Source organism: Ambystoma mexicanum, chromosome 2q (assembly GCF_040938575.1).
Source record: "Ambystoma mexicanum isolate Mex_15411 chromosome 2q, UKY_AmexF1_1, whole genome shotgun sequence".
NCBI lineage: Eukaryota > Metazoa > Chordata > Amphibia > Caudata > Ambystomatidae > Ambystoma > Ambystoma mexicanum.
The window spans coordinates 1,199,111,953-1,199,256,131 of NC_090924.1; positions in this window are offsets into that span (position 1 = coordinate 1,199,111,953).

The following is a 144,179-nucleotide window of genomic DNA, read 5'->3' on the forward strand; positions in this document are numbered from 1 at the left end:
CTTCATATGTTGTGATTTGCAGCCACGTTGCATTGGCTGATGTTTGGACACCTGCAAGCAATAGGGACGCAAAGAATCTTGATGCTTTGTTAAACAGTCGACACTCAGGTAGAATAGCAGCCAGTCTTTCCGATGACGTTTGGGACCAGTAATTACTGTCCCTATGAATTCACTTCAAATTCAAGGACTGTGCTGGTTGTGTATGCACCCCCCTGCTCAATGCATTAATTAATGTGTAAATCTTTCTTCAGTAGTGCTGGATGAACGGAATCAGTTCTGAGTGCTGCACCACCAGGGCAGTTCTTGTGAGTCTAGAAACTACCCTACCAGAGCATAGAAGGTATATTATGTTGGCCGAAAACCAATCGCATCATATGCCCAACATCGCCAATAGGGAATCGTCAGCATAACCAGAGGGCGTCCATTTTGTCCTGAAACATCCGCCATTTGCTTTTCTTCCTTTCTGTTCAACGCTTTGCAAAATGTATTTTATTTCGAAAGCTCATAAACAGAGCAAGGCCACAGTTTTACATGTTGAGAGACCGGCCCAGACAGGAATGCCAAACAGTACAGAAATACATTGTTTTCCTCCCTCACAAGTCCTTGAAGGCGAGCAGAGAGGCATTTAATCAGCGGCCCAGGTGCCGGCCGGTCTCGCTGAAGCTGTAGAAACAGGCCGTTAAAGTATCAATTATACTTTCCTAGAGGCCCCCCTTCGGGGCTCTTCTTAGATCAGACTGACCTTTAGTTCACAAATAGAAACCAGTAGATAACACACATTGGAATGTGTCTCTCCCACGAACACAGTATCCTCGCTGAACAAGTGCCTTGTGTTCTTTATAACAAAGAACTATGTCTGCTTACTGCAAATTGCAACTGTTGCTAAAACGAGTATTATAGATTGGGTAAGAAATGTGTCATACTTGTCATATTTGTCAATCACCGAACCCTAGCTCAAGAATATACATTATTGGCGGTTTTGATGTGTGAAAGAGATTGTATGATTGTATTTTCATATATATGATACTGTTGTAGAATGTTTGTGTCTCTTGCGTCTCATGAGGTCTGGGTGACCCACGTTGCGAGACGTTAGACCCAGTCGGCCGACTGAGACTATTTGCTTTGCAATAAAACCTAGTACTTGGAAATTGAACCTTGTGTCTGTCGTATCACTTAGTGTATGGTGATTGTGCGTTGTTTCCATATGCGAGGGTCTTCAGGGCCTAGCAAAAAATGGTGCCCAAATAGGGACCCTCCCCCTTTTGCTGAATCATGTACATTGAGTTTGAAGAAGGGAAAAAAACGAATCGAGGACGAAGCCGTCGAGCCGGGATCGAAAGATGTTCAGGGCACCCCTCTGATAGTGATGGGGACTCCTTTGCAGATCTGTACACAGTCGATCCCTGATCGAAGAGCAGCAGCCAGCGAGCATCGAGGCGAGGGCCCCGAAACAAGGCAGATTGAGCCAGATACGTAGTCACGATGATTCTTGGTTGCCTCTGTATACGGACGAATTGCGTCTTCAGAGACGAATTGATTGATCAGGTGAGTCGTGCCCCGATTCTTAACACCCCTGATATTGGTTGAGAGTTGCTCTTGCAAGATCAAACGCCCAGGGTAAGGTACGAATAAGATCAATATGCCTGGGAAATTGTCTTCCTGTCTAGTGGGATTTTTCCACTGCGGTAGACAATCTTTGGAAACTAGCCAGGTTCCGCCACCCATAGGGTAGCCAGCGTTTGAAATGTATGTGAAATATGGAATGGGGCAATAATGTTTAATGAAATTTGGCATAGGCAGACCAGACATGTAGTAGACTTGCAGTGGCCGAAAGATAGTACTTTTGAGATGTCACATATAGACCACTTAGAATCAGTACTGCTGCGCAAGAAAGCATGTCCCATGACATTTGACGTCATAAGAGACTGGAGGAAGGAAGCTAATCTCTGTCGGCCTGCACAAAGAGGGAGCACTAGAGTAACTCGTAGTGCGGTTAGCAGGGAGAGAAGAGAGGAACTGAAAGAATAGGCAGAAACGTACATTGAAGGCAATGACGAGGGATCAGCGCTGAGTGAAATGTATGACTATAGGAAGCTTGGTGAAAAACAGGTATTGTTGGAATGCATGGGGGAAGTATCTTGTAGATAGCGGGAAGAAATTGACTGGAATGTTAGCACCGCAAAAGTTGCGGGATCTGAATGTTTTTCACGTATGAGGGAAAGTGCGGCAGAAATAAAAGAGCACGTAGACTGACTATTTGAGATTAAAAATGAGCTTGATGAATTGCATGCAGAGGTGAAAAGAGGGAAACAACAGGTGGTACCATATGTCAAGCGGCAATATTTTCCGCCGTCAAAACCTGTTAGTGAGGAAATGAAAATTTGTACACGAGAGGCGATTAGATGGATTACGGATGCTAACATTTCTCTAATGGAGGTGCATGATACGTTTGATTAGTATACAGTAGAGATGCAGAGGAAGGCATTGCAGGTGATGGTTGAATATTTGCAAGATTAATGTTTTGAAAAGAAGTATTGTTGCCCCCGATTTAATGACCATATACCAAAGAGCGTTTTTACCTGAAACTGGAAAGTCTGCCCTCAATTTGGCTATAGTGCTTAATAAACGAACCTATGAGGAAACGCCCAGTTCGATATTGCCCATGAGAGAAGTACCTACCACCTTTGTGCCAAAGGTAGAGATTGCTGCCTTGGAAGGAAATCCACCGCAGGTAATAGAAGCCCATTATACAGCACAGTTTGTGCATGTCCCCTTTTCCAGACTAGAGGTGAATAATATAAAACAAACCATCCCTGATTTAAGAAAGAATCCGGCGGGATTTTATAAAGAGATTGGCCCTCATTACGACCCTGGCGGAAAGTGACTGACCGGACCGCCACAGCGTAAATAGCGTTTCCGCCATTGCACGAAGGAGCAAAGTGCGGCCCATTCCGACCCATCGGGCACGAGCACCACGCCATGGCGGAAGTGCAAAGTCCGCGATGGCGGAAATGACCCCAAAACGGCCCACACCGCCGCCGTACGGCGCCCTAGGTGCAATACCGCCACCCCTCTTAGCGGTCACCGCAGTGTGCGCCTACCGGAAAGTACGGTGACCGGAAATATACGGAAACGGAAGTTAAAACATGGCCCCGGAACGGGAAACATCCCGCCGTACACCTATAAAACCACTAAAACCACACAACCACTAAAATCACTACCCTGAAACACACCCCAACCCGTCATCCACCCTAGCGAAACCAAGAAAAATGGGAAAAGTAGCGAAGAAAGCGTGCGACCGCAAGCGGCAGGTCCACTTCTCCCGTGAGGAACTCACCGTGCTAACAGAGACCCTCCAGGAGAATGCTGCCGTCGTCTTCTCCACGCAAATGACCAGAACGGCACTTGCAAACAAGAAGGCCATATGGGCTCTGGTGGCACAGCGGGTAAGTGCGGTGGGGACCGCACCCCGCACCCCACAGCAATGCCGCAAGCGATGGGACGACCTGCGGATACGCGTCCGCAGCATACTCTCTGCCAACCGCAACATTGCCACAGCCACCGGGGGAGGCCCTGAATCACCCATCAAGTTGACCCCCTGGGAAGAAATCTGTGCCTCCACCATCGGAATGGAGAGCATAGAGGGAGTCGGAGGGATGGAGAAAGGAGTGCAGACATCCGAAGATTCAGGTAGGTGGGCCAAATAAAACAATGCCAAATCCACACAGTCCATCCATGTGAAGTACCATGCGTCCACATAGTGCAACAGAAACACATGTCCAGGAGAACGTCCACACACATCGGCCTGATAGCGCACGTTAAAACCCACAATAAATACATAAATAATTAAAAACCCCTAAAACACGCACTACACGTGCAGCAGGCACACCCTAACTGCAGGCTGCCAAACAACTGCACCCTCACTCCACACACAAATGAAAGCACCTCCAAGGCCCCGACCCAAATCACCCTCAGGTACCACTCCAATGCATGTGATACAATGCCATTCCAATTCCCACAGACCCATCAATAACCCTCGCCCTCCTTTACTCCACCACAGGGTCCGATCCAAACGACGAGCTTCAGGACACCCCTACCAGCACACCTGCAAAGAGGGCCAAGACCAACGGCCAGAGACCCTCCACCTCAGCTGCACGCATCAAGACACGGCAGCAGCACAAATCAGGTGGCAGCACAGAGGAGGGAACATCAACAGGCACCCCAGCAGCCAGCATGCCCACAACACCACCACCACAGGTCCCCCCAATGGATGCCACAGAAGGCACTGCCTCTGGTGGCAGCAGCACCATAGGTGACACCCCATTGATGGCAGCATGCTCGGACACCGAAGACGGGGATGTCGAAGTCAGATCCATCCATGACCTGTCCCAATCCCCCTGTCTGTCCCATCCCGTACAACATGAGGATACCACGCAGGGGCACCCACAAGACGACGACTGGCCATCCCCCACAAGCCCTGTGGCAAGGCAACATGAGGACAACAGCCCCTCTGTGACACCCCCGCAAATGGCCATGGCCCAGCAGAGGCAACAGTCCCTCGACCAGTTAATCGTGCAACAGCAGCAAATGGCCACGCTCCTCAAGGACCATGCCGATGAATGTGGGGGCACTAAGGCAGACATAGAAACATCAACTGAGACACTTAGGGCAGAAATGGAGAGAGGTACAGAGACGCTAAGGGCACAAATGGAGAGTAGCACCGAGAGCCTGAGAGTCCAAATGGAGAGAAGCACCGAGAGCCTGAGGGGGGAACTGCATGCGACGTCCAAAGACGTATGTGCCGAACTTGCCGCAGTGCGCCGTGTGCTCACTGAGCTCTCGCAAACCCTTAGGGACATGCATGGACGTGAGCAGGCAGACACATCATCCGTTGCAAGTTCCGTCCAGGGCAGCCCCCAACGTAGATCTGGGAGGAACCTGCGCTCCACAGGCAGGGGTGCCCCTGATACCCGCAGAGGGGGCTTGCAATAGCGACTGCCCACTGACAATGAGCATCTTTGGACACTGGTGTTCGGGGGGGAGGTAGGAGGGTGGAGGGGGTGTGTTGGGCTCACTTGGGTGGCGGGTCGATAGGGTGTTCAACATGATATCACATATGCCATAAACAGTGCACGATCAACCAATGAGATGTGTGGACATTGATCTTTGTGTACTAGGCCATCATAGGCGTACAGTCCATATTGTGCATGTCCCAGACACACACAGTGCCACGAGTCCCGTGTCCATGTATCAGCCACCAGGCGTGAGTGCTAGAAGCATGCATCAATGAGATGCTGACGAATGTCACGGGCCTCCGGTGCCTCGCAGACTCCATGAGGTGCTGCCACATCCCCACCCTCATCATGACCATCATCAGGTGCTTGCAGTTCTGCGTCAGGGGGCATGGGCACATTTCTACGTACGCACATGTTGTGGAGCATGACACATGCCATGACCATCTTTGCAACCTTCTCATGGCGGTACAGGAGTGCCCCGCCAGACCTGCTGAGGCAGCGGAAACGAGTCTTCAGTAGGCCGAATGCCTGTTCGATGACTACACGGGTACGTGAGTGGGCATGGTTGTAGTCCTCCTCATGCTGGTCCCGTGGGTTCCGGACTGGTGTGAGGAGCCATCTCTTCAGTGGATATCCAGCATCACCTGTATGTGGACGAGAAACGCATGATGTGGAATGCCATTGCTACGTACGCACACCCCCGCCCCTTCCTGCCAGGTCATTGCCAAATCACATACCCCACATAATCATGCATGTAATGAGACTCACCGAGTAGCCAGGATCTGTTCCCTGCGTGTCGCTCCATGTAGCGTGGTATTGTAGAGTTCCTCAAGACCATAGAATCATGGGTTGATCCAGGGAATCGGGCACAACAATGTGTAATGATCCTGTTGGAGTCACACACCATTTGTACATTCAGGGAATGAAATTGTTTTCGGTTGCGGTACTGGGCCTCCATGGCATGTGGGACGACCAATTCAACATGGGTGCAGTCGATGGCACCAATGCAACCCGGTATGCCGGCAAGTGCATGGAATCCCACTTTTGTGTTGGTAATTTCCTGCTCCGAGCGTGGTAGAGAGATGTAGTCGTCTGCGTGCTGCAGGAGGGCATCGAGCACTTGCAATAGTGTCCGTGAGAACAGTGGCTGAGAAATGCCATGCAACTGTCCGACTGTGTGCTGGTAGGTGCCTGTGGCCAGGAAGTGGAGTACAGACACCACCTTCAGTAGGGGTGGGATGGCGGTTGGGCTATCTATCATGCTGACAAGGTCAGCCTGTGTCATGTCCACAATGGCGGCTATGGTGTCCCGGTCCAGACGGTAGAGGGTGTGGATCTGCTCATCAGTGAGGTTGAACGGATGTGCTCGGAGGCGTGGGATTGCGGGCTGCCTGCGTGGTGGTAGTGGCTGTGCTGGGGGCCCTTGCTGGCCCTGCCTTGGCCTCCTCCTCCTCCTGCGTCTCCTCCGTGCGGCCGGTTGTAGTTGGTGTTCGTCTTCTTCTTGGAGTTGGAGTACTTGCAGTGCTATCAGGTCCCCCAGGGCCAACATCGCGAGTCCTGCCGGTAGCATTTCGGTGTGGTTGTGGGAGGAGACTGGCTGTGCAATTTATGTGTTTTCAGGCTGTATGGCCTCCACCTGTGGTGATTAATTCCACCTGTGCAAACTGCTCTCCCCTTTGGCCGGGCACGTCCCGCGCACAACGCTGCAATTCGGGGAATGGCATCTTGCTATTGCAATCATGTATTTGTACCCGATGGCCGTGTAAGATTGGTTGATATGTTCATTCTGCTGTGGTCCCATTGTTTCCCATACTATCTGTGCAGTCGCGAACAGATTTGTGAAGGGTCAGTGGAACGTAGTACTCGAGTAACGGTGGGCCCTCATGCATCACTGTACCGAGTTGCAACGACGGGCGGGGCGTCCCATTTGTGGGTGAAGGCAGTTGCCATTTTCACACACAGCCGCACTCGATGGAATAATTAGTGATTTCAAACGGCCACAGATGCCTTTTCGACGTGATGTTGCAAATGAGGAATTCGAAGGGCGGCGCTTTCGGTTTCCAGCTAGCGGCGAGGAGATGCCCACAGGTCTGACTGCAAATATAACGTTCTATTGTTCAATGTCCTTGAGACAGGGGCCATGGCGAGGAAGCAATGATTGATATGAATAGTTTGGGATGCGCAATAGCTACGTGGGCGATGAGGCCGGCCGTTCCCAAATACATGTTACTTCACGACACTGGAATTACGGGCTGGGGCACTGTGGATTTTGCAGGCTGCATAACGCACAGACTCAATGGATGTTTCTAATGTTATGTGAGTAATTATTCAGGCGTTTTGATCCCGGGATGAGGGAATGATGAATGGATGCATGGGCAGGTGATTTGATACAGAGTTTGCCATGTACAGGGCTTCTTGGGATCTATCCGCCTCCCCTACGCTATGTGATGCAGGGCTGCCATAGTGGGACCATCGTCTATCTGGCCTTGTTGAGCCCTCCCTGTCTCGACGCGCCCTCAGACACTTGTGTCCATGCACGTTAACATTCCCATCTGATGGATTCTGTTTTGACAGACGCATGCACAGGTACACTCGTTTGTGATGGTGTTTGCACCTCGATATAGATGGTTATGAGTCGCAAGTGGTTTTGGGGTGGTGATGATCCTTTGGAGTGGGCTAGCATGCATATGGCTGTGGATTTAGTGTGATCATTGAAGTGAGTTGTTCGAATGTAGTTCTGATGGCCATTCTGTTCTTTTTCTTTTCTTTTGGTTGACAGGTATCTCCTCCCCTTTTGCCACTGCCATCTGTATGCCACTCCTGCAGATGGGTTTTACTCCCGACACCTGCTGCTTCGTGTTAATCAGTGGAGCAGCATTACGATCTTATGGGACGATCGCCAATGGCCCACATGCCCTTACGCAGTACTGGTGGCTCGGAGCAACATTTCGGCCTTTCAGCTGGACTAGTGCCTCCCCATTGGGACGGCCCTGCGGTTCTGTGCGCTTCCATGTTGCCTTTTCGTACGTGAATGTGGCTCTGTGTACCATGAGGGAACAGGGCGTCACACAAGTAGTGGCTGGTCATTTCTTGCGGATGCAGCCCACAATGGTGAAAAGTGTTTTGGAGTTCATGGCCTGATGGCTGTATGGGCTTGGTGATTTTGATGTGCATTAAATTTCTATTCTGATTTGGCCCGTGTAGCGTTTTTCTTTGCAAGTGATGTGGCATATGCCTATTTGGGGGGCGATGTATTGTGAGGAGATCTGCATTGGGTTCCAGCTTCGGAGTTTAGTTGCGTGGTACTGTACTGGGCGCGTTTGCCTACGAAGCCCGTGAGGTCAGGGATGGGGGCTGCCAATATGACAGTTTGAATGTTGTCATGCTCAGGGGCGGGGGATTGGGTTTTGTGTGACGGATGCCGGTCAGCCAGGTGGACTGGTGGAATGATGTGATTCTCGGAATATTGCTGGTCACAGGTGCCTGTGTTTGCGTGCGTTTCTTGGTGGGGGACTGTGGTCATGTCCATTGGGATGGCTTCTGTATTCGTGCCATCTGTGCCCTGCAGCTCCCATTGGCCCCTGTTGTGTTTCTTTTGTTCGTTGGCATGCATGGGTGACTTGTACATTTCAATGGTTGCATTGTGACTTCATTGCACCTACGGGGAGTTGTACTTTGTGGGCAGGGAGCGGTGTACAGGCACTCAGTGGGGCCGTTTACGGTTGATTCGCGATGCCGTACTTCTCACCATGGCGGAATGGTACATTCCGCCATGCTTGATGGCGTTAGGTACATGTCCGCTAGGGTCGGAATTGGCGTACCCTTGCGCCATGGTGGTGTTTGCGGTTTGGCATGGCGCGCGCGCGCGTGCTTGGTGCAGTTAGCGTTGGCGTTCACTACGGTGTCGCTAATGGCTTCGTACTTTGCGGTGACGGGTCATAGTCGCACCGAGCGCTATTCGATGGCGGTATTGCATTTCCGCCATCGTTTTCCGAATTCCGCAAGGGTCGTAATGAGGGCCATTGAGTCCTATTTGAAATCATCTATTTTCAAAATGAGTGATATTGACCTATTATTTCCTGTAATTCTCCCAATAGATATATGGAAACAAATTAGAAATGTAGATGATGGGACATGGCAGCATTTGATAAAAGAAGGTACAGACAGGAAAGTGAGAAAAGAATTGTCTCAGACAAATTAACAGCATGTGCAAGGAAAAGATGAATTAGCTACTGACTATTTTAATAGATTTGAAGAAGTATTTGCAGATTTTAGTGGCCAAGATTTGAGCACTGAAACCGGGAAGAGATTATTTGTTGACAAATATGTGAGAGGGTTATTACCAAAAATTCAAAATTTAATAATGAAGTCTGAAAGTGCGTGGCAAGCAAAATCACAGAGTGAAGTATTACACATGGCACAATACTATGAGAATAGAGTAAATACAGAGAAAGAGAAAGAACCGAGGGATAGAGTTAATTTAAAAACGAGGGTATTAATGCAGTAGGTAGCAAATAATAACAGGGACAGAGGACATGCACAAACTAGAGGGAATTTTTCTAACATGCACGGAAGTCCAGTTGGACTGAATCAATGTGCATATTGTAGAGAAGAAGGTTATTGGCGAGCACAGTGCCCACATTTGCAGAATAGGAATGGAAATGCCCCGAGAAGGCAGAATAGAGGTCACCCGGGATCACAAGGACAAAATAGGAACTCAAGAATGCTTCAAAATCAGAATCACCAGGGAAATAACCAAAATCAGAACCAAAATCAGCAACAGCAGAATAGTGCATGAGAAGGAAACGTTTTTGATACTCAGTTCAATTCATACTACTCTGGCAACTACACATCGGATGATGTATTGTTCAACTAGGACAGCCCAAGACAGGTGTTGGAACCAGTGTCTATTCCCGTAGACTAGAAAGGGCCCTACGTAGAGATGAAGGTTGGGAATAGAGAACACACTTTTCTAGTGGAAAAAGGTGCGCAAAAGTGCTCAATAGACCATCACTTGGTTCCGGAGATACCACTGTCAGGGCAAAAGAATATTTCAGTAGGGTTCGCAGGTACGTCAGTAATCAGTCCAGTGTCACAATCAGTACCTATAACATTAGTCCCATTCACTTCCTTTTGACACAAAATTGCGGCGAGAATTTATTGGGTTTAAATTTGTTGAAGAAATTGAGTGCGGGTTTTCATTGTTCCCCCGATGGAGTGTATTTAACGATAGCACCACAAAAAATTCCAGTGTCACAATTTTTGTCTAAACCATTACCAACTGAATTAAGTAGTGTGCCAACTTGTATATGGGCGATGAATGACAATGATGTTGGTTGTTTGAAAATAGAGCCGGAGAGAATTGTTTTGAAGAAGGGAGTTACATTGCCACATATTCCACAATATAAAATCTCGGTGGAAGGTGAGAAAGCATTGAAATGCATTGTTTCTGATTTAATTAAACGTAACGTAATTGAAGAAATTACTGGTAGTACTTGCAATAGTCCAATTCTTCCAGTTTACAAGAAAGGAGTTAATGAGATACCCTATCATTTCATAATAGATTTGCGCAGATTGAATAAAGTAGTTGATCGCCAATTACCATTGGTCTCAGATGTCACTACCAATTTAAATATGATACCAGCATCTGCATCGTATTTTAGTGTTATAGATCTGAAGAATCAATTTTTTAGCATTCCGGTACATCCAGATAGCAGATATGAATTTGCTTTTACACTAGGAGGACCTTCTTTCACATTTACATGAATTCCACAAGGTTACACCGAGAGCCCGGGTATTTATAGCAGGGCATTGAAAGAACAACTAGACATGCTAGAACTACCAACGGGTTGTGTACTATTGCAGTACATTGATGACCTATTGACTGCTGCTGACACAGAGGACATTTGCAAAGAGTACTGCAAAATTGTTGACACATTTGGCAGCACATGGACATAAAGCTTCATTAAAAAAATTCCAGTATTGTCGAAAGGAGGTGGCCTATTTAGGCTACCTACTTTCGAAAGAGGGAAGGAGACTGACACCAGAAAGAATAGAAAGCATCTCTGGTGTGCCTATGACAAAGACACAGAAGGAAGTCAGAGCTATAATAGGCATGGCTTCATATTGTAGGCAGTGGATTGCTAACTTTGCCATGATTGTGAAACCGATGGCGGCATTGACAAAGAAGGATATTGCTTTGCCTTTGCCATGGAGCGTGGAATGTCAGGATACATTCGATCTGCTCAAAGTTGCATTGTGTTCAGCTCCAGTTTTGGGCACACCGAATTATGAAAAGGATTTCAAGTTATTGTGCATGAGAGTAATGGTTGTGCTTTGGCAGTGTTGGCTCAGGAACAAGGAGGGAGAAATAGACCATCCGGTTATTTTTCTTCCGCAGTGGATCCTGTTGCATGCGCTTTGCTGTGCTGTTTGCGAGCTGTTGCTGCGGCTGCCGCGTCAGTAAAAAAAAACGAGGGAATGGTTTTGGGTCACACCTTAACCTTAATAGTGCCTCACACAGTAGACGTTCTTTTAAATTGAACGGAGATGCAACATCTTACATCAGCTAGACTGACAAGATATGAAATTATACTATTTGCACCGCATATTCAACTTTCGAGATGTTGCCCTTTGAATCCTGCAGAGTTAATGCCCCCCCGATGAAAGAATGGGTGAAAAGGAACTAACACCCCATGATTGTATATTGGTTACTGAACAAGAAATTAAAGGAAGAATTGACCTAACAGACACCCCGCAGAAAGAGCCAGATGGAGAACTGTTTTGTGATGGTTCCTGTTTCAAATTGCCTGATGGGACATCAACTTCTGCATATGCCATCAAAACACTAAAGAGTATTGTAGAGAGCAAAAGGATCCCATATAATTCAGCACAGGCTGCATAGATAATAGCGCTGACCAGAGCATGTGAAATTTCTGAAAACTTGAATGTAAACATATATACTGACAGTCAGTACGCATTTTGGGGTGGTACATAATTTTGATCGACTCTGGGCTGAGAGGGGTTTTCTAACATCACATGGAACCAAGATTCAACATGGTCCTTTGATAGCAAAATTGTTGTCTGCACTGGCACGTCCTAAGCGATTAGCAATAATGAAATGCCAGGCGCATAAGAAAGTAACATGTGACTTTGAAAAAGGGAACGCATTTGCAGACAAGATTATGAAACAAACTGCCACCGATCCACACACGAAAATGTTCATTGGGAGATCACAAGAAGTATCCTGTATGATAGAAAATGGGATTCCCACAGTTAAGGAGATGCAAACAGAAGCAACTGCAGATGAAATAAAAGCTTGGGCTGAGGGTTCAGCAGAATTAGACGTAGAGGGTTGCTGGGTAGACAAAGAGAGTAAAAAGTGGATGCCGCCCAACTCTTATGTAACCACGATGGTCATAATGGCCCACAGTCCCACACACATATGTGCTAGGAAAATGATTCAGCTTTAGACAGAGGATGGCAGAATCCGCACATTAGAAAAACTGCTGAAAGACTGGTTCAGAATTGTATGACATGTTTGCAACACAACATTGGAAAAGGAACAACTACCCCAGTAGGTAGTTTTGCCCCCCCCCTCAATGCCTTTTGAAGTGGTACATTTTGATTTCATAGAAATGGAAAGATGTCAGAACCTAAAGTACCTCTCTGTAGAAGTCTGTGCATTCAGTAAATGGATAGAAGCATACCCACTTAAGGATTGCACAGCAATGAGCACAGCAAAAGTGATGCTAAAGGGGTACTTTTCCAGATTTGGCCTGCCACGTGTCATATGGTCAAACAACACCCGCATTTGTGATATTACAAATCTGTGCATGCCTCCAATTGATAAACGATTCGATTCAGCCAGACACCCGATGAATGCCGGTCTTGTTGAGCGCCAAAACGGTATCTTGAAAAACAAGATTAGTAAGATTTGTTCAGGGAGTCAGTTGAAGTGGCCTGATGCGCAGCCCTTAGCTTTGCTGTGCATGCGCACATCTGTGCAGGCAAGGACTGCACTCTCCCCTTATGAAATCATGATGGGGAGACCCGCAAATGTTTAGAGCGCCCCGCAGCCTAGGCGTTTGAGCAAAATTGAATACCCTTTGCTCAGCACTTATTGTAACGTGTTAACTAAAAAATTGTGTTTGATTCATCAGCAGGTGCAGGAGGCTCTTCCTGTCAAATATACTGGCCCAGGGCATTGTCTGCAGCTGGGTGAATGGATTCTGTTGAAAAACTTTGATAGACAATCTTCGCTTGCACCTCGGTGGATAGGCCCCTACCAGATCCTCATGGCCACACAGACTGCAGTCCGAGTGGATGTTCGAAAGGCATGGATTCATGCCACCCACATGAAAATAATTCCATTCCCATTGAAAGAGCTGCCTGATCCAGACTGCAAGAAGAAGGAGAAAGGGCTAAAGCTGCCTCAACTATGCCCAGCTGAACCTGCATCATCACAGGCTGACATTAAGTCTGCTTCACCACGTATTGCATCACAGGCTGACACGGAGCCTGCATCTGGAAGTGAATCTGCATTATTCATGGATCACACAGTACCTGGAGCAATAAGGTACAACCTACGTTCTCAAAATCGGAAGTGATCTGATCTACATGTTTTTTTTGCCTCCATTCCCGACACAGATGAATTGGGAATCGGAGGCCTAGGGAAGTGGAGCGTGGGAGCTGTATCAATCTGCATCGAATCAAAAGCTCTGGAATGCGGCTTCCCTGTACTATATTTGAAAAAGTGAATGACGTATGTTGATCACCCCGTGCGAACAAGCAAGGCGCATATGGTACAAACACAATTGATGCATGCTCTAAAGTTTTTGGAGCACTGTGCCGAGTCACAACAATCTTGCCTCATGATTATCAATTCAGGCTAATGAGAACTGGCCTAGACGCTTTCCTGACTTCTTTGAATGCTTTACTGATTGAACGAGTGCTGCTGTGAAGAAATTATTTGCGACAAACACTACCGAGAGAAGAATTGCAGACAATGCCTATACTAATTTCTGTTCCCTCCTGCACCAACGCTGATGACGTAATAGATATAGAGACTATAAAAATATCTAGATGAATTTGCTGTAGGGCATTCATGCTAATGATTAGAACAATACTTTGCATTCTGAGTACCCTGATCCCAGTATTATGGTATCTGGAGAGCGTGAATCCACTAAGTTCTCTTTTACCTGCTACCAATGCACCTGCCACAGACAGTCCAGTCCATGTACTCTCGCAAACTCTCACGGCTCTAGAAGAAAGACACATGACAGGATACGACAATAACACATTTCTCTTGATCATGAATATGACTCACTCTATCCTGAATAGAACCAATTGTTGGGTCTGCTCTCATTTACTCCAGCATGACGGGAAAGGAATGGGTTGGTATGTGCAGCCATTACCCCTTAATATGGCATGTTATGCATCACTAAGTGTGCTAATTTATGGGAAATGGAATAAGAGTGATACGGGTCAATTAGATGGAACAAACATAGATGAGTATAAAAGGGTGGTAATGGAACCTGTAGGGTTTTCCATATTTAACAGTAAGAGTAATAAAACCTGTGGTAAGACCAGTAGATAGACTTTATGTGCCTTATAAATCATCTGTAATTACTTTTTACATGAATCAAGTAGGGAACAAGGACCTTGTGCCCCCCTCCTATACTATTAATTACAACCCACGCACTGTCCCATTTTGCTTATGAAAGAAAGGTTCCTATTCAGTAGGGACATTCACTAGATGCGTGAATATTGCAGTACTTGAGAAAGAAGAAGAACCAATATATGTAGGTGATCCTGTTTATTTTATATGTGGATAAAAAGCTTATCCCTTGTTGCCTAGAAATTGGGGAGGGACCTGTTACTCAGGAATCCTTTTTCCTGGTATATTCCTTTCCAAAATGTCAGTCATATTGAAATTATCTAGATCTAGACCCTGGCGGGATGACACAGGTTTAATTGCGGAGGACGTAGCAAAATCATTTATCCCATTTTGGGGGCAAGCCATAAACTCCTGGAATATACGAAGATTGTCCAGTATATTCGAAAAAATGATAAATGGAACGACCGACATATTGTATAATATGACCCTAGAAGAAAAGGCAGTTAGATTAATAACACTTCAAAATAGAATGGCGCTTGATATAATTCTGTCGGACCGTGAAGGTGTTTGCAAAATTGTGGGGTCAACATGCTGTGTATTTGTAAGTGACTCCTCCCCTATGATATTCGAAGCAATCAAGAAATTGCATGTTATGAGTTCTGACATTCATACTCTGACAGGTGGTTGGGAGTTGAATATAAGTTCCTGGTTTTGGGAGTTACTGCGTTCATGGGGATGGAAACTAATCGCAATTCTAGTAACATTATTTGGGATCCTCATGACATGTTGTTGTTGCATACACTGCCTGCCAATCATATGCTCCGAAATAACAAATGAATGTGTACACATGGTAACAGAAAAAAGAACTCCCAAATTGGATACGAATAAAAACGACAAAATAGTAACAATGAAAGAGTTCATGTCAATTAATATTGATGATGAGGATTACATTAGCATGCATAGCTCAGAGCTAGATATGTGGTCAGATGAAGATGCGATGTACGGATGATGCTCTTGGCTTATGGCCAAAAGGAGGGTTCGTGAGTCTAGAAACTACCCTACCAGAGCATTTTATTATGTTGGCCGAAAACCAATTGCATCATATGCCCTACATCGCCAATAGGGAATTGGCAGTCAGCATAACCAGAGGCCGTCCATTTTGTACTGTAACATCCGCCATTTGTTTTTCTTCCTTTCTGTTCAACGCTTTGCAAAATGTATTCTATTTTGAAAGCTCACGTACGGAGCAAGGCCGCAGTTTGACCGGCGCAGACAGAAATGCCAAACAGTACAGAAATACATTGTTTTCCTCCCTCACAAGTCCTTGAAAGCGAGCAGAGAGTGGCCCAGGTGCCGGCCGGTCTCGCTAAAGCTGTAGAAACAGGCCGCTAAAGTATCATCAACATCAACATTCAGGGGCATCATTTCAAATCTTTAATGCTAACTGACATGCACAAAAGCTAATGTGCATCAGAATGAGTTTTGGGACAGTTATCTTAAAAATGTACATCAGACACATGGAAACCCAGGCAAATTGATTTTCGAGCCAGTTATCTGATGTTACTGTGCTCATTTCCCTCATCATAGTCTTGTGGATTGCCTGTTGCTCCTCAATAGCCTCTGTTAAAGTTAAGTTTGCTGTATAATTTGCAGGCATGAAAGTGCAACAGCTACTTCAGATCTCCTTGCAGAGGCCCACCTCCATTGCTCTTAATAGGTCCATGGTGTATCTATTCTGGGGGGCAACTAATCTGACCACCCTCAGCTCTTCCCTCACATCATTTAGCCCTTTCTCTGTCGAATTAGCCAATTGTAGTACTTCACATCGGGTGATTTGCAGCCACGTTGCATTGGCTGATGTTTGGACACTTGCAAGCAATAGGGACGCAAAGAATCTTGATGCTTTATTAAACAGTCGACACTCAAGTAGAATAGCAGCCAGTCTGTCCAGACTGTCCCTATGAATTCACTTCAAATTCTAATACTGTGCTGGTTGTGTATGCACCCCCCTACTCAATGCATTAATTAATGTGTAAATCTTTATTCAGTAGTGCTTGATGATTGCTGAACGGAATCAGTTCTGAGTGGGGCACCACCATGGCAGTTCTGTATATGGTGACAATGGTACACATACCTCCCCAATCTGGAGGGAGCCCGGTGTATGCCTGTGATCCACATGCCAACCATTCATCCATAATGCCTGCAGTCTCGCTCCTCAGAACAGGCATACTCATCACCTTTGTACATCCAGTGTTGGTCCCCAAATATATTGAGCCTATGGATCTGAAACACAAGGAAAAGCGTGCAGGTTCCGTTATGTGCAAGGTTGTTTTTGTCTCTTCGATCCGCATTAAGGCTGTTCCAAACTGTGAGGCAACTGCTATTCATTTTGCTCACTACATCTTTCTCAAGCCTTTCCAGTCCTTCCTTCCTTCATTGTTACATTCCCCCCTCCCATGCTCCATCATGGAAGACAGATCCCTCAATTTGCATCAATCGTCTTGTATGGCACCATGGAATACTGTGCCCTGTCTCATTGTAAAATGTAAACTGCTGTGAGTTGTGAACAGTTGCTCCCCTCTTCTTGCCAGTTCTGTGACAAATTCTAATATAATGTGTTTTGTCGCTTCTTTTTTCACCATTCTCATGAGTTGCATATAATTGTTTTCAATTATATGCCTCCTCCCGATCTATCCATTGGACAGTAACTGATTTCTCCTGAAACACGCCCTTCTCTTAAATAATGATATGTTCAACATCCCCCATCATCTACTGACACTTCCTGAGGGAGAAAGAGCTTGGGTGCCACTGTGACATGTGGAATGAGAGGGCACACATAACATGTGTCATTGGCACTCTCTCGCCCCACCCGTCTAATTTCATCATACCATATGTTGCCAGACACAGTGCTGTGGCTGCCCCAATGCCATAGTTGAACAATTCAGAATTGCATGTATTTCATTTGGTGCCTACTCCTTCATTATTGCTCCTAAGAGGGACATAGCTTATACAGTATCCTTCCTACTACTGCAATTTCCATGTGGCACAACTCCTCCAGCCCACTCCCAGAGTTGCTATACAGTCAAGGACCGATGGCTAACACTTCCCATCAGCTGGCCCCGCTCTCTTCTTATGAGAGGGGAGCAACAATCTTGTCCCAGCAGACTTCTGAAAGATGGATCTATGAGTATCTCTCTGCTTCCTGTTGGAGTGCATTATGTGACAGTGAAGGGGCTGGTGAAACATTGTTCTTTCCAAGATCTTGTGAAATTCCTAATTAAGACTTTTTCACCTTGATAAAGGGGAGGGTGTGCTGCAAATATCTCTTTTTCTTGTGCGGTTGGAGTGTCTGTGCTTTATGCCGGGTTGGCAGGACTGCCATTATAAGTTCACACCTGACGTGATATTTAGGTGAGAGATTTTTTGACCTCACCTAAATAGACTTTAAACTCATCATCAAGGAGTTGGGCAGAACTGTTAGAATTCAAAATTGCACAGACAGGAGTGAGTGGTGCATGCATTCTCCTGGAAGTGACAATTTTGTGCAGTGTCAAATGATGATCCGCACCAGGGGAGTGGCATAGTGCAGATAAAGCAAGCAGAACCAATTCTTGCCAAGTATCTCTGACAGCTTGGCAGTGCTCTCTTTAAGCAGGCCATTGAGGCGCTCAACAAGTCAGTTGACTTGAGGATGATATGCTGAGTAGAACTTTTGCTTGATGCCAAGGATGTACGTTACCTCCTTAAATAAATCATTGGTAAAGTGTTGTCTGTTGTCAGACCTCAACACTTCACATACCCCCACCTCTGGAATAATTTGTGGACCAAAAATGTGGCATCAGATACATTTTGCATCATTGTGAGCACATGGGCCAGCCTCAAGCCAATGTGAAAAGGACTTGCCATGACGATCAGGTACCTATAAGCGCTACATCGACATAGTCAATATGCTAATGCCGGAGGGCCCTTCTATACATTTTTGGCACATGATAAAATTGTTTACAAACTCAGTTACCAATTCTTGTAGGTTGGGCGCAAACATGCTCTTAGAACACATGTGCTGGGTAATGCAGCTGATCCAGGGTTGTGTGGAACAGCTTCTAGAGCATTACCAGTTTCCCAGTACTGTTCTGTCTTCACAACAAGTCTGTAGGTGACAGTGAGCAGTCCCTCATTTTCCATAACTCCTGTTCTTGGTGGAGTGCACCCCCCTGGTACTCAATCTCTTGGACAATGGGAAATCATTGCCAGTTCTGCTGAAAGGGGCCGTACCTCAATCAATTGGGACAACAACACTGCATGTTGTACGGGAGAGCCATTGATCATCCTGAAACTCCTCCTTTCCCAGCGGGCCAATCCAAATGCACTGTGGATGTGAGATAGGCTGAATCTGAAGATATATTGACTGCATGCCCTTATGACATGTTAATGGCCATTATCTAGGCTGTTAGTTCAGCTGCTTGTGCTGAGCAGTGTAATGGCAACTGCATCTGAGCCCATACCTTCAAATCACCTCAGTGATAACAAACCACTGTCAAACCCATGCATGAATCTACAACCCATCAACGAAGAGCATTTCTCCTCCTTCTCTGGGCTCTTCGTGTACCTGGGAGTCGTCACCCATCATGTCTAGGTGTTAGGCACAGTCGTGCACATATTGTCCTACCTCTGCCAGTTGTGCTATGAATGTCACTGGGATCTCAACCTGACACCTCATTACCTCAGTTGCTGGATTGGTCAAAATGATCTCGTACCCTGAGGCTCTCTCAGCTGTCAATGGGGACTTCACATAGAGCATAACTGTGCAGCCCATCATTATTGTTGCTGACTTTTCAATGGTAACATGCTGCTGTTAGCATGGGAAGTGGCTTTGTATTACTGGGCCTAGGAGAACACTGTAGGCAAGGGGCATGTGTCCCGGTGGCTTCTTTTGAGTGAGGACAGCCATCATCACTATGCCATCAGAATGTAAAAACAAAAATAATTTGTCATATAGTGTGTTAACACTTCCTTCAATTTGCCAAATGACACATTCATCTGAGATGCCCATTTTATGGGGCCTTTTACCTTCTGTTCTTCTTTTAATCCCTCAAGGAGGGACTTAATAAATGTGGAATAATCAAAAACCCAGGCCCTGCAATAATTGCACAGGCCTAAGAACTGCTGTATCTGCTTGACCATAGGTGGCTGTGGTGTGCTGTATATTGCATCCGCTCTCTCTGAATGTATCTTTCTGACATCTACTCATTATCTGTCATACTTCTTTTTAGGCAGTACTGCGATTTCTCCTTTTCTAGCTTGTACCACTTCTCTGCAACCAATGTCAGAAGTGTAACTAAATCTTCCCTGCACTGGTCCTCTGTTTTGCTGCATACCAGGCAGTCGCCCAGGTACTGGATGACTCTTCTGTGAATTTGCAAGTTGCTTAGGTCCATGTGGATCACCCTTTTGAATACACTAGGCGACTCTTAATACTCTTGTGGTAAACAACTATGTTGGGACCTCATCCCGCGATATGTGAATGTATTCAGATACTGTGACTTTGGATGCAGTGGGATGGAGAAAAATGGGTTCCTCAAATTGATGACTGTGAAACATTTCACTTCTGTGGGTATATTACCACATATTGTGGCTGGATTTGGTACCAGTGGACACTCTGACTCCACTATGTTGTCCAACGGGCAGAGATCTTGAATCTCCACGCCCCCTCTTTCAATTTCTTGACAGGGTAGATGGCCATATTACATGGGGAGTCTGACTTTTTTATTATGCTCTGTCACCAGGAGTATGTCATATATACCCTTGTCTGCCTCACATGTTAGTGGCTATTGTTGAGCTTGCGGCAACTGTGCCCCTTCTTTCAATTTTATGCAGACCGCCCCAGCACCAAAGAAGGCATGAGCTACGTAGCACTATCATGCTTACATACACTTGTTGGTCTATTTCTAATAAACTTTGATGCAAGTAAAATAAATGCTGATATTCCTTGCATTTTAGAATACAATAGACTACATTCTCTGTACACCCCCATATAAAAACATATCCTGTTCCACAGAAAGGAAAACGTTGTAAAAGAAAACTACTTCAAATAGAAATGCAACAGGACCTCACTGCAAATCCTCCAAAGAGAGTAAAAGAAGGTAATACTTCATCAATTACTACAACCAAAGAAGAATCTACTACTCAAAGTAACTCAGGTACTTCTTCAAAGAAGCAGCACACACTCCGAAGAAATGACTTGGACACAGAACTATCTGGTCCATTCAAATTTTCAAATATGAGTGGCGTAAGTTGCTATGCAAATGTAGCAATAAATATTTTATTCCAGTTGCCACCAATTGCTGACAACATTTACCTACACAATACGGACCAATTGTGTTTACAAATGTTGGTCCTTCATAGAAATGCAAGCAACAATCCTGACAACACATACATGGAATAAGAAAGGGATTGGACTACTATGCTGGAATGGTGAAATTCACTATAAACTCACAAGACGATCCTAATGTACTTACTACAAGTATTGGAAAACAAAAACATACCTATAAATGAAATCTTCCAGATTTCATACATTTGGAAACATACATGTACTCTCTGCAACAATATGGCACAGGAACAAATCCCTAATGAACGTTTTGTGTATGTATCCATACCTGACTGTGAATCCATTCCATTTCAGCAACTTGTACAAAAGGCAAACCATGGCAGATTATGTACTACCTGCAATTCTGATTATCGCTCCACCTTACAAATACAAACACATAGTAAATACGTAATACTAATGCTTTTAGGTTACAATGCAGATGGTACCAAAAACAACTGAAAGCTGACTGGATTCACACATGGTCAAGTATCACTTGGTAAAAAAACTTTCACAATAGGTATAATCTACCATGCAGGAGCCACACCCAATTCAGGTCACTTCACTGCATATATAAAAAAGAATTGTGGATGGTTCAAATGTAATGATAGTACCATTGCTCTAAAGCAAAGATTACCAGCAAGCCGGTCCAATAGCACAGCGAATAGAGCGCTCGCTTTGACATCTGTGCAGAGCCTGCTGATGCAGGTTCGAATCCCAGGAGGGCCAAACTCATCCTTCTGAGGTCTATAAATGAGCACCACATATTGTGGGTAATAAGACGCGCTCAGATACCTGAGCTTTCTAAATTATTATTATTATAAACGCTTATTTAATTTTCTTAAAACCAAAATGTAATAACAAATCTGTGCATAAACATTAATAAAACTTCTATTAGAAAACTATAAACAGTTAGAATACGCGAACAGGTATCTAACTGCCCCAAGATTCTGCAACAACCAAACAGATAAATCAATACCACTAAATTATAAGAAGAAATAAACAGTTAGAATACGGGAACAGGTATCTAACTGCCCCAAGATTTTGCAACAACCAAACTAATAAATCAATACCACTAAAATATAACAAGAAATAAACAGTTAAAATATGCCAACAGGTATATAACTGCCCCAAGATTTTTCAACAACCAAACAGATAAATCAATACCACTAAAATATAAGAAGAAATACACAGAATACGCAAACAGATATCTAAAAGCCCCAAGATTTTGCAACAACCAAACAAATAAATCAATAACACCAACAACTTATCTGTGCATAAACATTAATAAAACTTCAATTAGAAAACTATAAATAGCTACAATACGCCAACATGTATCTAAGTGCCCCAAGAATCTGCAACAACCCAAGAGATAGATTAGCAATTTGAGAATATAAATAAAAAAGGATAACCAGTTACAATTCGACAACAGGTATCTAACAATCTGCAAAAAGCCAAAAAATAGAACATTAGCCAGAAACAAGTAAACACTGAAAAAAAACACATGTACTGTACCATAACAACATTTTTTTTTTTTTTTTTTTTTATCCAACATTGATTTTTTTTCCCACAGACCCAATGATTTAAGCAACAAACACAGAAACTGAGCAAATTGCACAGTACACTAGTTTGTAAACTACTAAATATGAGGGTCAAAATAAAGCAGAAATGTCTATTATGCAATGTAATAAGTCTTTATAAACTACCTACACTAACATGATCTTTTCTTTTATCACAGAAATTGACAAAGAATATATCTACTCCAGTTACCCACGTCAGGAAAAAAATATATCCAATCACAAAAAATCAAACAGTAAGTATATTATAATAAATACAACTCATAAATACTGCTCCATAACGCAACCATTGAAGCAAACATCTAACCATGCACCACAATACAGAATGTTTACTTCCATGGATATGTTATACTGCAGTGCCTTTGGCCTTGCACCCAAGACTCTAGACCCTGGCCACAACCACTGCAGCATAATACACCCATAGAATCAAACAATTTAACTGTGCTATATGGGCCACTGCAATGCATTTTTATGTCCGCGGATAGCCACGTTGACCATGGACATGAAAAACACATCAGGGGTGCCTGCCACCTAAACAAAACTTAACAAACACAGCATTTGATCAGCATTTGACCCATCTCTGACTCCTCATCCTCCCCAAGCACTCTTACACACCAACACACTGCCAAACTTGTATTTCTCCCCCGTTCATCGCCGCACGGTCCGCGGATCCAAGCTGGCGGGCACATCAAAACAATACGACGCACCTCACGCTTCATCCCAGCCGATCAGCGGACACGTCGCATGTCCACGGACTTGATGCAAGCCGATTAGCCAATCAGTGTCCTGTCCGCGGAGCGAACAGGGAAGTGTGTCCGCGGAGCGGACATAGATATCACTAATGTTTTGTGACCTACTTTTTAGTTGTTTTATAAAAAACTACTGGATGGATTTTCAAAAGCACGCTTTCGGGACCAAGCCGCTGCTCCTGCCGTAAATTTGGTGCAAATCCGTCCAGCGGTTTGGGCTTTAGGCGTGGGCAAAGATTCTGAGTGGGCCATATACTTTTTTTTGTTCTTCCTATGGGATTAGCAACTTAACCATAACTAATATATATATATATATATATATATATATATATATATATATATATATATATATATATATATATATATATATATCTTCAAAGCGCTGAAAACGTCAGGCAGGGTGAGTAGCACTCTTCACTCTTCCAAAATTAGCAAGGTCCTGACATCAAAGTTGAGAATAAAATATAGTCTTTATTTATGCCTTGCAAAGTGGCAAAAAGGTTAAAAAGCCATTACGGTGAGGATCTCCCAAAGTGCAAAAATATCCGTGCACGTTAGGAACATTAACGCGTTTCGCGGCTTGCCTCGCCGCTTGATCACAACAATACGTTCCTAGTAAACCACAGAGTTTTAAAACATTGTGCAGAGGGAGCAGCAACCAATTGTGCCGATATTGAAGAGGGACTCCATTTGAAATCGCAGCCCATTTGGAGCTGACCCGCGGTGGACATCTTTGTAATGTTAATGCCACACTAGTGGGAGTCGAGAGCACAGGACCCCATTTTGCATCCTTCAAGTTGTATGTTTTATTTGCACAAAGTCACCCCGGGCCAGATCGGAAAGCACCTTTCACCTATCCATTAGCCCTTCACCCAAACGTGTTAGAAAACTGTTGCCACTCCAATTCTACAGTAGCACCCCTCCATGAATGAATAGCTGCTGTGATCTTTTGTATATGTCCATCGCTGTGCGGGCCCACTCTTTCTGTGTAGGGAGTGTGGCCCTCTTCCAGTGCCTGGCACGGCATGCCCACGTCGCCAGGAGGAGAAAGAGTATCAATAGTGGAAGGAGTGCCATCAACCCGCCCACCTCTCAAGATCGAAAAGCACCAACATGGGATCCAATACAGACTCCTCCCAGCATCCTTAATCCAGCCCAGGACCTCCATCCAAAATACTTGAACTCTGGGACAGTCCCACTACATATGCCAGTAATCTGCCACCTTATCTCAGCCATGCCAACATTGGGAGTTCACCATGTGTAACATCTTGTAGAGGCGTGTCGGATCATAATGCCAATGGTGTAATAGTTTCACGCCATGGAGTTTATACTGGCAAGATATAAATGTCTTAAAGTCTCTCTGGCACATCAGTTGCCAGAGGTTTTCATCCAACTCTCTACCCAGATCCCTCTCCCACCTTCGGCAAAGTCCCTGAACCGCACCTCCTTTGATTGCAACAGAGCCCCGCAGAGGCATGAGACCTTCTCCACTGGTGCGAGATCCCTCTGAATCAACCCCTTCAACTGTTCGGCTGTGAATAGGCCCTTTAATCTAAGGTAGAGCAGCACTGGTAGTTTACCTGTGCCCAGGGCCTCTTCTAACTCTTGATACTGACACATTTCCCTCCCTTTTCCAATTGTCCCACACAAGTGAGTCCACCCTCAAACCATGTCTGGTAAATCCCCACCTCTGGTATGTCATCCGGCACAGGGTGAGCCCAAATGTGACTCACTGGAGAGGGCCATGTGGTGATCCCACCCGTTCTACCTCCCATAGCCAGCACCTCCCAATGGACCCCAAGAAATGGGTGTTCTCAAATTCACCTCGGGAGCTACTTCTAAAGAACCCAGAGCCATTCCCCCACTGTTGGCAAAGGCACATGTCGGTTCTCCAAGTAGAACCACCGTTTCCCAGGATCCTACCTCAAATGTGGGACCATTGGCCTAATTTGTACCGCCCTATAGTATAATGTAAGGTCTCGTAGTCCCACCCCACCACGGTCTTTTGGTAAGATCAACGTTTCATATCCCACCCTTGGCTTCTGGTTCTGCCAGAGAAACCTCAGGATCCCCGATTTAGCTTCCCTCTGGTAGGCATCTGGGGTCTGGACTGGCACATCTGAAACAGATATAGTACTCTGGGGAGCAGATTTATTTTTACAACATTAAGTCCCACAGGGATGCCAGCTGGGTACTCGCTGGTATGCTTCTCAGCTTGTCCCTTGATGTGGTCTGCGGGGAAGGTTCTGCTTGAAAATACAGGAGGACTGTGTTCAAGACTGACCGACTGGGGTAAGTATCCTCCCTCTACCCCCGTATGATTTCAGTCCCTCTGGCGCCCTCTCCTCACCTTGTGGTAGAATTAGGTGTGCTCTCCATCCGGCCTTCTTTGCAGGGGCGCGTTGTCTTTCATGGTTGAGTGCGGTCAAGTTACTTCAATGACGCCGGCCCGTTTGATATTGTTCAGGTAGGTCTTATTGCTGTTCTTTAGTTTTGTTGCTATCCTGCATGCCTTTCTTTGTTTAAAATATCTCTTTATTCTCCCTTAGGTATGCGGAGCTTCAGCGCGGCGAACTGGCTTGGTTGATGGTAAATGATGGCGTATTAAGAGTGCTATGATGCAGTAAGTAAGCGCTATGCGCAGCGCTGCAAAGTCTTGCCTTTGCTAACCTGTGTTTTCCTTCCTTGTAGGTCGCAGTGTTCTTCAGCGCGAGTGGAATGTCCGGAGTGGTGGCAGCCTAGAGGCGACCAGCCAGGTAAGCCTTTTGAGCAGTTCGTAATTTGTAAATGTCTCTACTGCTTTCTTTAATGTTGCCTCTATCTTCCTCTTTCTGGTCGTTCTGTCCTGGAGGCGTGCAGATTCGAGGAAGCTGTTCTCAGTAGCTGCAAGAGTTTAAAGATGAAGACTGCAGGTAAGATGCTGCTGCTAATGATGTTCCTTTTGTCTCCTTGCAGGTTCTGCTTCTCCGAGGTTCGAGGGAATAGCTGGACACGGTGAGCGTCACGTTGCAAGCTGCTAAGTAACGCGAAGCATGTTGTCTTGCTCGGGTGTGGTTTAAATAGCCCCAACAAAATAGTCCAGGTAAAGTAGTCCCTAGACTACCACACCCAAAACACTAGACCGCATAGCTTGGTTCTTAGGAACCAAGCTATGTGGATGCCTCCATGTTGGCTGACAATACAATAAAGTAGTTCCCAGGCACATTGTTTTCATGGTGTATGAGCCTGGCTCCATAGGCGCCAGGACTGGCCCCATGAGGGCTTTTGAAGAGGATGCTAGGCTCTAGAGGTCCGAGTCCTGACTCCACCTGGCCAATGGGTTTGCCAGAGGGGGTTCTGGGCGAGGGTTGTGACATCACTCCCCCCTAAGGCCCCTCCCATGGTGTTCCTTCTCTCTGGCCCAGGTTTGGTTGGAAGTTCCGATGGAATTTCCTGATTGGACGTGGTGTGTGGATATTCTCACTGGGCGGTCCAAATCGTTTCCAATCGACGAGATAATATAGCTTGGTCCTAGAGTATTTAGAGTCCAAGATATCTTTTACTTCGAATTCTGGTTCTCCATCAACAAGTATGGGCTTAGGTGGTGTCCCAATCCGTGTGCCGGGTTGCATTGGTTTCAGGAGGGACACATGGAATACCGGGTGGATGTGTAGATTAGGTGGTAAATCCAGTTTCACGGCTGCTGGGTTGATAATTGCCTTAATGGTATAGGGTCCTAAGAATCTGGGATGAAAGGTCCGGGTTCCCTTGATGGGTACGAATTTAGCAGCTAACCAAACTTTGTCTCCTACTTGATAATCAGGGGCCTTTTTACGGTGTTGATCGGCGAATCTCTTTTGTTTTTCTTTGGCATGAATAAGGTGTTCCTTTGCCCTTTTGAAAGCCTGAGTAATGATTGTGTGTGTGAGTCTTTACCGCTGGCATTTCCAAGCTGGCTGGAAGGTCTAGTTCAGAGGTACGTGGATGTCTGCCATAAAGGGTATAGAAGGGCGTTTGTCCTGTGCTTGTATGCAAAAAATTGTTATATGCATATTCGGCTATCCATAGTAGGTCTTTCCAATTCCTTTGTTCGTGGTGCAGCATGCACCGTTAATATTGCTCAAGTGTCTGATTGGTTCTCTCGGTTTGGCCGTCCGTTGGGGGATGGTGACTGGTAGATAGCCGAACGTCGATCTGCGCCATTGCACAACATTTTTTCCAGACGTTTGAAACAAAGTGGCTGCCTCAATCAGAGACCAGAATCGAAGGGAAGCCATGTAGCTTAACCACGCCCTCCAGGAACACTTTTGCTAAAGTGGCTGCGTCTCGGAGGCCTTTGAGAGGAATAAAATAGGCCATCTTTGAGAATAAGTCCACAACTACAAGGATGGTGTTGAACCTTTGGCTTGGAGGTAGATCAGTGATGAAGTCAAGGGAAAGAGTGTGCCATGGAACTGGAGTAATGTCTAATGGTTGTAGGAGACCAGATGGTTTTTGTTTCTGTGATTTATTTTGTGCGCAGACACAGCAGGACTGAATATACTGAATGATGTCCTTATGCCAGGTAGGCCACCAAAAGTTCTCTTTCACCTTAGCTAGGGTTTTGTCAATCCCAGGATGCTCTTCGATCAGTGAATCATGAGAGTGTGAAATAATATGCTGTTGTAATTCCTTCTTGGGTACGTATAGAGGCGATCCCTAAAAAAGGGTAGATGGTCCTTGATGGTATATTGTTCTCCTTGAGTTTGCCATGCGAGGTAGGCATCAGGATTCATTGTCCGTTGGATTTCTTTTCGTAGTTCTGCTTGTGTTAAGGCTGTCGTGATACCCAAGAGTTTGTCTTCAGGTATAATAGGTACTGGGTCTGGAGTTGTATATTCTATTTCATCTATGCCCATGCATAATCATATTTGGCGAAGAAAAGGGCCCACTGTAATTGGCGCGAGGACTGGGCCGTGGCTGTTTTGAGATATTGCAGGTTTCGGTGGTCTGTGATGTCTGTAATGGTGTGTCTGGCCCCCAGAAGGTAGTGCCTCCAGGCTTTAAAGGTGGATTTGATAGCCAGGAGATCCTTGTCCGTGATGGCATAATTAATCGCCGGAGGTGAGAACTTTTTCGACCAGAAGGCCACAGGATGTAGCTGGCCAGTTTCCGGGTCTCTCTGTGAAAGGACAGCCCCCATTGCGAGACTGGACGCATCAGTTTCAACGACATAAGGGAGGTCTGGACGAGGATGTCGCAGGATTGGAGCGGAGGTAAACCTTTGTTTAAGTTCCTGAAAAGCTTCTTCTGCTTCTTCGGTCCAAGCAAACTTTTTATTGTTTTTTTGTAATAGTACTGTGATTGGTTGCACAACCTGAGAGAAGTGTGGGATGAACCGGCTGTAGAGGTTTGCAAAGCCCAGCATGCTTTGTACCCCTTTTAGAGACGTCGGTGAAGGCCATTTCAGAATGGCATCTACCTTGTGCACGTCCATTCTGATGCCTCCTAGAGTAAGGATAAAACCAAGAAATTCTACTTCGGTGACGTGAAAAAAGCATTTTTCAAGCTTTGCAAACAAGCAATGTTGATGGAGCTTGGTGAGGACTGAACAAACGTGCCTGACATGATCTTGTTCCGAGGCTGAGTATACTAAGATGTCGTCTATGTACACTAAGCCGCACACATCAATTAACTCCCTTAAGACGTCATTCATGAAATATTGGAATGCTGCAGGAGCGTTGCATAACCCGAAGGGCATGACTTGATATTCAAACAAGCTGTACTTAGTATGTAAGGCAGTTTTCCATTCATCTATTTTTCTGACTCGGACCAGGTGGTACGCTCCTTGAAGGTCCAATTTGGTATAAATCTGGGCATCTTTAACTTGGTCTAGCATCTCAGGGATATGTGGCAATGGGTAGCGGTTCTTCACAGTGATCTGGTTCAATGCGCGGTAGTCAATACAGGTTCTCAAGTATCCTTCCTTTTTCGGTACGAAGAACAAAGGACTGGCTGCAGGGGACTTCGAAGGATGGATAAATCCATTTGCAAGGTACTGGTCTAAATTGGATTTCAGGTTTTCTGGTTCTGTGAGAGCGTAGATCCTGCCGCAAGGGATTTGTGCACCAGGAACAAGGTAGATCTGACAGTCATAGGGCCTGTGCGGCAGCATTGTATTGGCTTGGTCCTTTCGGAAAACATCCTGGAAATCACCCACTCACCCACCCAGCAGTGACAGGCACCTACCAGCAGGCCCCAACTCATGTCCCCCCAACACCTCATGACGATCCACAATCATGGGCCTTATGGCCACCCAAACCACACCCCATGCCACCCCAGTCCAAACACACAACCAGGTATGACATCCACCCCACAATGAAATCCCCATCACATGATACATGGCAAGTATGCACATCAACATATTTCCGTCTCACCCACACAATGTGACATGCATGAAACCAAAGAAAGAATACCACACATTGAAGTAGGGAATAAAAATGTATTAAACACAAAAGCAAGGGAGTGAAATGAAACACACAAAAATGGAAATAAATAATGAAAAGCTGCATGTCCAAAATATAAACCAAAAATGCATGATAGCAAAATCCAAACCAATCCAAAAGCACGTGTCCAAAGTGTCAGTCCGGCAAAACAAATCCAAAGTGCAAAAACAATAAAAAACCATTGATCCAAGGAAAAAAAATAATAAGAAGCCAAATCCATTGTCAAACTATTTACTAAGTACAAATCCAGGGTCCATGTGCCCAACCATTGAAATGAAACCTATAAAAAAAATACTACCTAATGAAGAACTATATACAAAAATGTGGGGCATTGCCCAAGCGCCCTAAAATAAATAAAATCAGAAAGGAAACCTAGCACTAACTAACTATATACAATGGCGGTGGGCAAGTCCTACGGCTCACTCTGTGATGTCCCGGGCCAGGTCATCATCGAACTCCATGTCAATGTCCCGGAGGCGGGCCTCTGCCCTGGCCCGAGGTCTCGCAGGGATGCAGTCATGGCCTGTTCCAACTCCCTGCAAGTTGCCTCGAGGCACTCAGCCCGCCTCAACGCCCGACACATGGAGAACTCCGCCCTCACCATGGTGAGCTGCGCCTCTTCTGCCCTTCCTTTGAAGGATCTGGATGTGGAGCACTGGGCTTATGCGTTCCAGGATCCTCATCTGGATGTTGGTCAGGCTGACCCGGCACCCCTCTGCATCCTCTGCCTTCAAGAGATGCCGGGCCTTGCTGAGGGTCCTGGACCTGAAGTCCTCCCAGCGCTTCCATACGTGCTTGATGTTGCGGGTTTCCACCCCCTCCGCGTTGATGGCAACCACTACGTCCTCCCAGATCCTCTGCCCTCCTTCCGTGTTGGCGCGCGATGGTGTGAAGAGGGCATCATTATACCCCAGAACTTGCTCCACCAGGATACCAACTTCCTTGTCACTGAAGCTGGTAGCCCTCTGCCTCTGTGGCTGGGGGTTGCCAGTGGTCTCTGATGGTGTTTGCCCCAACATGGCGACCCCCGAGGCAGGTGTGGGTGGGCAACTGGGTCCTGGGGATGGGCTGTGGAGCGATGGTATCCCAGTCGGGAGTCTTCTGTTCCAGCAGGGGTGGACACAGCAACTGGACCCCTGCAGATGGCTGATGTGCAGGCACCAAATAGCAGGGCACGTGGGCAGCAGGCAGGCAGGCAGCAGCAGATGGCAGGTGGGAGTGTGCTCGGGGCTCTGGGGGGCAGGAAAATGGCCTTTTGGGCAGGAGCGTGGTCTTCCGTGTGTTGTTGCATGGCCAGCTTGATACAGAGTAATTTGGCATGTGAAAAAAGTGCACGTCAGCGTGTAATTCGAGGAAAGGCCCTTAGCGTGTAAGCGCGTCTGTGATGTTACGTGCACGGGCGTTTCCCATAACACGGGTGCATGTTCATTGTACACGTGAAAAAACTGCACGTCTGGGTGTCACTACGTGTAATTGGAGGAAAGGCCCTTAGCGTGTACGTGCGTAAGTGACGTGGCACGTGTGGGCTGGCTTAAAAGGTACACGTAGGATGCCATTTTCTTGTACGTACTTTTTGTGGAGAGCGAGCGGGTGATTCTTGTACTTCTTGTCCGTTCACACGCGATTACTTCACAACGGTTCCAGTTTGTACTCCCTGTTTACTCAGACAGTGTTCAATTCTTCTTTTGGCGTGGGTGTTGCCAATGCACACACGTGCATCTTTTTCATGCTTTTTATCCAGGCAGACGGTGAGTCGCGCACATATTTTCCAATTGTGGTTGCCCCCGTGTGTCGTGTACCCGCGTACCCCTTCACAGGTCATTGTAGGCTGCGTGTATCACGCGTATACTTATTTTTGTGTTTCTGGGTGCCACAGCATAGTGCGGGTTCATTTTTCCACGCACATGGTCTACCAGGGGTTGCGTGCATGTTTAATTTTGTTTTTGGGGTGCCTGTGCGTTGCGTGACCCGTCATCTTACCCCAGGGGTCACAGACAGCCTTGCTAGAGCACTAGGGTACGAATTCCATCTAGTACCCTACCCCTTTCACCCCAATTGCCCAGGACAATTGTTTACTGCAACTCCCATACGCACAACAACATCAGTGCCATGGTTGGGAGGTGACCAAGCAGTAAGGGACGCAAAGGTGGGCGAGCTCAAGGAGGTGGGTGCGGTAGGGGACATGGCCAGGATGTGCAGGGTGGCCCAAGAGGCCAGTGTGTGGAGGACCAATCAGGCCCACCTATGCCCCCCCATTGGTGGGGGGAAATGTAGCTGACACCATCCCAGCTTAGCCCTTGTTAAACCGGCCCATATTGTCAACTGAACCGGCACAGGATGACTCCCAGGCTGACTTCCGTGTCACCAAGTCTAAGCCACGTGTGGCAGTGAAAGTTGCTATCACCAGGCCATGTGGATCTGGGGCAGCAATGTAATCTGCTGCCCCAAGTAGCCAGGGTGAGGAGGCTACAGGGGCAGCTGCAGCTCAATCCACCCCAGCTCCGAGTCTCCCAGCCGGGACAGTGTCGGTCCAAGTCCATCACACCGAGACTGGTCCTGCCAACATCACCCTGCAGCCAATGCCTGCAGTGAGACCTTTGGTAATTGTGCCTTTGGAAACTTCCAGTACCCAGTCCACCTGCGCTTCTGCCCCTACCAACCAGAGCGGCGTAAGCCACTCAGGATCCGCACCACCTTCCAAGAAGAAGAAGGGTGCTCTTGCAGTACAGGCTGGGGACCCAGACACAGCTACACACTCCGGCATGTCAAGGAAGCCTAGCTTCAATGACGCCGAACTAGATGCACTTGTGGCCTATGTGTTGGACATAGCCGCGAACTGGTGGTGACTGCAGGGTGCAAGACTACTCCTGCTCAACGTAGGGCCCACTGTCAGGCCATTGCGGACCACATTAGTGCCCTCAGATTCGTGAGGCGCACAGCTGATGATTGCTATAAGCGGTGGAATGACCTGAAACGCAGAGCAAAGAACAAGCTGGCTTCCAATCATGCCTCTACTCTGGTGACTGGTGGTGGTTCTCCACCAGAGGACAACCAACTCACTGAACATGAGTCTGTCGCTGGAGGCTTCATCACAGAGGATCAGACCCGAGGCGTGGGAGACCTACCAGATCTTGAAGCATTGTCCGGTGAGTTGCCATGCATGTGTGTGCAATCCATGTGTATGTTGCTTGGGTGATGTGTTCTGATTGAGTGCCAGGTGAGGCTGTGTAGTCATGACTGGTATGGGTCACCCATGTGGTCCCTTCAAACCATTCCCCGGACTTGGGTTTGGGTATGACAGTATCCCTTCTGACCACAGTTGCCAAATTGCACCAGATTACTGCAGTTGCCCTTCAACTGTCATCTTGCAACAACATTGTTCAAAATGTTTTCCTGTTCATTCAGCCTGATTGTTTCAATCCTTGCCATTTTTAGGATACATTTGTTTGACGTACTGCCACAAATCTGACATACTTCTGTCATAGATTACACCCCACAATGGCCCACACTCATTACCTTGTTATGGGAATGATTTAACCATTCAGACTGATTGAATAATGGGCTGCACACAATCATTTTTGGGCCCTGTTTGAATGTTGAACATGACTGTTGTCGTCTGTCATGTTGAAGTGACCAACCATTGATGTATTCATCTGCCTGCCATCACTGTATCAGTGAACACTGGATCTGTTGCAGCATGTGGCACATGTGTGTTTTGTCACACTATTTTGCATGTTTTATCTCATTATGTCCATCTCACATGGATGGTTGACAGTACTGATTTCCTACCATATGGCTGTACTTGTCAAATTTACCATGGCTATGCTACGCGCCATCTGTGTGATGGCATGTGTCATGCATGTGTATTGGACATGCCACTCACAGGCTAATGTGTGATGGCAGTGATATTCAGCATGCTGCACATGTGTTGCTTTTCCATCTTGGAGTGCTCAGTGTCTGCTTTTTGCCTCCCCTACCAACTCATTGACAGTGCATGCATGCCAGGGTTATAGTCATGTGGGACATGTGCAATTTATGTACTGTATCTCTGACTCGTCAGGCCGATGTGTGTGCTATGGTGCACATGCCTGTTTCCATTTGTTATCTTTCATGTTTTTGCAGGTGATGAGGCACTTGATGCTGTTGAAGGGGAGGAGATGGTGCAGACCCAGGATGAATCACAGTCACAACCGGGCACCAGTGGAGGACGTGGGGTGGTGGTGGGTGAAAACCCAATCCTCCTGCAGACCATACTGTCCACGGGTGTCTCTGGGTACACCTCGGCAAACCTCTATGAATCAGGTGCTGAATCGGACAGTGAGACATATGTGCCGTCGCAGGTGAGTGTTTCTGGTGGGGATGCTGTTCTGTCCAACCCGCCTGCACCGGGGGTAGACCGCTCTATCAGGATTTCAGTGTTGGTAAGTCCGCCTTTGGGGGATACGGATGCAGGGTCACACTCCACAATATTTGCTCCTGTTCCTGGGCCAGCAGATCAAAGGAGGAATGCAGTCCTGCAGCCTCAGGCAGTGCCAGCACAGCAAGGTACAGATCGCCTTGCCCCAAACAGGTGTGGTGCCCGCCAACGCTGAGGCCGTGCACCACCAGGCAATACTGTGTGGGAGAACTCCATATACAGTATAGCAGCACAACAGGGGGCATCATGTGAAATGATGGCTCTGGCAATGGATAGGATGGCCAATTCCATTCTCCCCCCTGAAAGGCAGATGGAGCTCCAGCAGCAGGCAACAGACTCCATTTGCCACTCACACAGGGAGGACATGTTGGAGTCCAACAGGGACTGACGGGCTGCACTGGAGACTCTGCGCGCAGCCATATCTGTAGAGTCACAGGCCCACAGGGAAGCCCTGAGGTTAGAACACGGGTCCCTCAGAGATAGTCTGGGTGAACTTGAGGTTTCCCAGAATTTTAGGTCAGAACAGCAGCTGGAGCAGCTCACATGTTCACTCTCAGCTGAGCTCCAGGCAACCCATCAGGAGATCCGGGCATCACGCAAGGCCATGCAGGCAGAAATGTGTGCTACCCGTGAGGTGCTGCATGGGGATCTCCGTACCATCATCCTGCAGAACCAAACCTTCCAGACCTGCATGCTTGCTGCCATGGAGGACCATACCAGGGCTTTGATGGGCTGCCTCCCGTATCACGGCCACCTCCTGATGTAGCAGCAGAGGGTGATGACAGCGACGGCAGTTCTCCCACTGTAGCGTAGCCGTGCAGGCCATGAGCCAATGGAGTTTTTTTTTTCTCAACATCCATGCATGTGGGTGTTGGGGTGCACCCTGTACCTCATCCCTCCTGGGTGGCCTCCCCCCACTGGTCCACAGATGGCCATTTTTGATTTTTGTATTTTTTTGATTTTTTTGATTTTTTTTTTACAGTGTGTTGCTTTGTGTGGCTCCCGTGGGCATCCACTGTGTATTCCAGCTGCGCACATGCAGGCTTGTCCTGTCTTTGTGTTAGATGCCTGACACACACACCCCTCCTGCTTCCCCTTTCCATGGGCTTTCAAAGGGTTGACCAAGTGACAGTAACTTACACAGTGACATTGGGCTCCCATGAGTTGTGTGGGCAGTCTGTAGTCAAAACTGTGTGTACATCCCTAGTGGGGATTGTTGTTGGATTATACACTGCATGGTGTATTGATATGTGCTTGTGCATCCATGTCTTTCTCCTTATATACATGCAGGTTCTTCATGTCTTCACAAGGCCGTCTCCTTTGCAAATGCAGTTCATGTTGTATGCAGTACACTGAGACATTTACCTGACAGCAACACTCTGCAGTTGGAAGGGGTCAATGTACTGCCTTAGTCAGGTTGTGAGACTTGCACTACTTTAATTTTTTCCTTTCATATATTGCCACGGTTTCATCCTGTACTGATGTTTTGAGTTGCTGGTAAGTATTTATTCATGTGTGCTGTTTCTTATTGATTACTGAGAGTGTATTGTCTGTGGCCTGTTTACATTAGGGACAGTGCACTTTGTGACACTTGTGTCCGACCCCCTGCTAAAATAGCAGGTAAGCATACACTAACATGTGTTTACACCCTCTGTCCCCACAGGCCATCCCCACCCTCTCTGGTCCCCCCGTGTTGTTCCCTTGTGCCCCCCTCCCTTCCTGCACACAGGAGTCTGTCCTGACACATTCTAGTTTCACCATCACCGTTTTATGGCCAATACTAGATTTTACTTTTATGGACTTCATTGATTCACGGTGCGTCACCCGTTCTCAAATCTCATGCTGGACTTCCTTTGCATCTTGTACTCATGGTGGCCCTGAATCATGCTGTTTCCCATCTTCATCTTGTATCCAGACTTGCAACATTATGTGTTACTACTGACTTCTGCTATTGTATTCGCTCTCCCCTCTTGCTTCTCCACTCTTTTTGACGGCTTACTCTCTGTTCTGTCCTCCCCTCTCCCTTTTTCTATCTCCTCCCCTCCTCCCCTTACTTTCTTCTATGCACTCTCTCTATCAGAATTGTCCCTGGACCTAGTATGATAGCAACCTCGTCGGTCGCTCCCCCGTCCCCTTACTGTTCCCCCCTCCCTCCAGCACTATCTGAAATGTTGTCAGGCCTAGTACGATAGTCGCTTGTTTTGTTCCTCTCCTCCCATTCTGCACCCCTCGCCCTCACCTTTTGTTTTCCTCTGGCTCTACCAGAAATGTCGTCAGGCCTAGTACGGTAGTCACCTGTCTGTTTCCATTTCCGTCCCACTCTCCCGCTCCCTTCCTTATCTATGTCTTAGCACTTGCACTATCTGAAATGTCGTCAGGCCGAGTACGATAGTTAATTTCACATCCTTACTGTTCATGGCCTGTAAGAATGTCATTGTGTTTTCCCTTGTTCCCTCCCTTGCCTTGAAGCGCTTTGAAACACATTGTGTATAGGTGCTATATAAATAAACTATCATTTCATTTCATTTCATGTGTTGTGCATTCATTTGGTTGCTTTCACATTGCATGACATGCCATGGTGTGTTGGGTAGCTGAGATGGGGAGAGGTTGGGTGACATAGCACTATTTTGATGTGGTATTTTGCAAGGGAGTAGGCATTCCTGCTGCATGAATGTGTGTCTTTTTGTGACCCAGCTTTGGGTGTCTTTAAGTAGGTAGGGATGCACACAATATAACACTTCCAGGTGAACGATCTCAGGCTGGTATGGGTGTGACAGTTGACTGTCCCTTTTGTCATCATCATTGATTGTCAGATGGTATGTGCCAGGCCTGTGTGCACTCCGCAGGGGTGGGATTTTAGGTGAAGTAATTTGCCACAAGCTGGGTACGGGCTGCCTCACCATGTGCCCTTTCACCTCCCTTTCGTAGCGGCCGTGCATGTGGTTGGGGTTGTGGGGGCACCACCATGTCCACCGGCACGCCCCGACGGGTTGCAACGTTGTGCAGGACACATGCTGCCACTATGATCCTGCACACTACTGGGGGCGCGTATAGCAGCTGCCCACCTGAGCGGTCAAGGGAGCGAAAGCGTGACTTGAGCACTCCAAATGTGTGCTCCACAATGCCCCTGGTTGCAATATGGGCTGTGTTGTATCTTACCTCAGGTGGTGTGGTGGGGTTCCGAATTGGCGTCATCATGTAGGTGCTCAGAGGGTAGGCACTGTCCCCTCGGGAGGTGATGATGGCTATCATTAGTGGGGTTGTCACATTACTCAGTATCGGACATGCATGCATGTGCAGAAGCATTTATACTCATCAATCAGCCATGTGTCGCCATGCCGCCCAGCTTCCAGGTCCCGGTTTAGGGGTGACATTCTGAAAATGAAACTATCATGGCTTGACCCTGGGTAGTTGGCTTATACTGAAGTGATGATTCCCTTGGCATCACATACTACCTGCACGTTGATTTAATGCCAGTGCTTGCAGTTTCGATAGATGTGCTCAGTGGCCCTGGGAGGACGTAGAGCCACATGGGTGCAATCAATGGCACCTATCACTTTGGGGAAGTGTGCCACCCCGTAAAAGTCCTGGACCACGGCCTGCCTTTCTGCAGGTGTTCTGGGCATGTATATGTGCCTGCGGACTGAGGGGCATGCAGTCATTATGGCCAACACCTGGTGTAGGCAGCGTGACTGCGTGGCCTGTGACACACCCCCCACTGTGGCACTTGTCCGCTGAAATGAACCAGTACCCAAGAAGTGCAGTACATTGAGCACCTTTTCCAAGGGGCTAAGTGCTTGTGTGCACAGGGTGGGTGATGTGAGGTTATCCTCCCACTCACTCACCAGGTCGAGGATTATTTGTGGTGGAAACCTGTACCTCACATACACCTGGTCATCAAGCATCCCAAAAAGGCTGGTCCTGGGTAAAAAAATGCAGGGCCCGGCTATCCGCCTTCTCCTGCGGTGTCCCACGACCACTGCTGCAAGGAACTGTATATTCATCGTAGCGTCTGAGCTTGTTTGTTGTTTGCGCGCACTTTTATGCTGAGCGGGGCTGCATATGCCTGCTGGCGTATGTGTTTCCGGATTAGCACGTCTTTTTTGGAGCACACCTTTCCCCTGTTCGATTCCATGAATACGTGTTGTTGGCGAGCGTGTGGGTGTTGCGAGCATTTACCTCCTGTACTTCCCCGTAACGCCCTCATTTTCACGCATTGTTCCCCATTCTGCGTGTTACGCCTCGTGTTACGCCCACTTTTGTTGTGTGCGCTACGCTATGTGCACTTTCCCTGTGCGCGTAGCGCACGCCGTTTAATGACGTGTGCACCCGCGTGCGCCACCCACGATTTTAGCACACAACCCAGGATTTACACTCGCACTGAATTCCATGAATCGATGTGCGCTGCTTTGACACGCGTGCGCTGCGATTTTCACGCTTGCGCTGCGATTTTCACACTTGCGCTCCCCTTTTCGGTGCACATTTATTCCATGAATCAGCCTGAAAGTCTTTAGATTTGCCATTTAAGTGGTCTGCAACTCCCCAGCCCCCACATTCTCTATGGGAGAGATTTTTTATACCACATCTGTGCAATTTTTGTGATAGTGTTTTGTCAAATGATATGTCATCCTAGGGTTCTTTTAGCTCTGTTTTCTCAGCTTTGGTGAGATAGGATGTGACATAGCTTGCTACTGCAGTGGAATTGTCTGCAGTGTATTGTATGTCTGTGTCTGCATTCCACAAGAGGGCAATTATTGCATTGTAATCATTGATGAACTTGGATGCTTCGTTCCTTCTAATGTTGTATGTATTTTTAGGGGATTTGCCTTTTATGCTCTGTCTAACAGAAGACATCAATCTATTTACTTGTCCTTTTTTGCACACTGGTCTAGGGAACCCAAAGTGCAATTTGTTATAGTAGGTAGATTTAATGTACTGTAAAGATATTAACCTTCAAACACTAAGGAGGACTTAAAAAGTTTTACAGATGTTTTTCATCTGCTTTTTCTTTACTTTACAAAGAAGTTAAACACAGTGCCCGCTGTAAATGTATATACATATTTATTAACTTTTGTGAAAATGCTCCTAAAAGGAAATATTTTTAAACTCGCAGTATATATAAATGTGCCAGTTTTGAATCTTGCAGTGCAGATCGATTAGAAATGATTATATTTTGGGGCATTCTGGGACTTGTAGTCTGAGTTGTGTAATAGGAGAAGTGGTATTACAAGTCACAGGATGCAAAGAAAGATACAAATACTTTAAAAGCAGCTATAGTTTGAAAAGGGGCATGTTGGGAAGTATGCATGTTCTGCATACTGGCACACACCAAGTGCCTTTTGAAAATGTTCTACAAATCTTTTCAATCTGCTTTTCCTTTCTTTTATAAAAAGGTTACACACAGTGCTGCTATAAATGCACCTTTGTATTTTTTAAATTTCATGAACATGCTGCTAAAATGAAACATATTTAAATGCCCAGTAAAAAAAAAATACTTAAAAATATAAGCATACCTGTACTATGTCTTGGTAGATGCAGATGTTGTTCAATCTGCAAATAGAAATATTGAAGATTTACAGTGGTTGTTAATGAAGGTGGCTGTGATTAACATGCGATATGTACTCTCAGAGTTCAAATGTACATCTGAAGTGTTTTTCTGAGAGGACAGGTTAAAGTATGGAAGTTTTGGATGTGATTGGTGGATGGATGTGTGACTGTATGAAAGCAGCCAGTGATGGAGTGTTACAAAGATGAAAGTAAAAAGGGTAAAAGGGCTGCCAAGCGCTACGGCATCCGTGGAAACATGGTTGTCCACAGACAACACATGCCACATCCGTCTCTTTTAAGGATGCCTGGCATGTAAAGGGGGCTGTGCGGATTAGCCAATGAGGTGTTTTGGTTGTGGGTTACAGGAAGACAAGGTAGCAGGTGTGTTTTTTTTGTGTCCAGGGAAGAAGTCTGTGACTAGTGCTAGGAACACATGGGGTGAAGCTGCAGGGCGCTGGAGCCCCTGCCTCACTCCCTCACTCCCACTGCCATCGGGAGATGGAATGCTGTGCGGAATACCATCTGGATACAAGGTAAACCACATGGCTTACAGAAACTAAATCTGCGCTTGTGCGTAATTTTAACTATAATGTCCTCCATATTCTACCAATGACTGAAGCCTGCGCTGTGCAGCAGATCCGTGCTTTTAAGGATTATTTGTTGCTTCGATTTAAAGCATCTTTTGTGCTTTTCCTGATGATCTTGGGGTCCTGCATCGCCATTCCAAGATGGGATGCTCTCTGCTGCTACTTTGCCCTGATTGGGCTATGCTTTCTATGACCTAGCCTATGGGAAAGCCGGCAGTCTTGGCCAGCCCTCCCTCCAAGTCCTGCTCCTGTCCCTGTCTACCACTGTCCACCACGGTACGCCATTGCGCCACCTCTACATGCCCCCCTGGTTGCTTGTTTGTGAATGGGCCATGCTGCCCCCCTGGTCGCCTGTGTGTGACTGCGCCATGCTCCCCCCCGGTCACCTGTGTGTGAATGCGCCATGCTCCCCCCTGGTCGCCTGTGTGTGAATGAGCCATGCTCCCCCCCCGGTTGCCTGTGTGTGAATGCACCATGCTGCCCCCCGGTCGCCTGTGTGTGACTGCGCCATGCTCCCCCCCCCCTGGTCGCCTGTGTGGGAATGCGCCATGCCCCTCTGATTGCCCTTGTGTGTGACTGCGCCATGCTCCCCCCCTGGTCCCATGTGTGTGAATGCGCCATGCCCCCCTGGTCAACCATGTGTGTGACTGCGCCATGCTCCCCCCTGGTCGCCTGTGTGTGAATGCGCCATGATGCCCCCCCTGGTTGCCTGTGTGTGAATGCACCATGCTGCCCCCCCCATTGTCACCTGTGTGACAATGTCCATGTCCTGCCACCCACCTTGACTCTATGTATTAGATGTTGCCGCCACCCGCTCAAGAAGGGGTTGACCTCATGAATGCTAATGCCAACTGCTTGACTTTTGCACTGCATGTCACTGCAGCCTCAATAGGGGTTGGCCCTTGTGTCTTGCCACCTACTTTGACACTATGCATTATATGCTGCCACCACCCCTTCAAGTTGGAGCTGGCCTTCATGTTTCAATGCCACCTATTTTGACTTTTGCACTGCCTGTCGCTGCCGCCTCAAAAAGGGGTTGGCCCTCATGTATTGCCACCTACTTTGACACTATGCATTATATGCTGCTGCCACCCTCTCAAGTTGGGACTGGCCTTCATGTTTCAAAGCCACCAATTTTGACTTTGCACTGCCTGTCGCTGCCGCCTCAAAAAAGGTGTTGGCCCTCATGTTTTGCCACCTACTTTGACACTATGTATTATATGCTGTTTCCACCCCCTCAAGTTGGGGCTGGCCTTAATGTTTCAATGCCACCTATTTTGACTTTTGCACTTATGTAGCCAAGCAAGCTTTCTTTACAGCACCACAATGCCCGAGGGCAGTTGTGCGCTTTACGAATGCAAATAAAAAATAAATAAATAAATAAATAAATAAATAAATAAATAAATACAATAAATAAATAAAAGAATGTGTGGATGGTGGGAGATTGTTGGATGAATTGTCTGAAAGGTTATACTGAATCTTGTGGAATCCCTGCTAATATTGGAGTGCAGGGAGTGGAAGTTTGGTGGTATACAGTTTCTGGGCTAAACTTGGTGAGTTTATTATCTTTTTGTCAGAGTATGGCTCAATTCCAATGTACAGATATTAATATTGTGCATTGTGGAGGAAATAGTTAAGGCAATGTTACTCCAGTATCTTCGCAGGTTGCATTTTAGGATATGTTTCGAAGCTTAATGGAATGATTTCCATATGCAAAGATTATTTTTTCTGAAATTAATCCAAGGGAAATATGAAGATGTCCAAATGTGTTTTGTGTAGAAATGAAGAAGCTATGCTCCATGTGAATGAAGGTGTATGTGCTTTCAATGGCTTAGGCATGGCATCTTTTCCAAATAAAAATGTCATGAGTCGGTTTAAATATGTTAAAATGTTTCCTTTGAATGTTAAAAATGATTTGAAAAAGTTCATGGGAACATGCCGAGTGCATAGGAAAGCATATGTTAGCAGGTGTAGAATAAACAAATGAGAAAGAAAAAAACAATTGAAAACTGAAAAAAAGGTTCCTTTAAGAGCCACCATTGTAGAATAAATAGTTTAATTGAGTGTAAACCTCCCAGTCGTGGATGTCCGTGGACATCAGGGGATCAGCCAATCAGGTTTCCTGGGTGTGGTGCACAGAAAGAGAGGGTAGCAGCAGTTTTGTTTGGTGAGTGCTCTAAAGGTGACTATGGCTAGGTATTTGAGGAAGCAGAGTGTATGGATTCTGGGAGATTCTTGGATCCATTGGCAGAAGGTTTATTCTGAGCACTATGGATTGTCTGACAATCTTGGGTTTGATGAATTTCAAGGTTCATGGTATAGAGGTTGATAAATGAAGTGGGCAGAATTCCTCCCATGTTGTGAGAATATGGTTAACTTGAAGCATCCTGACATTATTGTAGTTCTTTGCGGAGACAACAGTTTGGGCTATATTACCGTAATTGCATTACAATTTGCAATGAAGAATACATTTGGAAGTTTGGAAAGTTGATGTAACTGTTTCCACATTAAACTATAGCTCAGTAACAAATGTGGATGCTTTTGAATTTAGTTTGTCCACAAATTGTGAAAGTAAGGCGCAATGTGAATAAAGGTGTATGTGCTTTTTTGTGCGATATTGGGATGACATTTTTCCATAATGAAAACATTAAATTTGATATTGTCAACATTTTGTGCATGTAACTGATTTTTCTGGAAAACCTTAAAAATGCATTGAAGCACTATCTGTGAATGCATACAATATGGATCTTTTTTCTGGGGTTTTCTCAGGAGAGGCAAGGTTAGGTATGGGAGTGAAGCGAGGGAAGAGACACCAACCACAGAGACAGAGGGCAGGTGGACAGAGGTAGATGTTGGGTGGGAGATGCAGGGCGCATGTGCATGAGTGTCCGTAGAACAGGTGTTGTCAGCTGACTAATTAAAAGTGCATCATGTGAGAACAGACATTTCAGGACATGGCAGTCTGTCTGCAGACAGCCCCAATTTGAGAGCGGACACCCTGGACAGTTGTATGGTCCATGGACTATGAATTGGGCATATTTATAGTATACAAAATACATTTATTTATGAAAATGATGGGGTATCAGTATGGGACACATACATAGGAGGATTTGGAAATTCTGTATTATGATGATCAGTGAGGGAGGGAATGAAGTTTCATCAAAGCATCTTTCATTTTTATTTGGGGAGTTTCATGGGAATGATTGCTGGGGACAAGGGTGACAGGTTCAAGAAGGACAGTGATAATCAACATTTTTAATAACATAATTAAAAAGTTCTTTACATTCATTACAAAGTTTATCCAATTTTAGAGACAAGATTATGATTTCATTATGTACATTTGGGGATAGAGACTGTCTCTGTGATTCTTGGGATTGTCCATAATAAAATCGGGGGGTTGTTTCTTCACATAAACTATGTACTATAAGGAAAGAAGACATTTCACTGAGGTCTATAGAAATTACCTTATTTGTTTATATTAGAAGATGTATTATTTACCATTAGTGATGTTATCATCACTCATTTCTTCTGTTGGAAAGTATTCTTCCAACTACTCAAATAAGTTTGTCATTTCTGTTAAAATATAAAAAATATTAATATTTGCTTGTAAGAAATGTTTACCTAATGAATGGTAATAATAGAGAAATAGATACAGTGTGCTTCCTATTTGGTGAGAGATTGTTTTGTTTTGGTGTATGTGAGTCTCTATGAAGAGTTGTATTGAAGTGACAAAATTAGGTGTACAGTTATGGTTTGTGCTTGGTGCATTTCATTATATTGTGTCATAAATAACAAATACGTTGTACATTTTGAAGTAATCATTTGTACAAAAAGGTATATTTGGGTGTAGTAAATATAAGTAATGTTGTTTTATGTATATGTGTTTGTTGGTTGATGGGTAGAAAATATTCTGTTCACCCCTGTGCTTCTGGGCTTTGTGAATGCTACATTTTGTCCACGGTCTATAGAACTGCCTGTGGACTTCTACATTGGGGATGAGTATAATATAAGGAACGAGTAGCAAATTAAGGGTGCACTGGTAAAAGGTATGTTATCCTTACAAGTAAAACCGAAAAACCATTGAAATTCACCAGTTATGCTACAACCATAACTCACACCGCCACCGTGCCATGCTAAGAATAACACCCAGGACAACAAAGGTGACATGACAGATGTTATTGATGACATCCTTGATGACATCAGATATGAAATTAATTTTGATGAAAAGTCCCTCCAAGGGATTGTGTTTATAATGTTGGTTACAAGATGTGAGATGTGATCGGGAGACCTATCATGAATTACTTAATGTATTAAAGAATGTACTCATCTAAACAACACATCGTAGTATAGTCGTGTTGCTAATACAGGAACCTAATCAGACATACACATAGGCAATGGCTGCAGCATGCACCATAGAAGTACAATATTTGTAATCTGGTAATTTCAGATAGTAAAATAATGAATGCTACCATATCAGAGTTTTGAGTAAGGTTAAACATATAATACATAGCTTACAATTCAAGACTGACTACACACTTGTGTTAGTACAAAAAATACATATGAAAACCCACAGTGCATACAAATCAGTGGAACATATAGGGAAACTAAATTAAGGATGAAAGAAACATCATCAGAAGAAAATGGCAATAACATTAAAGTTCCTCTTTAATTAATTGGGTGTTTGAGGGTGTTTGAGGCCTGCTTATTGGCCCGTGTATGTGCATCATGAGTTGAGACCAAACCCTAAGGAAATTACTTTAGAACATAGGACAAGGATGACCTCTAGATATATAGCACCTTTTGAATTTTAATATTATGACTGTCAGTGAACAAAAACACCTGGCCTAGATATGTCAGTGAACAAAAGCAAGTGGTCTTAATATGTGATGTCATTTGTGATGTCATCTTATATGTCCTGAGTGTTAGTCTTAGCAGTGCACAGTGGTGGCATGAGGTATGGTTGCTTAGCTTACCATAGACAAACACATACAAACAAGGTCAATTTTTGCCAACGAACAAAGCCCAAACCGCTGGACGGATTTGGACAAGGTCCAAAACAACTTGGGCACAAAGTGTTTACTCTTAATACATGCATCGGTTGGGTTTTTCCTTGCAGTAGTTATTTAAATATTTGATGGCGAAGGGGCTGCCCCCTTCTCAAAAATAGATAGCTATATCAGGGGGATTTACCCAAAACCAGTTTTCCATACGAGAGATATCTTGCGATAGCAGAGAATATAGGACAATGAAACACGGCAAAAAAGCTGTTTGTAGGTCAGAAACATGCATATTGCCATCAGAGGTGGCGGGGTGGCTAGATGACACTAGTGAAATCTAAGAGTTGGAGGGGGTCTAGGGACTGAGTTTGCAACCCAAAGCTTTCTGTAGCCTTGGCTTTAGCCTCAAATAGCCGACATCTGAAATAAAACTGCGTCACTGAAAAAGGGTGTGCTGTGGGTGACAAGGGTGAAGGCACGGGAGGTGAGGCCATCTGGAGAGTGGGGGGAGCTGGCTGAGATAGGGGCATTTGGTGAGGGCCTGGGGGGGTAGGATTAAAATAATTTCAGGCCATTTGGCTGATATATGGTGCTATATCTGGGGCTATAAAGGACTACATATACTAGCGAGTAAAAGCAGTTCCGTGCCCGCGGCTTTACATTCTGGGGAGCGGGGAGAGCTGGCATAGATGATAGGGGCACTTGGTGAAGGCCTGGGGGGCAGGAAAGCATTTTGTCCATCCATGTTGCCAATATTCGTGGCTATATCCGGGGCTATGAAGGACTACAGATACCCCGTGGGTAAGAGTAGTTCCCTGCTTATGGCTAAACATTTTGGGGTGTCTCTGTTTTTTAATTTTATTTTTAAAGTTAAAGGTATAGTGGTGTTGGTGTGAAAAATCACTGTCCATGGCCAAAGTCTATGGTCAGTGACACGGTAGGAGTCTTATCTATTTTGGCTGTGTGTTTCCAGACTTTCGTACACGTGAGAGCGTGGAGAAAAGCAAAAGAAAATAGCTAAAAAAATTGACACAAAAATAGCCACCCTACTCTAGTTTTTGATGCCCCATACACTGTAGTTTGGACTGTGTATTGCCACTTATACTATTATATCTTGTGCCTAATAAATGTTTCCGTATCTAGTTTACTGTCATGTATTATTCTCTGCTTTGTTTAACTTCAGCTACTTTAGATTCCTACATGAGCTGTGTTGTACTGTTTTGATCTTTTACGTTATATTGTATTTGAAAACTTGAAGTGAGCCCCCCTTTAACTTACAATTTATAACCACAGTTATAATGAAAGTTAATGAACTGTAACCGTGGGTCTAATTAAAAAAAAGGTTTTCCTTATTATTTTGGTAGTATGTATCAGCAGGGTGTGTGTGATGTGTGTGTTTTGGAGTTTGTAATTGATTGATGGTACTGTTGTAATTATACAAAGTGTTTTTCGGGGTTTGTTCAGGGTACAACTTCTTCTGTTGGCGACCAAGGTCAAAAACCATTGGGAAAGGTCACGTCAGTGTGGTACTTAAAGGAGGAACCAGTACCCCTACCTCCTTGGTTAGTGGAAATAAGATGGAATGAACCACACAGTGACAGCGCCACAAAAGATCCAATTGAGTTCCATATGGTTTTTCTTTGAAAAGTAGTTCAAGCAGAACACCAATTTGATTGATTTGTTATGCCCTTTAATTGTTAACACGTGTTTTGGCCTCTCAAGGGCCTTTTTCAAAACAAAAAATCTGGGCAATTAGATCGTATCCATATTCTATTCAAAAAATGACAATCCCACAGATAAATGAAAATAATTCATATAGTTTAAATTAATGTAAATAATAAATAAAATTTTAAATAAAGTACATTTTGTGTATATAGGAGAAGGAGATGAAATAAGGATGGCAAAACATGTTATTCAATCACATGTGATATTCACCATTCATTATAGAACAAACAAATATGTACATAACAATCAAAGAGAAAAAGAAAAAAGTAGACAAACAATAATATACATAGATTAGTTAAAGTAACCGTTGGGTACCCTTCCATTCCATTTATACCTGAAACACCACATTATTTAGTCCAATGTGATACATAATACACTCAATCAGATTCGTTGCATAATAATCCAGTTTGTGCGTGTTATTAGCTTCTAGATTAAACTAAAATATATCTAATTCGTGCACAGTCATTATGTGTCCAAACCCTTGTAACCAATTAACATTCTGCTGGTGGTATTTGTGGTTAGATAATGTCTGACACAGGCATTCCTCCTGATAATAAGATAGTGGTAAAAAAACTGGTTTAACCCCCAATCTAAACATTGTCCTTTGAATACACAAATATGCCAGTTTACCATTTGGGTTTTTAAAAAAAGTTGTGTTCACGGGATAATCCCTGAAATGAAAAAAATCACAGTTGTCTAGAGACTATACTAAACGGATTGTCCGTGTTATCTAAATTACAGTGCACATAATTTAGTGTCCCAAAAACCTGCACCCTAGATATCATAAACATTCCCAAGTTCGTATACTGTGTTTAGATGTTTAATTAGACCATTAGGTCCACAGATTCAAAGCAACATGAAGCCTGCCTATAAATAACAGCACTTCGCCTCAAGCTATGTTAAACAAGATTGCATCCTGACATGTATCTCCCAACAGGGTCGTGAACAAAAAATAATGTCCCCTTGCCATTTTACCTTTAAAAGTTCAAAGCATCTTTCCTCGCATCGGCACTGTTAGTGAGAACGCTGCAGCGTGGGTCGTGCTTTGTATATCTAGTTTCCTTGGCAACTCCACTAGTCCCTTGTCTATGTCTGGATTAATTCCAAAGGTCGCCATATTGGAATGGAATCCATAATGTTGGCGGCGACTGTAATCATGGGATAAAAATTATGGTTCAGCTTCAAATAACGTAATTATAAGTATCCTTATTGATATAATGAAAGTAAGGTTTCACAGGATATTAATCTAGACCAGCGATCATTACGTGATCATGAACTTATGTATATCAAACGCTATGGTCCGCACTTCCAATCATGAGTATATAAATTAAGATTTTGCTCAAAATGTAGTAAATTTGAAATATCCTACTTGATATAATAATAGTAAAGTTTCTCAAGATTTTTACATCTTATTCAATCCACCGCTCTGGTCCGCGCTGGGGTTACAAGAAGTAGATTACCCATTGCTCTAGGCAGTGTGATTACTATTAATCTAATGACGTGTGCTCTGTTCCTTGCTCGGTTAGAAGACATACCTCATTAATGGTAAATTGACACTATTAAATCTCGAATTATATATAAAAGAACAACTTGCACTTATTATTACAATTAATATGTCTAATGTCACTGTTGTAAAAAATGCAAAACAGAGAAAAATAAAAACTCCATTTAGAAAGATCCAATTGAACATCATGGAGTTGCTTTAGTTAGTGCAAATTACCAGCTGTAGCATGCTCATGATATAAAAGTATTATACCGTGAGTGTCCCTGTCACACAAGCAATGTTGCATACCCATAATATGTCACCCTGAATAGAAAAAAAAAATGCCCATGTTTCACATTACCAATCAAGGTAGTGAAGTCCTGTGGGTTTTGACCAACTCTCAGTCCGGCAGAGTTTTTGCTTTCATGTTTGGTATATCTGGACATTAACATTTCCATACATACTTAATTTGACAAAAAATGACAAAATAAGACAAGAGAATGTGTTCTCATATTACATACTAGGCCAGATACATACATTCAACTAATCAATACTCAAATTGTTATCCAACAGATATTAGTTGCACTTGTGGTTATATTTTTGTGATTCATAAAAAGTGTATTATCTCATTGTCCTGGTTGAGACCAAACTCAATTGATCTAAATTTGCAAATAAGTCTCGCTTCTATCTGTCTGAGTCTTTTCTCCAAATCTCCCCCTCTTCTTCCTAATTTCACTTTCTGTAGTCCAAAAAATGTCATGTTCCTTTTGTCATCCATCTGGTGTTTTGATTTCCAGTGTTGGGCCAAGGGCAATGCCGCGTCTTGGCTCCCTACTGATAAGAAATGCTCACAAATGCGGACTATTACATTAGTTGCATAGGCTTCATCTAAATATACTAGTTTCGCTTCGAACATCCCCATAAACAAATTTGCTAGGGACGGAGCATATTTAGTGCCCATAGCGATCGCTCTCCTTTGCCTGTAAAATGTAGTGTCGAACCTGAAAATATTGTTGTCCAATGTGAATGTCAGCATTTCCTTGAGCTTCTGTATATATTGGTAATATAAGGCAGACTCATCTTTGAATTCATAGTCAATGGTCTTTATAGCTGACAAGACATTATCTATATATTCAGAGATTCTCTCAGTGAGCCAACCAATACCACTAAGTATTGGGCGTTCTTCTGGAATTTTATCAAATTTCTTGTGCACTTTCGGAAGGAAATACAGAGTGGGAATTTGCCTTTCTTTCTTCATCAGAAATCAGTCCTTTTCTATGCCATTTAGTAACAAGTTCCTCCTTCCTTGGTGTGACCTAAACTTGCTCGTCAAGCTCGAAATAGTGTTTTTCATAAACACATGTACTTATGGAAAGATCATAGAGAAAAACACCAACAATAAACGAATTAATTCGTATTAACCAAAGTGTCAAAAATATTTATTTCACAAACTACAAGCAAGATAGCCGGGAGCAACAAACCTCTCTTTTTCTACTTACCAAACTGGGGCTTAGGCTAACCCCAAAACCGCTCCTGTGATCTTGCCCCCCAAAAAATCGTAATCACAAAACGATTGGAGCTTAGCACTGGCAGGTTCCATTCCTAGAGCCTAAAGCACACCCATTCTCATGAATAGCCGCTGATATGTTTTTGCAAAATTAGAATGTATTTGCATTCAGAGTGAAGGCCACTGCGTTTTCTGTTTTCAATACGAGCTCAGTACGGCCGCATATTTGTCGACACCCATAAGGGTCCCTTGTTTTTTAACCTTGACGTACAGTGAAAGAGTAGAAAGAATGTAGGGAGTAACAGTTTGAAAAACATATCGCTTGATAAGGTTATGCTTCAAAAACATTTGCTCCGACCATGCAAAATTAGTTCCCGAAGAGCCACTAATCCCCATACACTACTGTCTGCCTGCAGGGCACGCAATGGAGGCTGTCCAAATCATGTAAGTCTCTGTCTGCCTACTATATAGCACATTGACGTTATGTCTTCACTTTGCCCGCATAAAAAAAATGTCCCTAATGATTTACAAGATTAATGTTCCGGTGCCATGTTTTTGCCCATTATGGACATTGCACATTGTCGCTGTTTGTAGGATACCACTACATTTTCCCAAATTATAATAATATATAAAAAAAAAAATATGTGTTAAAATTTTGTTTTCTAGAAAGGTTGATACACGTTTTGTTTGCCATTCCACCGCGCTGCTACCTCCAAACAATAATTTTATTATTAATAACGATATTCCAGCTTTCAATACCGTTCCATTTTCTAACCCTAATATGGACATTGCACATTGTCGCCTTACATAGGGTCCCACTGCATTTTGTCATATTGAATTACCTTTTCAATAAAAATGTTATGTGTCATAACTTTGGTTTATCCAAAGGTTGCGTATTCATACATCTTTTTTTCCCATTTTCCCCATCAGATATTTCCTTCCCTATTGTCATTGTCACGGATTACAGCTACCGAGTGACGGATTTTGCACCCATCAACTCCAATTGTTTATCTCCAGTTGTCTGAGTGTCATAATTCACTGGGTTGATCGTGTCGGCCCTCTGTGTCCGTACGCTTCTGTCGTCATAAGAAGTAACATTCCATCCTTTCCGCTGGTGTAGATCAGAATGGTTGACGTCGTCTTGCACATCAATGTGAGAGGAAAACAACTACTTTGGCAGCACTGCTTACTTTCTGTGTGTGAAAAAACAACATGGCCTTTCAAATTTTCATTGTCACCCAAAGAGACACGCTTCTGTCGTCATAAGAAGTAACACTCCATCCTTTCCGCTGGTGTAGATCAAAACGGTTGACGTCGTCTTGCAAATTAATGTGGGAGGAAAACAACTACTTTGGCAGCACTGCTTACTTTCTGTGTGTGAAAAAACAACGTGGTCTTTCAAATTTTCACTGTCACCCAAAGAGACAACCTTTCCACTTCTAAGGAAATGTGAATAGGGCAATAATTTCGCACAGGTCATTGTGAAACCAAACCATTTTACTAATTACATAGAGTGATGATTTCGCTCAGTTTATTGTGAAATAAAACTTATGTACTAATTCTATAACTCGCACCATCTACGTGCATTGCTAAGACTAACACCCAGGACATTAAACATGACATCACAAATATCATCAGTGACATTTCAGATGACATCTTTCATGTTCTGGGTGTTAGTGTTAGCAATGCACAGTGGTGATGACAAGTAAGGGGGCTCAGTCTGCCATAACTGGCGAATTTCAGGGTTTTTTGTTTTTAATGTGAAGCATAAAGGGGAGGGCAAACTTTTTTTTGTAGTGAAGTGCACAGGTTTTGGTACGAGAACTTAACCATAACATCCCCTCAATAAAGTTTTTTTTGTAGTGAAATTAATATATAAGCAAAATCTTAATTTATATACTCATTGCAAGTGTGGACCATAGCGTTTGATATAAATAAGTTTGTGACCACGTAATGATCGCTGGTCTAGATTAATATCCTGTGAAACCTTACTTTCATTATATCAATAAGGATACTTATAATTACGTTATTTGAAGCTGAACCATAATTTTTATCCCATGATTACAATTGCCGCCAACATTATGGATTCCATTCCAATATGGCGATCTTTGGAATTAATCCAGACATAGACAAGGGACTAGTGGAGTTGCCAAGGAAACTAGATATGCAAAGCATGACCCGCATGGCAGCGTTCTCACTAACAGTGCCGACGCGAGGAAAGATTCTTGGAGCTTTTAAAGGTAAGACGGCAATGAGACGTTATTTTATGTCCACAACCCCGTTGGGAGATACATGAATCGGGATATGATCTTGTTTAACATAGCTTGAGGCGAAGCACTGTTATTTATAAGCAGGCTTCATGTTGCTTTGAATCTGTGGACCTAATAGTCTAATTAAACATCTAAACACAGTATAAAACTTGGGAATGTTTATGTTATCTAGGGTGCAGGTTTTTGGGACACTAATTTATGTGCACTGTAATTTAAAGCACATGGACAATCCGTTTAGTATAGTCTCTAGACAACTGTGATTTTTTTCATTCGGGGGTTATCCTGTGAACACAACTTTTTTGGAAAACCCAAATGGTAAACTGGCATATTTGTATATTCAAAGGACAGTGTTTAGGTTGGGGGTAAAACCAGATTTTTTACCACTGCGTATTATCAGGAGGAATGCCTTTGTCAGACATTATCTAACCACATATACCAGCTGCAGCATGTTTATTGGTCACAAGGGTTTGGACACATAATGACTGTGCATGAATTAGATATATTTTAGTTTAATCTAGAAGATAATAACATGCACAAACTGGATTATTATGCAATTAATCTGATTGAGTATATTATGTATCACATTGGACGAAATAATGTGGTGTTTAAGATATAAATGGAATGGAAGGGTATCCAACGGTTACTTTAACTAATCTATGTATATTATTGTTCGTCTTCTTTTTTCTTTTTCTCTTTGATTGTTATGTACATATTTGTTTGTTTATAATGAATGGTGAATATCACATGTGATTGAATAACATGTTTTGCAATCCTTATCTCATCTCCTACTCCTATATACACAAACTGTACTTTATCTAAAATGTGATTTATTATTTACATTCATTTAAACTATATGAATTATTTTCATTTATCTGTGGGATTGTAATTCTTTGCATAGAATATGGATATGATCTAATTGCCCAGATGTTTTGTTTTGAAAAAGGCCCTTGAGAGGCCAAAACACGTGTTAACAATTAAAGGGCATAACACATCAATCAAATTGGTGTTCTGCTTGAACTACTTTTCAAAGAAAAACCATTTGGAACTCAATTGGATATTTTGCGTCGTTGTCACTGTGTGGTCCATTCCATCCTACTGTTGTAATTATCCACGGCTATCCAGCAGCCATCCAGTGTGCCGCGTTGCTACCCATGGGTAGATGTAGTCCTGTGTGCAGTTTGGGTGAGTGGAAATACATTTTTTAATTCATAGTTTTTGCGAATAGCTGTGGCTAACCGCAAACGTTCATGAAGGACTTTTGTATAACTGCATGTGCGTACGTGTGTCTTTGCTTTTCATAATTTTTTTGGTTGTGTCTATATGTGCGGTTATATTTATAGCCGCATGTATGAACATACATTTTCTGTGCAAAAATCATATTGTTATGTGGAGGATACAGCACATTATTTTATCTGTGTGTGTTATTTTGGAACCAGGATTCAACCTGGGCCTTTGATAGCAAGATTGTTGCCTGCACTCGCGCGTCCTAAGCAATTAGCTATAATGAAATGCCAGGCGCATAAGAAAGTAACATGTAACGTTGAAAAAGGAAACGCATTTGCAGACAAGTTTGCAAAACAAACTGCCACTGATCCACACACGAAAATGTTCATTGAGAGATCAGAAGAAGTAACCTGTATGATAGAAAATGGGATTGCCAAAGTTAAGGAGATGCAAACAGAAGCAACTGTAGATGAAATAAAAGCTTGGGCTGATGGTTCAGCAGAATTAGACATAGTGAGTTGCTGGGTAGACACATAGAGTAAAAAGTGGATTCTGCCCAACTCCTATGTAACCGCAGTGGTTATAATGGCCCACAGTACCACCCACATATGTGCTAGGAAAATGATTCAGCATTTAGACACAGTATGGCAGAATTTGCACATTAGAAAAACTGCTGAAAGACTGGTTCAGAATTGTATGACATGTTTGCAGCACAACATTGGAAAAGGAACAACTACCCCAGTAGGTAGTTTTGCCCCCCCTCAATGCCATTTGAAGTGGTACATTTTGATTTCATAGAAATGGAAAGATGTCAGAACCTAAAGTACGTCCTTGTTGTAGTCTGTGCATTCAGTAAATGGGTGGAAGCATGCCCGCTTAAGGATTGCACAGCAATGAGCACAGCAAAAGTGATGCTGAAGGAGTATTTTTCCAGATTTGGCCTGTCACGTGTCATATGGTCAGACAACGGCCCCCATTTTGTTGCCGACGTGATATTACAAATCTGTGCAGGCCTCCAAATTGATAAACGATTCCATTTGGCCAGACACCCGATGAGACCCGGTCTTGTTGAGACCCAAAACGGAATCTTGAAAAACAAGATTAGTAAGATTTATTCAGGGAGTCAGTTGAAGTGGCCTGATCCGCTGCCCTTAGCTTTGTTGTGCATGCGCACCTCTGTGCAGGCAAGGACTGGACTCTCCTCTTATGAAATCGTGATGGGGAGACCCGCAAATGTTTGCAGCATCCTCCAGCCTAGGCGTTTGAGCGAAATTGAATACCCTTTGCTCAGCACTTATTGTAACGTGTTAACTCAAAAACTGTGTTTGATTTATCAGCAGGTGCAGGAGGCTCTACCTGTCAGATATACTGACCTAGGGCATTGTCTGCTGCCGGGTAAATGGATTCTGGTGAAAAACTTTGAAAGAAAATCTTCACCTCGGTGGAGAGGCCCCTACCAGATCCTCTTGGCCACACAGACTGCAGTCCGAGTGGATGGTCGCAAGGCATGCCACCCACACAAAAAGAATTCCATTCCCATTGAAAGAGCTGCCTGATCCAGACGGCATGAAAGAAACAGCTGCCCTTGACTCGAAAGACACCATCGCCAGTTCTCTGCCACAAGTACTGCCTAAGCCTGAGAAAGAGCCTGAAAAGATTGCCACGAAGGAGAAAGGGCTAAAGGAGACCCAACTATGCCCAGCTGAACCTGCATCATCACAGGCTGACATTAAGCCTGCTTCATCACTTATTGCATCACAGGCTGACACGGAGCCTGCATCTGGAAGTGAATCTGCATTATTCATGGATCACACAGTACCTGGAGCAATAAGGTACAACCTACATTCTCAAAATCGAAGTGATCTGATCTACATGTTTAGTTTTGCCTCCATTCCTGACACGGATGAATTGGGAATCAGAGGCCTTGGGAAGTGGAGCGTGGGAACTGTATCAATCTGCATCGAATCAAAAGCTCTGGAATGCGGCTTCCTGGTAATATCTTTGAAAAAGTGAATGACGTATGTTGATCACCCCGTGCAAACAAGCGAGGCGCATATGGTACAAACACAATTGATGTCTGCTCTAAAGTTTTTGGAGCACTGTGCCGAGTCACAATAATCTTGCCACATGATTATCAATTCAGGCAAATGAGAACTGGCCTAGACATTTTGCTGACTTCTTTGAACGCTTTACTGATTGAACGAGTGCTGCTGAAAAGAAATTATTCACGACAAACACTGCAGAGAGAAGAATTGCAGACAATGCCTATACTAACTTCCGTTCCCTCCTGCACCAACGCTGATGACGTAATAGATATAGAGACTATAAAAATATCTAGAAGAATTTACTTTAGGAAATTAATGCGAATGATTGTAACAATACTTTGCATTCTGAATACCCTGATCCCAGTATTATGGTATCTGGAGAGCGTGCATCCACTAAGTTCTCTTTTGCCTGATACCAATGCACCTGCCACAGACACCCCAGTCCATGTACTCTCGTATACTCTCCCGCCTCTAGAAGAAAGACACAGGAGAGGATACGACAATAACACATTGCTCTTGATCATGAATATGACTTACTCTATCCTGATTAGAAGCAATTGTTGGGTCTGCTCTCATTTACCCCAGCATGGCGGGAAAGGAATGGGTTAGTATGTACAGCCATTACCCCTTAATAAGGCATGTTATGCATCACTAAGTGCGCTATTTTATGGGAAATGTAATAAGAGTGATACGTGTCAATTAGATGGAACAAACATAGATGAGTTCGAAAGGGTGGTAATGGAACCTGTAGGTTGTTTCATATTTAACAGAGCAAGAGTATTAAAACCTGTGGTAATACTAGTAGATAGACTTTAAGTGCCTTATAAATCATCTGTAATCACTTTTCACATGAATCAAGTAGGGAACAAGGATGTTGTGCCCCCCTCCTATACTATTTATTACAACCCCCGCACTGTCCCATTTGGCTTACGTAAGAAAGGTTCCTATTCAGTAAGGACATTCACTAGATGCATGAATATTGCAGTACTTGAGAAAGAAGAACAACCAATATATGTAGGTGATCCCGTTTATTTTATATGTGGAGAAAAAGCCTATCCCTGGTTGCCTAGAAATTGGGGAGGGACCTGTTACTTAGGAATCCTTTTTCCTGGTGTATTCCTTTACAAGACGTTAGACATATCGAAATTATTTTGATCTAGGCCCCGGCGGGATGACACAGGATTAATTGCTGAGGATATAGCAAAATCATTTATCCCATTTTGGGGGCAAGCCACACACTCCTGGAATATACAAAGATTATCTAGGATATTAGAAAAAACGATAAATGGAACGGCCGATATATTGCATAATATGACCCTAGAAGAAAAGGCAGTTAGATTAAAGACTTTTCAAAATAGAATGGCGCTTGATATAATTCTGGCCGACCATGGAAGTGTTTGCAAAATTGTGGGGTCAGCATGCTGTGTATTTGTAAGTGACTCATCCCCTACGATATTCGAAGCAATCAAGAAATTGCACGTTCTGAGTTCTGACATTCATACTCTGACAGGCGGTTGGGAGTTGAATATAAGTTCCTGGTTTTGGGAGTTATTGCGCTCATGGGGATGGAAACTAATCGCAATTCTAGTAACATTATTTGGGATCCTCATGACATGTTGTTGTTGCATACACTGCCTGCCAATCATATGCTCCGAAATAACAAATTAATGTGTTCACATGGTAACAGAAAAAAGAACTCCCAAATTGGATACAAATAAAAATGACGAAATAGTAACAATGAAAGAGTTCATGTCAATTATTGATGATGACGATGACAGTAGCATGCATAGCTCAGAGCTAGATACGTGGTCAGATGAAGATGCGATATACGGATGATGCTCTTGGCTTATGGCCAAAAGGAGGGTTTGTGAGTCTAGAAACTACCGTACCAGAGCATAGAAGGTATATTGTGTTGGCCGAAAACCAATGGCATCATATGCCCTACATCGCCAATAGGGAATTCGTCAGCATAATCAGAGGGCGTCCATTTTGTACTGTAACATCCGCCATTTGCTTTTCTTCCTTTCTGTTCTTTGTACATTTTGAAGAAATCATTTGTACAAAAAGGTATATTTGGGTGTAGTAAATATAAGTAATGTTGTCTTATGTATATGTGTTTGTTGCTTGATGGGTAGAAAATATTCTGTTCGCCCTTGTGCTTCTGGGCTTTGTAGATGCTACATTCTGTCCACGGTCTATAGCACTGCCTGCGGTCTCTAGAGCTTCTACATTGGGGGTGAGTATAATATAAGGAACGAGTAGCAAATTAAGGGTGCACTGGTAAAAGGTACATTATCTTTACAAGTAAAACCGTAAACCGTTGAAATTCACCAGTTCTGCTAAGCTAAGCAACCATAACTTACACCGCCACCGTGCCATGCTAAGAGTAACACCCAGGACAACAAAGGTGACATGACAAATGTTATTGATGACATCCTTGATGACATCAGATATGAAATTAATTTTGATGAAAAGTCCCTCCAAGGGATTGTGTTTATAATGTTGGTTACAAGATGCCACAGATGTGATCGGGAGACCTATCATGAATTACTTAATGTATTAAACAATGTACTCATCTAAACAACACATCATATTATAGTATTGTTGCTAATACAGGAACCTAATCAGACATACACATAGGCAATGGCTGCAGCATGCACCATAGAAGTACAATATTTTTAATTTGGTAATTTCAGTTAGTAAAATAATGAATGCTACCATATCAGAGTTTTGAGTAAGGTTAAAAATGTAATAAACAGCTAACAATTCAGGACTGACTACACACTTGTGTTAGTACAAACAATACATATGAAAACCCACAGTGCATACAAATCAGAGGAACATATAGGGAAACTAAATTAAGGAAGAAAGAAACATCATCAGAAGAAAATGGCAATAACATTAAAGTTCCTCTTCATTTATTCAAATGAATTGGGTGTTTGAGGCCTGCTTATTGGCCTTTGTATGTGCATCATGAGCTGAGACCAAACCCTAAGGAAACCACTTTAGAACATAGGACACGGATGACCTTTAGATATATAGCACCTTTTGAATTTTAAGGTCACTGTCAGTGAACAAAACCACCTGGCCTAGATATGTCAGTGAACAAAAGCAAGTGGTCTTAATATGTGATGTCATCAGTGATGTCATCAATGACATTTGTAATGTCATCTTATATGTCCTGGGTGTTAGTCTTAGCAGTGCACAGTGGTGGCATGAGTTATGGTTGCTTAGCTTACAATAGACAAACATAGACAAACAAGGTCAATTGTTGCCAACGCACAAAGCCCAAACCGCTGGACGGATTTGGACAGGGTCCAAAACAACTTGGGCACAAAGTGTTTACTCGCGATACATGCATGGTTTGGGGTTATTCCTTGCAGTAGTTATTTAAATATTTGATGGCAAAGGGGCTGCCCCCTTCTCAAAAATAGATAGCTATATCAGGGGGATTTACCCAAAACCAGTTTTCGATGTATGAGATATCTGCGGCGATAGCAGAGAATATAGGACAATCAAACACAGGAAAAAAGCTGTTTGTAGGTCAGAAACATGCATATTGCCATCAGGCTAGAGGTGGCGGGGTGGCTAGATGACACTAGTGAAATCTAAGAGTTGGAGGGGGTCTAGTGACTGAGTTTGAAACACAAAGCTTTCTGTGGCCTTGGCTTTAGACTCAAATAGCCGACACCTGAAAGAAAACTGCGTTACAGAAAAAGGGTGTGCTGTGGGTGACAAGGGTGAAGGCACGGGAGGTGAGGCCACCTGGAGAGTGGGGGGAGCTGGCTGAGATGGGGGCATTTGGTGAGGGCCTGGGGGGTAGGATAACATTTATTTTCAGGCCATTTGGTCGATATATGGTGCTATATCCGGGACTATAAAGGACTACATATACCAGCGAGTAAGAGCAGTTCAGTGTCCGCGGCAATACATTCTGGGGAGTGTGGAGAGCTAGATGAGAGGGGCACTTGGTGAAGGCCTGGGGGGCAGGAAAGCATTTTGTCCATCCGTTTTGCTGATATTTGTGGCTATATCTGGGGCTATGAAGGACTACAGATATCCGCGGGTAAGAGTAGTTCCCTGCTTATGGCTAAACATTTTGGGGTGTTTTTAATTTTATTTTTAAAGTTAAAGGTATAGTGGTGTTGGTGTGAAAAATCACTGTCCATGGCCAAAGTCTATGGTCAGTGACACGGTAGGAGTCTTATCTATTTTGGCTGTGTGTTTCCAGACTTCGTAAATGTGAGAGCGTGGAGAAAAGAAAAAGGAAATCGTTACCCTACTCTAGTTTTTGATGCCCCATACACTTTAGTTTGGACTGTGTATTGCCACTTATGCTATTATATCTTGTGCCTAATGAATGTTTCCCTATCTAGTTTACTGTCATGTATTATTCTCTGCTTTGTTTAACTTCAGCTACTTTAGATTCCTACATGAGCTGTGTTGTACTGTTTTGATCTTTTACATTATATTGTATTTGAAAACTTGAAGTGAGCCCCCCTTTAACTAACAATTTATAACCACGGTTATAATGAAAGTTAATGAACTGTAACCGCGGGTATAATTAATAAAAAGGTTTTCCTTATTATTTTAGTAGTATGTATCAGCAGGGTATGTGTGATGTGTGTGTTTTGGAGTTTGTAATTGGTTAATGGTACTGTTGTAATTATCCACGGCTATCCAGCAGCCATCCAGTGTGCCACGTTGCTACCCGTGGGTAGATTTGTTCCTGTGTGCAGTTTGGGTGAGTGGAAATACATTTTTTAATTCATAGTTTTTGCGAATACCTGTGGCTAACAGCAAACGTTCATGAAGGAATTTTGTATAACTGCGTGTGCGTAGGTGTGTCTTCACTTTTCATCATTTTATTGGTTGTCTCTATAGGTGCGGTTATATTTATAGCCACATCTATGAACATACATTTTCTGTGCAATCATTATATTGTAATGTGGATGATACAGCACATTATTTTATCTGTGTGTGTTATTTTGTATGCTTAGGTGTTGTCTTGTCTCATTTGAAGTTGGTTCTCCACGGGAAGAAAAAGTAATCCAAGAAAGGAGCGTATGCCAAAAAAGAAGTAACACACATTTGATGGACCCAAACAGCTAGGAAGAACGGTTCAGACAGTGGAACTGAACTAAATGAAATTAGCTTTCAATGCTGCCCACTGTGGCTGAACATTTTGTATGAAATTCATCAAAGTATACAATCTTTTCTTTACATTTTTAGGCAGGTCCCAAGAACTCATTGGTGGGACTATGTCAGTCCCCTATATGCAGATATAAGTTAAATGATCCTAATTGGTTGTTACAACTTTTGGCCAGAGTTACATTAACACCCCTCGTGATGTCACAAACCTTCTCACACCACCGTTCAAGTATGTGATTGTGCTGAACAGTCAAAAAACATTTGTTTGCCATTGGTTGGCATTGTCCACATACACAAAATAGCTTGAGATGGCAAAGGAGCAAACCGTTCACACCGAGCCAGACCAATGGTGTGCCTGGTGGACATCAGCGACGACACTTTGCAATGTTGCACCCATGTGAAACCAAAACCTCCCTCTAATGATTTGCTCCCCATCCCGCTCCATAGCCCCAACCCCAATGCTCTGGCCACCTAGCTCCCATCTCACGCCTTGCCACCAACTATGATCTGTAAAAACGATCCCACATCATGGCTGGAGTGTAATTAACTGTATTTCATTTCTATTTGCCTGCCAATTCTCCTCATGCACCTAGGCACCTAATTCGGGGGCTTTGAAAGTATCTTTCAGAATAACTTCACCGTGGCTGTATTCTTCTGGGAACCTTTAGCCATGCAACATTTCAGCACACTGTTTCTGCTGAATATTAAAACAATACCTTATGCTTGTCACACAAGGGTGTGCAGCTCTTTTCTTATGAGCTGTCTGCCAGAAATGCTTCCTTAGCGTGGGTCTACAAAAAATGGCTTATCTACAATTCACATATTGCTCAAAGAATACCCCAATACCTTAACCCCTCTACAACATCTATTAACCCCACACTGTTCCCGCTCCATATAACTAACCCGTACTGCCCCAAAGCACCCACCCCTCCTTGAGTTCAACCCCAGGACTTCTCACTCTGCGCCTGCTTCTGTGTCGCCTTATGTCAGCAGGGCCATATTCATTGATGTCCCCACCCTCGGTGTCACCCACCACATCTTCCTTGACATCATCATGTTATTTGCACAACTGGTATGTATGCCCCACTTGGCAGTGTTGAATCGGCACCTTTACAAAATTCCCTCCTTCGATTGATCTATTGATCGATACATTTTAGGCAAGCAGCTCTTTGCTCTTTTCCTTCGGTATACACACCCTTGTCACCCTCTGGAAACTCTCCCCTTGAGCCTCATACTCTTCCAGTGAGCAACCCATTATTATACACACTTTTTCATCAGCTGAACAGACCACCCAAAAAGCCTCATAGTTGTCTCTACCTAAGGGTGGCATGGTGAACATTCCTGGTTGGCCATATACAGGCATTTCTGTTCCTGTTTGTGTGTGGTGTACATGGTGTGTACTTATTCTGGCCCCATCAACATTCAGGGGCATCATTACAAATCTTTAATGCTAACTGGCATGCACAAAAGGTAATGTGCATCAGAATGAGTTTTGGGACAGTTATCTTAAAAATGTTCGTCAGACACATGGAAACCCAGGCAAATTGATTTTCAAGCCAGTTATCTGATGTTACTGTGCTCATTTCCCTCATCATAGTCTTGTGGATTGCCTGTAGCTCCTCAATAGCCTCTGTTAAAGTTAAGTTTTCTGTATAATTTGCAGGCATGAAAGTGCAACAGCTACTTCAAATCTTCTTGCAGAGGCCCCCCCTCCATTACTGTTAATAGGCCTACGGTGTATCTATTTTCGGGGGCAACTAATCTGACCACCCTCAGCTCTTCCCTCACCGCATTTAGCCCTTTCTCTGTCGAATTAGCCAATTGTAGTACTTCATATGTTGTGATTTGCAGCCACGTTGCATTGGCTGATGTTTGGACACCTGCAAGCAATAGGGACGCAAAGAATCTTGATGCTTTGTTAAACAGTCGACACTCAGGTAGAATAGCAGCCAGTCTTTCCGATGACGTTTGGGACCAGTAATTACTGTCCCTATGAATTCACTTCAAATTCAAGGACTGTGCTGGTTGTGTATGCACCCCCCTGCTCAATGCATTAATTAATGTGTAAATATTTCTTCAGTAGTGCTGGATGAATGGAATCAGTTCTGAGTGCTGCACCACCAGGGCAGTTCTTGTGAGTCTAGAAACTACCCTACCAGAGCATAGAAGGTATATTATGTTGGCCGAAAACCGATCGCATCATATGCCCAACATCGCCAATAGGGAATCGTCAGCATAACCAGAGGGCGTCCATTTTGTCCTGAAACATCCGCCATTTGCTTTTCTTCCTTTCTGTTCAACGCTTTGCAAAATGTATTTTATTTCGAAAGCTCATAAACAGAGCAATGCCACAGTTTTACATGTTGAGAGACCGGCCCAGACAGGAATGCCAAACAGTACAGAAATACATTGTTTTCCTCCCTCACGCAGATACGCAGTCACGATGATTCTTGGTTGCCTCTGTATACGGACGAATTGCGTCTTCAGAGACGAATTGATTGATCAGGTGAGTCGTGCCCCGATTCTTAACACCCCTGATATTGGTTGAGAGTTGCTCTTGCAAGATCAAACGCCCAGGGTAAGGTACGAATAAGATCAATATGCCTGGGAAATTGTCTTCCTGTCTAGTGGGATTTTTCCACTGCGGTAGACAATCTTTGGAAACTAGCCAGGTTCCGCCACCCATAGGGTAGCCAGCGTTTGAAATGTATGTGAAATATGGAATGGGGCAATAATGTTTAATGAAATTTGGCATAGGCAGACCAGACATGTAGTAGACTTGCAGTGGCCGAAAGATAGTACTTTTGAGATGTCACATATAGACCACTTAGAATCAGTACTGCTGCGCAAGAAAGCATGTCCCATGACATTTGACGTCATAAGAGACTGGAGGAAGGAAGCTAATCTCTGTCTAAAAAGTAGAGAGAAACATGCACAGAGACATAAATTGAACACAGAAAAAGTGCTAGAACTAGAAGAGCTCAGAATCACTGAGGATAACAGGAGAGGGGATGGGAATCCAATTAGACATACAAAAAATATATCCACAACAAGAGTTGCATGCATCAGGCAAAATTCTGAACAAACATAGAAAAGAGCGTCCACAAAGTAATGTTGACACTATTGCACCAATACACATTGCTCCACCTCAGTTGCCACCCCCGATTCCTGTTGTTCCAACTGCACCATCTCCCCTTGTGCACGTGACACCATTTCCCCCACCACCGACAGAGCAGGAATTAGCAGCTGCAGAAGGAGGCAGTTCTACGGAGGCGGGGCCTGCACAAAGAGGGAGCACTAGAGTAACTCGTAGTGCGGTTAGCAGGGAGAGAAGAGAGGAACTGAAAGAATAGGCAGAAACGTACATTGAAGGCAATGACGAGGGAACAGCGCTGAGTGAAATGTATGACTATAGGAAGCTTGGTGAAAAACAGGTATTGTTGGAATGCATGGGGGAAGTATCTTGTAGATAGCGGGAAGAAATTGACTGGAATGTTAGCACCGCAAAAGTTGCGGGATCTGAATGTTTTTCACGTATGAGGGAAAGTGCGGCAGAAATAAAAGAGCACGTAGACTGACTATTTGAGATTAAAAATGAGCTTGATGAATTGCATGCAGAGGTGAAAAGAGGGAAACAACAGGTGGTACCATATGTCAAGCGGCAATATTTTCCGCCGTCAAAACCTGTTAGTGAGGAAATGAAAATTTGTACACGAGAGGCGATTAGATGGATTACGGATGCTAACATTTCTCTAATGGAGGTGCATGATACGTTTGATTAGTATACAGTAGAGATGCAGAGGAAGGCATTGCAGGTGATGGTTGAATATTTGCAAGATTAATGTTTTGAAAAGAAGTATTGTTGCCCCCGATTTAATGACCATATACCAAAGAGCGTTTTTACCTGAAACTGGAAAGTCTGCCCTCAATTTGGCTATAGTGCTTAATAAACGAACCTATGAGGAAACGCCCAGTTCGATGTTGCCCATGAGAGAAGTACCTACCACCTTTGTGCCAAAGGTAGAGATTGCTGCCTTGGAAGGAAATCCACCGCAGGTAATAGAAGCCCATTATACAGCACAGTTTGTGCATGTCCCCTTTTCCAGACTAGAGGTGAATAATATAAAACAAACCATCCCTGATTTAAGAAAGAATCCGGCGGGATTTTATAAAGAGATTGAGTCCTATTTGAAATCATCTATTTTCAAAATGAGTGATATTGACCTATTATTTCCTGTAATTCTCCCAATAGATATATGGAAACAAATTAGAAATGTAGATGATGGGACATGGCAGCATTTGATAAAAGAAGGTACAGACAGGAAAGTGAGAAAAGAATTGTCTCAGACAAATTAACAGCATGTGCAAGGAAAAGATGAATTAGCTACTGACTATTTTAATAGATTTGAAGAAGTATTTGCAGATTTTAGTGGCCAAGATTTGAGCACTGAAACCGGGAAGAGATTATTTGTTGACAAATATGTGAGAGGGTTATTACCAAAAATTCAAAATTTAATAATGAAGTCTGAAAGTGCGTGGCAAGCAAAATCACAGAGTGAAGTATTACACATGGCACAATACTATGAGAATAGAGTAAATACAGAGAAAGAGAAAGAACCGAGGGATAGAGTTAATTTAAAAACGAGGGTATTAATGCAGTAGGTAGCAAATAATAACAGGGACAGAGGACATGCACAAACTAGAGGGAATTTTTCTAACATGCACGGAAGTCCAGTCCAGACTGAATCAATGTGCATATTGTAGAGAAGAAGGTTATTGGCGAGCACAGTGCCCACATTTGCAGAATAGGAATGGAAATGCCCCGAGAAGGCAGAATAGAGGTCACCCGGGATCACAAGGACAAAATAGGAACTCAAGAATGCTTCAAAATCAGAATCACCAGGGAAATAACCAAAATCAGAACCAAAATCAGCAACAGCAGAATAGTGCATGAGAAGGAAACGTTTTTGATACTCAGTTCAATTCATACTACTCTGGCGACTACACATCGGATGATGTATTGTTCAACTAGGACAGCCCAAGACAGGTGTTGGAACCAGTGTCTATTCCCGTAGACTAGAAAGGGCCCTACGTAGAGATGAAGGTTGGGAATAGAGAACACACTTTTCTAGTGGAAAAAGGTGCGCAAAAGTGCTCAATAGACCATCACTTGGTTCCGGAGATACCACTGTCAGGGCAAAAGAATATTTCAGTAGGGTTCGCAGGTACGTCAGTAATCAGGCAAGTGTCACAATCAGTACCTATAACATTAGTCCCATTCACTTCCTTTTGACACAAAATTGCGGCGAGAATTTATTGGGTTTAAATTTGTTGAAGAAATTGAGTGCGGGTTTTCATTGTTCCCCCGATGGAGTGTATTTAACGATAGCACCACAAAAAATTCCAGTGTCACAATTTTTGTCTAAACCATTACCAACTGAATTAAGTAGTGTGCCAACTTGTATATGGGCGATGAATGACAATGATGTTGGTTGTTTGAAAATAGAGCCGGAGAGAATTGTTTTGAAGAAGGGAGTTACATTGCCACGTATTCCACAATATAAAATCTCGGTGGAAGGTGAGAAAGCATTGAAATGCATTGTTTCTGATTTAATTAAACGTAATGTAATTGAAGAAATTACTGGTAGTACTTGCAATAGTCCAATTCTTCCAGTTTACAAGAAAGCAGTTAATGAGATACCCTATCGTTTCATAATAGATTTGCGCAGATTGAATAAAGTAGTTGATCGCCAATTACCATTGGTCTCAGATGTCACTACCATTTTAAATATGATACCAGCATCTGCATCGTATTTTAGTGTTATAGATCTGAAGAATCCATTTTTTAGCATTCCGGTACATCCAGATAGCAGATATGAATTTGCTTTTACACTAGGAGGACCTTCTTTCACATTTACATGAATTCCACAAGGTTACACCGAGAGCCCGGGTATTTATAGCAGGGCATTGAAAGAACAACTAGACATGCTAGAACTACCAACGGGTTGTGTACTATTGCAGTACATTGATGACCTATTGACTGCTGCTGACACAGAGGACATTTGCAAAGAGTACTGCAAAATTGTTGACACATTTGGCAGCACATGGACATAAAGCTTCATTAAAAAAATTCCAGTATTGTCGAAAGGAGGTGGCCTATTTAGGCTACCTACTTTCGAAAGAGGGAAGGAGACTGACACCAGAAAGAATAGAAAGCATCTCTGGTGTGCCTATGACAAAGACACAGAAGGAAGTCAGAGCTATAATAGGCATGGCTTCATATTGTAGGCAGTGGATTGCTAACTTTGCCATGATTGTGAAACCGATGGCGGCATTGACAAAGAAGGATATTGCTTTGCCTTTGCCATGGAGCGTGGAATGTCAGGATACATTCGATCTGCTCAAAGTTGCATTGTGTTCAGCTCCAGTTTTGGGCACACCGAATTATGAAAAGGATTTCAAGTTATTGTGCATGAGAGTAATGGTTGTGCTTTGGCAGTGTTGGCTCAGGAACAAGGAGGGAGAAATAGACCATCTGGTTATTTTTCTTCCGCAGTGGATCCTGTTGCATGCGCTTTGCTGTGCTGTTTGCGAGCTGTTGCTGCGGCTGCCGCGTCAGTAAAAAAAAACGAGGGAATGGTTTTGGGTCACACCTTAACCTTAATAGTGCCTCACACAGTAGACGTTCTTTTAAATTGAACGGAGATGCAACATCTTCCATCAGCTAGACTGACAAGATATGAAATTATACTATTTGCACTGCATATTCAACTTTCGAGATGTTGCCCTTTGAATCCTGCAGAGTTAATGCCCCCCCGATGAAAGAATGGGTGAAAAGGAACTAACACCCCATGATTGTATATTGGTTACTGAACAAGAAATTAAAGGAAGAATTGACCTAACAGACACCCCGATGGTTCCTGTTTCAAATTGCCTGATGGGACATCAACTTCTGCATATGCCATCACAACACTAAAGAGTATTGTAGAGAGCAAAAGGATCCCATATAATTCAGCACAGGCTGCATAGATAATAGCGCTGACCAGAGCATGTGAAATTTCTGAAAACTTGAATGTAAACATATATACTGACAGTCAGTACGCATTTTGGGGTGGTACATAATTTTGATCGACTCTGGGCTGAGAGGGGTTTTCTAACATCACATGGAACCAAGATTCAACATGGTCCTTTGATAGCAAAATTGTTGTCTGCACTGGCACGTCCTAAGCGATTAGCAATAATGAAATGCCAGGCGCATAAGAAAGTAACATGTGACTTTGAAAAAGGGAACGCATTTGCAGACAAGATTATGAAACAAACTGCCACCGATCCACACACGAAAATGTTCATTGGGAGATCACAAGAAGTATCCTGTATGATAGAAAATGGGATTCCCACAGTTAAGGAGATGCAAACAGAAGCAACTGCAGATGAAATAAAAGCTTGGGCTGAGGGTTCAGCAGAATTAGACGTAGAGGGTTGCTGGGTAGACAAAGAGAGTAAAAAGTGGATGCTGCCCAACTCTTATGTAACCACGATGGTCATAATGGCCCACAGTCCCACACACATATGTGCTAGGAAAATGATTCAGCTTTAGACAGAGGATGGCAGAATCCGCACATTAGAAAAACTGCTGAAAGACTGGTTCAGAATTGTATGACATGTTTGCAACACGACATTGGAAAAGGAACAACTACCCCAGTAGGTAGTTTTGCCCCCCCCTCAATGCCTTTTGAAGTGGTACATTTTGATTTCATAGAAATGGAAAGATGTCAGAACCTAAAGTACCTCTCTGTAGAAGTCTGTGCATTCAGTAAATGGATAGAAGCATACCCACTTAAGGATTGCACAGCAATGAGCACAGCAAAAGTGATGCTAAAGGGGTACTTTTCCAGATTTGGCCTGCCACGTGTCATATGGTCAAACAACACCCGCATTTGTGATATTACAAATCTGTGCATGCCTCCAATTGATAAACGATTCGATTTGGCCAGACACCCGATGAATGCCGGTCTTGTTGAGCGCCAAAACGGTATCTTGAAAAACAAGATTAGTAAGATTTGTTCAGGGAGTCAGTTGAAGTGGCCTGATGCGCAGCCCTTAGCTTTGCTGTGCATGCGCACATCTGTGCAGGCAAGGACTGCACTCTCCCCTTATGAAATCATGATGGGGAGACCCGCAAATGTTTAGAGCGCCCCGCAGCCTAGGCGTTTGAGCAAAATTGAATACCCTTTGCTCAGCACTTATTGTAACGTGTTAACTAAAAAATTGCGTTTGATTCATCAGCAGGTGCAGGAGGCTCTTCCTGTCAAATATACTGGCCCAGGGCATTGTCTGCAGCTGGGTGAATGGATTCTGTTGAAAAACTTTGAAAGACAATCTTCGCTTGCACCTCGGTGGATAGGCCCCTACCAGATCCTCATGGCCACACAGACTGCAGTCCGAGTGGATGTTCGAAAGGCATGGATTCATGCCACCCACATGAAAATAATTCCATTCCCATTGAAAGAGCTGCCTGATCCAGACTGCAAGAAGAAGGAGAAAGGGCTAAAGCTGCCTCAACTATGCCCAGCTGAACCTGCATCATCACAGGCTGACATTAAGTCTGCTTCACCACGTATTGCATCACAGGCTGACACGGAGCCTGCATCTGGAAGTGAATCTGCATTATTCATGGATCACACAGTACCTGGAGCAATAAGGTACAACCTACGTTCTCAAAATCGGAAGTGATCTGATCTACATGTTTTTTTTGCCTCCATTCCCGACACAGATGAATTGGGAATCGGAGGCCTAGGGAAGTGGAGCGTGGGAGCTGTATCAATCTGCATCGAATCAAAAGCTCTGGAATGCGGCTTCCCTGTACTATATTTGAAAAAGTGAATGACGTATGTTGATCACCCCGTGCGAACAAGCAAGGCGCATATGGTACAAACACAATTGATGCATGCTCTAAAGTTTTTGGAGCACTGTGCCGAGTCACAATAATCTTGCCTCATGATTATCAATTCAGGCTAATGAGAACTGGCCTAGACGCTTTCCTGACTTCTTTGAATGCTTTACTGATTGAACGAGTGCTGCTGTGAAGAAATTATTTGCGACAAACACTACCGAGAGAAGAATTGCAGACAATGCCTATACTAATTTCTGTTCCCTCCTGCACCAACGCTGATGACGTAATAGATATAGAGACTATAAAAATATCTAGATGAATTTGCTGTAGGGCATTCATGCTAATGATTATAACAATACTTTGCATTCTGAGTACCCTGATCCCAGTATTATGGTATCTGGAGAGCGTGAATCCACTAAGTTCTCTTTTACCTGCTACCAATGCACCTGCCACAGACAGTCCAGTCCATGTACTCTCGTAAACTCTCCCGGCTCTAGAAGAAAGACACATGACAGGATACGACAATAACACATTGCTCTTGATCATGAATATGACTCACTCTATCCTGAATAGAACCAAGTGTTGGGTCTGCTCTCATTTACCCCAGCATGGCGGGAAAGGAATGGGTTGGTATGTGCAGCCATCACCCCTTAATATGGCATGTTATGCATCACTAAGTGTGCTATTTTATGTGGAATGGAATAAGAGTGATACGGGTCAATTAGATGGAACAAACATAGATGAGTACAAAAGGGTGGTAATGGAACCTGTAGGGTTTTCCATATTTAACAGCAAGAGTAATAAAACCTGTGGTAAGACCAGTAGATAGACTTTATGTGCCTTATAAATCATCTGTAATTACTTTTTACATGAATCAAGTAGGGAACAAGGACCTTGTGCCCCCCTCCTATACTATTAATTACAACCCACGCACTGTCCCATTTTGCTTACGGAAGAAAGGTTCCTATTCAGTAGGGACATTCACTAGATGCATGAATATTGCAGTACTTGAGAAAGAAGAAGAACCAATATATGTAGGTGATCCTGTTTATTTTATATGTAGATAAAAAGCTTATCCCTTGTTGCCTAGAAATTGGGGGGGGGACCTGTTATTCAGGAATCCTTTTTCCTGGTGTATTCCTTTCCAAAACGTCAGTCATATTGAAATTATCTAGATCTAGACCCTGGCGGGATGACACAGGTTTAATTGCGGAGGACGTAGCAAAATCATTTATCCCATTTTGGGGGCAAGCCATAAACTCCTGGAATATACGAAGATTGTCCAGTATATTCGAAAAAATGATAAATGGAACGACCGACATATTGTATAATATGACCCTAGAAGAAAAGGCAGTTAGATTAATAACACTTCAAAATAGAATGGCGCTTGATATAATTCTGGCGGACCGTGAAGGTGTTTGCAAAATTGTAGGGTCAACATGCTGTGTATTTGTAAGTGACTCCTCCCCTATGATATTCGAAGCAATCAAGAAATTGCATGTTATGAGTTCTGGCATTCATACTCTGACAGGTGGTTGGGAGTTGAATATAAGTTCCTGGTTTTGGGAGTTACTGCGCTCATGGGGATGGAAACTAATCGCAATTCTAGTAACATTATTTGGGATCCTCATGACATGTTGTTGTTGCATACACTGACTGCCAATCATATGCTCCGAAATAACAAATGAATGTGTACACATGGTAACAGAAAAAAGAACTCCCAAATTGGATACGAATAAAAACGACAAAATAGTAACAATGAAAGAGTTCATGTCAATTAATATTGATGATGAGGATTACAGTAGCATGCATAGCTCAGAGCTAGATATGTGGTCAGATGAAGATGCGATGTACGGATGATGCTCTTGGCTTACGGCCAAAAGGAGGGTTCGTGAGTCTAGAAACTACCCTACAAGAGCATTTTATTATGTTGGCCGAAAACCAATTGCATCATATGCCCTACATCGCCAATAGGGAATTGGCAGTTAGCATAACCAGAGGGCGTCCATTTTGTACTGTAACATCCGCCATTTGTTTTTCTTCCTTTCTGTTCAACGCTTTGCAAAATGTATTCTATTTTGAAAGCTCACGTACGGAGCAAGGCCACAGTTTGACCGGCGCAGACAGAAATGCCAAACAGTACAGAAATACATTGTTTTCCTCCCTCACAAGTCCTTGAAAGCGAGCAGAGAGTGGCCCAGGTGCCGGCCGGTCTCGCTAAAGCTGTAGAAACAGGCCGCTAAAGTATCATCAACATCAACATTCAGGGGCATCATTTCAAATCTTTAATGCTAACTGACATGCACAAAAGCTAATGTGCATCAGAATGAGTTTTGGGACAGTTATCTTAAAAATGTACATCAGACACATGGAAACCCAGGCAAATTGATTTTCGAGCCAGTTATCTGATGTTACTGTGCTCATTTCCCTCATCATAGTCTTGTGGATTGCCTGTTGCTCCTCAATAGCCTCTGTTAAAGTTAAGTTTGCTGTATAATTTGCAGGCATGAAAGTGCAACAGCTACTTCAGATCTCCTTGCAGAGGCCCACCTCCATTGCTCTTAATAGGTCCATGGTGTATCTATTCTGGGGGGCAACTAATCTGACCACCCTCAGCTCTTCCCTCACATCATTTAGCCCTTTCTCTGTCGAATTAGCCAATTGTAGTACTTCACATCGGGTGATTTGCAGCCACGTTGCATTGGCTGATGTTTGGACACTTGCAAGCAATAGGGACGCAAAGAATCTTGATGCTTTATTAAACAGTCGACACTCAAGTAGAATAGCAGCCAGTCTGTCCAGACTGTCCCTATGAATTCACTTCAAATTCTAATACTGTGCTGGTTGTGTATGCACCCCCCTACTCAATGCATTAATTAATGTGTAAATCTTTATTCAGTAGTGCTTGATGATTGCTGAACGGAATCAGTTCTGAGTGGGGCACCACCATGGCAGTTCTGTATATGGTGACAATGGTACACATACCTCCCCAATCTGGAGGGAGCCCGGTGTATGCCTGTGATCCACATGCCAACCATTCATCCATAATGCCTGCAGTCTCGCTCCTCAGAACAGGCATACTCATCACCTTTGTACATCCAGTGTTGGTCCCCAAATATATTGAGCCTATGGATCTGAAACACAAGGAAAAGCGTGCAGGTTCCGTTATGTGCAAGGTTGTTTTTGTCTCTTCGATCCGCATTAAGGCTGTTCCAAACTGTGAGGCAACTGCTATTCATTTTGCTCACTACATCTTTCTCAAGCCTTTCCAGTCCTTCCTTCCTTCATTGTTACATTCCCCCCTCCCATGCTCCATCATGGAAGACAGATCCCTCAATTTGCATCAATCGTCTTGTATGGCACCATGGAATACTGTGCCCTGTCTCATTGTAAAATGTAATCTGCTGTGAGTTGTGAACAGTTGCTCCCCCCTTCTTGCCCCTTCTGTGACATATTCTAATATAATGTGTTTTGTCGCTTCTTTTTTCACCATTCTCATGAGTTGCATATAATTGTTTTCAATTATATGCCTCCTCCAAATCTATCCATTGGACAGTAACTGATTTCTCCTGAAACACGCCCTTCTCTTAAATAATGATATGTTCATCAAACATCCCCCATCATCTACTGACACTTCCTGAGGGAGAAAGAGCTTGGGTGCCACTGTGACATGTGGAATGAGAGGGCACACATAACATGTGTCATTGGCACTCTCTCGCCCCACCCGTCTAATTTCATCATACCATATGTTGCCAGACACAGTGCTGTGGCTGCCCCAATGCCATAGTTGAACAATTCAGAATTGCATGTATTTCATTTGGTGCCTACTCCTTCATTATTGCTCCTAAGAGGGATAAACTGACCCCTTTCTGCTAAAAAACAAATAAACATTTAAAAAAAAAACACTACGCTACAACATAGCTTATACAGTATCCTTCCTACTACTGCAATTTCCATGTGGCACAACTCCTCCAGCCCACTCCCAGATTTGCTATACAGTCAAGGACCGATGGCTAACACTTCCCATCAGCTGGCCCCGCTCTCTTCTTATGAGAGGGGAGCAACAATCTTGTCCCAGCAGACTTCTGAAAGATGGATCTATGAGTATCTCTCTGCTTCCTATTGGAGTGCATTATGTGACAGTGAAGGGGCTGGTGAAACATTTTTCTTTCCAAGATCTTGTGAAATTCCTAATTAAGACTTTTTCACCTTGATAAAGGGGAGGGTGTGCTGCAAATATCTCTTTTTCTTGTGCGGTTGGAGTGTCTGTGCTTTATGCCGGGTTGGCAGGACTGCCATTATGAGTTCACACCTGACGTGATATTTAGGTGAGAGATTTTTTGAGCTCACCTAAATAGACTTTAAACTCATCACCAAGGAGTTGGGCAGAACTGTTAGAATTCAAAATTGCACAGACAGGAGTGAGTGGTGCATGCATTCTCCTGGAAGTGACACTTTCGTGCAGTGTCAAATGATGATCCGCACCAGGGGAGTGGCATAGTGCAGATAAAGCAAGCAGAACCAATTCTTGCCAAGTATCTCTGACAGCTTGGCAGTGCTCTTTTTAAGCAGGCCATTGAGGCGCTCAACAAGTCAGTTGACTTGAGGATGATATGCTGAGTAGAACTTTTGCTTGATGCCAAGGATGTACGTTACCTCCTTAAATAAATCATTGGTAAAGTGTTGTCTGTTGTCAGACCTCAACACTTCACATACCCCCACCTCTGGAATAATTTGTGGACCAAAAATGTGGCATCAGATACATTTTGCATCATTGTGAGCACATGGGCCAGCCTCAAGCCAATGTGAAAAGGACTTGCAATGACGATCAGGTACCTATAAGAGCTACATCGACATAGTCAATATGCTAATGCCGGAGGGCCCTTCTATACATTTTTGGCACATGATAAAATTGTTTACAAACTCAGTTGTCAATTCTTGTAGGTTGGGCGCAAACATGCTCTTAGAACACATGTGCTGGGTAATGCAGCTGATCCAGGGTTGTGTGGAACAGCTTCTAGAACATTACCAGTTTCCCAGTACTGCTCTGTCTTCACAACAAGTCTGTAGGTGACAGTGAGCAGTCCCTCATTTTCCATAACTCCTGTTCTTGGTGGAGTACACCCCCCTGGTACTCAATCTCTTGGACAATGGGAAATCATTGCCAGTTTTGCTGAAAGGGGCCGTACCTCAATCGGTTGGGACAACAACACTGCATGTTGTACGGGAGAGCCATTGATCATCCTGAAACTCCTCCTTTCCCAGCGGGCCAATCCAAATGCACTGTGGATGTGACATAGGCTGAATCTGAAGATATATTGACTGCATGCCCTTATGACATGTTAATAGCCATTATCTAGGCTGTTAGTTCAGCTGCTTGTGCTGAGCAGTCTAATGGCAACTGCATCTGAGCCCATACCTTCAAATCACCTCAGTGATAACAAACCACTGTCAAACCCATGCATGAATCTACAACCCATCAACGAAGAGCATTTCTCCTCCTTCTCTGGGCTCTTCGTGTACCTGGGAGTCGTCACCCATCATGTCTAGGTGTTAGGCACAGTCGTGCACATATTGTCCTACCTCTGCCAGTTGTGCTATGAATGTCACTGGGATCTCAACCTGACACCTCATTACCTCAGTTGCTGGATTGGTCAAAATGATCTCGTACCCTGAGGCTCTCTCAGCTGTCAATGGGGACTTCACATAGAGCATAACTGTGCAGCCCATCATTATTGTTGCTGACTTTTCAATGGTAACATGCTGCTGTTAGCATGGGAAGTGGCTTTGTATTACTGGGCCTAGGAGAACACTGTAGGCAAGGGGCATGTGTCCCGGTGGCTTCTTTTGAGTGAGGACAGCCATCATCACTATGCCATCAGAATGTAAAAACAAAAATAATTTGTCATATAGTGTGTTAACACTTCCTTCAATTTGCCAAATGACACATTCATCTGAGATGCCCATTTTATGGGGCCTTTTACCTTCTGTTCTTCTTTTAATCCCTCAAGGAGGGGCTTAATAAATGTGGAATAATCAAAAACCCAGGCCCTGCAATAATTGCACAGGCCTAAGAACTGCTGCATCTGCTTGACCATAGGTGGCTGTGGTGTGCTGTATATTGCATCCGCTCTCTCTAAATGTATCTTTCTGACGTCTACTGATATTATCTGTCATACTTCTTTTTAGGCAGTACTGCGATTTCTCCTTTTCTAGCTTGTACCACTTCTCTGCAACCAATGTCAGAAGTGTAACTAAATCTTCCCTGCACTGGTCCTCTGTTTTGCTGCATACCAGGCAGTCGCCCAGGTACTGGATGACTCTTCTGTGAATTTGCAAGTTGCTTAGGTCCATGTGTATCACCCTTTTGAATACACTAGGCGACTCTTAATACTCTTGTGGTAAACAACTATGTTGGGACCTCATCCCGCGATATGTGAATGTATTCAGATACTGTGACTTTGGATGCAGTGGGATGGAGAAAAATGGGTTCCTCAAATTGATGACTGTGAAACATTTCACTTCTGTGGGTATATTACCACATATTGTGGCTGGATTTGGTACCAGTGGACACTCTGACTCCACTACGTTGTCCAACGGGCAGAGATCTTGAATCTCCACGCCCCCTCTTTCAATTTCTTGACAGGGTAGATGGCCATATTACATGGGGAGTCTGACTTTTTTATTATGCTCTGTCACCAGGAGTATGTCATATATACCCTTGTCTGCCTCACATGATAGTGGCTATTGTTGAGCTTGCGGCAACTGTGCCCCTTCTTTCAATTTTATGCAGACTGCCCCAGCACCAATCAACAACCCTACATCAAGGGGCTGACTGCAAATCTCCCGCAAGTGAGTTGATGCCTTGCTCACTACCTGAATTCTGTGGGGGACAATTCTACATCACATGGGATGCATATATGAGACCCCAGTACAGGTAGAAATAAAAATAAACAAGTTGGTGACTATAACGAAACACCAAGGCAGGGTAAAAGCAGAGAAACTCCAATGCGGGGTAAAACTCAAGAAGCCCCAAGGTGGGGTGAGCCCAAACGATCCCCAATGTGGCATGAAAACCACAAGACTCTCAGGTGGGGTAAACACTGAGAAGTTCCCAAAGTGGGGTGATTGTAAAGAGACCCCACAGTGGAATGGGAGTAGAGAAAGCCCAAGGTGGGGTAAAGACTCAGATGTACCCAAGTGGAGAGAGCACCATGAATTCCATCTGTGGGGAAACTCTGAGTGGGGACATGACCCTGGGGCCCCCCTGTGGGAAATAGGACAAGAGACTAAGATAAAACCCTGGTAGACCAGAGGAAAGGGGGGTCAACCATACACTGACAACAGACCTGAGGAGAGAACGATTAAAGAGTCATTTAATGTATTTGGTGGAAATGTGCTTCTGGGCGAGGATACCCATTTTGATAAAGAGACATGGGGGAGGGGATCGGAAGCCATCCAACATTCCTATGCTTGAGAAAAGGTCCTCAATTGTATGTTTTTCTTCTTTTTGTATTGCTAGGAAGAAAACTCGGTTAGTATAATATTCTGGACAGTGGGCTTGTCTTCATTAGTAAGGAATCCTGATAAGAACTCTTTTCCGTTTTCCTCTGTACATCTAATCTTAGGGACAGTGAAGGTATTTTCTTTTTTAAATTATTATTATGTGTGCTATAGTTAATAATAACTTACCACACTATTCATACAAACATTAAAACATCAAATATAAGTAAACAATACCTATTCTTATAATTAAACAATGAAAATATAAAATATTCTGCATTTTATTGCATCCAAATATAACATATCATAATAAAATGTACACGCCATTCAATATTTTAACTATACCCCATCAAACACTCTTTTGGAAAACTTTTTTAACTCCTTTGCTCGCATTGTTACAATTGCTCTGCAGAGTGAAATTATGACTATGATCCAGGCCTGCTGGTCGCTACCGCATAACATGTCTTCCTGCATTTTCTCTGAAGAGATACCAAGTCTACCCATTATTACTTCTCTCTTATTTTCTGTTTGTGCCTCACAATTTCCAATTCTTTTTCCATTTTGCATAGCCTGCAGTACCGCAAATTCGAGGGGATGTTTAGTCATGCTCCCTGCACCACCAGACATGGGAGGTGATTAGACTGAAATAACATAAATTCGCTTCTTATCATGGGACATGGGAATTTCATTAAGTATAGCGGTGTCTCACCAAGGATATATGTTCTATCGATAAAATCCTTTGTTAATATATATTTGTTCATGGATTTCCAGCTATTGCAAAAGTCCCAGATTTTTGCCTTTACTCGTAATTGCCTACATAAAGTTGCAACTTCATCTTGCCAAATGGGAATCCAATCGATAACCTCAAAAAACACCTGGCATTACAATAGTTTAAGTGCCCAGTGTTCCTTCCAAACAATTCATAAATAGGGATTTCACTTTCCTTTATTACTGCCACTTTTTATCATCCACAAAGTATATAGTAGGTGAGACCCAATTCAAGCCGAATTGTACTTTCTGGTACATTACAAGGAGCTTTCAGTATTCCTCTTAAATAATCTTAAGAGGTGCCATTTTCAGAGGATCAAGGTTGTCAGATGCCTCCAGAACATATCAAAAAATTGGGGAAATGCATTTGCAGGACCCCATCCAACCTGGTGCTCCTCAAGGAACTTAGAGAAACCTGCAGAAAACTAATGAACACAGTCAAGGCCTCCTACTATCAGAACACAATGTCAGAAGCCGACAATAAAATCAGAACCATCTTCAAAGCAGTCAAGCACTGCATCAATCTGCTACCTGACCCTGCCATATCATCACTCCATCGAAAAATCCATTGCCATCAACATCTTCAGCAAGATTCACCAGCATGCAGACACCAGCTCTGCATCCACAGACCCACCTCACATCCCACCCTGGACAACATTCAAGATACTCTCTACAGAGGATCTAGTAGAAACCAAAGCCATCCTCAAAGCTGCATCGAATACAGAGGGCATCCTACCAGCATCCATCCTCAAGATCCTCCCTGCAGGAGCTCTCTTTCCCTACGTGGAGATCACCAACAGTCAAGGCACCTTCCCATCAACCCTAAAGACAGGACAAATCCTCCCTCTACAGAGAAACCCACACTGGATCTGGACAACCTAGGTAACTATCACCCCATCATCCATCTTCTCTTCCTAGGTAAGATCATCGAGAAAGCGGTAGCTGAACAACTGCAGCAACACATCGACACCAACAATCTCCTCCAAACCTACCGCTCCAGGTTCAAACCCAGAAGCCTCATGAAGACGCCAACCATACAGGTGGTCGACAACGCCCTCAACATCCTTAATGATGGCCACCCCAGCCTCCTGGTTCTACTTGAGGTCTCGGCCGCTTTCAACACAGTAGACCACCAGGCGCTCAAGGACACCATATATCGCTTTATGGGGATCAGAGACCTTGCTCTATGCTGGATCAAGTCATACCTCGCTGACCGCCAGCAGTTTGTTCAGATGGACTCCTCTAGATTGCCAATGCTGCCCACCACATCTGGAGTCCTGCAGGGTTCTGTCCTCTCCCAAGTGATCTTCAATCTATAAATGAAGCTGCTGGGAGCCCTCCAAGCCACACTCAACATCCACATGCACCAATACACTGGTGACACACAGTCTCTCGCCAATCCAGTGTTGGATGTCCAGTGCATACTTGAAGCTCTACCCCTCCAAGACAGAATTCCTACTCCTCACCAATAACACCTTACACCCAGACATACAGACCTGATTATCAACCATGAACCTTGAGGGCTTCACACCTGAGCTCACCTGAGCTCATCTCCTGCGCTAAAAGTTCCACATCACAAACACCTCTCCTTCAAGACACACATAGCTAAGAAAACTCAGACAGCTTGGTGTCAACTCTCACTCCTGCATAAATTCAAGCCCCTCCTCCCTCTGGACACCTTTACATCCACTGTTCAAACTTTGGTACTATCCCACCTGGATGGGGGGCAATGCCCTCCTTGAAGGCCTCCCATTGTCCTCCCATGTGCCCATGAGTAGTGTCCTACATGAGGACACCTGCTTCATCATGGGTCTACGCATATAGGACCAGATCACCCCCCCTCATTGACCTTCATTGGCTCCCACCTTCAAGTCTTGCTGAATCTTCTATAGGACAGTCACCCTCAAGTCAACCAGCTACCTCACTGTGAAACTCATCATCTCCGTGCACCACCAGAAATCAGAACATGTGCAGATTTGAAATCCGCTGCTGCGAAAAGGAAAGGAGCAGAAAATAAGCCTTCTTTGCCTTTGCCCCAAGGTTATGGAACCTCCTCCCATCAGCATCAGACTTGCCCCCACACTTCTACAATTCAGAAAAGAACTTGGAGTCGAGCAGAGTCTTGGAGCAGTGTGAGCAGTGTCTTGGAGTATCTCTGCTGTTTCTATTTGGCTTGGGCCTGACTCTGTTAAAATCTGACTCGCACCACGGAGCGGTCACGTAGTAGAGCATAGTTTTGGAGCAGTGTGAGCAGTGTCTTGGAGTATCTCTGCTGTTTCTATTTGGCATGGGCATGACTCTGTTAAAATCCGACTCGCACCGTGGAGCAGTCGCAGAGTTGAGCAGAGTCTTGGAGCAGTATGAGCAGTGCCTTGGAGTATCTCTGCTGTTTCTATTTGGTGTGGGTGTAACTTTGTTAAAATCCGACTAGCACCGCGGAGCAGTCGCAGAGTCGAACATAGTCTTGGAGTCTGGGTGCTGGGAGTGGAGTGAACCAGGACCCAAAGCTGACACGAAGCAGTGTTAAGAACTCATCTTTGCTAATGGAGAAAACACATTTCACCATGCGGGAACAAGGGAAATCCCTCCACCTACCTCCTTCATTGCCGTCGCCAAAGACGCGAGCCCAGCTGTGACAGGAACACGCAAAATCAAGGCTCGAGACGGGAGGGCAGACAGAGTTGACGGAAGAGGGTGCAAGTAATTAACACCAAGTAAGTCACCACATCATACCTCCAAATAAAATTCAAAGCTCACCCGTTTCCGATGTCACCATGCCTGCAATTCAGTTATTTGGCGTCGCTCCATCTGCCTCAAGTGTCGGCCGTATTATTATGGACGGAAGCAGCCCGCCGTCTGAAGCGTATGAAGCATTTGCCCTGAACGCTAATACTCTGAATGAAAAATAGTGTTCCACACACAATGATTCTCATCAAGAGGTGTTTAATGATAATATATTCATTAACCTTACTTATGCTGGCAAGCTCATAGACTGCGCCACTGGCATTCAAAAACAATCAGGAAAAACACACCAGATTCCACAGTTACGTGTATCTGCGTGGCACGCTAAACAAGCATTGAGAGAGAGTGTTTGTAACCATCTGGATCAACTAATTGGATCTTGTGAGTACTCGAACAATCCTAATAAACTATGTGATGACTGAGCACTCGCAAGTAACATCACGAACATGGATGTGTGTTGCGGTTCTAAAGCAGCCGCCATAGGCTTATTTACAAAGCGGCAGGTCTCTCTGTCAGAACGGAATGCATGGGTCCCTCAGCATACAGGACTGAGGGAAAAAGAAGATGATAAGAAAAGTTAATGAACTGTAACCGCGGGTATAATAAAAATAAAAGGTTTTTGTTATTATTTTATTGTATTTGTGTATTTATATGTGATAAGTCATCCTTACAAGGACTGTTTTGGGTGTACACTGAGTGTACTATTTTAGCACATTTGGAGAACTGTTTTAATGTTATGACGGAACACTGCATTTCCTTTATCAGTTATGCATACTCTACATGTCTATAGAAATTGGCCAAGTAGAACTGTATGTTGTTGTCTGAAATCCATAATTGGTTGTGGTCTCCCATGAATGCTGAAACTACTTTAAGAATTTCTCCGTTATTTCTCAATTTTACCATCTCCATTTTTGCCTCTGTGTCAAATTGGAAAAGATACAGATGGTGTGAGAAAATAGTTCCATTAGTCTTCCCATGTCTTGTTTCATCGTTAAGGTAAGGGACACATTTTGTACATTCCCCAAATCATTGCCTCCACAATGAATTAGTATGACGTCTGGCTGCTCTGCATTTCTCAGACTGAACAATTTTAGAAAAACTTGGAAACAATGCATTCCCCACAATTCAAACCATTTAATTGTCAAATCTCTCAAACCAAGGTCCATGTTAATATTTCGTTTCTCACAAAAAGCCAGTAACCAAAACAGCCAACTTTCTCCGATCAGCCCCACAGGTTTCAAACCAGCCATGATATCTGCAGTCTTTCTCTGTTGCCAGGAAAATTATTCCTAGCTTGAATTTCTAGTAGTATGTATGAGCAGGGTGTGTGTGTTTTGGAGTTTGTAATTGAAATTGGTTATTTTGTACTCGTTTACCTTAACTCCACCTTGGAGATGCTGGCGTTGTGGGGCCATTTTCTACGTCAGGTGCACAGGGAGATAGACGGCACTCATTAGAAATAGTCAACAAACTACTACTTGACCTAGCCCAATTAAACAAGGCACGTAAAAATAAAGAGGTCAATGATGACCTCATAGAGCCTAGTGCACTGAGAGCACAAAAAACATCTTGGCCGAGACCACGTTCAACACTAGGTGGCAAGGCGGACTTCACAAACGAAGAAGGACCGATCTCAGCACTTCCTCCAGTCTGAGCTGTTCCCAACAAAACAACAAAAAACAAACAATGCAACCTGACGAAATTGTCCCAGACAAACAAATCCAAACAACAAGACAGAAGAAAGGGTCACCTACGTCTTCTGACTTATCATCAACGGATTCGTCGATAATGGAGCGTGAATATTCAAAAATAAGGTGATCAAAGTTCAGTGCTCGTGTGAGGCATGATGAGATTGAAAAGGAACACATTACAAAGATATTACAAGACTTGCAACCCATCCTGATGTCCACAATGGCTATAACTATTTCACCTTTCATTAAGCTCTACGAACAAATCAATGACAATATTAAATATCTAACAATGTTGGCTGCCCTAATAAATTCAAAAGTACTAAATCTTGAAAGTGACAACACTCTGTTCCAAAATACTTATCATGAAATGAACAAAAGTATTGACAGCTCTTTAAACACATTAACTGAATAAATGGAAAGCAGTAACACGGACAAGAAACTGTTCGCGGAAGTAGAAAAATAAGCATTGGCTTTGCTAAAGACAAGAGAATCGACATCGGGCTATTTCACCAAACAGGACAGCCAAGCATGCCAATGCTTACAAAACAAAGAAGACGTGAAACCACAAGAGGAACGCACTTGTAAAAAATAAAAAACACTAAGGCCCTCATTACAACTCAGGCGGTGGACCATGGTGCTATTAGCACCATGGTCCATGCCGGATTCCGCCATGGTGGATGGCGGAATTACCGCCCCATTCCAAGGTGAGTGGGCGGTAATTCCCCATTCACCATTTGCCCTTCCCCATTCCCATTTTTTCCCCATAGGGCATAATGGGGATGGAGAAGGCGCTAATTACGGCACCGTAAATTACGGTGCCGTAATTAGCACCAAGGTCGCTTAGCGCCTTGGACTTTAACGCCTGCAAAAAGCAGGCGTTAAAGTGTGAATCAGGCGTTAAGGGATAACGGCGCTGACGGCGCCGTTAAACCCTTAACGCCTGACTTGTAATGAGGGCCAATATCTTAGAAAGCCAGACTCAAGGAGCAGTTTGTAGTGTCAGTTTGAGTAGCAACGTGGATGCTAAGGGGACGCTGTTGGAGGTGCTAACTGCATCTACTAATACTGAGAACCTTAACGTCAATCCAAATATAAGTAGTGAAATGGCGACTTCAGCAGTGCCAACGAAAAAAAATCTAACTCACCTAAATCTCAGAAAGAAATGAATGCAAGGCCACACAGTTTGATGGCCATTACGACAAATGACACTGTTGTAATAACGGAGACTGCCCAGGAATTAACAATGAGACCCTCATTCTCAAAAGCGCTGAAAAGTAGTTTGGGGAAAGAAAATCCTGCAATCAAAGATCAGGAGATATGATGGCTCTCATTGACAAATCTAAAGAGGCCAATTTGCGAACGCTCTGAAAAAGGAGTGAAGAATACTGAGATTTTCGCCATTTTCAGTGAAAACACAATGAAGTTAAGACGTAAGGCTGGAAAAATAACAGAATAAAAAAAAATATATCAAAACATAAAGAAATCACGGACTTGTAACAACTCGAGGAAATGTATACAGAATATCAAGACGGTAAATGTCACTGTAAACACCAACAGTGACACACGGTGGAAAAAAAAACAAAAAAATAAGCAAATAAGCTAAACAAGAGGCCAAATTGCTGGTGGAGGTAGTGGACAGTGAAGAAGCTCCAATTGACTTGAGGGACATGTCCACTTATGAAGACGACCTCACAGATTCTCAAGCGCACCGTTTCTCCCCAAAGATGACTGACATCAAAGTACCTCCTAAGAATGACCATGAGGAGGTTGCCAACGAGTTGATCACAAAAGACAAGGTTGCACAATTATATCCTTCAGTGTCAAATACAACAAAAAACATAGTGGGCCTCATTACGACCCTGGCGCTAATTGGTGCCGTAAAAGGCTGCGGCGCCGTTAACCCATTAGCGCCTAATTACGAGGTCCCTTTGCGGGACCCGACCTTAACGGCTGGTCTAGACCTTCGCGGTAAGTATGGTACTGCAATTTGCGATACCGTACTTAGCGCCTTCGCCATTCCCATTATGCCCTATGGGGCAAAAATGGGAATAGGGAAGGACCATGGGGAAATACCGCCCGCCAACCTTGGAATGGGGCGGTATTTCCCCATTGCACCATGGCGGACACGTTACGATACCGGCACCAACCATGGTTCTAATAGCGCCATGGTTTAGCGCCGGTATCGTAATGAGGGCCAGTATCTTCAAAAAGAGTGTCAGTACACGTGGGCAGTGAGCAAGAACCAGCCTCTTCAGAAAGAATATGTACATTGATTCAATTGACGACGTCTGAAGATTCAAGCTTATCACCAAGCTCCAGTCCAATCTTTACCACATTAAATGAAAAGTGGGAAAGATTGGCTCGAGTTCAGGCAAAGGGAGTGCTGCAATAGCTTCAGTTTGTACCGGCACTGAACCAATTGCCGCAGCAAACTTTGGTAATGGCCCCAAATTCTTGATAGGTTCTCAGGCGTCTGTAGCAAAACATGATGACAGACAACATACAGCAGGACAAGAGGCACAAGGCTGAGGCAAGCGACCCACATAAAAGACCACAGGCACCCTTCAGACTTGGGCTGGAATGTATTGTGAGCAGTGATAATCTCATTTTGAATCGCAACAATGTTCTATGTCTGCTCCATCATGTTCCAAGCGTCAGAACCATTGATGCTAACAATCTAAAAATTGTGGAGTTTAATGAGGAAGTGCAAAACGAAAAAGTGATTTTGCACTTGGACACAAAAATTATATTTAACATCATGCTGAATGCTGCACCCGTTCTAATGTCTCTGGGTTTTGACATCTTTGAACTATCGAATGAAGCACGTGGAGTGTCAAAAGTCGAGACACATGACCGTAAAATGACAAGGGTACAAAGAGGCACATGTCGGTCTTGTTGGAGAATCCGAAGGAAGGGAACATTCCTAGAAAAATGACTCAAAAAGAGGTAAATGAAACTAGAGAGACATTAATGGTGGAAAACCATCAAATTATTTGCAGACAAACAATCAATTTAAAATAACCTTTGCATGTGGAAACAGGACAACGGTCGGCAGTCAAGATCGTGCTGAAACTCAGAACACAGCCAAGACGGCCAATGACTGGCATTGGCTGGCAGAAGTTCTATCTGAAAGCACCCAAAGGAACAGTAATAACTAATGCCAGGCCCAAAAGGAGGGGACCACAATCGTGGTTGGCTCCTGGAACACCAGAGGCTTTCGACATCTTTTCCAAAACAATTGGCTGACTGGCATATACTTAATGTGCTTACAGGAAACCTGGCTTCTGGATTAACTCTTGTCTGATGAATTTGAGGTTGCCATAAATCTGACAATAGGAAGACCAAAGGGAAGGCCTATGGCTAGCCTGCTAACCCTCATTAGAAAAAGCATGGGCATTAGAATTGCTAAATCATGGAATGTATGTCCATATATACAGGTACTTGTGATCAAAACGTTTAAATATCGATTAATCTATGCTATATATTGGCATCACCTAGCGGCAGGTACAATATCCTTCATTGACCAAGTGTCATCAGTAATAGATGACAAATATGAGGAAATGGCCATACCAGGACTAATTTGTGGAGACCTAAACACCAATTGCCTAAATCCAACTCAGGGAAAGAAAGACAAGACAGCGGCTAAGTGGTGCCTTGAAATGGATTTGAGAAATATCCGGATGCTGAGCAGAAACATCAGTGGTGACATTCCTGCCAACTTTATGTGGAGTAGAACTGGACAACAATTAATCTTAGATTATTTTTTGTGTCAGAAAGTATACATGAGCGAGTAGCACACATGCAGGTGATTTCCAGGCCATACAGTGATCATAACATGGTGAAGGTAACATTGAACATGGCCAAAGATTCAATTAACACATGGTGGAATCATAGCACACTGTTGAATCCAACAGAGTGAAGCTACAACTCAATGACACTGACGTAAACGTACTCACAAGGAAATACTGCGAGGAACAAGATGATGTTTAATATGGCCACTTATTAACCCAATTCACGGAAAAGAACCAAGGGCTAAAGAACTGCAAATTTGCACCTAAACACAAATTTGACCTGGAAATTTTAAAGAAGAAATGGCAAATGCGCAGTGAAATCAGGAACTCATAAAGCGAGGACAGAACTCGTTTTGTAGAGACAAAAAGAGTCGCAAAACAGAAATACAAGAACTGGGTCAAAGAACATAAAGCGCTAATGCTTCAGAGAGATTCAGAACTCATGATTACAAAACAAAAAATTAAAAACTCTTGTGAGTTTTGGAAAATAATTAATAACGCGAGCGCATCACAAACAGCATTACAGACAAGCAACATATCTGAAGCAGCATGGACTACATATTATAGAGAGCTGTACAGTAAAAAAGGGCAACACTAAAGAACCGGTTTTGCCCACCCTAACTTGCTGGAATCTAAAGTTTGAGAAAAATGACATTCTTGACATCATTAAAAAGGGTGAGCTCGTCTAGGTCTCCGGGGCCTGACGGCCTAACTAACTACACCCTAAAAATGAAGCCAGAAGGGTGGGCAGAGATATATCATGTCCTCTTTAACAGAATCAAGAACAAGTGTGCAACTCCAACTTCTTGGAAAAGTGTGGTTATTATACCAATATTTAAGAAAGGTAACAGAGAAAATCTCAAAGATAACAGGCCAATAGCTCTTTTGGAAGTTTTGGGAAAAGTCTACACCACAATTCTGCAATAAATTGGATTGCAACATCTCAGCATATAGACCTGAGACAGTCGGGCTTTGTGAAGGGCGTCGGATATGGACTAAACTTGTTAATATTAAATCTTGTCAAAATGGAGGCAATAAGAACTGGAGCAAAGTTTACCTAGCCTTCATAGACTTTTCACACGCATTTGACAGCATAGATAGAGAAACTTTGTGGTCTAAGCTGGAAAAGTGGGAGTATCCATCAAGTTTATTGGCGGCAATCAAGGAATTACACACTGGGACCAACAATAATATCTGTTTAGTACAAGCAGGCACCCTTTCAGCCTCCATTAACACCTTTTGCAGCGTGAAACCTTGTTGTCCCTTGGCATCCATTATTTTCAATATGTTCCTTTCTGACATTGGACACGCATTCAAGGATGTTTCCTCATTTCCTCCAAAAGTACATGGGGCACATGTAAACTGGCTTTTATATGCCGACGATCTAATTCTTCTTGATGCGACTCTGATTGGACTACAGCAGAAGCTGGACGCTGTTGAAATATATATCAAAAATATCGGTTTGCAATTCAATAAAAGAAAATGTGAGATACTGGTTCTACAAAACCTAAGGCACATCAAGAGAAGTAATGGGAAAAAATGTGAGTGGTGTTTGGGAAGGAAAAACTAAACATTGTAACCAACACCAGATACTTGGGAATGAAGATCAGTTCCAATATTGATGATAGTCCTTGCGTCGAAATGGCAAAAATCAAGTGTCAACAGCTAGCATGCCAAGCAACCATTCTTAACAAAAAATATGGAACATTTTCACTAAGACCAGTGATAAACTTTTACAATCAAAAAGTGGTTCCGGCATTGATATTTGGTGTGGGAAGTGCCTTTGAATGCTCACACGAAGTGTGGGTGACATTATAAAATATCTTTTGGGTAAAGGTGCTACAGCTACCTAAGGGCATTCCAACGGCATGCATACAATATGAGCTAGGGCTTGTATCCATTAATGCACGCGTATGTTGGAATATGTTTGCACTCTTTCGCAAAACAACAATGAAAGATGTTGTCCCTCAATTTCAAATACTGCACAATGCTGGCAATGGCAACGCAGAGAGTCTGTTAGTCTTATAGTCCCGGCGATGTGAGGTCTTGCTTGAAGAACTAGAAATTGACATTACAGTCTTACATTGCAATCCGAACTTAGCCAAGACTACACTTTGGAGGCACAATGGGATCTCAATAGGAGAACAAAGATTACGACACAGAATAATGAAGGATGTGCCCCATGAAGCCAGAGCATTTAACAAACTCCAAAAACTTTGTGGAACACTTTCCGGATTCATATCGAAGAGCCTTGTACCTGAGCTTTCGATTGAACGCATTTAAAACTAAAGAAAGGTTAAGACTTTGGGCAAAAAACCTGGGGATGGATTTAACTTGTAGATTTTACATGCAACAAGAGGAGACTTTAAAACATCTTGTACTATTTTGTACTGCTGTTTGAGCTCAAAGAACAAAACACTTGGCAATAATTCTTAAAAAGCAGCAATCACTAAGTGCTGAGAACTGGTGGGCAAGGGTGTTCAGTGGAACTGATCGGAAATTAATGTATGCCTTGTCCTTCTTCTTGGAAGAAGGAAGAGACTTGATCTTAGCCATCAAGCAGTGGGTTTGAATAAACAAAACTAGGAACCATTTGGTTGCTGCATAACAACTTATATTTAAGGACTAAAGAGAAACTGTTGATGAGATTATGATTGGTTTTATTTAAGAGAAATAATGAAGGAGGGTATGATGTGATAACTTCCATGTTCTTTCCTGAGTTCTTTTTAAAGGTTTGAATAAATCATAAAAAAATAAAAATAAAAAAAACTCAAGACTCTCCTCTTCAAGGAGTCTCTCCTCCTCAACACCTAGGCCATCAAACCCCCACCCCAGTGCCACCTGACTTGCTAGATACCATCTGCCCCTCTCATCCCCACCTCCTTGTACAGCTATACCCCTCTGTTTCCTATCCCCACTGTTTATCTGTTCTATGTTTTGCATCTGTACTGTTGTATAAATCTGTAAAATATTCTTTTGTGTATCTGTATTGTTGTATACCTCTCTAACGTGCTCCGTTGCTTCTTGAAGCTAGATCCGAGCTTAATAAATAACATAATAATAATAATAATATAATAATAATAATAATAATAATAATAATAATTGCTTGTAGACCAGTGCCAGGCCCATAATAGTACAGCCAGCCAGTGTACTCAATACATTTCCCACTGTCCCCATATTTATCAGAACCTTTCAAATCAAAAGCACTACTTCTGGCTTTTTGTCACTTGTACAGGTTCTGAGGTACTTGTTTGTATTCAGATACCCTCTCCATCCTACTCGTATGTATTGCTATACTGTCTTTGAGGTGTTTTCTCTTGGTCCCAAAATACATCATGTTGGTATTGTCTTAATCACCAAGTCATTTTATCTGGCATGTTTGCCAAGTGCAGGTAAGGGCCTCAGGAGACCTGCTCATGTATGGTCAAAAAGAGCAACATTGTTGGCATACACAATCATATTTAGATTCTTACCACCTCGTGTAGGGGGAAAGCTCTTTCCACTGTCCAATGCGCTTTTCATGTCAGCAGTGTACAGGTTGAACAACCAGGGCGCTAACACACAACCCTGTTTCAGACCCCCATTGCTGTCAACAGGTTTGGTGAATGACCCGTCACCTTGCACGAACTTGCGTATCTTGATGAAGCTGGATTATCATATTTAGTCAGCCTGCATCAACTCTCCAATACGTCAGCTTTCCCCACAGAATACCTCTCTGTACTCCATCACCTGCTTTTCTCTTGATGACAATGTTCTCAAGATCAGTATATTATGGATCGTTGAGCAGTATTCCCTGAAGCCTGGTAGACAGACGTCAAGCAGGTTCCTCCTAATAGAGCACGCCCTGCGATCTTTTGGTAGGATTGTGGCACTTACTTTACTGATCACGTCCAACAATGCCAATAGCCTGTTGTTGTTAGGATTTTCTCTGCCACCAGCCTTGTAAACCGGGATCAGCAGGGAAACCCATCAGGATCTATGGATCTTAATATTTGCTGTTATATTCTGAAAATATTGATATAAAAACAGTATTTTCCTGATTATATTGGTAAACTGTCCAGGCCCTATGACCCTGTATTTTTTAACCCTCTTATGATATTCTCAATATACTCGATGTCGTAATGACTTACAATACAGCCATCTTCAGTCAAAATATAATGCCTCTGTTTTTTTCAGGAATTGGATCTTTTTCATGCACTATCCATTGTTCTTCAGTTATAACGTAAATAAGTGAGTTTGCCGGGGCAGAGTCTTTGTTCACTAACCTACAGAATGTATTGGTATCTTTTGTGGCTAGTACTTTAATAGCTCCTGCCATTTTTTCGTCTTTATTGAGTATGATTTTCCCGCCAGTTTATATAACTGCATTTCAGATGTTTCATGTTTCTGGGCTAAGGTGTTGCAACTATTCTTGTGTATTTCTTTAATTGCATACCTTAATTCCCTTTTCTTTGGAGCAATCATAATATCATATTTCCCTGCACATTCCCTTTCACAGACAAGGTCCAGGTCCCTATTAAAGGTCTAAATTGTTCTGTTTGACCAACATAGTCAGTTTCCTTGTTGGGTAGTATTGACCTTGCCTTCCATTGTTCTGCCAGCGACCTTGTGGAAACTTCCTAGCCTTATTCACAATATAGCATGGTCACTGACCCCAGTTTCAGTAATAGACATGCCCTGTACCCAATCCCAACTCTTCAGATCAAGAAATAAATAATCAAGTGTAGATATTGTAATGGTGCAGAAGTAAGTGGTGGCATGTTTATTGGCAAACACTTGTATTTATATATACAGGTAAATAAAAGGAAATCCTATCTTGTCCTATTTCTAGGAGCGGGCCCCCTACCTCAACAAAAAGACTAAGGACTCTGTGAGGATGTCCATGAAAATAAATGTCCACCGTCATGTGTTCAGACCTATTTCCATCCCTTACACTCTAGACTAACTAAAGAAAACAACTGGGTGTCTTCTTGATCCTGAAGGAGGCTTCTCTCATTCTGGATGCAAATTCAAATGTTCAGTTCTCAATGTGAAAATACAATGATTGTTTATTTAATTTAAAAGTTCTTGATGTTGGATACTCCCTCACACATATAAAATAACACAACACAATTAACAGGGAATTGCCTCCCCTCTTCTTTTCTTTGCCAGAGTCTTTTAATTACAAAAAAAGTTCCCAAGTATCAGGGGGCGAGGGTCCGTTTTCCTGTTCTTTCATCCATGTAACAAGAAGTCTGGGTCACTATCCTACCAGACTTGGCTGTAGGTCTTCTTACTTCACAAAAGCACTGTTTCCAAGTATTGGGGCAGTTTCTTCCCCTATTCTTTCTCCGGTTCACAAAAGTAGCATCAAATCTGGTTTGCTACCTTGTTTGCTACCTGTTGTTATCACAATACACAGTTCAAAAGTATCAGGGGGAGTCTCTTTCCCTGTTCTTTCTCCAGCCTACACATGTAGCTTCAAGTCTGGTTAACTATCCTGCCGGACTTGACCGTAGATCTTAGTATTCTAGAAAACGTTGCATTTTTTGGGAATGGGTGCTTGACCCCTTATCTTCACTTCTCATACCTCTCCTTCTCTCTTATGTGGGACCCAGACCTCTCTGGGTTGTCCTGGTATCTCCCTGACATGTTACACAGCTTGTCTCTCTTTTGTGTCGGTCCCAGACCAATTTATGTTAACTCGGGACCTCCCCGACTTGCTCTGGGCCCTAGCCCCTTGATGGTCTCCTTCTTCGGATTTATATGGGTTCTTGACCCCTGTGTGCTGCTCTTGAGGGGCTTTCCTGACTTCATTTGGGTCCCAGACCACTCTCTCAGTTATATCGCATGTTGTATCCAGGCCTGGTTCACTAACCTACCAGGTACTGGTTTTCATGTTTCTTTGTTTTTCCCAAGTACTAGTATAAGGGAGATGGGGTTCTTCAGCCTTCCCCAACCACCACCTTTGTTCTCTACTATGTCCACCACCCACTTCGGTAACCCAAGTACCTTTTGTTGCATTACTGGCTTGCTTAGGCGGCTGCGTGGTACTGCTTCTTCCTGCAGCAGCCTTCCACACGTCTTTCAGTGGTCTCTGCGTGTCCTCCAGTGTTCCAAGAGCTGGTCGCTCTCTCTCTGTGTGCTTTTCAGCCCAACCACATGGTCCGAATCCCAGTCTTCCCCAGGCTTCCAATTCTCCAGCTTGGAAATGGGGAACACATTGTTCCGCAAGGCTCCATCAGCCTTTCCTGTTCTCCGCAGCGAGCCTCCAGCTGGCTTTCGGTTCATCCAGGGAGGATCTGACCAGGTACACAGTCCTTCTTCCCTTTTTATTGCTGCATTTGACTCTAGTTGACTGTACCACGTATGTTGGTTCCGCAGTGGGCTTTTGCCTCCTTGCCTTTCAATGGTTGCATACACTCCATCTGGGTAAGCCTCACTCTACCTCATTCTAGTATGATCTGTAAGGATGGGGTCTTCTACCATACAGAGATACATAGACATGTGGGGGGACCAAAGAGGTCTGAGGGGGGAGGGGAGAGGCAGGAAAGAGGGGACAGAAATGAAGGGGGTGTACACTGCGTTGTCCAAACATAATCATCACTGGTCCCATGGAGGGCTTCCCTCACCATGGGATCCACCCGCTGAGTAACACCTCCAGCAGGATTATCGGGTAGTGGCCTCACCTCCATGGCCACATGGGAAGGGGCACCCCCCATGGGAGCAGTGACGATACCCTTGGATCTGTCACAATAATCTTTTATCCCAATACCATTACTATGTTGTGAGCTGTCATACAATTAAGTAGTGATCTCCCAAAACTATGACCTTGTTTACACTGCATTTTAACAGCTGGTTACCAAGGGGATGAGTCATCGTAACTTTCATTATTAAAAGACTCACCGCACCCCACACTAAAATCTCCCCCTATTATTAATGCAACATATGAATTGTCAAAAGCATTCTGCAACAAAATGTCCTCAATTAAGTCAAGGATGTTGCAGAGCTCAGTCCCACCTGGAGGGTTATATATATTGATCATAACAAGCTGTTGTTTACAGGACAGCTGTACTTTCTCAGCCACCAGGTATGAGGAATGTATTGGGCCCACCACCTCCTCACAATTCAATGTGTTACTGATGCCAATTATTAGCCCATCCAGAGGGCGGCCCGACTTTCCTTTTGTGGCACATTTCCAAATTATGTTAAAGCCAACCAGGTGGAAGCTGCCTCTCATCCAAGTTTCTTGGAGTAAAAAGATGTCAGCAGTAGCCAATCTCTGACAAGATGGTGATGTTCTGTGACACATGCTTTGTTGGCCCATCACAGGGGTCAGAGTAGTTGAGGTTAATTCTCGTATGTGTTCACTTCCCTTCTGACTAATAGTGTTAATGAAGTGACTCCATATTTCCATAAAACTGATTTCTGCAGCTTGAAGTTTATTTATAATGATTTAAAACAAAGCAATTGTGGACATTTCTAATAGCCACCATTTTTACTTTAGGATCCTAGCTGATCCTCAGTGTTTGTAGAAATAATGTGGCAAACATAAGTGTGGTACAAATCATCCAACTGCACCAATGTGTATGCATTTAATTCATTTATTTAATGGAAATTACAGGGAAAACAATTCATTCTTGGTACAAACATTCTTACAAAACATTTCTACATTGATTTACAGAGCAGAGGGCTGGTGTCCTTAATAATGTGTGAGAGGGTGTGGATGTAAGCCCAGGTGATGCAGGGGAGGTAGAAACATGAACCAGGGATAAGGACAGTAGAGCATGATATAAGAACGTGATAGTGGAGGAAGTGATACGTTTTAGGATGAAAATGTGAGGGATAAGTGATGTGAGGTTGTCGTAGAGAGGTATGGGGAGAGGAGAACAGGGAGATGTGGTGTCGTAGAATGCTATTTAATTGGTTCTTCAGAAAGGAGGAGAGCTAGGAGGTTGGATTTAAATAGAGATAGAGTGGCAGTAATGCAGAGAGGGAGAGGAAGAGCATTCCAGAGGAAGAGAGTGGAAACCAGAGGGAGCACAAGGGGCACAAGAGGTGGCAAGGAGGTGAGCCGAGAATGCTCATAAGGAGCGACAGGAGAGTTGGGAGTGAGATGGGTAAGAAGTAGGATGGGGCAAGCCCGTGTATAGTTTAGAAGATGATGAGAATGGGAATATATGCTGCCCTCTGTGTCATAGATAACTAGCCTAACTGAGGACAGGCTGTTGAGGTGGAGGAGAAGCAGGGATGGTTGAAAGGTGTACAAACAGCAAAGTTGAGTGCTTTATCAAGAGGTTAAAAAGCATAGTTGGAAGGTCATAGATTAGACTGACACAGGAGTCAGATTGAGAGAGTATTAAAGAGGAGATTAGGTGTTTGGCAGAGTTGAAGGAAGGATGTCTTATTTTTCAGATGTTGAGGAGATGAAGTTGCCTGCAGTGGCAGATCAGCAGATGAAGAGCAAGCAGTTGCGAGATATGATATTATATACCATATATAACGCGCCTGTACACAAGAGATGGGTTGAAGACGACACCAAGGCTGTGAGCAGAAGCAGAGAAGGGAAGGTAGTCAGGAGAGATGACTAGAAGAGGGGCTGAGGAGAGATAGCCTGTTTGGATGGGAAGTAGAAAATGTTAGTCTTATTGAATTTGAGCAGGTGCAAGTGAGATGCCTTCCAGTATTTGATGGTGGAGAGACAGTTACACATGTTTTATCATAGCTCATAAGATAAGGAGGGAAAGGAGGAGAAGATCTGAGTATCATTAGCTTAGGGGTAACAAGAGAGTTCATAGGAGGAGATTAAGGTTCCAAGAGCAGAGGTATAGATAGTGAAGAGAAGTGGACCCAGGATTGACCCATGACCCATGAGGAACAACAAAAGTAAGGTGGGTGAGTAGGGAGTTAAGGCTGTTCCAGGACCAATGGAAGTGTCTAGGGGTGAAATATGAAGCAAACCAAGCAAGAGCCTTGTCCCTAATGCTTAGGAGAGATAGGGCCTCATTACGACCCGTGCGGGAACGGTATTATACCGATTCGCCATGGTGAATGGCGGAATTACCGCCCCATTCCAAGGTTGGCGGGGCGGTTATTCCCCATTCACCATTGGCCCTTCCCATTCCCATTTCAATGGAAATGGGCAAGGCAGTAGTTAGGGTACCCCAAATTGCGGTACCGTAATTACCTCCAAGGGACCTCTAAATTAGGCGGTAAGGGGTTAACAGCGCTGCCACCTTTTACGGTGCCGTTAACCCCTTACCACCTGGGTAGTAATGAGGCCCATAGTGTTGAAAGAAGGTCAGAATGGTTGACGGTATCGAGGGCAGCAGAGAGGTCGAGAAGAATAAGAATAAATGAACTGTTAGCATGACGAGCAGAAGAGATGTAGTTGCTGACCTTGTGGAGAGCTTACTCAATAGAGTTCAGAGGTCAGAACTCAGATGGAAAAAGATTCTGGAGGTTGTGTTTGTGTCAAGGAACTCAGTGAGTCGGTTAAAAACTACACAGCCTAGGATTTTGGAACAGTAAGGTAAAAGAGAGACAGGACTAAAGTTGGCAGGACTGTTAGAATCTAGGTTAGGTTTCTTAATGATAAGGGTGACCGTAGTCCACTTGTAGTATGATAGAAAAGAGCCACTGTCTACAGAGGAGTTGAAGAGGGAAGTGAGATATATGGACCACCACTGGGAGCTATGAGTTTCACTAAGTGTGTGGATAGAGGTTCAATGGATGTACATGGAGGGTTAGCCATGAGGAGAAGGTCAAGAATCTCATTGGAGTTAGTGGGGGCAAAGGAAGACATTGTTGTGCAGGAGAGGAGCAGTAGAGGTGCTGGAGAAAATTGAGCAGGTGGGGGATAAAAGGAAATTTGCAAGGTTATTTTGAATGTTGGAATCTTTTGAAGCAATGTAGTAAGCTACATCGTTAGCAGAAAGAGCAGAAGAGATGGCATAGGGATGAGGAGGTAGGAGAATTGAGTTGAGAGATTTTTGGAGGCACCTAGGTTGAGAGGATTGAGACGAAATGAGACAGAGATAGAAGTCACCTTTGGCAGAGTCGAGAGCAGAGGAGTCGTTTTGGCAGCAGTCAGGTGGAGTTGGGGATCTGGGGAGTCTCTAGATCTCTGCCAATCAAAAAGGGTTTTCCTCATTGTTGTCCTCAGGGTGTGGATTGTAAATGTAATCCAGGGCCGTGGATAGGAGGGTCAAGACTGAATATAGTAAGAGGGAAGTGAAAGGAGAAGGGAGCGTTAAGAGCAGCATTAAAGTCATTGAATGTGTTATCAGTGGATGGAATGGGCCATTTTGCATTGGAGAAGAGAGAGTGGTGTAGGTCATAGAGTTAGACAGAGTTTGGTGGAGGGAAACTTGCACTTTGTGATGGAAGTGGTAGATGGGGAGACAATGGAATGATCAGAAGGAGAAGGAGAAGGAGTAGGAGCGGTGGAAATATTGAGAGTTGAAAGGAGATGAAAATAAGGTAAGGGAGTTTCCATTTGCATGGGTTGGCAAAGAGTGGACAGAAGTGAGCGAGCAGTTAAGGGGAAGAGAGCTAAATGCAGGTGACAGAGGAGTAGAGAGAGAGGGGAGGTTAAAGTCGCAAGTGACAATGATGTGAGGATGGGGATGAAGGGAGTCAATTAGTTGGGAGAGGTGGTCAATAAAAGGACCAGTGTGACCAGGTTGCTGACATAGAGATATAATATGAATGCCACAGGGAGCAGTGTCGTTGTACATTGATAGGTATACCCGTGTAGTGTTGAGTTACAGGCTTAACTTTCGGGTTATTGTGTAGATGAATTTTTCATTTTTTTGTTTTGCAAGCCCTGAATAGGTTCGGGAATGCTGCTTCAATGTCTTGCAAAGTATTTGTGAGCTATTAGTTGGTATAAAATGTTTACTACACCCATTTCTACCACCGTTTTAAAGCTGAGTATACATGCGCTATTTACTTCTGTTTTGAGGATGTGCAGTGGAATCTTTGCTGCATGATCCTGAACATTGCTGTGATGATGCCTTTGCATGGTAATGATGAGGTGGATCCATATGTATAGATATTGACGATGGACTTCTTGAGCTTTGGTGCCCTTGTGAGCATGTTGTAGGCTTCTTCGCTAATTATGTTAACTGTTGCCCCTGTGTCCATGAGGAATTGTTATGGGGTGTCGTTGACGTGGAGTGTGAGGATCGGACTGTGTTGAGTCGCTGTGCTGTTGTTCAGGGCCCAGACATATCCCTTTTTCTGCTGGTCTTCGTTCGACGAGGGTGACTCACTGTTTGAGGGCGACCTAATTTAAATGTAGTGGACATGGTGTCTGTGGCCACTGCGCCTGGAGCTTTCGGGTGGTCGGTATTCTTTCCAAACAAAGGATTTCTTGTGTTCACGTTCGTCGTGTCACGTCGCGTCAAGGCCATCTTTCCTCACTGTTCGGTCCACCCTTGTGTGGCTATGGCAGTGTCATCCTCCGTCGTTCTCTGAGTGATCTCTGTCTGGTTACGTCTGTGGGTGCGTTTTTACATATGGCCCTGAAATGGTCATCGCCACCACATGCAGCTCATTTTTGGCCCAGGGCTGGGCATTCACCTGTGTGAGGGTATTTGTATCCGCATATGAAACATGTGGCCTCCAAGAGCCAGTTTGGTGACGTGAATGTTTTGTTGATGGCATTGAGTTCATAGGCTTTGAGTTCTATGGTGACCTTGCCCAGGTTGTCTAGCTGGGATTCTACTGCTGCTTCCATGCGTGCTAGTGCTATTTTTTACGAAATGCCTGGGAGTCACAACTAGCTATGACCTGGGACCATAGGGCCTCTTCATTTGCGTATCGAGGGAACTCGCAGTGCTTTAATTCTATTCTCAGTCTCATCAAAAAATTATCAATATTGTCTTGGCACGTTGTATGAAAGATGTGTTGATGTTGGTGTGGGGTTTGAAGTATTCCGATAGCTTGATGTGTAAGTCCTGGTAGTATGCGGTTTCGAGGTTAAACCAATTCACCTGCGATGTATCTAACCACGGTCCCACAGCCATAGAGAGTGTATTTTTGAGTCTTACGTCATCATTGAGCCCTATGGCCCCTACGTATGGAAGTGCCTATCCTTCAGGAAGGAGCTATCACCATTCAAAAAGGTTCTGGACAGTGGCAATGGCAATGGAAATGAACACTGCAAACACAGACGTTGTTAGATTGACCCTATCTATTCCATCCTGGCCCTGTGTTGGCAGAATATTGAGGTTCACAGTTGTATGAAAATGGGTTTGAGGTCTTTATAGTTCAGCTCAGGATGGAGGGACCAGACTGCTCCCTTCATGAAAGCATTTAATTCAGTAACAACACATTATTGGGCCTCATTACAAGTATGGCGGTAAGGCAACAATGGCACCGGTATTGCTACCGACACCGTTGCTATTGTACCGCCATACTAGGAGTTTTGCTTGCAGGTGCCCTTGCAGCCACCAGTTCTGGCCTCCCGTTTTTTTCAGAAAAAAAAGTACTATTTGTTACTGTCTCCCACCTAAAATAACAATATCCCCAATGCATTCCTATGGGGAAAATGCATTCTCCCGATTTCAGTGCTGAAATCTCCCTGTGAGGGGCTTCAGAATGTTGGCAAGTCTGTGAAGTGGGAAGAATTCCTCGTTATGGATTGCTGCTGTTCTCTGCTTGCTGTTATCATGGTACCCTTTTTGCTGGTGACAACCAGCTGCTCTGGTGCAAATGTGGGGTTTCCCTTTCTTATTTTTGGTTGACGTACCAACACATGAGCTCCTGGTTCTATATTGCATTCTTTCGCTCCTCGCCGTGAGTCTGCACTGTCTTTCATTTTTTACTTTCTGTTACTGGTCTCTAGCCCTAGCCTTGTGTTCTAGGGGTGCTGTTGGTGCTTGAGTGTTGTCCTCCGGCAGTCTCGTTCTTATTGTTCGGCGAAACATAAGGTCCGATGGGCAGAATCCCGTGGTGCAATGTGGAGTGTGGCGCTATTCGCACAGTAGTTGGTACAGAGCTTGCTCAAATGGTTTGTTGACTATGTTGGCTGTCTGTAGGCTTTTTTGATGTTTGCCATGAATCTTTCGACAATGCCATTGGCTTGGGGCCAGCGCAGTGTTATCTTTCTGTGCTGGAACCCCATCAAGGTGCAAAGTTCTCAAAGTCGTGGCTGGTGAATGGCTGTCCGTTGTCATATTTGATTATTTTTGGTATCCTGTAGGTTGATAGCATATAATCTAATGCAGGGATGATACACGTGGCTGCTGTGGAGTCAATCAGCTGAGCGTCCGAGAAACAGGAGTGTTTGTCAATTAGTACTAGTACATATGTTCCATTACATAGTGGCCCAATGAAATCCATGGCCAGTGGGGACATCTGCAGTGGATTGGAGTGAGGCAGTTAAGCCACCTGTGAGCAGATGGTGCACCTGCCTACAACCTCTTCTACTAGGGCATCCAATTTGGGGAACCATTCTTTTTGACGTAGGAGGCGTTTTGTGGAGACTAACCCCCCACCCACGGTGGCCTTCATGTGCCAGCATGACCGTCTTCTCTCTTAGCGTTTCTGGGATTATCACCTTGCAGCTCTTCATGACAATGTGGTCGTTCACCACTATCAGTTTTTCCTGCACCAGCTCCATGGATCTTACATCGTCCTTTACCGACTCCTGTTCCTTTCTGGTTGATATTTCATGTGGGCTGTTTTCCTGATTTGATGCAGTGAGCCACTATTAGGAGGGCAGGGTCTCTTTCCGAATCCTTGCCGAGTGTGGCCCAGTCTACTGGTAAGGGTTGCAGATGATGATGATGTAATTGATGTATGCGTCAGTGATGGAATGGCCCGCTTGGGCCGGCCCTGTGGGGTGCATGGATAGGTAGTCGGCATGGTTGTCTTCTTTGCCTGGGTGATGTATGATATTGAATTTGTTGTCCTGTAGCCTCTGGCCCCATCGTGCTATTCTTGGGGGCATTCATGCTTTGGGGTCTCCATATATAATCAAGAGGGCCTGGTGATCAGTAATGACAGTGAAAGGCTTTCCGTACAGGACGAGGTGAAAGTACTTGCAGGCCCACACCACTGCCAGGCTTTCCTTTGCTGCCTGGGAGAACACCTTTTCACTGGTTGTGAGACTCCTGCATAAGCCATGATGAACCGGTCAGTTTTGTATGTGGGTCTTGTGCTAGTATGGTAGCAAGACCGACTGGGCTGGGGTCTGCAATGACTTCCGTCTTCATTTCTGCATTGAAGTAAGATATGTCCTTCATTTTAGAGATGTTGTTTCAAATGGTTTCGAAGGCATGTTGGCAGTCAGCTGACCACTCAAAGGGTTGATCCTTCGGCGTGATTAGGCGAAGCGGGTTGCTGACCATTGCATAGTCCTGTAGATACCTCGAGCAGTAGCTGGCGAGCCCCAGGAATGAGCGAAGTTCAGACACGTTTTGGGGTGACTGGGCAGTGCTTAGTGCGGCTACCTTCTATGGGTCAGGTTGCATGCCTTTCTCTGAGAAAATGTGGCTGAAGAATCTGAGCAAGCCCTTACTGAACATATGGTTCTGTTGAGTGTCAGACCTGCTGCCTCAAGTGTTGTGCAGACTTGGTGTAGGGCCGCGTCATGTTCTTCTTTCTATTTGGTGACCACGAGTACACCGTCAGAGTAGTTGAGGCATTTGGGGATATGGCGGATGACCTTGTGGATTTACTCTTGAAAGATCTCTGCCGCGAACGATATGCCAAAACTGAGTCGCTTTACTGGAACAGACGCATGTGGGTGACGAAGGTGGTAATGTGTCTTGACTCAGGGGCGATCTCAAGCTGGTGAAAGCCTTTCGCGAGGTCCAGCTTTGAAATAGAATTTAGTGCCATGCAACAGGTGTATCATGTCAGTTATCCTGGGTGCCTGGTGTCTTTCTCACTCAATCGCTTTGTTTGCCCTACTCATGTCCACATGTAGCCTGATGGAGCCACCTGATGATTCTTTTGGGACGGGTACTATGGGTGACACCCATGAGGTGGGTCCTGTCACTGGCTCAATTACTTCTTGCTTTAGGAGTTTGCCGATCTCCTCTTCCACCTGTCGTTGTACATTGATAGGTATACCCGTGTAGTGTTGAGTTACAGGCTTAACTTTCGGGTTATTGTGTAGATGAATTTTTCATTTTTTTGTTTTGCGAGCCCTGAATAGGTTCGGGAATGCTGCTTCAATTTCTTGCAAAGTATTTGTGAGCTGTTAGTTGGTATAAAATGTTTACTACACCCATTTCTACCACCGTTTTAAAGCTGAGTATACATGCGCTATTTACTTCTGTTTTGAGGATGTGCAGTGGAATCTTTGCTGCATGATCCTGAACATTGCTGTGATGATGCCTTTGCATGGTAATGATGAGGTGGATCCATATGTATAGATGTTGACGATGGACTTCTTGAGCTTTGGTGCCCTTGTGAGCATGTTGTAGGCTTCTTCGCTAATTATGTTAACTGTTGCCCCTCGGTCCATGAGGAATTGTTATGGGGTGTCGTTGACGTGGAGCGTGAGGATCGGACTGTGTTGAGTCGCTGTGCTGTTGTTCAGGGCCCAGACATATCCCTTTTTCTGCTGGTCTTCGTTCGACGAGGGTGACTCACTGTTTGAGGGCGACCTAATTTAAATGTAGTGGACATGGTGTCTGTGGCCACTGCGCCTGGAGCTTTCGGGTGGTTGGTATTCTTTCCAATCAAAGGATTTCTTGTGTTCACGTTTGTCGTGTCACGTCGCGTCAAGGCCATCTTTCCTCACTGTTCGGTCCACCCTTGTGTGGCTATGGCAGTGTCATCCTCCGTCGTTCTCTGAGTGATCTCTGTCTGGTTACGTCTGTGGGTGCGTTTTTACATATGGCCCTGAAATGGTCATCACCACCACATGCAGCTCATTTTTGGCCCAGGGCTGGGCATTCACCTGTGTGAGGGTATTTGTATCCGCATATGAAACATGTGGCCTCCAAGAGCCAGTTTGGTGACGTGAATGTTTTGTTGATGGCATTGGGTTCATAGGCTTTGAGTTGTATGTTGACCTTGCCCAGGTTGTCTAGCTGGGCTTCTACTGCTGCTTCCATGCGTGCTAGTGCTATTTTTTACGAAATGCCTGGGAGTCACAACTAGCTATGACCTGGGACCATAGGGCCTCTTCATTTGCGTATCGAGGGAACTTGCAGTGCTTTAATTCTATTCTCAGTCTCATCAAAAAATTATCAATATTGTCTTGGCACGTTGTATGAAAGATGTGTTGATGTTGGTGTGTGGTTTGAAGTATTCCGATAGCTTGATGTGTAAGTCCTGGTAGGATGCGGTTTCGAGGTTGACCAATTCACCTGCGATGTATCTAACCACGGTCCCACAGCCATAGAGAGTGTATTTTTGAGCCTTACGTCATCATTGAGCCCTATGGCCCCTACGTATGGAAGTGCCTATCCTGCAGGAAGGAGCTATCACCATTCAAAAAGGTTCTGGACAGTGGCAATAGCAATGGAAATGAACACTGCAAACACAGACGTTGTTAGATTGACCCTATCTATTCCATCCTGGCCCTGTGTTGGCAGAATATTGAGGTTCACAGTTGTATGAAAATGGGTTTGAGGTCTTTATAGTTCAGCTCAGGATGGAGGGACCAGACTGCTCCCTTCATGAAAGCATTTAATTCAGTAACAACACATTATTAGGCCTCATTACAAGTATGGCGGTAAGGCAACAATGGCACCGGTATTGCTACCGACACCGTTGCTACCGTACCACCATACTAGGAGTTTTGCTCGCAGGTGCCCTTGCAGCCACCAGTTCTGGCCTGGTGGCCATACCGGCACCCGCGAGCAGAACATGATGGTAGCACCGGTACCGTTATTAACCCTATGGGGCTCAAATGGGAATGGGGATGTACCGGGCCCAGCACCCGTGAAAGGGCAATTACCGGGTCCGGCTAGGCCGGAATAGCCCGGTAATTGTCCATTCGCGGGTATCAGACCCGGATGTGTGTTTGGAGGTAGCCTTGTCGGTTATACCAGCAAGGCTACCCCCAACCTCGTAATGAGGCCCATTGTTCTGGTCACGGGGTCCAGTTCCCAGGATATAAATGGATGTGACCATAAGATCAAGGAGACATGGACATGTAGGGTGTGGTGTAAAGGGTGAAAAGAAGGGATCCTAGAGGTATAGACACAGATGGCCGTATCAGAGAGCAATATCAAACAAACCGGGATAACCTGGGACCTAAGACACCTGTGAGTGCTAGTTAACAATGATATTAACACACCAGTGAAGTAAGAGGAAATTATCAGGAAATGAACACATGGCCATGCTCTGAAGCATTTGAGTAGGACCAGACCATGCTACATGTAGTTTAAATGCTGGCTGAAGGTCAGCATGGAAACTAACGATTTTGAGTCTTGTGTGCTTTGCCATTCTCTGTAGCATAATGCATATCTGCAGCAGGTTAGGGAATGAACTTGGCCTCACCACATTCCTTGATGCAGGCACATTAAATTCTAGATGTGGTTGTACGATTGTGGTAAAGCATCAGGGACAACAACACAACAACCTCAGGAAAAAAACAAAAACTATGATCATATGTAGAAGTGACATAAGAGTAATTTGTTCTGTTCTGTTTCCTTACATCTGCAATTCAAGTAGAAGTGAACACATACTGTGCTACTTTAACTAGAATAATTAAATATCTATAACTACGTCTCTGCACACATCTGAACCACATGAATGGCACCGGAGTGATTGAATCATGCCACCACATACAGAGAAGGTGATGAAAGGTAGATGGACATCAAATGCCAGATGTATGTGCAGGTTACCGTCTACATTTCTAGTACACAACGTGCCAAGCCACAAACCTCTTTATGTCAAGGCATGTGTATTCAATTAATTGCTGCCAGAGAACCACCATGTGCTGTGGCCAGTTTCCTATGCAGTATGAGAAAATACTGAGAATAATACATGTGATTTGAATGCATCCCTAAATGTACAGGTTCCTCTAAAATATGAACAATAAGTACCCTCTATTTTAAATCAAAATTCATTTAAACATTTGGCGCCAACAGGGCGTAAATTCTACGGTGTACAAACACCGCCTAAGTTTCTCTAGTTTCCAAAAGAAAATGTCATAACGCAATTTAACGGTGTTAATAAGGATAAATTGTAAACACAGGTGTAAAATGAATGGAACAATCAGAACCAAGACATTAGAGTTAACTTTTGGATTTTAATCCTCTTAATCCAATAAATCGTACATGAATGAACAAAAAGTAGTACGATCAGTGTACTCTATTTACATATGGAGAGAGCACTTGTGGGTGTTCCATATAACACAAGTAGGAACAAACGGCGTAGATAGAAAACAGCTTGTATAGAGCAGCACAATTGCAAATCTGTATAGCAGTTTACAGTTTACAGTTTACAAAGCTCTAAATGCATAGGTTCAACCATTCAACAATTTACAAATGAAGTCTCATATTTAGATATAACAAATGAGGCCGACGCGTTTCGGTTCAAAGAACCATCTTCAGGGGATAGACTTCATTTTTCATATTCATAACCATTAAGTCATAGCACAGTCTCTTGCTGATACAAGAGCCGAGACACAGAAAAGAAATCCAGTCAAAAAGCAATGGGTAGCTGGGCTTGCTGGGTAGCAATACACAGCTTTGGATTTGTTTGGTTTTCTCTGTCCCAAGTGGCCTTGTGACGACAGCCCGATTGCACCAGAAGTCTTTGTATAATATTTGCACACTATTTCTTGTTGATACATTCTTATTCACAATCCTTCCACTCTCAAACCTTTATTTAACTTGTCTGTGCACCCCTATACTTCTCTCTTTTGCTTTATCCTCTAAAATATGGCCTACATCTCTTATGGATTTCTAGTGGAAAGCAGATACATTGGACCTCATTACAAGTGTGCCAGTCTGGAAACAGTGGTGGTGGTAAGCTTACTGACACCATTGTTAATGTAACACAACTGACCCTGTCGGACACAGCGGCCACTGAAGGCAAGGCATCAAGGAAACACCAGAACCATTTCAGTAGGACTCTATGGGAATGGGGACTTACAAATTGCCGACACCTGACTTCCCGGACTGTTGGTGTTCTAATCCCCTGGTGTTACCAGGAATTCAGGTGCCGGTAATTCATTCCGATTCCCACAGCAACCCGGCCGGGAGCACCAGCAGGGTTACCGCCGAACACGGAATGAGGCCCATAGTATCGGAATTTACTGTGTAGTTTCAGTTGAGTAGAAGTCTCACATTTCATTTCTGCACTTGCTCATCTGTAATCACATTTGACTCTTTGCAGTCATGAAATGTTTGCCAGTTATTCAATAAATACCTTCCTCCCTTTCTCAGGGCTTTCATTTAGGGGTTAGCTAAGAGTACTACCTGCTACAGCTTTGCTTGTCCTTTTCAGCCCTGTGTCTCACTCTTTGACTTTATTCCCACTCAACAGCTAATTGGAATACAACAGGTGGGCATCACCACACTGGTGCTGGAAAGTGCAGTGTAAGAAAAGGATAATGACCACCTGTAACTAGTGTAGCAGTCATGGAATGCGAAGAAGGCATGCATATGTTATCATCTTCAGGCAAGTAAAGGTACACAATGCTCTGTGCAGGACACTGCTTCCTTTCTGCCTCTTCCTCCTAAGACTTTATCACTTGCTGCCTGACAATTTTAACCCTGAAAACACCTGCCACAGCTCTTACCCAGTCCCACTAAGAGTACACTACAACTTGTGCAGATTGGTCGGTCCCCCGGCTGGTCTGGAATGTGTATGCGTAGTGCAGGGGCCAGAGCCGGCAAGGCAGACCAAACACAAATCTTTATGAAGTTTAGATCAGATTTAATAAACACCAAAATGCAGCAAGTATAGAATTTCTTTTCACATCAAACAACACAATTACTTTAAGTAATTCAACATATCTTTGTTGGGCTTAGTTAGATGGGAGCGATACAAGGAGACTGTAAATCTTGTACCTGTATGGAGTGCTTACTGATCCTTCTCCCCCAGTCCCTGTGGTTCCTTCCGGCCCAAAGCCCTCTGGTGCGGCAGATCTGGCCACCCCATTTGCCAGCACCGGGGCCCCACTAAGGGCACAGTCCATCCACAATTGCCCTGCCCTTACCCCACAAACTGTAGTATCCTTAAAAACCCTAAAACAGGGGAGGGGAGGTGGGACCATTCTCCTCAGACAGTGTGGAATTGGTGGTGCGAGCAGACAACTGGACCATAGTAGGAAGAAGGAAGAGGCCATCCTCACTACAAGGATGAACTTTTATCCACCTGGTCCTGCTACAGTGCCTGCCACCCCCATGCACCAAAGCCTGCCAAATGCCGACATCTCTCCCATCTCTGTACCTCTTCCTTTCTGCAACACACATGTTGGCCACCAGGGTCTTCAAGGTGGTGCTGGATGTCATGTCAGCATGAGGAGTGGGCAGTGGAGAGGAATGGGCTGCTGCCAAGTCCCCTTCCCGCTGGCCCAGGCCACCTTCCCTAATATGGACGCCTCAGAGAGTCTGCCGATCTTGCCACCATAGGTAGTGCAGGGGCCATGGCTCGCAAGGAAGACGAACACACATTTCTGTGGAGCGTAGGCCACATTTAATAAACACCAAAATGCAGAAAGTATAGACTGAGAGGCCGATTCATGGAATAATTAGCGCGGCGCAAGTGGGCAAAAACGTGCGAATCGCAGTGGAATAGCGAAAATCGCAGTGCAAGTGCGAAAATCGCACGAAAAGCAGCGCACATCGATTCATGGAAGTCCGTGCGCGAGAAAACCAGCGGATGTGCGATAAAAAAGAGCGCAGCGCACGTTGGCGCACAGGCCATCAGCGAAAATCGCACAGGCCACAGCGAAATTCGCACATAGCGCGGCGCACGCAACAAAAGTAGGCGGAACACGGGCGTAACACTCGGAATGGGGAACAACTTGCCAAAACGTGGGCGTCACGGGGGAAGTACAGGGCACAAGTGCGCGGAACGCCCACACGCTCACCTACAACACGTATTCATGGAATAGAATAGGGCAAAAAAGCGCACGCTCAAACCAGCGCACAGGCACAAACACGACCGCCACAAGAAAGCAGGCGGTAGAGTCTCTGCGGCTGTAAGAAATGTGCTCCAAAAGTTGCGCCAACAAATAGCACCTATATACTGCCATGATGAATGTCCTATACTGTGGCCCTCCAGGACAAATGACGTGCAAAGGGGTACCCACAAACACGGACACCCGCTGACAAAAAATACGTGTGCGTGTATACCGGGGTGCGCGGGAATTTCCACACGCGATTTCAGCAAGGTACGTGTATTTCAGGGGTGCGCGGGAAGTTCCACACGTGATTTCAGCAGGGTACGTGTATTTCAGGGGTGCGCGGGAAGTTCCACACGCGATTGGCCCAGTGCGAGCAGGGTACGTGTATTTCAGGGGTGCGCGGGAAGTTCCACACGCGATTGGCCCAGTGCGAGCAGGGTACGTGTATTTCAGGGGTGCGCGGGAAGTTCCACACGCGATTGGCCCAGTGCGAGCAGGGTACGTGTATTTCAGGGGTGCGCGGGAAATTCCACACGTGATTGGCCCAGTACGAGCAGGGTACGTGTATTTCAGGGGTGCGCGTGAAGTTCCACACGCAATTTCAGCAGGGTACGTGTATTTCAGGGGTGCGCGGGAAGTTCCACACGCGATTGGCCCAGTGCGAGCGGGAAGTTCCACACGCGATTTCAGCAGGGTACCCACATGTCACCTTGCACTACTGATCAACAATGCATGTCTACCACCAGCCCCACCCCCCTGCCACCATGGGCATCCTCCACCAGGCCCCCACTCATGTCTCCCACCACCCCCACCCCCCTGCCACCATGGGCAGACTCCACCAGGCCCCCACTCATGTCTCCCACCACCCCCACACCCCAGCAGTGCAGGGGCAGCCTCCACCAGGCCCCCACACATGTCCCCCTGCACCCCCACCCCCCTGCCACCATGGGCATCCTCCACCAGGCCCCCACTCATGTCTCCCACCACCCCCACCCACCAGCAGTGCAGGGGCAGCCTCCACCAGGCCCCCAACCATGTCTCCCACCACCCCCACCCCCCGGCAGTGCAGGGGCAGCCTCCACCAGGCCCCCACTCATGTCTCCCACCACCCCCACCCCCCAGCATCCAGGGTCACCCTCCACCAGGCCCCCACTCATGTCTCCCACCACCCCCACCCCCCAGCAGTGCAGGGGCAGCCTCCACCAGGCCCCCACTCATGTCTCCCACAACCCCCACCCCCCAGCAGTGCAGGGGCAGCCTCCACCAGGCCCCCACTCATGTCTCCCACCACCCCCACCCCCCAGCATCCAGGGTCACCCTCCACCAGGCCCCCACTCATGTCTCCCACCACCCCCACCCCCCAGCAGTGCAGGGGCAGCCTCCACCAGGCCCCCACTCATGTCTCCCACCACCCCCACCCCCCAGCATCCAGGGTCACCCTACACCAGGCACCCACTCATGTCTCCCACCACCCCCACCCCCCAGCAATGCAGGGGCAGCCCCCACCAGGCCCCCACTCATGTCTCCCACCACCCCCACCCCCCAGCATCCAGGGTCACCCTCCACCAGGCCCCCACTCATGTCTCCCACCACCCCCACCCCCCAGCAGTGCAGGGGCAGCCTCCAGCAGGCCCCCACTCATGTCCCCCTGCACCCCCACCCCCCTGCCACCATGGGCAGACTCCACCAGGCCCCCACTCATGTCTCCCACCCCCCCCACCCCCCAGCAGTGCAGGGGCAGCCTCCACCGGGCCCCCACTCATGTCTACCACCACCCCCACACCCCAGCATCCAGGGTCACCCTCCACCAGGCCCCCACTCATGTCTCCCACCACCCCCACCCCCCTGCCACCATGGGCAGCCTCCACCAGGCACCCACTCATGTCTCCCACCACCCCCACCCCCCAGCAGTGCAGGGGCAGCCCCCACCAGGCCCCCACTCATGTCTCCCACCACCCCCACCCCCCAGCATCCAGGGTCACCCTCCACCAGGCCCCCACTCATGTCTCCCACCACCCCCACCCCCCAGCATCCAGGGTCACCCTCCACCAGGCCCCCACTCATGTCTCCCACCACCCCCACCCCCCAGCCACCAGGGGCAGCCTCCACCAGGCCCCCACCCATGTCTCCCACCACCCCCACCCCCCAGCCACCAGGGGCAGCCTCCACCAGGCCCCCACTCATGTCTCCCACCACCCCCACCCCCCAGCATCCAGGGTCACCCTCCACCAGGTCCCCACTCATGTCTCCCACCACCCCCACCCCCCAGCATCCAGGGTCCCCCTCCACCAGGCCCCCACTCATGTCTCCCACCACCCCACCCCCCAGCATCCAGGGTCACCCTCCACCAGGCCCCCACTCATGTCTCCCACCACCCCCACCCCCCAGCCACCAGGGGCAGCCTCCACCAGGCCCCCACCCATGTCTCCCACCACCCCCACCCCCCAGCCACCAGGGGCAGCCTCCACCAGGCCCCCACTCATGTCTCCCACCACCCCCACCCCCCAGCATCCAGGGTCACCCTCCACCAGGCCCCCACTCATGTCTCCCACCACCCCCACCCCCAGCAGTGCAGGGGCAGCCTCCACCAGGCCCCCACTCATGTCCCCCTGCACCCCCACCCCCCTGCCACCATGGGCAGCCCCCACCAGGTCCTCACAATCCCCAATCATGTGCGTAATGGTCAGCCTCCACAGCCAAAAAGCCCTACCAAGTAACCCATTCACCCACATGGAAATGGAAATCACATGTTACACCCCCAATGCTCATTAAGCTAATGAACCCATGTCCGTCACACACAATGGTTGCAATTGAATGGGAAAACACACAACATGACATGCATGAAACCAATGAGATGATACCACACAGTGAAGTATGCTAACAAAATTGTATTGAAAAAAATAAAGAATGCTAAAGAAAGAAAACAAACTTCAATGTGAATGAGAAAAAAAAAGCTGCATGTCCGTATAAAAACACAAAACTGCAAATCAGAATCCAAAAAAATTATGTCCAAAGTCAAATGTAAAAAAATCTCCATGCAAAAAAGAACTATGTACAAAACTAACAAGGGTCCATGAGCCCAACTGAACAAAGGAAACCTACTAAAAAACCTACCTAAAAATCAACTATATACAAAAAGTGGAGCAGTGTCCGTCGACTCCAAATCATAATAAGAAAGAAAGGAAACCTAAAACTAAAGAACTATATACAAAGGCGGCGGGCAAGTCCAGCGGCTCACTCTGTGGTGTCCCGGGCCAGGGCATCATCGAAATCCTGTTCGATGTCCCGGAGGCGGTACAGTTCCATGGCCCCGAGGGTCCGCAGGGACGACGCCGTGCCCTCCTCCAACCCCCTGCGGATTGCCTCGAGGCACTCGGCCCGCCTCAGGGCCCTCCGCATGGAGTTCTCTGCCCTGACCATTGTGAGCCGCGCCTCTTCTGCCCGCCGCCGCTCCGCACCTATGGCGTGGCCCAACCGCTGCCACACGGAAGACACTCTCTGTCCTGGGTCCCCCTGCCCTCCGGCCGATGCCTGCCCCTCCGATTTCGAAAGCCCCGAGCCTTCATGTCTCCCACCATGTTGCTGCTGCTGCTGCTCTGCCTCTGCCCGTGCACTGCCTCCTGCTGCCTGCACATCCTCCGCCGGCTGGGGTGCACTTGTTGATGTGGCCACCCCTGCTAGACCTCTGACTCCCGACTGTGGCAGGGATGCCTCCTCCACCAGCCAGGCCGCACCGTCAGAGGCAGCTCCACAGGGCACCCAGGTGACTGATGGGTGGGAAGATGGCACAGAGGACGACTGGCGCGTAGGGGGTCCAGTTGAGGAGGGGGTCGAAGCAAGCCCCATCAGACAGCGGAATCCGGCCTGGGTGACCTGTCCCAGCAGGCTGACGTGGCCAACGAGCCATTCGAGATGACGTGCAGTCTCTCCATGAAAAGACTGCAGGTCACCTCGCATGGCCCGTTGACGCAACGCCACACCAGCCAGGACAGGCTCAACCCGGACCTGGATGGCCACGTCCGCAGGCAGAGGAAGGCCAGTTGACGTCAGCTCATCCCCTGCCTGAAAACGGGTATGGATGTAGGCATCCCTGCTGGTGCAAGATGATGCAGGGACAGGATCGGGGACAGGATTGCACACAGGCACCTCCGCGGCCGCCTGTGCTGCCTCCTGTCCCTGGTCCTGCACTGCACCACTAGCACCAGTGGGATCCCCACCTCCAGACCCCGTCTCTGGTGCTTGCACGGCCTCCTCCTCCACCAATCCCCCCACCAACCTGGATGACTCCGTGCCATCTTCCCCTGTTGGGCCCTGTGGGGTCCCAGCTGCCCCTTCTGCTGCCGAGGAGTCCAACTGCAACCTCCGCCTCTTGGACCTCCCCCCGGCAGCTGCGGCCTGGGACGCGGCACCGGACTCCTCACTCCCCGACGAGATGACAACACGGGAGGGGAGCCGGGCCTTGCGTCTCCGGCTGGCGGTCGGATCCCGGCCGCTGTGCTCCACACCACCTTCTCCGCCCTCTTCATCAGTTGACGCTGCAGACAGGGAGAAACAAAACACAGGCATCAGGGCACTGTACAATGGACACATACACGCATGACAGTTGCACATGAGTGGCATTGGCAAACCTCAGACATGTCATCACAATCCCCAACACACATGTCATTGCAACTCGCACACATGAGCCATACCACAGCCATATCGCAACTGCCCCCACCATCCATACACATACAACAGCATCAGCAGCCAAAGGGGAGCCAGACATCACATGCAACACAGGAAGTGCACCACACATGTACACACACCACCACACTTGCATGCATGTCTACACCTCTGCCAAGTGTCGCACTGTTCAGACGGGCATCCATGTCACATCTGCCAATCAGGCTTCCACATACCGCTGTCACATGCATCCATGTTGCATCACTGTTGCACCCTTGACAAATACACACACATGCACATGTACACAGTGCTCATACATGCAGCCGAAAACAACATACATGCCTGACATCACGGACATGTCTACTTACATACACATTCATCCAAACATGTGTGCACGCACAACTGCATTTGCCATGCAAGCCCACACACACAAGCACCATCCATGTCTCACACATTACAGCCCTCGCATGTGTCAGACCCACGGCCCTGTACACCCCCACCCATACTCGACCCCATACAAACAGATGTGCAACCGGCACAATGCCGAATAATCACCACACGCACTGCTCACAATCAGGATGCATGTACACTCACCGCTCGACTCCAGACGGGTCTGCTTCTCTAGGACCTGGACGTGGAGCGCTGGGGATATGCGTTCCAGGACCCCCATCTGTTCTTCCGACAAGTGGCCCCGGCGCCCCTTGGCATCCGCTGCCTTCAAGAGGCGCCGGGCCTTGTTCAGGGTCCTGGACCTGAAGTCCTCCCAGCGCTTCCTGACATGTTGTAAGTCCCAGACTGCCACCCCCTCCGCGTTGATGGTAGTCACGATGTCAGTCCAGATCCGAGTCCGTCCTTCCTTGTCGGCGCGGGAACTTCCGAAGAGGGCATCATACTGCCCCAGGACTTGCTCCACCAGGACACCAACTTCGGTGGCACTGAAGCTGGTGCCCCTCTGCCTCTCTGGCCGGGGGTTGTCAGTGGTCACAGATGGTGTTTGCCCCGACATGACAACCCCAGAGGCAGGAGTGGGTGGGCAACTGGGTCCTGGGGCTGGGCTGTGGAGCGATGGAATTCCAGTCGGGAGTCTTCGGTTCCAGCAGGGGTGGTCACAGCAACAGCACCCCTGGCTGATGTGCAGGCAGCAAATGGCAGTGCACTTGGGCAGCAGGCAGTCAGGCAGCAGCAGATGGCAGGTGGGAGCATGCTCGGGGCTCTGGGGGGCAGTAGTTCGGCCTTCTGGGCAGGAGCGTGGTCTTCCGTGTGCTTCCGCGTGGCCAGCTTGGTACGGAGTGATTTGGCACGTGAAAATCCTGCACGTCAGCGTGAAAACCGAGGAAAGGCCCTTAGCGCGTAAGCGCGTCAGCACGCATACGCGATTCTATTGGACCAAAGGCCCTCAGCGCGTAAGCGCGTCTGTGACGTGACACGCACGGGTGTTTCCCACACAGCACGTGATGACAGAGCACACGTGGGAAGACTGCACGTCAGTGTGTCATCGCGTGTGATTGGTGGAAATGGCCCTACACGCAGAAGTGACAAAGCGTGTAATTGGTGGAAATGGCCCTAGCGCGTACACGCCGCGTAAGTGACGCTGGACGTGTGGGCCTGTATAAAAGGTACGCGTAGAACACCATTTCCTTGTACGTGCTTTTCGTGGAGAGCGAGTGGGTGAATTCTGTACTTCTTGTCGTTTCACACGCGATTTACTTCACGGCGTTTCAAGTTCGTATTCCCTGTTACCTCTGACAGCTTTTTCTCTTTTTTCTCTTTTACTGGTTTACCTGGGCCTGTTCCCTCAAACAGTGTTCCCTACTACTGTTGTCCTGTCTCCTCGGACAGCGTACAAATCTTCTTTTGGCGGGGGTGTTGCCAACCAAACGCGCTCCTTTTTCACGCTCTTTTACCTGGCAGACGGTGAGTCACGCACGTATCTAACATCTGTGCTTGCCCCGTGTGTAGCCTACCCCTTCAGAGGTCATTCTAGGCTGCGTGTGACACGCATACGTTCATTCTTGAGTTACTGGGTGCCACAGCGTAGTGCAGGTTTTTCTTTCTGCACACGTGGTCTAGGAGGGGTTGCGTGCACGTCATCTCCCTTTTTTGGGGCTCCTGTGCGTAGCTGACCCGTCATCTTTCCCCAGGGGTTACAATCAGCCTTGCAAGAGCACTAGGGTACAATTACCATCTGGTACCCAACCCCTTTGACCCCCAATTGCCCAGGACAATATTTTACACCCACTCCCATACGCACATTAACATCAGTGCCATGGCTGGGAGGCGAGGATTCCGTAAGGGTGGCAAAGGTGGAAGAGCCACAAGTGGTGGCCGTGGTGGATCCGGTAGGGGACGTGGTCGTTACTTGCAGGGTGAGCCTGTCCCCCCATGTGTGGAGGACCAGTCAAGGGCACCCATAACCCCCCCCTCCCGTTGAGGCTGATGTGGCTGACACCATCCATGCTCAGCCCTTGTTGGACCAGCCCATTGTGGCACCAGACCTGGCTGACTCCATGGCTGACTTCCAGGTCAGCAGGCCTATGACACGTGCGCTGGTGCACGTTGATGTCACCATGCCACGTGCATCTGGGGCAGCAAGGTCATCTGCTGCACCAAGTAGGCAGGGCGGAGAGGCTGCAGGGGCAGCTGCGGCTCCATCCACCACAGCCCTCACACACCCAGCCAGGACAGTGTCGGTCCTAGTCCATGCTGCTGATATTCCCCCTGACACCATCACACTAGAGCCAATGCCTGCACCAACTCCCATGCTGAGTGTGCAATCCCACACTCCTGATACAGAGTCCACCAGGGCTCCTGCCCCTAGTGTCCAGAGCGGTGCAGGACACTCAGGATCACCACCACCTTCCAAGCGGAAGAGGAAGAGTGCTCGTCCAGCACAGGCTGATGCCCCAGACACGGCTACACAGTCCGGCCCGTCCAGGAAGCCCAGCTTCACGGATGACGAACTGAATGCACTTGTCGAGTATGTGTCCGCACATGACAACGAGATGGTCATTGTTGCAGGATCCAAGACCACACCTGCACAACGCCAGGCACACTGGCAGACCGTTGCGGACATCGTAAGTGCCCTTGGAATCGTGAGGCGCACAGCCAATGATTGCTATAAGCGCTGGAATGACCTAAAGCGCAGGGCAAAGAGTAAGCTGGCCTCAAGTCATGCCGCAACTCTAGTGACTGGAGGTGGGTCTCCAGTAGTAGACATGGAACTCACTCCACATGAGTCAGTCGCTGGGACCTACGTCACGGAGGAACAGATCCAAGGCGTGGGAGATTTGGCTGATTACGAGGCATTGTCCGGTGAGTGCACATGCATGTGTGTGTCATCCATGTGCATGTTGTGTGTGAGGGCTTCTGTTTGTGTGACAGGTGAGAGTGTGTGCACCTGAGTCGTATGGGTCAGCCATGTGCTTCATGCAATACGTCCTGCGCAGCTGCATTTGGCCATAGCAGTATCCCTTCTGCCAACAGTAGACATCTAGCCCAACTGCACGCCAGTTGCCCTTGAAGTGTCACCTTGCCACAACATTGTTGCTTGATTTTTCACTGTTCATTTAGTCAGATTGTTTGCATTCCACCACTTTTACTAGGCATGTCGCAGTCCTGTAGTCACATGTCTGACATGGCTATGGTAAAGTGGAGTGACTTTGTTACCTGGATATCATTTGTTCAAATATGTCCCTGTGCAATTGCACCATTTCGGACTGGCAGCTCCAGGTGAAGAATCTGACCTGTTTGAATTAGAAAAGCTATTACATGCGGGAACTGGACTGAATGAATAGGTGCTGCCCTCCTCTCCATCTTCACTCAATAGCAATGGTACATGCCATCTGTGTGATGGCATGTGTGTTTCACCTGCCAATCACAGGGCAATGTGTGATGCCACTGCCAGGCAGCATGCAGAAAATGTGTTCATCTTCCATCTTGGTGTCATCAGTGTGTGCCATTTGCCTGCCCTTCATACGCAGTGAGGGTGCATGCATGGGAGGGTTTTAGTCATGTGGGACATGTGTCAAACAAGTACTGGTTCTCTTGCTTCTCAGCCCTCATTGTGTGCCATGGTGCTAATGCCTGTTTCCATTTCTTTGTTTTTATGTCTTTGCAGGGGAAGACGCACCTGATACTGCTGGGGTTGTGGAGATGGTGCAGACCCAGGAGGGGTCCGAGGGCCGACCAACCACCAGTGAGGGACGTGGTGTGGTGGTGGGTGAGAACCCACAAGTGCTGCAGGTCGTGCTCTCAAGGGCTGTCTCTGGCTGCACCTCCCCCGAGCTGTACTCAGGTGTTGATTCGGATGAGACCTACGTGCCGTCGCAGGTGAGTGTTCCAGGGAGGGATTCTGTTCTGTCTCACCCACCTGCACCAGGGTCAGAACCCTCAATGGGGATGTCAGTGTTGGCAGCTACGCCTTTGGTGGTTACGGATGCAGGGTCACACTCCGCAACATCTGATCCTGTTCCTGGGCCAGCAGATCAGAGGGGGAATGCAGTCCTGCAGCCTCAGGCAGTGCCGGCACAGCAAGGCGCAGTTCGCCTTGCCCCAAACAGGTGTGGTGCCCGCCGACGTGGTGGCCGTACGCCACCTGGCAATACCGCATGGGAGCAATCCATTTACGGTATGGCAACCCAACAGGCAGCATCATCCGAGATGATGGCTCAGGCCATGGATAGGGTGGCCACTTCCATTGTCCCCCCTGAAAGGCTGATGGAGCGACTAGAGCAGGCAACCGACTCCATCTGCCAGTCACACAGGGAGGACATGTTGGGGTCCAACAGGGACAGGCGGGCGGCACTGGCGACTCTGCAGGAGGCCATCTCCATTGAGTCCCAGGGCCACAGGGAAGCCCTGAGGCAGGAGCTCCTTCACCTCAGGACGACTCTTGTTGAGCTTGAGGCTTCAACACCAAAGGACAGAACATCAGCTGGAGCGTCTCACCCGTACGCTCTCAGCTGAGATGCAGGCAACGAGGGCAGAGGTCCGGGCATCCCGTGAGTTGTTGCATGGGGACCTCCGCACACTCATCCTCCAGAACCAGACCTACCACACCCGCATGCTTGCAGCCATGGAGGAGCAGACTAGGGCCTTGCGTGGGCTGCCTCCCATAGTGCAACCACCTCCGGATGCAGCTGCACAGGGTGATAATAGCGACAGCAGTGATACTCCCACAATAGGGTAGCCGTGTGGGCCATGAGCCCATGGAGGTGTTTTTTTTCCCCAGGATCCACGCAGGTGGGTTCTGGTGTGCATCCTGTCCTCGGACCTCCTGGGTGGCCTCCCCAACCCCCCCGGGCCCTTCAATGGCCATTTTTTATTTTTTTTTATTTTTATTTTTATTTTTATTTTTATTTATTTTATTCCCAATTTTTTTGGGACGATTTGTTGGCTTCCGTGGTTCCTGTGGTCATACGCTGCATTGTGGCTGGGCACATGCAGGCTTGTAATGTATTTGGTTCAGATGCTTGGGTTAGAGTCACACACACCCCTCCTGCTTCCCGTTTCCATGGGCTTGCAAAGGGTGTGCCCAAGTGACACTGAATTACACAGTGACGTTGGACTCCCATGAGCTGTGTGGGCAGTCTGTAGTCAATACTGTGTATACATTCCTAGTGCATATTGCTGTTGTGTTGTACACTGCATGTTGCATTGATGTGTAACTCATCTTCTGTGTCTACCTCCCAATTTGCAGGTCCCTTCCTCATGTCTACACAAGGACCTCTAGTCTGGAGATGTGGTCCATGTTGGCAGCAGTGCACCTACAACTCTACATGGCGCCAACACTGCACAGTTGGTAGTGGTGGGAGTGCAGGCATTTCCAGGTGGTGAGACTACTAATATTTAACATTAGTGATGTCATGTTAATGGTAGTACGTGCTCAAGTTTGTTGTTGGTCCGGCATTACTGTGAGCATTTCAGGTGTTGCAAGTTTCTAATAGGGACACTGTACATTGTGACACTAGTGTCATGTTGTGGGGATTACTTTGTTTACCTGCAAATAGCATGACATGGCACGGTGTGTGGTGTGGCGGTGCTGGGGTTGGGTTGGCTGACATGGCACTGTCCTCTTGTTGCATTTTGCAAGTGGGTATTCATTTTAGCTGCTTGAATGTGTAACTTCACAAAACTGCATTGGTGGTGTCTGTGTGGGTAGGGATACACACATTGTGACACTTCCAGGTGAACAATCTCAGGCTGATATGGTTTTCACGGTTCTTTCTCCAGACATTCAGGATCAGTGTCAAGTTGAGTCATCATTGATTGTCAGATGGAATGTGCCAGGGCAGTGTGCACTCCACAGGGGTGTGATTTCTATGTGAAGTAATTAGCCACTAGCTGTGTACGGGCTGCCTCCCCCGTGCCTTTTCCCCTCCCATGCGCAGCGGATGTGCATGTGGTTGGGGATGTGGGGGCACCACCATGTCCACGGCCAGGCCCCGGCGTGTTGCAACGTTGTGCAGGACACATGCTGCCACTATGATCCTGCACACTACTGGGGAGCGTACAACAGCTGCCCGCCAGAACGGTCAAGGGAGCGAAAGCGTGACTTCAGCACTCCGAATGTGCGCTCCACTATGCCCCGGGTTGTAATGTGGGCTGCGTTATATCTTACCTGGGGTGGCGTGGTGGGGTTCCGAATTGGCGTCATCATGTGGGGGCTGAGAGGGTAGGCACTGTCCCCTGTGGAGGTGGTGATTGGTATCATTGGTGGGGTTGTGACCTTGCTCAGTATCTGACATGCATGCATGTGCAGTGGCATTCATACTCACCAAGCAGCCATATATCGCCATGCCGCCCAGCTTCTAGGTCCCGGCTTAGGGTGGACATTCGGTAAATGAAGCTGTCGTGGGTTGACCCGGGATAGTTGGCATATACTGAGGTGATGATTCCCTTGGCATTACATACTACCTGCCCTTTGATGGAATGCCAGTGCTTGCGGTTCCTATAGATGTGCTCAGATGCCCTGGGGGGACGTAGAGCCACATGGGTGCAGTCGATGGCACCTAGCACTTTGGGGAATCGTGCCACAGCGTAGAAATCCAGGGCGGCAGCATGCCTTTCTGCAGGGGTTCTGGGCAGGTATATGTGCCTGCGGACTGATGAGCGTGCAGTGATGATGTTCAAGACCTGGTGTAGGCAGCGTGACTGGGTGGCCTGTGATACACCACCCACAGTGGCACTTGTCCGCTGAAATGATCCAGTGGCTAAGAAGTGCAGTACATTGAGGACCTTCTCCAGGGGGCTGAGTGCTTGGGAGCACAGGGTGGGTGATGTGAGGTCATCCTCCCACTCACTCACCAGGTCCAGTATGATGTGTGGTGGAAACCTGTACCTCCCATGCACCTGGTCATCAGGCATCCCGAAAAGGCTGGTTCTGGGTGTGAATATTCTGGCCCTGACTATCCTCCTCCTCCTCCTTTGGTAGGCCACGGCCACTGCTGCTAGGAACGGTATGTTCATCCTGGGTCTGAGCTTGTTATTTTTTTAGCGCGCAAATTAATGCGTTGCGCGTGTTGTAGGCGAGCGTGTGACCCGCGCACCCCTGAAATCCAGTACCCAGTCCAATAGCGTGTGGAAATTCCCGCGCACACCGGGATACAGGTGCGCTGACGTACTTGCGTGTGTAAGTGTCCGCGCACACCTGATATACACGTACATAGGCCAATCGCGTGTACGCGCACTTTTGTCCAATTACACGCGATGACACCCTGACGTGCTGTCCAATTACACGCGATGAGACTCTGCCGTGCTGTCCAATTACACGCGATGAGACTCTGACGTGCTGTCCAATTACACGCGATGAGACTCTGACGTGCTGTCCAATTACACGCGATGGCACTCTGACGTACAGTCTTTCCACGTGTGCTCTGTCATCACGTGCTGTGTGGGAAACACCCGTGCGGGTCATGTCACAGACGCGCTTACGCGCTGAGGGCCTTTGGTCCAATAGATTCGCGTATGCGTGCTGACGCGCTTACGCGCTAAGGGCCTTTCCTCAGTTTTCACGCTGACGTGCAGGAATTTCACGTGCCAAATCACTCCGTACCAAGCTGGCCACGCGTAAGCACACGGAAGACCACGCTCCTGCCCAGAAGGCCGAACTACTGCCCCCCAGAGCCCCGAGCATGCTCCCACCTGCCATCTGCTGCTGCCTGACTGCCTGCTGCCCACGTGCACTGCCATTTGCTGCCTGCACATCAGCCAGGGGTGCTGTTGCTGTGACCACCCCTGCTGGAACCGAAGACTCCCGACTGGAATTCCATCGCTCCACAGCCCAGCCCCAGGACCCAGTTGCCCACCCACTCCTGCCTCTGGGGTTGTCATGTCAGGGCAAACACCATCTGTGACCACTGACAACCCCCGGCCAGAGAGGCAGAGGGGCACCAGCTTCAGTGCCACCGAAGTTGGTGTCCTGGTGGAGCAAGTCCTGGGGCAGTATGATGCCCTCTTCGGAAGTTCCCGCGCCGACAAGGAAGGACGGACTCGGATCTGGACTGACATCGTGACTGCCATCAACGCGGAGGGGGTGGCAGTCCGGGACTTACAACATGTCAGGAAGCGCTGGGAGGACTTCAGGTCCAGGACCCTGAACAAGGCCCGGCGCCTCTTGAAGGCAGCGGATGCCAAGGGGCGCCGGGGCCACTTGTCGGAAGAACAGATGGGGGTCCTGGAACGCATATCCCCAGCGCTCCACGTCCAGGTCCTAGAGAAGCAGACCCGTCTGGAGTCGAGCGGTGAGTGTACATGCATCCTGATTGTGAGCAGTGTGTGTGGTGATTATTCGGCATTGTGCCGGTTGCACATCTGTTTGTATGGGGTCGAGTATGGGTGGGGGTGTAAAGGGCCGTGGGTCTGACACATGCGAGGGCTGTAATGTGTGAGACATGGATGGTGCTTGTGTGTGTGGGCTTGCATGGCAAATGCAGTTGTGTGGGCACACATGTTTGGATGAATGTGTATGTAAGTAGACATGTCCGTGATGTCACGCATGTATGTTGTTTTCGGCTGCATGTATCAGCACTGTGTACATGTGCATGTGTGTGTATTTGACAAGGGTGCAACAGTGATGCAACATGGATGCATGTGACAGCGGTATGTGGAAGCCTGATTGGCAGATGTGACATGGATGCCCGTCTGATTAGTGCGACACTTGGCAGAGGTGTACACATGCATGCAAGTGTGGTGGTGTGTGTACATGTGTGGTGCACTTCCTGTGTTGCATGTGATGTCTGGCTCACCTTTGGCTGCTCATGCTGTTGTATGTGTATGGATGGTGGTGGCAGTTGCGATATGGCTGTGGTATGGCTAATGTGTGCGAGTTGTAATGACATGTGTGTTGGGGATTGTGATGACATGTCTGAGGTTTTCCAATGCCACTCATGTACAACTGTCATGTGTGTATGTTTCCATTGTACAGTGCCCTGATGCCTGTGTTTTGTTTCTCCCTGTCTGCAGCGTCAACTGATGAAGAGGGCGGAGAAGGTGCTGCGGCGGGGATCCCACCGCCAGCCGGAGACGCAAGGCCCGGCTCCCCTCCCAGGTTGTCATCTCGTCGGGGAGTGAGGAGTCCGGTGCCGCGTCCCAGGCCGCAGCTGCCGGGGGGAGGTCCAAGAGGCGGAGGTTGGAGTTGGACTCCTCGGCAGCAGAAGGGGCAGCTGGGACCCCACAGGGCCCAACAGGGGAAGATGGCACGGAGTCATCCAGGTTGGTGGGGGGTTTGGTGGAGGAGGAGGCCGTGCAAGCACCAGAGACGGGGTCTGGAGGTGGGTATCCCACTGGTGCTAGTGGTGCAGTGCAGGACCAGGGACAGGAGGCAGCACAGGCCGCCGCAGAGGTGCCTGTGTGCAATCCTGTCCCTGATCCTGTCCCTGCATCATCTTGCACCAGCAGGGATGCCTACGTCCAGACCCGTTTTCAGGCAGGGGATGAGCTCACGTCAACTGGCCTTCCTCTGCCTGCGGACGTGGCTATCCAGGTCCGGGTTGAGCCTGTCCTGGCTGGTGTGGCGTTGCGTCAACGGGCCATGCGAGGTGACCTGCAGTCTTTTCATGAAGAGACTGCACGTCATCTCGAATGGCTCGTTGACCACGTCAGCCTGCTGGGACAGGTCACCCAGGCCGGATTCCTCCGTCTGATGGGACTTGCTCCGACCCCCTCCTCAACTGGACCCCCTACGCGCCAGTCGTCCTCTGTGCCATCTTCCCACCCATCAGTCACCTGGGTGCCCTGTGGAGCTGCCTCTGACGGTGCGGCCAGGCTGGTGGAGGAGGCATCCCTGCCACAGTCGGGAGTCGGACGTCCAGCAGGGGTGGCCACATCAACAACTGCACCCCAGCCGGCGGAGGATGTGCAGGTAGCAGGAGGCAGTGCACGGGCAGAGGCACAGCAGCAGCAGCAACGTGGTGGGAGCCATGAAGGCTCGGGGCCTTCAACATCGGAGGGGCAGGCATCGGCCGGAGGGCAGGTGGACCCAGGACGGGGTGTGTCTTCTGTGTGGCAGCGGTTGGGCCAGCAGATAGGTGCGGAGCAGCGGCGGGCGGAAGAGGCGCGGCTCACAATGGTCAGGGCGGAGAACTCCATGCGGAGGGCCCTGAGGCGGGCCGAGTGCCTCGAGGCAATCCGCAGGGGGTTGGAGGACACGGCGTCGTCCCTGCGGACCCTCAGGGCCATGGAACTGGATCGCCTCCGGGACATCGAACAGGAGTTCGATGATGCCCTGGCCCTTGACACCACGGAGTGAGCCGCTGGACTTGCCCGCCGCCTTTGTACATAGTTCTTTAGTTTTAGGTTTCCTTTCTTTCCTATTATGATTTGGAGTCGACGGACACTGCTCCACTTTTTGTATATAGTTGATTTTTAGGTAGGTTTTTTAGTAGGTTTCCTTTGTTCAGTTGGGCTCATGGACCCTTGTTAGTTTTGTACATAGTTCTTTTTTGCATGGAGATTTTTTTACATTTGACTTTGGACATAATTTTTTTGGATTCTGATTTGCAGTTTTGTGTTTTTATACGGACATGCAGCTTTTTTTTCGCATTCACATTGTAGTTTGTTTTCTTTCTTTAGCATTCTTTATTTTTTTCAATACAATTTTGTTAGCATACTTCACTGTGTGGTATCATCTCATTGGTTTCATGCATGTCATGTTGTGTGTTTTCCCATTCAATTGCAACCATTGTGTGTGACGGACATGGGTTCATTAGCTTAATGAACATTGGGGGTGTAACATGTGATTTCCATTTCCATGTGGGTGAATGGGTTACTTGGTAGGGCTTTTTGGCTGTGGAGGCTGACCATTACGCACATGATTGGGTATTGTGAGGACCTGGTGGGGGCTGCCCATGGTGGCAGGGGGGTGGGGGTGGTGGGAGACATGAGTGGGGGCCTGGTGGAGGCTGCCCCTGCACTGCTGGGGGGTGGGGGTGGTGGGAGACATGAGTGGGGGCCTGGTGGAGGCTGCCGCTGGTGGCTGGGGGGTGGGGGTGGTGGGAGACATGAGTGGGTGCCTGGTGGAGGGTGACCCTGGATGCTGGGGGGTGGGGGTGGTGGGAGACATGAGTGGGGGCCTGGTGGAGGCTGCCCCTGCACTGCTGGGGGGTGGTGGTGGTGGGAGACATGAGTGGGGGCCTGGTGGAGGCTGCCCCTGCACTGCTGGGGGTGGGGGTGGTGGGAGACATGGGTGGGGGCCTGGTGGAGGCTGCCCCTGCACTGCTGGGGGGTGGGGGTGGTGGGAGACATGAGTGGGGGCCTGGTGGAGGGTGACCCTGGATGCTGGGGGGTGGGGGTGGTGGGAGACATGGGTGGGGGCCTGGTGGGGGCTGCCCCTGGTGGCTGGGGGGTGGGGGTGGTGGGAGACATGAGTGGGTGCCTGGTGGAGGGTGACCCTGGATGCTGGGGGGTGGGGGTGGTGGGAGACATGAGTGGGTGCCTGGTGGAGGCTGCCCCTGCACTGCTGGGGGGTGGGGGTGGTGGGAGACATGGGTGGGGGCCTGGTGGGGGCTGCCCCTGGTGGCTGGGGGGTGGGGGTGGTGGGAGACATGAGTGGGTGCCTGGTGGAGGGTGACCCTGGATGCTGGGGGGTGGGGGTGGTGGGAGACATGAGTGGGTGCCTGGTGGAGGCTGCCCCTGCACTGCTGGGGGGTGGGGGTGGTGGGAGACATGGGTGGGGGCCTGGTGGAGGCTGCCCCTGGACTGCTGGGGGGTGGGGGTGGTGGGAGACATGAGTGGGGGCCTGATGGAGGATGCCCATGGTGGCAGGGGGGTGGGGGTGCAGGGGGACATGAGTGGGGGCCTGGTGGAGGCTGCCCCTGCACTGCCAGGGGGTGGGGGTGGTGGGAGACATGGGTGGGGGCCTGGTGGAGGCTGCCCCTGCACTGCTGGGGGGTGGGGGTGGTGGGAGACATGAGTGGGGGCCTGGTGGAGGATGCCCATGGTGGCAGGGGGGTGGGGGTGCAGGGGGACATGAGTGGGGGCCTGGTGGAGGCTGCCCCTGCACTGCTGGGGGGTGGGGGTGGTGGGAGACATGGGTGGGGGCCTGGTGGAGGATGCCCATGGTGGATGGGGGGTGGGGGTGGTGGGAGACATGAGTGGGGGCCTGGTGGAGGATGCCCATGGTGGCAGGGGGGTGGGGGTGCAGGGGGACATGAGTGGGGGCCTGGTGGAGGCTGCCCCTGCACTGCTGGGGGGTGGGGGTGGTGGGAGACATGAGTGGGGGCCTGGTTGAGTCTGCCCATGGTGGCAGGGGGGTGGCGGTGGTGGGAGACATGAGTGGGGGCCTGGTGGAGGCTGCCCCTGCACTGCTGGGGGGTGGGGGTGGTGGGAGACATGGGTGGGGGCCTGGTGGAGGCTGCCCCTGGTGGCTGGGGGGTGGGGGTGGTGGGAGACATGAGTGGGTGCCTGGTGGAGGGTGACCCTGGATGCTGGGGGGTGGGGGTGGTGGGAGACATGAGTGGGGGCCTGGTGGAGGCTGCCCCTGCACTGCTGGGGGGTGGGGGTGGTGGGAGACATGAGTGGGGGCCTGGTGGAGGGTGACCCTGGATGCTGGGGGGTGGGGGTGGTGAGAGACATGAGTGGGGGCCTGGTGGAGGCTGCCCCTGCACTGCTGGGGGGTGGGGGTGGTGGGAAACATGAGTGGGGGCCTGGTGGAGTCTGCCCATGGTGGCAGGGGGGTGGGGGTGGTGGGAGACATGGGTGGGGGCCTGGTGGAGGCTGCCTCTGGTGGCTGGGGGGTGGGGGTGGTGGGAGACATGAGTGGGTGCCTGGTGGAGGGTGACCCTGGATGCTGGGGGGTGGGGGTGGTGGGAGACATGAGTGGGTGCCTGGTGGAGGGTGACCCTGGATGCTGGGGGGTGGGGGTGGTGGGAGACATGAGTGGGTGCCTGGTGGAGGGTGACCCTGGATGCTGGGGGGTGGGGGTGGTGGGAGACATGAGTGGGTGCCTGGTGGAGGCTGCCCCTGCACTGCTGGGGGGTGGGGCTGGTGGGAGACATGGGTGGGGGCCTGGTGGAGGCTGCCCCTGCACTGCTGGCGGGTGGGGGTGGTGGGAGACATGAGTGGGGGCCTGGTGGAGGGTGACCCTGGATGCTGGGGGGTGGGGGTGGTGGGATACATGAGTGGGGGCCTGGTGGAGGCTGCCCCTGCACTGCTGGGGGGTCGGGGTGGTGGGAGACATGAGTGGGGGCCTGGTGGAGTCAGCCCATGGTGGCAGGGGGGTGGGGGTGGTGGGAGACATGAGTGGGGGCCTGGTGGAGGCTGCCCCTGGTGGCTGGGGGGTGGGGGTGGTGGAAGACATGGGTGGGGGCCTGGTGGGGGCTGCCCCTGGTGGCTGGGGGGTGGGGGTGGTGGGAGACATGAGTGGGTGCCTGGTGGAGGGTGACCCTGGATGCTGGGGGGTGGGGGTGGTGGGAGACATGAGTGGGTGCCTGGTGGAGGCTGCCCCTGCACTGCTGGGGGGTGGGGGTGGTGGGAGACATGGGTGGGGGCCTGGTGGAGGCTGCCCCTGCACTGCTGGGGGGTGGGGGTGGTGGGAGACATGAGTGGGGGCCTGGTGGAGGATGCCCATGGTGGCAGGGGGGTGGGGGTGCAGGCGGACATGAGTGGGGGCCTGCTGGAGGCTGCCCCTGCACTGCTGGGGGGTGGGGGTGCAGGGGGACATGAGTGGGGGCCTGGTGGGGGCTGCCCCTGGTGGCTGGGGCGTGGGGGTGGTGGGAGACATGAGTGGGTGCCTGGTGGAGGGTGACCCTGGATGCTGGGGGGTGGGGGTGGTGGGAGACATGAGTGGGTGCCTGGTGGAGGCTGCCCCTGCACTGCTGGGGGGTGGGGGTGGTGGGAGACATGGGTGGGGGCCTGGTGGAGGCTGCCCCTGCACTGCTGGGGGGTGGGGGTGGTGGGAGACATGGGTGGGGGCCTGGTGGAGGATGCCCATGGTGGCAGGGGGGTGGGGGTGCAGGGGGACATGAGTGGGGGCCTGGTGGAGGCTGCCCCTGCACTGCTGGGGGGTGGGGGTGGTGGGAGACATCGGTGGGGGCCTGGTGGAGGCTGCCCCTGCACTGCTGGGGGGTGGGGGTGGTGGGAGACATGAGTGGGGGCCTGGTGGAGGATGCCCATGGTGGCAGGGGGGTGGGGGTGCAGGGGGACATGAGTGGGGGCCTGGTGGAGGCTGCCCCTGCACTGCTGGGGGGTGGGGGTGGTGGGAGACATGGGTGGGGGCCTGGTGGAGGATGCCCATGGTGGCTGGGGGGTGGGGGTGGTGGGAGACATGAGTGGGGGCCTGATGGATGATGCCCATGGTGGCAGGGGGGTGGGGGTGCAGGGGGACATGAGTGGGGGCCTGGTGGAGGCTGCCCCTGCACTGCTGGGGGGTGGGGGTGGTGGGAGACATGAGTGGGGGCCCGGTGGAGTCTGCCCATGGTGGCAGGGGGGTGGGGGTGGTGGGAGACATGAGTGGGGGCCTGGTGGAGGCTGCCCCTGCACTGCTGGGGGGTGGGGGTGGTGGGAGACATGGGTGGGGGCCTGGTGGAGGCTGCCCCTGGTGGCTGGGGGGTGGGGGTGGTGGGAGACATGAGTGGGTGCCTGGTGGAGGGTGACCCTGGATGCTGGGGGGTGGGGGTGGTGGGAGACATGAGTGGGGGCCTGGTGGAGGCTGCCCCTGCACTGCTGGGGGGTGGGGGTGGTGGGAGACATGAGTGGGAGCATGGTGGAGGGTGACCCTGGATGCTGAGGGGTGGGGGTGGTGGGAGACATGAGTGGGGGCCTGGTGGAGGCTGCCCCTGCACTGCTGGGGGGTGAGGGTGGTGGGAGACATGAGTGGGGGCCTGGTGGAGTCTGCCCATGGTGGTAGGGGGATGGGGGTGGTGGGACACATGGGTGGGGGCCTGGTGGAGGCTGCCCCTGGTGGCTGGGGGGTGGGGGTGGTGGGAGACATGAGTGGGTGCCTGGTGGAGGGTGACCCTGGATGCTGGGGGGTGGGGGTGGTGGGAGACATGAGTGGGGGCCTGGTGGAGGCTGCCCCTGCACTGCTGGGGGGTGGGGGTGGTGGGAGACATGAGTGGGGGCCTGGTGGAGGGTGACCCTGGATGCTGGGGGGTGGGGGTGGTGGGAGACATGAGTGGGGGCCTGGTGGGGGCTGCCCCTGGTGGCTGGGGCGTGGGGGTGGTGGGAGACATGAGTGGGTGCCGGGTGGAGGGTGACCCTGGATGCTGGGGGGTGGGGGTGGTGGGAGACATGAGTGGGTGCCTGGTGGAGGCTGCCCCTGCACTGCTGGGGGGTGGGGGTGGTGGGAGACATGGGTGGGGGCCTGGTGGAGGCTGCCCCTGCACTGCTGGGGGATGGGGGTGGTGGGAGACATGAGTGGGGGCCTGGTGGAGGATGCCCATGGTGGCAGGGGGGTGGGGGTGCAGGGGGACATGAGTGGGGGCCTGGTGGAGGCTGCCCCTGCACTGCTGGGGGGTGGGGGTGGTGGGAGACATGGGTGGGGGCCTGGTGGAGGACGCCCATGGTGGCTGGGGGGTGGGGGTGGTGGGAGACATGAGTGGGGGCCTGGTGGAGGGTGACCCTGGATGCTGGGGGGTGGGGGTGGTGGGAGACATGGGTGGGGGCCTGGTGGAGGCTGCCCCTGCACTGCTGGGGGATGGGGGTGGTGGGAGACATGAGTGGGGGCCTGGTGGAGGATGCCCATGGTGGCAGGGGGGTGGGGGTGCAGGGGGACATGAGTGGGGGCCTGGTGGAGGCTGCCCCTGCACTGCTGGGGGGTGGGGGTGGTGGGAGACATGGGTGGGGGCCTGGTGGAGGCTGCCCCTGCACTGCTGGGGGGTGGGGGTGGTGGGAGACATGAGTGGGGGCCTGGTGGAGGATGCCCATGGTGGCAGGGGGGTGGGGGTGCAGGGGGACATGAGTGGGGGCCTGGTGGAGGCTGCCCCTGCACTGCTGGGGGGTGGGGGTGGTGGGAGACATGGGTGGGGGCCTGGTGGAGGATGCCCATGGTGGCTGGGGGGTGGGGGTGGTGGGAGACATGAGTGGGGGCCTGGTGGATGATGCCCATGGTGGCAGGTGGGTGGGGGTGCAGGGGGACATGAGTGGGGGCCTGGTGGAGGCTGCCCCTGCACTGCTGGGGGGTGGGGGTGGTGGGAGACATGAGTGGGGGCCCGGTGGAGTCTGCCCATGGTGGCAGGGGGGTGGGGGTGGTGGGAGACATGAGTGGGGGCCTGGTGGAGGCTGCCCATGCACTGCTGGGGGGTGGGGGTGGTGGGAGACATGGGTGGGGGCCTGGTGGAGGCTGCCCCTGGTGGCTGGGGGGTGGGGGTGGTGGGAGACATGAGTGGGTGCCTGGTGGAGGGTGACCCTGGATGCTGGGGGGTGGGGGTGGTGGGAGACATGAGTGGGGGCCTGGTGGAGGCTGCCCCTGCACTGCTGGGGGGTGGGGGTGGTGGGAGACATGAGTGGGGGCCTGGTGGAGGGTGACCCTGGATGCTGGGGGGTGGGGGTGGTGGGAGACATGAGTGGGGGCCTGGTGGAGGCTGCCCCTGCACTGCTGGGGGGTCGGGGTGGTGGGAGACATGAGTGGGGGCCTGGTGGAGTCAGCCCATGGTGGCAGGGGGGTGGGGGTGGTGGGAGACATGTGTGGGGGCCTGGTGGAGGCTGCCCCTGGTGGCTGGGGGGTGGGGGTGGTGGAAGACATGGGTGGGGGCCTGGTGGGGGCTGCCCCTGTTGGCTGGGGGGTGGGGGTGGTGGGAGACATGAGTGGGTGCCTGGTGGAGGGTGACCCTGGATGCTGGGGGGTGGGGGTGGTGGGAGACATGAGTGGGTGCCTGGTGGAGGCTGCCCCTGCACTGCTGGGGGGTGGGGGTGGTGGGAGACATGGGTGGGGGCCTGGTGGAGGCTGCCCCTGCACTGCTGGGGGGTGGGGGTGGTGGGAGACATGAGTGGGGGCCTGGTGGAGGATGCCCATGGTGGCAGGGGGGTGGGGGTGGTGGGAGACATGAGTGGGTGCCTGGTGGAGGCTGCCCCTGCACTGCTGGGGGGTGGGGGTGGTGGGAGACATGGGTGGGGGCCTGGTGGAGGCTGCCCCTGCACTGCTGGGGGGTGGGGGTGGTGGGAGACATGGGTGGGGGCCTGGTGGAGGATGCCCATGGTGGCAGGGGGGTGGGGGTGCAGGGGGACATGAGTGGGGGCCTGGTGGAGGCTGCCCCTGCACTGCTGGGGGGTGGGGGTGGTGGGAGACATCGGTGGGGGCCTGGTGGAGGCTGCCCCTGCACTGCTGGGGGGTGGGGGTGGTGGGAGACATGAGTGGGTGCCTGGTGGAGGATGCCCATGGTGGCAGGGGGGTGGGGGTGCAGGGGGACATGAGTGGGGGCCTGGTGGAGGCTGCCCCTGCACTGCTGGGGGGTGGGGGTGGTGGGAGACATGGGTGGGGGCCTGGTGGAGGATGCCCATGGTGGCTGGGGGGTGGGGGTGGTGGGAGACATGAGTGGGGGCCTTATGGATGATGCCCATGGTGGCAGGGGGGTGGGGGTGCAGGGGGACATGAGTGGGGGCCTGGTGGAGGCTGCCCCTGCACTGCTGGGGGGTGGGGGTGGTGGGAGACATGAGTGGGGGCCCGGTGGAGTCTGCCCATGGTGGCAGGGGGGTGGGGGTGGTGGGAGACATGAGTGGGGGCCTGGTGGAGGCTGCCCCTGCACTGCTGGGGGGTGGGGGTGTTGGGAGACATGGGTGGGGGCCTGGTGGAGGCTGCCCCTGGTGTCTGGGGGGTGGGGGTGGTGGGAGACATGAGTGGGTGCCTGGTGGAGGGTGACCCTGGATGCTGGGGGGTGGGGGTGGTGGGAGACATGAGTGGGGGCCTGGTGGAGGCTGCCCCTGCACTGCTGGGGGGTGGGGGTGGTGGGAGACATGAGTGGGAGCATGGTGGAGGGTGACCCTGGATGCTGGGGGGTGGGGGTGGTGGGAGACATGAGTGGGGGCCTGGTGGAGGCTGCCCCTGCACTGCTGGGGGGTGGGGGTGGTGGGAGACATGAGTGGGGGCCTGGTGGAGTCTGCCCATGGTGGTAGGGGGATGGGGGTGGTGGGAGACATGGGTGGGGGCCTGGTGGAGGCTGCCCCTGGTGGCTGGGGGGTGGGGGTGGTGGGAGACATGAGTGGGTGCCTGGTGGAGGGTGACCCTGGATGCTGGGGGGTGGGGGTGGTGGGAGACATGAGTGGGGGCCTGGTGGGGGCTGCCCCTGGTGGCTGGGGCGTGGGGGTGGTGGGAGACATGAGTGGGTGCCGGGTGGAGGGTGACCCTGGATGCTGGGGGGTGGGGGTGGTGGGAGACATGAGTGGGTGCCTGGTGGAGGCTGCCCCTGCACTGCTGGGGGGTGGGGGTGGTGGGAGACATGGGTGGGGGCCTGGTGGAGGCTGCCCCTGCACTGCTGGGGGGTGGGGGTGGTGGGAGACATGAGTGGGGGCCTGGTGGAGGATGCCCATGGTGGCAGGGGGGTGGGGGTGCAGGGGGACATGAGTGGGGGCCTGGTGGAGGCTGCCCCTGCACTGCTGGGGGGTGGGGGTGGTGGGAGACATGGGTGGGGGCCTGGTGGAGGACGCCCATGGTGGCTGGGGGGTGGGGGTGGTGGGAGACATGAGTGGGGGCCTGGTGGAGGGTGACCCTGGATGCTGGGGGGTGGGGGTGGTGGGAGACATGGGTGGGGGCCTGGTGGAGGCTGCCCCTGCACTGCTGGGGGATGGGGGTGGTGGGAGACATGAGTGGGGGCCTGGTGGAGGATGCCCATGGTGGCAGGGGGGTGGGGGTGCAGGGGGACATGAGTGGGGGCCTGGTGGAGGCTGCCCCTGCACTGCTGGGGGGTGGGGGTGGTGGGAGACATGGGTGGGGGCCTGGTGGAGGCTGCCCCTGCACTGCTGGGGGGTGGGGGTGGTGGGAGACATGAGTGGGGGCCTGGTGGAGGATGCCCATGGTGGCAGGGGGGTGGGGGTGCAGGGGGACATGAGTGGGGGCCTGGTGGAGGCTGCCCCTGCACTGCTGGGGGGTGGGGGTGGTGGGAGACATGGGTGGGGGCCTGGTGGAGGATGCCCATGGTGGCTGGGGGGTGGGGGTGGTGGGTGACATGAGTGGGGGCCTGGTGGATGATGCCCATGGTGGCAGGTGGGTGGGGGTGCAGGGGGACATGAGTGGGGGCCTGGTGGAGGCTGCCCCTGCACTGCTGGGGGGTGGGGGTGGTGGGAGACATGAGTGGGGGCCCGGTGGAGTCTGCCCATGGTGGCAGGGGGGTGGGGGTGGTGGGAGACATGAGTGGGGGCCTGGTGGAGGCTGCCCCTGCACTGCTGGGGGGTGAGGGTGGTGGGAGACATGGGTGGGGGCCTGGTGGAGGCTGCCCCTGGTGGCTGGGGGGTGGGGGTGGTGGGAGACATGAGTGGGTGCCTGGTGGAGGGTGACCCTGGATGCTGGGGGGTGGGGGTGGTGGGAGACATGAGTGGGGGCCTGGTGGAGGCTGCCCCTGCACTGCTGGGGGGTGGGGGTGGTGGGAGACATGAGTGGGGGCCTGGTGGAGGGTGACCCTGGATGCTGGGGGGTGGGGGTGGTGGGAGACATGAGTGGGGGCCTGGTGGAGGCTGCCCCTGCACTGCTGGGGGGTGGGGGTGGTGGGAGACATGAGTGGGGGCCTGGTGGAGTCTGCCCATGGTGGTAGGGGGGTGGGGGTGGTGGGAGACATGGGTGGGGGCCTGGTGGAGGCTGCCCCTGGTGGCTGGGGGGTGGGGGTGGTGGGACACATGAGTGGGTGCCTGGTGGAGGATGACCCTGGATGCTGGGGGGTGGGGGTGGTGGGAGACATGAGTGGGGGCCTGGTGGAGGCTGCCCCTGCACTGCTGGGGGGTGGGGGTGGTGGGAGACATGAGTGGGGGCCTGGTGGAGGGTGACCCTGGATGCTGGGGGGTGGGGGTGGTGGGAGACATGAGTGGGGGTCTGGTGGAGGCTGCCCCTGCACTGCTGGGGGGTGGGGGTGGTGGGAGACATGAGTGGGGGCCTGGTGGAGTCTGCCCATGGTGGCAGGGGGGTGGGGGTGGTGGGAGACATGAGTGGGGGCCTGGTGGAGGCTGCCCCTGGTGGCTGGGGGGTGGGGGTGGTGGGAGACATGAGTGGGGGCCTGGTGGAGGGTGACCCTGGATGCTGGGGGGTGGGGGTGGTGGGAGACATGAGTGGGTGCCTGGTGGAGGCTGCCCCTGCACTGCTGGGGGGTGGGGGTGGTGGGAGACATGGGTGGGGGCCTGGTGGAGGCTGCCCCTGGTGGCTGGGGGGTGGGGGTGGTGGGAGACATGAGTGGGTGCCTGGTGGAGGGTGACCCTGGATGCTGGGGGGTGGGGGTGGTGGGAGACATGAGTGGGGGCCTGGTGGAGTCTGCCCCTGCACTCCTGGGGGGTGGGGGTGGTGGGAGACATGGGTGGGGGCCTGGTGGAGGCTGCCCCTGCACTGCTGGGGGGTGGGGGTGGTGGGAGACATGAGTGGGGGTCTGGTGGAGGCTGCCCCTGCACTGCTGGGGGGTGGGGGTGGTGGGAGACATGAGTGGGGGCCTGGTGGAGTCTGCCCATGGTGGCAGGGGGGTGGGGGTGGTGGGAGACATGAGTGGGGGCCTGGTGGAGGCTGCCCCTGGTGGCTGGGGGGTGGGGGTGGTGGGAGACATGAGTGGGGGCCTGGTGGAGGGTGACCCTCGATGCTGGGGGGTGGGGGTGGTGGGAGACATGAGTGGGTGCCTGGTGGAGGCTGCCCCTGCACTGCTGGGGGGTGGGGGTGGTGGTAGACATGGGTGGGGGCCTGGTGGAGGCTGCCCCTGGTGGCTGGGGGGTGGGGGTGGTGGGAGACATGAGTGGGTGCCTGGTGGAGGGTGACCCTGCACTGCTGGGGGGTGGGGGTGGTGGGAGACATGAGTGGGGGCCTGGTGGAGGGTGACCCTGGATGCTGGGGGGTGGGGGTGGTGGGAGACATGAGTGGGGGCCTGGTGGAGGCTGCCCCTGCACTGCTGGGGGGTGGGGGTGGTGGGAGACATGAGTGGGGGCCAGGTGGAGTCTGCCCATGGTGGCAGGGGGGTGGGGGTGGTGGGAGACATGGGTGGGGGCCTGGTGGAGGCTGCCCCTGGTGGCTGGGGGGTGGGGGTGGTGGGAGACATGAGTGGGTGCCTGGTGGAGGGTGACCCTGGATGCTGGGGGGTGGGGGTGGTGGGAGACATGAGTGGGTGCCTGGTGGAGGGTGACCCTGGATGCTGGGGGGTGGGGGTGGTGGGAGACATGAGTGGGTGCCTGGTGGAGGCTGCCCCTGCACTGCTGGGGGGTGGGGGTGGTGGGAGACATGGGTGGGGGCCTGGTGGAGGCTGCCCCTGCACTGCTGGGGGGTGGGGGTGGTGGGAGACATGAGTGGGGGCCTGGTGGAGGGTGACCGTGGATGCTGGGGGGTGGGGGTGGTGGGATACATGAGTGGGGGCCTGGTGGAGGCTGCCCCTGCACTGCTGGGGGGTGGGGGTGGTGGGAGACATGAGTGGGGGCCTGGTGGAGTCTGCCAATGGTGGCAGGGGGGTGGGGGTGGTGGGAGACATGAGTGGGGGCCTGGTGGAGGCTGCCCCTGGTGGCTGGGGGGTGGGGGTGGTGGGAGACATGGGTGGGGGCCTGGTGGGGGCTGCCCCTGGTGGCTGGGGGGTGGGGGTGGTGGGAGACATGAGTGGGTGCCTGGTGGAGGGTGACCCTGAATGCTGGGGGGTGGGGGTGGTGGGAGACATGAGTGGGTGTCTGGTGGAGTCTGCCCCTGCACTGCTGGGGGGTGGGGGTGGTGGGAGACATGGGTGGGGACCTGGTGGAGGCTGCCCCTGCACTGCTGGGGGGTGGGGGTGGTGGGAGTGGGGGCCTGGTGGAGGATGCCCATGGTGGCAGGGGGGTGGGGGTGCAGGGGGACATGAGTGGGGGCCTGCTGGAGGCTGCCCCTGCACTGCTGGGGGGTGGGGGTGCAGGGGGACATGAGTGGGGGCCTGGTGGGGGCTGCCCCTGGTGGCTGGGGCGTGGGGGTGGTGGGAGACATGAGTGGGTGCCTGGTGGAGGGTGACCCTGGATGCTGGGGGGTGGGGGTGGTGGGAGACATGAGTGGGTGCCTGGTGGAGGCTGCCCCTGCACTGCTGGGGGGTGGGGGTGGTGGGAGACATGGGTGGGGGCCTGGTGGAGGCTGCCCCTGCACTGCTGGGGGGTGGGGGTGGTGGGAGACATGAGTGGGGGCCTGGTGGAGGATGCCCATGGTGGCAGGGGGGTGGGGGTGCAGGGGGACATGAGTGGGGGCCTGGTGGAGGCTGCCCCTGCACTGCTGGGGGGTGGGGGTGGTGGGAGACATGGGTGGGGGCCTGGTGGAGGATGCCCATGGTGGCTGGGGGATGGGGGTGGTGGGAGACATGAGTGGGGGCCTGGTGGAGGGTGACCCTGGATGCTGGGGGGTGGGGGTGGTGGGAGACATGGGTGGGGGCCTGGTGGAGGCTGCCCCTGCACTGCTGGGGGGTGGGGGTGGTGGGAGACATGAGTGGGGGCCTGGTGGAGGATGCCCATGGTGGCAGGGGGGTGGGGGTGCAGGGGGACATGAGTGGGGGCCTGGTGGAGGCTGCCCCTGCACTGCTGGGGGGTGGGGGTGGTGGGAGACATGGGTGGGGGCCTGGTGGAGGCTGCCCCTGCACTGCTGGGGGGTGGGGGTGGTGGGAGACATGAGTGGGGGCCTGGTGGAGGATGCCCATGGTGGCAGGGGGGTGGGGGTGCAGGGGGACATGAGTGGGGGCCTGGTGGAGGCTGCCCCTGCACTGCTGGGGGGTGGGGGTGGTGGGAGACATGGGTGGGGGCCTGGTGGAGGATGCCCATGGTGGCTGGGGGGTGGGGGTGGTTGGAGACATGAGTGGGGGCCTGGTGGATGATGCCCATGGTGGCAGGGGGGTGGGGGTGCAGGGGGACATGAGTGGGGGCCTGGTGGAGGCTGCCCCTGCACTGCTGGGTGGGGGGTGGTGGGAGACATGAGTGGGGGCCCGGTGGAGTCTGCCCATGGTGGCAGGGGGGTGGGGGTGGTGGGAGACATGAGTGGGGGCCTGGTGGAGGCTGCCCCTGCACTGCTGGGGGGTGGGGGTGGTGGGAGACATGGGTGGGGGCCTGGTGGAGGCTGTCCCTGGTGGCTGGGGGGTGGGGGTGGTGGGAGACATGAGTGGGTGCCTGGTGGAGGGTGACCCTGGATGCTGGGGGGTGGGGGTGGTGGGAGACATGAGTGGGGGCCTGGTGGAGGCTGCCCCTGCACTGCTGGGGGGTGGGGGTGGTGGGAGACATGAGTGGGGGCCTGGTGGAGGGTGACCCTGGATGCTGGGGGGTGGGGTGGTGGGAGACATGAGTGGGGGTCTGGTGGAGGCTGCCCCTGCACTGCTGGGGGGTGGGGGTGGTGGGAGACATGAGTGGGGGCCTGGTGGAGTCTGCCCATGGTGGCAGGGGGGTGGGGGTGGTGGGAGACATGAGTGGGGGCCTGGTGGAGGCTGCCCCTGGTGGCTGGGGGGTGGGGGTGGTGGGAGACATGAGTGGGGGCCTGGTGGAGGGTGACCCTGGATGCTGGGGGGGTGGGGGTGGTGGGAGACATGAGTGGGTGCCTGGTGGAGGCTGCCCCTGCACTGCTGGGGGGTGGGGGTGGTGGGAGACATGGGTGGGGGCCTGGTGGAGGCTGCCCCTGGTGGCTGGGGGGTGGGGGTGGTGGGAGACATGAGTGGGTGCCTGGTGGAGGGTGACCCTGGATGCTGGGGGGTGGGGGTGGTGGGAGACATGAGTGGGGGCCTGGTGGAGGCTGCCCCTGCACTGCTGGGGGGTGGGGGTGGTGGGAGACATGAGTGGGGGCCTGGTGGAGGGTGACCCTGGATGCTGGGGGGTGGGGGTGGTGGGAGACATGAGTGGGGGCCTGGTGGAGGCTGCCCCTGCACTGCTGGGGGGTGGGGGTGGTGGGAGACATGAGTGGGGGCCTGGTGGAGTCTGCCCATGGTGGCAGGGGGGTGGGGGCGGTGGGAGACATGGGTGGGGGCCTGGTGGAGGCTGCCCCTGGTGGCTGGGGGGTGGGGGTGGTGGGAGACATGAGTGGGTGCCTGGTGGAGGGTGACCCTGGATGCTGGGGGGTGGGGGTGGTGGGAGACATGAGTGGGGGTCTGGTGGAGGCTGCCCCTGCACTGCTGGGGGGTGGGGGTGGTGGGAGACATGAGTGGGGGCCTGGTGGAGTCTGCCCATGGTGGCAGGGCGGTGGGGGTGGTGGGAGACATGAGTGGGGGCCTGGTGGAGGCTGCCCCTGGTGGCTGGGGGGTGGGGGTGGTGGGAGACATGAGTGGGGGCCTGGTGGAGGGTGACCCTCGATGCTGGGGGGTGGGGGTGGTGGGAGACATGAGTGGGTGCCTGGTGGAGGCTGCCCCTGCACTGCTGGGGGGTGGGGGTGGTGGTAGACATGGGTGGGGGCCTGGTGGAGGCTGCCCCTGGTGGCTGGGGGGTGGGGGTGGTGGGAGACATGAGTGGGTGCCTGGTGGAGGGTGACCCTGGATGCTGGGGGGTGGGGGTGGTGGGAGACATGAGTGGGGGCCTGGTGGAGGCTGCCCCTGCACTGCTGGGGGGTGGGGGTGGTGGGAGACATGAGTGGGGGCCTGGTGGAGGGTGACCCTGGATGCTGGGGGGTGTGGGTGGTGGGAGACATGAGTGGGGGCCTGGTGGAGGCTGCCCCTGCACTGCTGGGGGGTGGGGGTGGTGGGAGACATGAGTGGGGGCCAGGTGGAGTCTGCCCATGGTGGCAGGGGGGTGGGGGTGGTGGGAGACATGGGTGGGGGCCTGGTGGAGGCTGCCCCTGGTGGCTGGGGGGTGGGGGTGGTGGGAGACATGAGTGGGTGCCTGGTGGAGGGTGACCCTGGATGCTGGGGGGTGGGGGTGGTGGGAGACATGAGTGGGTGCCTGGTGGAGGGTGACCCTGGATGCTGGGGGGTGGGGGTGGTGGGAGACATGAGTGGGTGCCTGGTGGAGGCTGCCCCTGCACTGCTGGGGGGTGGGGGTGGTGGGAGACATGGGTGGGGGCCTGGTGGAGGCTGCCCCTGCACTGCTGGGGGGTGGGGGTGGTGGGAGACATGAGTGGGGGCCTGGTGGAGGGTGACCGTGGATGCTGGGGGGTGGGGGTGGTGGGATACATGAGTGGGGGCCTGGTGGAGGCTGCCCCTGCACTGCTGGGGGGTGGGGGTGGTGGGAGACATGAGTGGGGGCCTGGTGGAGTCTGCCCATGGTGGCAGGGGGGTGGGGGTGGTGGGAGACATGAGTGGGGGCCTGGTGGAGGCTGCCCCTGGTGGCTGGGGGGTGGGGGTGGTGGGAGACATGGGTGGGGGCCTGGTGGGGGCTGCCCCTGGTGGCTGGGGGGTGGGGGTGGTGGGAGACATGAGTGGGTGCCTGGTGGAGGGTGACCCTGGATGCTGGGGGGTGGGGGTGGTGGGAGACATGAGTGGGTGTCTGGTGGAGTCTGCCCCTGCACTGCTGGGGGGTGGGGGTGGTGGGAGACATGGGTGGGGGCCTGGTGGAGGCTGCCCCTGCACTGCTGGGGGGTGGGGGTGGTGGGAGACATGAGTGGGGGCCTGGTGGAGGATGCCCATGGTGGCAGGGGGGTGGGGGTGCAGGGGGACATGAGTGGGGGCCTGCTGGAGGCTGCCCCTGCACTGCTGGGGGGTGGGGGTGCAGGGGGACATGAGTGGGGGCCTGGTGGGGGCTGCCCCTGGTGGCTGGGACGTGGGGGTGGTGGGAGACATGAGTGGGTGCCTGGTGGAGGGTGACCCTGGATGCTGGGGGGTGGGGGTGGTGGGAGACATGAGTGGGTGCCTGGTGGAGGCTGCCCCTGCACTGCTGGGGGGCGGGGGTGGTGGGAGACATGGGTGGGGGCCTGGTGGAGGCTGCCCCTGCACTGCTGGGGGGTGGGGGTGGTGGGAGACATGAGTGGGGGCCTGGTGGAGGATGCCCATGGTGGCAGGGGGGTGGGGGTGCAGGGGGACATGAGTGGGGGCCTGGTGGAGGCTGCCCCTGCACTGCTGCTGGGGGGTGGGGGTGGTGGGAGACATGGGTGGGGGCCTGGTGGATGACGCCCATGGTTGCTGACGGGTGGGGGTGGTGGGAGACATGAGTGGGGGCCTGGTGGAGGGTGACCCTGGATGCTGGGGGGTGGGGGTGGTGGGAGACATGGGTGGGGGCCTGGTGGAGGCTGCCCCTGCACTGCTGGGGGGTGGGGGTGGTGGGAGACATGAGTGGGGGCCTGGTGGAGGATGCCCATGGTGGCAGGGGGGTGGGGGTGCAGGGGGACATGAGTGGGGGCCTGGTGGAGGCTGCCCCTGCACTGCTGGGGGGTGGGGGTGGTGGGAGACATGGGTGGGGGCCTGGTGGAGGCTGCCCCTGCACTGCTGGGGGGTGGGGGTGGTGGGAGACATGAGTGGGGGCCTGGTGGAGGATGCCCATGGTGGCAGGGGGGTGGGGGTGCAGGGGGACATGAGTGGGGGCCTGGTGGAGGCTGCCCCTGCACTGCTGGGGGGTGGGGGTGGTGGGAGACATGGGTGGGGGCCTGGTGGAGGATGCCCATGGTGGCTGGGGGGTGGGGGTGGTTGGAGACATGAGTGGGGGCCTGGTGGATGATGCCCATGGTGGCAGGGGGGTGGGGGTGCAGGGGGACATGAGTGGGGGCCTGGTGGAGGCTGCCCCTGCACTGCTGGGTGGGGGGTGGTGGGAGACATGAGTGGGGGCCCGGTGGAGTCTGCCCATGGTGGCAGGGGGGTGGGGGTGGTGGGAGACATGAGTGGGGGCCTGGTGGAGGCTGCCCCTGCACTGCTGGGGGGTGGGGGTGGTGGGAGACATGGGTGGGGGCCTGGTGGAGGCTGTCCCTGGTGGCTGGGGGGTGGGGGTGGTGGGAGACATGAGTGGGTGCCTGGTGGAGGGTGACCCTGGCTGCTGGGGGGTGGGGGTGGTGGGAGACATGAGTGGGGGCCTGGTGGAGGCTGCTCCTGCACTGCTGGGGGGTGGGGGTGGTGGGAGACATGAGTGGGGGCCTGGTGGAGGGTGACCCTGGATGCTGGGGGGTGGGGGTGGTGGGAGACATGAGTGGGGGCCTGGTGGAGGCTGCCCCTGCACTGCTGGGGGTGGGGGTGGTGGGAGACATGAGTGGGGCCTGGTGGAGTCTGCCCATGGTGGTAGAGGGGTGGGGGTGGTGGGAGACATGGGTGGGGGCCTGGTGGAGGCTGCCCCTGGTGGCTGGGGGGTGGGGGTGGTGGGAGACATGAGTGGGTGCCTGGTGGAGGGTGACCCTGGATGCTGGGGGGTGGGGGTGGTGGGAGACATGAGTGGGGGCCTGGTGGAGGCTGCCCCTGCACTGCTGGGGGGTGGGGGTGGTGGGAGACATGAGTGGGGGCCTGGTGGAGGGTGACCCTGGATGCTGGGGGGTGGGGGTGGTGGGAGACATGAGTGGGGGTCTGGTGGAGGCTGCCCCTGCACTGCTGGGGGGTGGGGGTGGTGGGAGACATGAGTGGGGGCCTGGTGGAGTCTGCCCATGGTGGCAGGGGGGTGGGGGTGGTGGGAGACATGAGTGGGGGCCTGGTGGAGGCTGCCCCTGGTGGCTGGGGGGTGGGGGTGGTGGGAGACATGGGTGGGGGCCTGGTGGGGGCTGCCCCTGGTGGCTGGGGGGTGGGGGTGGTGGGAGACATGAGTGGGTGCCTGGTGGAGGGTGACCCTGGATGCTGGGGGGTGGGGGTGGTGGGAGACATGAGTGGGTGCCTGGTGGAGGCTGCCCCTGCACTGCTGGGGGGTGGGGGTGGTGGGAGACATGGGTGGGGGCCTGGTGGAGGCTGCCCCTGCACTGCTGGGGGGTGGGGGTGGTGGGAGACATGAGTGGGGGCCTGGTGGAGGATGCCCATGGTGGCAGGGGGGTGGGGGTTCAGGGGGACATGAGTGGGGGCCTGCTGGAGGCTGCCCCTGCACTGCTGGGGTGTGGGGGTGGTGGGAGACATGAGTGGGGGCCTGGTGGAGTCTGCCCATGGTGGCAGGGGGGTGGGGGTGGTGGGAGACATGAGTGGGGGCCTGGTGGAGGCTGCCCCTGGTGGCTGGGGGTGGTGGGAGACATGGGTGGGGGCCTGGTGGAGGATGCCCATGGTGGCAGGGGGGTGGGGGTGCAGGGGGACATGAGTGGGGGCCTGCTGGAGGCTGCCCCTGCACTGCTGGGGTGTGGGGGTGGTGGGAGACATGAGTGGGGGCCTGGTGGAGGATGCCCATGGTGGCAGGGGGGTGGGGGTGGTGGGAGACATGAGTGGGGGCCTGGTGGAGGCTGCCCCTGGTGGCTGGGGGTGGTGGTGGTGGGAGACATGGGTGGGGGCCTGGTGGGGGCTGCCCCTGGTGGCTGGGAGGTGGGGGTGGTGGGAGACATGAGTGGGTGCCTGGTGGAGGGTGACCCTGGATGCTGGGGGGTGGGGGTGGTGGGAGACATGGGTTGGGGCCCTGGTGGAGGCTGCCCCTGCACTGCTGGGGGGTGGGGGTGGTGGGAGACATGAGTGGGGGCCTGGTGGAGGATGCCCATGGTGGCAGGGGGGTGGGGGTGCAGGGGGACATGAGTGGGGGCCTGCTGGAGGCTGCCCCTGCACTGCTGGGGTTTGGGGGTGGTGGGAGACATGAGTGGGGGCCTGGTGGAGTCTTCCCATGGTGGCAGGGGGGTGGGGGTGGTGGGAGACATGAGTGGGGGCCTGGTGGAGGATGCCCATGGTGGCAGGGGGGTGGGGGTGGTGGGAGACATGAGTGGGGGCCTGGTGGAGGGTGACCCTGGTGGCTGGGGGGTGGGGGTGGTGGGAGACATGAGTGGGGGCCTGGTGGAGGATGCCCATGGTGGCAGGGTGGTGGGGGTGGTGGGAGACATGAGTGGGGGCCTGGTGGAGGGTGACCCTGCACTGCTGGGGGGTGGGGGTGGTGGGAGACATGGGTGGGGGCCTGGTGGAGGCTGCCCCTGCACTGCTGGGGGGTGGGGGTGGTGGGAGACATGAGTGGGGGCCTGGTGGAGGATGCCCATGGTGGCAGGGGGACATGAGTGGGGGCCTGCTGGAGGCTGCCCCTGGTGGCTGGGGGGTGGGGGTGGTGGGAGACATGGGTGGGGGCCTGGTGGAGGCTGCCCCTGGTGGCTGGGGGGTGGGGGTGGTGGGAGACATGAGTGGGGGCCTGGTGGAGGCTGCCCCTGCACTGCTGGGGGGTGGGGGTGGTGGGAGACATGCATTGTTGATCAGTAGTGCAAGGTGACATGTGGGTTGGCTGGGGGGCATGCCCATGGTGGATGGGCTGCCTGCGGGACATGAGCAGGGGTGCAGGGTAGTCCCCCGTGGTGTGGGCTGCCTGCAGGGGCCGTGGAGGTTGTGGAGCGTACACCTGGGAGGACCCACACGGCCAATTCACGTGTAGTACTCCCCAGAACCCCTGAAATACACATTCCCTGCTGGTATCGCGTGTGCAACTTCCCGCGCACCCCTGAAATACACGTACCCTGCTCGCACTGGGCCAATCGCGTGTGGAACTTCCCGCGCACCCCTGAAATACACGTACCCTGCTCGCACTGGGACTATCGCGTGTGGAACTTCCCGCGCAACCCTGAAATACACGTACCCTGCTCGCACTGGGCCAATCGCGTGTGGAACTTCCCGCGCACCCCTGAAATACACGTACCCTGATGAAATCGCGTGTGGAACTTCCCGCGCACCCATGGAATACACGTACCCTGCTCGCACTGGCCCATTCGCGTGTGGAACTTCCCGCGCACCCCTGAAATGCACGTACCCTGCAGTAATCGCGTGTGGAACTTGCCGCGCACCCCTGAAATACACGTACCCTGCTGAAATCGCTTGTGCAACTTCCCGCGCACCCCTGAAATTCACATACCCTGCTTGCACGGGGCCAGTCGCGTGTGGAACTTCCCGCGCACCCCTGCAATACGCGTTCCCCGCTTGGCGTTTGCTGTTTGCCAGCCCGGTGAACTGGTCCAGGGTTAGCGCAGCCCTTTGCGATGATTTAGCGATTTGGATGGCTTTTCCTTGCGCGAGGGCGTTCTTCGGGGCGTTACTGGCGCTGCTGCAGGGTCGCTGCGATTCTCTGCGCCACGGCTGGTTTGGAAGCCTGAAATCCATGAATACGCTGTGCGCGGAAATCGGTTTTTGCGCACGTGCCTGGCGCAGTCAATCGCACGCGGACACTCTGCGCCAGCCGCTTGCGACACTTTTCTGCGAAATTCTATGAATTACCCTGTGAATGTTCACATCAAACAACACAAATACTTCAAGGAATTCAGTATTTCTTTATTTTAAATGTTTTTATTTATACCAAATTCTATGACCAATACAACTGAATATCAACCACAAGAAACTGTGTTTTTCAAAAATGGAGCATGTAAAATTCAACATTGTATAGATAACTTTAACAAAAGAGTTAGTCAAAATCCATTACATCATAAAACCTTTGAAGTTTTAATCCTCCGCACTCAAATATATACAAAAGTAGTCTGTGATGACTTAATTTATGGACAATACACTTTGAACAAAAGACATAAACACAAGACAAGAAGGAAAATAAAATATTCATATACATATAAATATTCATATAAAGTGTTGAATGGGCTCCACAGTGCGAGGAAACACATCCTAAGGATCCTTTTTTAGCATTTGCACTTTTTCAAATTTGGGTAGTATCTGCAGCTCGACTAACCGGTAAAATATCTCAGCGGGTTGAGTGCTTGCTGCTGCAATCTGAGCGTGATCTGCAGGTCACAGGTTCGAATCCCGGCAAGGCCAACTCAGCCTTTCATCTTTCTGAGGTCGATAAATGAGTACCAATGTTGGTTGGGTGATATTGTATGTAAATATGTGCTCTGTAAAGTGCTTTGGATTAAGGCGCTATATAAATAACACATCATTATCATTAACCAATCCTCTGCAATAGGCTTTTTCCGAGTCTTCCAGACTCTTAGGATCAACCTCACAGCAATTATCAGAGCCTTATCTATCTATTCACCATATTCTCTCAAAATGGAACACCTCCCATTCCTTAGCAGTAAGATAACTTGTGCAGGTAGTCTAAGAAATGTGATATTTAAAATCATGTCTACTCTATCTAAATCTTCTTTCCAGAAAGTACTTACATGAGGACAGTTCCAAAGCTGGTGTAGTAATGTTCCTCTGTCACTACCACATCCCAAACATAGGTCATTATCTATCAGATTCAGTTTATGCATCCTTACCAGAGTCCATTAAATACGTCCTATATTTTTTTGACGTATCAATCTCAAACACATATTCAGCTTTGGAGCCAACTATTTAAACCTTCCCAATCCTCTTCTCGTATCTCTAGTTCTAATTCTTCTGACCATGCAACCTCAGTTGCTCCCATGATTCTAGATGGATTAATTCCAATAGCATCATTTTCATATAAGCAGAGACTCTGTGTTCTGATACATAAAATAACTTGCGACCTACCAAGCATATTAACCCTCAGAAGAGTCTTTTGTCACTTATTGGGGGGATAATTCCCTTCTACCTAAGCCGAAATGCTGTCATAGTTCTTGAAAGTCTAATAATAAACATCACTCACTCTCAAGATACCTTGTGCCATCCAACTATTCCAATGTAGGCTTCTGTTCTTAATTTGGAGCTTTGGATTGTGCCAAAGTGACACATCATGATACAGCCACAGAGATTGATCTTTTGCTGTACACCAAGCCATAAAGGTTGCTCTTGTAGACACTACAGTTTGTAATCTAATTTTCTTATTTGCTAACTTTTCCACTGAGTATACCTTATCCAGAGAGTATGGCCTAC